Source organism: Oryzias latipes, chromosome 15 (genome assembly GCF_002234675.1).
Source record: "Oryzias latipes chromosome 15, ASM223467v1".
Classification (NCBI taxonomy): domain Eukaryota; kingdom Metazoa; phylum Chordata; class Actinopteri; order Beloniformes; family Adrianichthyidae; genus Oryzias; species Oryzias latipes.
In genome coordinates this window covers 1,458,539-1,582,978 of record NC_019873.2, presented here as the reverse complement: position 1 = coordinate 1,582,978, position 124,440 = coordinate 1,458,539, and the positions used below count along the sequence as shown (strand labels likewise).

The following is a 124,440-nucleotide window of genomic DNA, read 5'->3' as shown; positions in this document are numbered from 1 at the left end:
TAATTTAATTTTAATTTTTAATTCCCTTGTTCATTAAAAATCTGGGAGAAATGCCATTTGGAAAAGTAACTACACTGTTTGTATTGTTGTAGATTGTTTTAGCAAAACTTATGAAGTTAGGCCCAAATCCAAATAATTCTAAAGTCTGAAACATAAATTTGTGTTCAACCGTGTCAAAGGCTTTAAAGAAATCTAAAAATAGAGTGAAGCCATCATATTCAATTCATTGATTATAGTCGATCAGATAAAGAACTAACCGGATATTATTATGAACCTATCGTCCTTTTAAAAAACCCTGATTGTGTGTCTGAGATGATCTGATTCAGTCCTGTTTTTAATCTAGATGCAGAAATGTTGGTTAGAATTTTATAATCACAATTGAGGAGGGATATTGGTCTGAAATGATCAATCAGTTTGGCGTCTTTCCCAGGTTTAGGAATCAGGGGGATGACGCCCTGCTTCATGGTGGTTGGAAGGATAATTTCCTTTATGACTAACAAAAACTGCTCTTTCAAATGATCACAAAAATGTCTGTAAAAGTTAACAGAAAGCCCATCAGATCCTGGAGATTTATCTAAAGCTAAACGTCTCATGGTTTTTTCTGCTTCTTCCATAGTGATTTCTGCTTCACGTCATTTTTTTTTTTAGCTTTTCATCCACTTTAGGAGCCAAATCTTTGATATGATTAAAAAAGTGATCAGCCTCATCAGTTGAATAAGAAGAAGAATACAACCTACTGTAAAACTGGAACGTTTCTCTCCTAATGTCCTCCGTAAAAGGAGACAAATGAACTTCAGGGTTTATACTATTTATTTATTTATTTTTTGGTGGCCCTGAAACTCTGTCGTACTTTTTGTAACTAAAAGCTGGCCAGAAAAATTATTTAGTAATATAGCGCCCCCTGCTGACCGGTTGGTGCCATGAGAATTTTTTTTATCTCTTCACTGATTGGACCAAAACGTTTCATCATTCTCATGAGAGTGATTTTCTTGAAGACAACAACATTGAACTTTTTGGCTTTTACGAAACAAAAAAAGTGATTTTCTTTTAACAGAGTCCCTAATACCCTCAGTATTTAGTGAAATAAAAGATCACACAGAACTTAAAGACATAAATAAAACACACAAAAAATGTAAAAAAAGAGAGAAAATTTAAGATGAAAAAAGCTGGTGTTTTAAATTAAAGATTAGCTGCGCCCCAAACAATTTACTAAATATAAAACTGAATTTTAACTTTAGATGGTGAATTTCATCAAAATGTTTAACTGGAAAACAATATAAATTGTTATGACATCAATTATAGAAACATAGTGATAAAGACCTTTTATATTTTAGAAAAAATATTTTTTGTAAATAAAAGGTAAATACGCACGGTGGCGCAGTGGTTAGCACTCTTGCCTCACGGCTGGGGGATGTGAAAAACAACATCAATGGGGGGCCTTTCTGTGTGGAGTTTGCATGTTCTCCCCGTGCATGTGTGGGTTTTCTCCGGGGTCTGCGGCTTCCTCCCACCGTCCAAAAACATGCTACATAGGTTGATTGGCAACTCTAAATTGTCCATAGGTGTGAGTGTGAGAGTGAATGGATGTGTGATTGAGGATATTCTACCCTGCGACAGACTGGTGACCAGTCCAGGGTATCCCTTGCCTACGCCCAAGTGGCCGGGATAGGCTCCGGCAACCCCGAAAGGGAATGAACGGTAAAGAAGATGAATGAATGAATGAATGAAAAGGTAAATACTTAACTTAGATTTGCTCTATTATGTAAAAAAAGTGACTTAAATGTTAAACCTTAGAACAACTAGAATAAAATAACCTATTTCAATAAAACGCTATGAACTCTATGACATAAATGAGCAAGTGACCTTCATGTAAATATTTCACTCCACAGTGACTCTAGTCCCGTTGATGTATCCCTCATGGCCCCTGTAATAAACGTTCTTCCCTTCTGCTCGGCCCGCTCCATCTTGGGCCAGACGGCTGCTCGAGCTTCTCGGTCTGCTTTACTGAAGTCCTCCTTGAAGCGGATCCTTAGGTCTTTGCAGGTCTGGCAGTTTTTGGTGATCTTCCAGAAAGCCTCTCTATGGCGCCTTGTGATGAACTGCAGGATCACCTGGCCATGTCTTCCTTCCTCCCTCCTCCCCAGTGGATAAACCGTGCCCACCATCGTGTCCATCACGTCTGCCCACTGCGGTGTGATTTGGACAAGATCCCAACCACCGTCTCTCTGATGTTCTCCTCATCTTTTCCTTTCAGACCATGAATTTTCAAGTTCCATTTTGGTTTATATCTTTCCAAATTGGCATATTTTCCTTCAGTTCTTGGTTCTCCTTCACAATCCGTGGAATTTCTCTTGCGATCTTTGTCTTGCAATCTTTTATTTCAGCAGCATTCATCTCAACCAGCCGGGAGATGTTCGCCACCGTTATTGTGGTTTCAGGCAGCTGACTTCCAAAGTCCTCTATTTTGGACGTTAGCCTTTCGATTGCAGCCAAAACAGCATCATCAGATCTGGAAGTAGGCTCCTCCTGTCCCGCTTTTACCTTCAAAGGTGGTCCCGTAGATTTTGTGGGAGTTGTTGTCCATCTGAGTATAGTCATGCTCGCTCATGGCCGACGGCTGCAATGAAGCTTGCTTCGGATTTGTTTTCTTTAATGCCATTTGAGCAAAAAGATAAATTAACCGAGATGTTTCCTCAAAACAAAGATTCAGTCAAAGCGCGACGACTGTTTTCCAGTCAAACCGTTCTCTCTCAGTTTTAAAATTCTGACATTCATTGTGCAGATCGGGGAAAAAGGCGAAGGCTTAGCGAGAGACGTCCCGCAGTCCGCCAACCCAGCCGGAACCCTGGAAGGAAAAAAACAGACTGACACTGTGTCATGAACAGTAGTGTTAGCCTTTTCCCAGTTTAAATCACCCATGGTTAAATCCAGAAAAAATTGCAGCAAGTGGAACGAGCTAGAAATGAGATTTCTGATATTTCTATTGGTGCCACCTTTCCTTGTAATGTCCACATATCCAATAAAAACTTTATAATTTCAGCACTATTATCTGTCTTCACAACAGTAGGGGTTTTACGCAGGGGACATAAGGGCAATTGCCCGGGGTGCAAATTAAAAGGGGGCGGCAGCTCAGTGCTTGTATAAAAACAAAAATCTGATTAAAAAATCTGATTAAACCACTATTGGTCTAATATTATCTATTATATCACAGAGTTTGTAACGGCCTGAAACCTGCAAATTGGCGACCCCGCAGCAGCACGCGCTCCTGTCTTTGAGAAGATTGCCGCAAATGTGTGTGAAGAAAAAGGGGTGGAGGGGCGCAGGCTGCAAGCTGAGGATGGAGCGCAGCCACGATAGTGCAATACCTAGATCATTGCGTGCCTTTAAATTACTCAGCACATGCCAATAATGTCATTCTTTATTAACTATTGTAGACATTTTTCTATGTGTCTTTATTTTCCATATTTATATGGAAAATATAAATTTATAACACATTTATAAATGTGTTTTTTATGTCTGCCTGTTTAGTTGGTGTCAGTATGTGACAAACAGACAGCAGGTAATGCAGGCAGTAAAACAGCTGCACCTTATAAGATCATAAATAAACAATCCATCATTTGTTTATGAATGGATGGATGTTTTTGGAGGATTTTTCTGTTGGTGCTGCACAAAATGAGGAAAACGCCAAACATTTTTGGAGTTATCACAGTGATGAGTTCTATGATTTCGTTTTTAATGTTTTATAAAACCTAAAAATGATATTCACAGTAACAGGTTTTAAAAACAATCAAATCTCTCTGATACGTCTCACAAAGACACACAAGACATCTGACACCAGCAGAAAAGAACTTATTGTTAAAAATGATGCCAAGACTCCAGCTAGAAAAAAAATGGACAAAAGAGCAAAGAAAATGGAATGATTTTTTTTGTTATTTCTTATTATTATTTCCACACTTTGTTTTGTTCTGCAGCATGTTCATATTTGTATGATTTTGACAGAATATATTTTTATGGAGAGCAAAATATTAGACGTTATTTAAGGTTTAACATGTTTTTTTCTGAATTCATATTCCTGTTTTTATACATATTTATGTTAAAAAAGTTAAGTTTTAAGGGTTTAAAAGTTCAGCTTTAGTCTGTGTTCAGTAAATGTTTATCTTGTTCAGCCCGTGACCTAAAGCGTGTTTTGCATTTAGGCCCCCTGTGTGACTGAGTTTGACATCCCTGTAACACGAGTTTATAAGATTCGTGCATTTTTGGTTTAAAATTGGCACATAAAGATGGGGAACACAAGAAGAATGCTTTCCGCGTGGAAAGCTGAGGTTTCCAGTTGTCCTGGAATGCAACAGGAGACGCAGAGAGCGTCACACCAGGAAGTGTGACGTAAACACTGAAGCGTCCAAAGACGGCCAAACGTCAGATTCAGTGGTTGAAGGCAGATAGAATCAAATCGCTCCGCGTGCACGGTCACACGAGCCCGAGAGGTCAGCGCGGCACGAGGCTGTACTCTGGGAACAGGTGAGATGACCGCGTGCGCGTTCCTTCACCTGGAACTGTAGTGAGAGCAGAAACGGAACTGCTGGGACTCTCCGAACACCACAGCGACACCTAGAGGCTGTTATCAACATGCTGAACGTTTGATGAGTTTGGTGACTTTTCAAAAATTGGAAATGGTTTATTTCAAGTAAACCTTATAGGTTGGTTTATATAGTAAGTTTTTTATTAAACGGACATTTTATTCTAACCAAACTGTATATATTTGAAAGTGCAAAACAAGGAGTGAGGTGGAATCCAGTAAATATTACATATAATTGCAAATGAATGACAATATGCACATGCTAAAATATTTAAACAAATATATGATTTTTAGAGGACAAACAAAAAATTATTAATGGATTTGAGTACAGCTAGATGGGTGGAGTTGAGCTCAGACTGAATAAAACACCAGGAGGTTTTCTTCTCAGGTGTTTCCACAGTGATGTGATGCAATTGCTAAATGTTATTATTTTTCCTGTTTTATTGCATATTATTAACACCTTTAACCTTTTTCTCCTTGAGAAGAAAACAATCGTGACGGTTCAGGATAGATGGTGACGTAATGGAAGTCATGTGACCTCCCTGGTTTAGTCAAAGCTCGGAGCAAAGTCTCCAAACTGAAGTTTTGGGAACTGTTGGGAGCACGAGCTCCATGTTGCCATCACTGTTGAACTGTAACCAGTCAGGCGCGCACGTCTTCCACAAAAATACGCAGATCTTTGAAAATAGTTCATTACGTCTGCAGATTCTTCCCGTGGTCAGTGTGCTAAATCCAGACTAAACTGGGATCAGTGAACGCAGCACGCGTTGAAATCTCAGCTTTTTAGACTATCTTGTTTTTATCAGAAACTCTGACTTAATATAATCAAAGGAGCTGTTTTATTATGCAGTTCAGTTCAGTTATATAACTGATAAAACTCCAGTTCAGAACCCAGATATCTGAAGCCACTGCAACAGGACAAAATTGATTTTAAACCTGATTTTTTCCCCCCTTCCATGTGCAAACCGTGTTTAAACTCATTCCTTCTGCCTTTTTGGTGTGTGTTCTTCTCTGCATGCTGCGGGGGGCAGTATGACCCGGGTCAGCTGTCAGCAGTGGGGAACAGTTCCCGGCCTGGGCCGGGTGGACTTGTGGCTCCTGGAGTCCCCTCAGGTGAAGGTGGAGGTCCTCACACTGGGGGCCATCATCAGGTCTGTGTTCAGCCGAGGGAAGAACGGTCAGATGGAGGATGTAGTCCTGGGCTTCGATGACCTGGAAGGTAAGAACAGTGAAAACCGCCGCCCTCTGGAAGGAACGGCCCCCGTTTTTCTCTGGAGTGAGGGAGACCCGGCATCTGCGTCATGCCGTGTTACCCAACAGGATCCAACAGGCCACTGTTCTCATCATAGACAGTAAATACCACTGGACCGCTTGACCCCTCCCCTCTCCCGTTCCAAACCGTAACGTTCCAAGAAGCCAAAATCCCGTAGACTTGTATAGAGACATAAACAGCCCTTACTCAGTCATTCTATTGGTCATTGATACCTTCTACTTCTACTTCTACTTCTACTACTGATACATTTTGCTTAACCTTTTTTGCTAATTTTAATCCAATCAGATGCCTCAGTGAAAGCATGTGGTGCCCGCTGGACCTCACCTCGAACGTTTGATTGACAGATTCTCCTGAATCTTCTCCCGAACTTAGAACAAGCTTCTTCATGATTGGTGACAGTAGTCAGACCTTTAGATGCGTCCAGGCAGCTGAACTCTTCTCACTCGTGTTTCCTGTCAGTCACGTCTGCATGTGTCTGTGTTCAGGGGAGGGGCTTGACAATGGCTTTAGCTTCTAAATGGATGCTTGTGTTTATTCAGCCCTCACTCTCACGCTTTTGCAGGAATCTTTTCTCCTTCCAGTTCTGCTCTTTAAAGTTCAGGTACACTGAAGGTGTGTGAGACTTTAGTGATCTGTGTTGCTGTCAGGTTACCTGTCAGATAAGCGGTACCTGGGCGCAGTGGTGGGTCGTGTGGCCAACAGGATCGCTGGGGGGCGCTTTGTTGTGGACGGCAAAGAGTACCAACTGGAGACCAACAATGGACCCAACGCAATTCATGGAGGTGTGAAGGGCTTCAACAAGGTGAGAGCTCGCCTTGTCCATCCGTCTGTCTGAGGCAATTTGTTCATCGAATACAATAGAATCAACTTTAACTGGTCAAATATAGTTTCCAAATAAAAAAAACGATATCAATGTTGGAAAAAACCCATTTGGATTGAGGTACAGTTGGCTTTTTTTTTTACTACAATGTAAAAATAGCCAAGTGCATCACAGCAGACAACACACATGTGATGCAGCAAAAGCTGATCAGTGCATCATTGCGGTCCAATGTGTGGAAAGATACTTTGTGCTTTATCTGATAGTAAAATAAAATAAAATAAATAAGGGGTCCGTCTGGTGTTTTGGGGGTGTGGCCTGTAGAGACACATGAGCTGCTCTCACAGGTGGATCTTGGTCCTTCTGTGCTTGACTTTCCTCACATCTTCAGGCTTTGTGGCTCGCTACAGAGGTGCAGGGCGGCGTTCAGCTGAGTCTTAGCAGTCCAGATGGAGACCAAGGTTACCCTGGGGAGGTCCAGGTGTGTGTCATCTACACTCTGCAGGTAAATGCCCTCATGTTTCACGTTTTTATTGCTAAATTCAGGTTTGTTGTCTGTTTGTGTCCACAGGTTTTGATCAGGCTGGAGAATGAACACAATACTTTTCTCGTTTAAGAAACCCCCTTAATAGTTTTTAAATATGAATGGATCTGCAAAGAAAAGTTCTGCTCAGTTTTAAGAAGATCTTCTCTGTCTTTGACTGGAAGATCCAGAGAGTTTGTCGAAGCCTCTGCAGATTTGAACAACTTTAGAAGTACGCAGACCCACACCTTCTTTATCCTTTAATCATGCATACCGACATCTAATGACCTCGTCTGTGTGACCACCGGGCCGTCATCTTTAGTGTCCTCTGTGCTCTGCAGAAACGGGGCACAGAGCATGGTGAAACTGAAAGCTCCACTTTAGAACCAGATCTTTCATTTCAGCCTGAATGACAGGAGGTCAGGAGGTCAGGAGGTCAGCTTTATAGCAGGATGGAGGGTTGTGGTGGGTCGATGAGGATGTCATTTCATGGAGTCTTTCCAGCAGCTGATGACCTGCTTTTGCTGAGAAGTGTTGACAGAACAGCGTTGACGATGCAAAAGGAAGATCATGTTTGAGTCCAGCATTTCTGTTTAAGGATGGATTCTCTGTTTTCTTTGTCCAGCACCCCCCCAACGAGCCCTTCTCCTGCATAGTGGATGATTGGTTCATTAAAGGCTACAGTAGTAGTTACCTGGATGAGGAATAAAACATTTTCACTCTACAAGAAGTGGTCACCTGACGAAGCCTTGCAGATGGAGGGGACAATGCAAGGACAGTTTTGTGTACTCGAGAGATCTCACCATTCCTGTTTTTGTTCCAGGGTGAAACGCTGACAGCTGAATATCAGGCTCGCTCCAACAGGACCACGCCCATCAACATCACAAACCACTCTTACTTCAACCTGGCTGGGCAGGTAAGACATAGCTTCATGATTGATAGATGGAGGATGGGACATAAGCGGAGCAATTATTAAATCCACCTTTTCTGCACAGAATCCACCAATTCTGATAATCAGGGTTTGCACAGTCATGAAAACCTGGAAAAGTTTTGGAAATTAAAAATGCAATTTCTAGTTCCTTGAAACGTTTGTGAAAAACCAACGGGGGATCTTCAGTCAAGGCTTTTCTGTGGTTTTCCTTCTATTTTCCAAGAGCTCCAAACAGGCTGATCTCTAACCTCATTTGTTCATGAAAGTTAGAAGATGAGCTGCAAGGTCAGTGAGTTTGTAGTTCTTTGCTTTTGTAGTTCAGTGATTCTTGACAGTTGGGACAAAACATTTCCTACATAAAAAGTCATTTTTTATGGATAAAAAACATTGATTGGTAACGCTTTTATAATAAGATTCCTTCATAAACTACTTATAAGACACTAACAAGCACTAGTAAGGTTTTATTAATTTGCTTATAGGTACTAATTCATGGATTCACGTACTCATCATGTTAGATCTAAAGGGAAATTGAATCCTGGTGTGTTTTAGCCTAGATAATTACTTTTTTCAGGATGTATTTGCTCAAATGGAGGACTAGTGATCAGGCGCTACATGTTATTTCTCTTTGCCTCCACATTAGCTCACAATAGTCAGCAGCATTGAAAACATCAAGTCTTTAACATTTATATCAAGTTAAAGATGAGTATTAACTATGTATAAAACAATAGAAACCATGAAAATCAAAACATTTGTTTAACCAGTAAATAGAACAGCTTCACCTTTTGTGAAGGTCGTTTGTCCCGACTCTCAAGAATCAGTGAGTTCTTAAGAATATTAGAATGAAAATCACCCAAAAATTAGAACGACACTCACCCGTGTTTTTTATTATTTTTTAATTGAATGCAGTACGCTTCCATACGTGACTGCGGTTTCCTCTATACCAGTAAAAACAGCTGGAATTTAAGGGCACGGCAGACAAACTTGGAAGAATCAAGATGTTTCTTGGTTTGATTTAGCGGCACCAACTACAATAGTCTGACTGAAATGTGTTTATTATTGGTACAAAGCCCATTGAGACACCTGTTGTTGTGATTTGGGCTATATGAATAAAATTGAATTGAATTGAATTTTGGTTTTGGGAATTCTGTGAAAGGTTATGGAAAAGTTGTGGAAACCATTGCTAAAAGAGTGTATGAACCCTGGTTAATGTATTTTTATGGATCTTTTAGATCATCTTGTATCACTGTCGATCCTGAACCTTTACATCTTAAGGATGTAACCCTTTTTTTTCTAAAAAAGAAAGGAACATCATTGGAAGATTGTGGGATCGCCTCAGAAATACCTTCCTATCTGAACCCCCTCCTCCATGTCTATAGCCCCTCCCTCTTGAACAGCAGGTAGCTGATCAAGGTGGAACTCTGATTTATCCAGGATCCAGTATGAATCAATGAAGCTCTGCAGCTCAGCTGCCTGGTGAGGGTTTGACGTCTGCAGTGTCACAGCTTTAAGTGTGAGTGATTGTGTGTTTGTGTCTCCAGGCAGCAGCAGATGTGTACGATCACCAAGTTTCCATCTGTGCGCAGTCTTTCCTTCCCGTTGATGAGACTTCCATCCCCACAGGTACACACAGATATAAAATGCAGCATTTTTTATAACTTCGACTCTCTGAACATGGGAATTTATGAAACCAGTGAGTTGACTGGAAAGAGAGAAGCTCTCCAGAAGCTCTGAGGATCCCCCACCCTGACCCCAGGCATGAACCACGACCCCCCCAAGGGAGATCCGCCCCACACTCCAGGCAACCACTTGCTCACCCCGCAGGAAGTCCAGTAGAGAGCAAGGCAGGGGCCACGGCCAAGACAAGTGGGGGTCCCTGACAAGTGTGATAACCATGGGCTGACCAGGCTCCCCCACTGTTAGGAGTTTTGGAGAGGCCCAGTGCTCAAGGGCAAGGACCAGAACCGGCACCATAGGGACACGGACACCCCCTAGGCTGGGATGTGATGTGATCTCCAACTCATGGTCTTGCCAGAGACCTCAGGGATCCCTCCCATTTGTAGAGCGAGGACTACCAGGCCCAGCAGCCATTGCTGCTGAGGGCAATCCCCCCACCAGGGATTGGGTTGGCTAAGTACTTTTTTGCCCCACTGTACATGCTTGATACGTTTGTATGCTGTTGCTGTGGAGGTCCCTGCCTCCGTCATTGTGTTGCTGGGACAGACTCCTGCACTCTGTGGTCCTACACAGGGGATGGATGAACTATCAGAAATAGTCATCATCTCTGATGAATGTTTGACATGTGGTGTTCACCCCACAGGAGAGACCAGAGCTGTACAAGGAACCCCTTTTGACCTCAGAGACCCGGTTCTGATTGGAGCAAGGCTCAAAGAGCTTCCTGGTCCAGGGTTCGACCACAACTTCTGTCTGTCCTTCCCTTCAGATCCCTGGATGGAAAGACATGCTGCCAGGTGGATAGTGAGAATCCCTCCTCACCTGCACACACACATAACAGAGGGCTGAGGAAGTCCTTAGTTCCAACTGTAAGCTCTTGTTTGATTTTAGAGTATGTCACCCGGCCAGTGGTCGGGTTCTGGAGGTTTCTACCAGCCAGCCAGGGGTCCAGTTTTACACTGCCAACTTCCTGGATGGTTCTGTGCAAGGAAAAGGTGGGACTAAGTACAGGAAGCATGGCGCCTTCTGTCTGGAGACGCAGAATTGGCCTGACGCTGTGAACCAGGTGTGTTTTCTCAAATACTCTAAAAGCAGCAGAAGTCCAGATTCACAGAGTCTTTGCATGTGTGTTTAGGCCTCCTTTCCTGACTGTCTCCTTCGTCCCGGTGAGGAGTATCACCACGTCACCCGCTTCACTTTCACCACCATCTGATCCATGTCATCCATTGAGAGACTGCTGATGGTTCCATCTATCTTGTAAACCTGCTTAATCTCTTCTGGGTCACATGGTGTCTGGAGCCTATCCCAGCCACAGTTATGTGAAGGCAAGGTACACCCTGGACCAGTCACCAGACCATTACAGGGTACACCCTGGACCAGTCACCAGACCATTACAGGGTACACCCTGGACCAGTCACCAGACCATTACAGGGTACACCCTGGACCAGTCACCAGACCATTACAGGGTACACCCTGGACCAGACCATTACAGGTTACACCCTGGACCAGACCATTAAAGGGTACACCCTGGACCAGTCACCAAACCATTACAGGGTACACCCTGGACCAGTCACCAAACCATTACAGGGTACACCCTGGACCAGTCACCAGACCATTACAGGGTACACCCTGGACCAGTCACCAGACCATTACAGGGTACACCCTGGACCAGTCACCAGACCATTACAGGGTACACCCTGGACCAGTCACCAGACCATTACAGGGTAGACCCTGGACCAGACCATTAAAGGGTACACCCTGGACCAGTCACCAAACCATTACAGGGTACACCCTGGACCAGTCACCAGACCATTACAGGGTACACCCTGGACCAGTCACCAGACCATTACAGGGTACACCCTGGACCAGTCACCAGACCATTACAGGGTACACCCTGGACCAGTCACCAGACCATTACAGGGTACACCCTGGACCAGTCACCAGACCATTACAGGGTACACCCTGGACCAGTCACCAGACCATTACAGGGTACACCCTGGACCAGTCACCAGACCATTACAGGGTACACCCTGGACCAGTCACCAGACCATTACAGGGTACACCCTGGACCAGTCACCAGACCATTACAGGGTACACCCTGGACCAGACCATTACAGGTTACACCCTGGACCAGACCATTAAAGGGTACACCCTGGACCAGTCACCAAACCATTACAGGGTACACCCTGGACCAGACCATTACAGGTTACACCCTGGACCAGACCATTAAAGGGTACACCCTGGACCAGTCACCAAACCATTACAGGGTACACCCTGGACCAGTCACCAGACCATTACAGGGTACACCCTGGACCAGACCATTACAGGTTACACCCTGGACCAGACCATTAAAGGGTACACCCTGGACCAGTCACCAAACCATTACAGGGTACACCCTGGACCAGTCACCAAACCATTACAGGGTACACCCTGGACCAGTCACCAGACCATTACAGGGTACACCCTGGACCAGTCACCAGACCATTACAGGGTACACCCTGGACCAGACCATTACAGGGTACATGCACACCAACACACACTCACATTCAAGCAACACACACTCACATTCAGACCTAAGGGACAGAGTCACCAATGAACCTTTGAAGTAGGCTTTTGGACTGTGGGAGGTAACTGGAGTGCCCGGAGAAAACCCACACATGCAGAAGCAGAACCCAGCTGGGATTTGAACCAGGACCTTCTAGCTATGAGACGAGGTGCTAGCTTCTACACCACTGTGAAGTTGATTATTTTGAAAAAAACATTCACACAATAAAGACATTTGTTTCATGACAAAGCTGTCTTTCTAACTGTACCTAGAACACAATAAAGGATTAATTTTATCCATGCCTGAAGATAAATCAACATCTTGGTGAAGATCAGCCTGTGCTTCCTGTGATATTAACGCAGAGGTTGGCTTTCCAAATGTATTTTTATTTTAACCTTTTTTACCTGATCAAAACCTCTTTTTTTAAGGGAAACCTGGCCAAAAGGTCGGCAGCACAACTAAAAAAAACCCCAGACAGTTATACAGTCGAAGAAAGACAAATAAAAAGCAAAATATGAAAGAAAACTTTGCATAAAAGAGACATTTTAGAACGGATTGGTTAAGTGGAAGACTAACCAGTCAGGAGCAAAGCACAAAAGACTTATTTTTATAGTTGGTGTCCTGCAGAGCGGCCTATCCCTAATTGGAGGATCACAAGCTCGGCTTCTGCCCCGCCAGCACAAGGACGCAGCAGAGCTCCCATTAGTATTTGAATATATGGATGGGGCTGTGACCTTAACCCACCAGACACAGTATGGGTATTAACACCTAATATACATCTATTGCAGATGTCTACTGAACGTCTCAGACAACTCTATTTTGTTACTCTGTTAGATGAGCACCAATAATGTTCTGAAAGATTTCTGAACATAGAGGTCTACACATCTACCTATAGACATCTAATCTTGGGATATTGTTAGAGAACTTTTTTTTTAAACATTTACTAGTCAAAAAAATACATTCTGCAATTTTACATCCATCTTCAGAACCCACTGAATCCCTTTTGGGGTCACAGGTTTGCTGGTTCCAACCCAGCTACTGTTTGAAGGTGGAGTATACCCTAATCAGGTAACCCGTATGTCACAGGGCCACAAAAACACACAGGAACCTGTGAAACATGTTATTGAATTGTGGGAGGAATTCAGTAACACGTAGAGGGTAAACATGCAAACTTCACACAGAAAGGTCCCAATTGAGGATTGGAACCCGGATTCTTCTCATCGTAAGGTGAACAAGGTAACGACTACGCCACCAACTAGTAATTGCAAAGTTTACATTCCAAAAAGTAGGAATTATTTCCACTGAAATATACCTGGAGTTAAAGGATCCAACAAATATATATCTTTTGTTTTTTTATAATTTTTTTATTGAGCATCAGGAGTACAGAACATGTACAAAGGCAAAGGTCAAATGTCAGACATTATCCAAACAATGCTTTTTTTTTTTGTAAACAAGAAAAACACATAGCTGAACCCTACTCCCACCCCACCCCACAGAACACGAGACATCCGAAAAATTAAAAAACAATAATATACGTTATATACACTGACCAAAAATATAAACGCAACACTTTTGTTATTGCTCCCAATTTTATGGTATGAACTCAAAGATTTGAAACATTTTCCACATACACAAAATAACCAGTTCTCTGAAATATTGTTCACAAATCTGTCTAAATCTGTGATAGTGAGCACTTCTCCTTTGCCAAGACAATCAATTTTTCAATTTTGCACAGGAGGAGCTGCCATTTACTTTCAGTCAAGCATCGTTCCATATGTTGTCCTCCAAAGCCAGTTCCTCCCCAACTGATTCACCCAGTCTGTCCGGATTTTAACAAGATTTGTGTTTTTTAAGGAAGTTATCTGATCATGTATTCTTGAGATAAATCTTCTAAGATGTACTGGGGTTTCTAAAAGTGCTTCTATACCTGAGCATGACGGCAAATATGGAAAGTCTGAGGTGTGACGCTGAAGGAAGTGGCGAATTTGGAAGTAACGGAATAGGCTAGACCAGGGGAGATTAAACTTATGTGAAAGATCATCAAAGCTGGCCAAAACTGAGTTTTTGTACATGTCTTTGAACAAGTGAATACCTTGCTTTTTCCAGAGAATGAAACCAGAGTCCAGTCTAGCATGGGGAAACTGGGGATTCCTGTTTATGGGACTTAAATGTAGGAGATCCCCACAGTCAAAGTTCCGTCTGAACTGAAACCATATTTTAAGAGCATTTATGACGACTGGGTTATCGGTGTATTTAAGGGCAGAGAGAGACAAGTCAGAGGTGGCCAGAGCACGGAGGGAGGTTGAAATCCATGATGCATCTTCAAGAAGGCACCAGTCCACATCAGGACTGTGGAGCCAGTGTAAGATATTCTTTGTGGCTTCTAGACGAAGAGAGAGGGCTTTAGCTAAGATCTTTGCATCGCAGTTGAGGAGAGAGATGGGTTGGTACGAGCTACAGTCTTTACCTGGTTTGAGCAGAAGGGTAATTGATGCTTCGGTTAATGTCTGGGGTAGTGAGCCACAGGATAGGGTCATTAAGCATATCAAGTAGTATTGGGGATAGTTTGTTTGAGAATTTTTTATAAAACTCTATAGGGTACCCGTCTGGGCCTGGAGCCTTTCCATTTTGCATTGAGTGTATTGCATTAGTGATTTCTTTATGGTCCAGTGGAAGCTCAGCATTGGTCCTGTGTATTTCTGTTACTAAGGGGGATTCTAAGTTATTTAAAAACATTTTCATTTCCGAGCAATCTTCTGTCATTTCTGACATATACAGGTCGGAGTAAAAGGAAGTAAATACTTTGTTGATTTCTGCTGGGTCAATAGTCAGTGTGCCATCTTTTTTTGTTATTTGGGGGATAAGTTGAGCAGCTGAACGACACTTCAGTTGGTGTGCTAAGAAACGTCCAGCTTTGTCGCCATGTTCATAGAGGTATCCCCGTGATTTTAACAGGAGCTGTTCTGTTTTTTCAGTTGCTATCAAATTATATTTTGTTTGGAGGTCTAGTCTCTTTTTATAGAATTCAGGGGAGGGAGAAGCACAATACTGAGCATCCACTTTAGATATAGATGTAATAAGCTCTTCTTGTGTGGTCCTTTTCATTTTGTTTATTTTAGCTGAATATGAAATAATCTCACCTCTGATAACAGCCTTTAATGTTTCCCAGAGGATAGAAGGGGAGATGTCATCTTTTTGGTTAGTTTCTATGAAGTATTCTTTGGGATATAATTTTGCAAAAAATATCTTCAGCCAAGAAGTTTCTGTCAAAATTCCGGGGGGGGCGTTCCAATTTATAGTAAGGAAACACAAGATCCAGTAGTACAGGGGCGTGGTCAGATTCAATTATAGATGAGTATTCAACTTCTGAAACAAATTAGAAAAGATTCTGGTCAACGTAAAAATAGTCTATTCGACTATATGAATGATGTACAAGGGAAAAAAAAGAATATGATTTACTTTGTGGATACAAAACACGGTCAACACATCCTATCTCGTTCATAAAATTTGATAGGAGTTTGGCTTTTTTGGAAATGTTTGTTGATTTAGGATTGGAGCGATCAAGTGTTGGATTTATTACACAGTTCAAGTCTCCACCAAAAATTAACTGGTGTGAGTTTAGGTCAGGAATCAATGACATTACCTTACCTATAAATTATTCATCATCCTAATTTGGGGCGTAGATGTTTACCAAGACCACAGGCTTATGATACAGGAGCCCAGACACAATCACAAACCGCCCTTGAGGGTCTGAAATAATGGTGGTTACAGCAAACTGGATTTTTTTATGAAATAATATGACTGTTCTGCAGGTTTTAGAAGTAAGATTAGAATGAAATATATTATCAACCCAACTTTTTTTTAAGTCTGACTTGGTCTTTAACCAGTAAGGGAGTTTCCTGAAGAAAGGCAATATCACATTTCAAATGTTTAAGGTGATTAAGTATTCTAGCTCGTTTAACGGGTCCATTTAAACCTTTTACATTCCAAGTAATGAAACGTACAGGAGCTCCTCCTGCATCAGCAGCGTTCACCATATAAAAAATAAAAGAGAAAAAGACCCAGAAGTGACAGCCAGGGTGCACACCTTATTAATTACTTTATCAAAGCAAAAGAGCAGTCCATGCTGCAGGAGAGTGATGACGTCCCCTTCCCCACCCCGTTTAAACCTGAACTAAGAACTAAGCCTATACCTGTCCTTCTCCATGAGGCAAGCTGCAGGTTAAACACTATTTTTCCTACGAACGTCTGGTAGCACATTTCCTTGTGTTATGCATAGGGCTCCCAGCTCTAGAACATAAGCACTAAAATTCAGACAATCATTAGTGAACAACTGAAGTGTTAACTAATTATTTAAAGGGGGAAAAAAAACAACTAAATAATAATGACAATAAAAAAAAAGAAATTAGAGTGACGAATTTAAGCTACAGACATATAGACCACTAATCATGTCTTGGCATATGTATAAACCTCAGATCCTGAGGCTGAATATGTTTAAAAAATAAAAAAAAACACATAAGAACGAAAAAACAAATGTAATAAAAGTAAAATAAAACACACACACACACACACACACACGCGTATAAACTAAGGATCCCGACGCACGACGGTGGTTACGTCAGTTAGTGGTTTTTGGCTTAAGATAGCATGAAATACTCACACTTTGAGTCCAGTGTCAACATGCTCAAATTTCTGGCCGTAAAATGTCTGCGCTTCGTCAGGCCAGTCGAAAGTCAGTCCGTTATTGTTGAACATCACTCGCAGCCGGGCCGGTAGAGCAGGTGGAATTTGACGTTCTTCTGCTACAACGCTCGTTTGACTCCGTTAAACGCAGCTCTGGTAAACTCTGATGGTGGCACCTTGGTATTTCAGCTCATGACTCCGCGCCCTTCTTTTTGCTGGAACCTAGAAAAGCAGACCAGGAACGTGCGAGGAGATGATCTTAGGCCGGGTTTGGAGGTCGGGGTCCGGTGTGCTCTCTCAAGCTCAGGCGGCGCGGGGGAAACTTCTGGTCCCATCAGCTGCATCAGCACATCCGACATGAACTTCACGGGGTCTTTGCCGTTTCCGCTGCCTTCGGGGATGTTCAGAATGCAGAGATTAGATCTCCGTGAGCGGTTTTCCAGGTCGTCACATCGATCCAAAAGCTCCTGGTTGTGATTCTGGAGCATTCTGATGGCAGATTCCGCAATGGTGAGCCGCTCAAAGTTATCGCCAGCAACCCCCTCCACGGAGGTAAGACGGCTCTGGAAGGAGTTGAGAGTTGTCTGTAGCGAATCTAGAGAGGATTGTAGTGGTTTGATGGGAATTTCAATGTCCTCCTTCTGTGAGGTTCTCTGTTTTGCGAACTCAGCCGCTAGTTGGTCCATAATGTCTGCACCAGCTGCAACAGGCGGCGGGGGTGTCCCAGACGCTCCTTCGGTGCTCGGAGAGTTGCTAGCTGTGAAAGATGCTAACTTAGCCGCTGCGCGCGTGGCCGGGGTTTGCACGCTGTTGGCCGATTTGGCCCTATTAAGCGCTACTCATTCTTACCAAGAGAGTTTGATACTACCACCACTAAATATATACCAAAGTTTACGCAGTGAAATATCATAAAGAGGGGTTAACAAAAGAAATGAGCCGGGAGCCTCTTTCTATGTGTCACAACAGGAAGTCAACAAATATATTTCTGTTTAGATTTTAAATTGTCATATAACTGAACAAAATGATGGAAAAAGGTCAGAGAAGTGAATCTATCTGCAATCAGCGGCAGTTTTCACACTACATCTCCCATGATGCATAGAGTTAAAGTGACAGCGTCTCAGTGTACAACAAGTCTTCCCTTTATGTTGGGTTAAAACAACCTGTAACATCATAACAATTCAAAAAGGAAAGAAAGACCAACAGACAAAGGTACCTTTACGAGGAGAGCAGACAGAGATCTACCCAGTAAACAATCTCTCTCCACTCTGGCGCAAATTCTGCTGCCTCCTGTTTTAATAAGTTGATTTGGGTTGTCCCTAAGTTACACATGCGCTGAGCTCTAAGGAGGGGAAACAGATAAAAACACAGCTGCAGCGCTATCAGAAAGCATTTATTACAACATGTCCGTCCTTCCACAGTCTTCTCAAATCATCTGTGGACCTGCAAATCCGTTTCTCACAGATAAACTAACACAGAGCGTCCTTCGATTCATTTTAGACACAGCTAACACAGGTTCTCAGGAGAATGCTAAAAAGACGCAAAGATAAACATTTTCTCCCAAGGGTGTCACCTCCACCTTCCTGTGAAACAGATATATATATATTTATATATATATATATATACGTGATGCGTAAAATAAGCAAATATGAGATAACTTGTATACATTATTCCAACAGTTTAAAACGTCTTGAAACCACAATGAACACACATCAAACATCAAACATCAAATCTTCTTGATGAAGTCAAAGGTCAACAGTTTAGTTCTCCTTCAAGGTTTGTGTTCATTAACAGCCAAACATCCCAGAGTTTGGTCCAAGTCATCTTTCTAACTGAAACATTTTTCCAATAACATCTGGATTATTTTACATGTTAAACTTAAGAAGAAGTAATAACAACATTTAAGAAACTGGATTAAGGTGAAGTGGACAACAGACACAATTAAACTAAATTGAAACAATTTATTCATCTAAATAGAAATAAAAAATTTTTGTTAAAGTTTTCAAAGACTTCATCTTTGATTAAAACAAAAGAAAAACTAATAAAACTTCAACATGTTCACTTTTTCTGTAGCTACAGAAAACATTAATATGTTAGTTTTTTTGTGTAAAATTTATCAAACATATTGTGATCATATTTTTCAAAAATTACAGTTGCCTTTGCACCAACATTGAAAAAAATATATAAAAAAAGTAAATCACTATTTAGAAAGAATATATTTCTTTTTTGTAAAGTTACATAAAATTGCATGTTAATAAACTGAAGGGAAAAACAACTACCAGGGTAAAATGTCAAATAATTTAGTTGAAAATTATTACGGAAAACTAACTTAACTTTTATTACATCTTTTAGAAAAAACAGTTGCAACTTCCAGCTTTTTCTGTCACAGTTATCACAAAAATGCTCGTGACATTGCAGAGGGACTGTACATCAATACAGACTGTAGAGTTTCTCCTTTTTTAATTTTTGGATGCTGGAGTGCAGCGGGATTTTTGTTACTGCAGAAAACTGCAGTAAAAACTGCAGTTCCAAAAAGAGCCCGTGATAGGCAAAATCCGTGAAGTAGAAACTTTTATTTTTTAACTATTATTATACAATTAAATACTCTATTATACATTTAAAAGAAAGAACAAACCATTTTACAGGCTCAAGCATTTGTTTCACAAATAAAAGGACTCTAGAAACGTTTTTTCAACAAATAACTTCTGTACTGTACTGTCAAATAATAATTTTAATCAGTGACTCAGGTGTATTTCACTGCTCTTCAGACTGAGCCGCTGCATCCTGACTCCGCTCTGCAGTGTTTTCTTCTTTTGAAGCCCGCGGTGCAGCTGTGTTTGTTCAGGAGAAGAACATAGTGATAGACAGTTGTTGTCGCTCCTTTTTCTGCTTTGCAAAAAGATCCCTATACACCGACATGCCACCATCAAGAGAATTTGCACGTACGTAATGTAAATTTGTCAAGCTGTTTTACGTACGTGTACATATTAAACTGCAACGTTATTGACGCACAGGTAGAGAAGAAGCGGAGTGACTTTTTAACCAATCAGAACACAGAACACAATGCACGATGCAAATCCGTGAAGTAGCGAAACCGTGAAAAGTAAACCGCGTTATATCGAGGGATCACTGTATTCTGTACATAGACGACTGCAGATCTCCCCATCAGAACTGTCATATTGTTAATTTTTCTGATGATACAGTCCCTGCTGTCTCTGTCTTCCAACCAACCGCAGCATCACAGCTCAGCTATACAGGAATTTATGGAGTGGTGTAACAACTTACATCTTGAGCTCATTTTGATGCCTGTGGAGATAAAGAAGTACAAATACCTGGGAACAGTCTTTGATGACCTGCTGAGGTTTTCTTCAAACACTGAGGCTATTTTAACAAAATGCAGTCAGAGACAATTCCTCCTGAGAAAATTAAAATCCTTTGGAACCAACAGTGACATTCTGACCAGATTCTACTACTCCATTGAAAATGTAATAACCTTCTCATTCGTCTGCTAGTTTCACTCACTAACTGTACAGAACAAAAACTGTCTTACACAGTGTAATAGTCTGTTTAAAAATCAACAAGCAGCCAATCAGAACACTTATCCCTTTGTACGATCAGAAAACAACAAAAAAAGCCCCCAGAATCCTCCAAGACCCCTTCATTGTTATGCATCATGAGTTTCAGTGGCTCCCCTCACATTGCAGACTTTGGCTTCCTGGATGCAAAACACAGAGTTGGTTACCAGGGCAGTCCAGCTGCTTAACACTGATTTACAATCCAGCTAATCAGTGCAAGTAACCCTTGTGCTATCCTATGGGGTAAAAATGACCATTGACGTGTTCTCCCTACCATGACAAAGGTGGATAAAGGTGGAAAGATTTCATGTAATCCATGGACACCAGTGAAGATCACAAATCATTGAAGAAAAAAGGTTCAGAGCTCTGTCTAGTGGGTCTAGATGACCCAACTCCCAATGCTAAAGTGCCTAGGATAGCACAAGAGTTTTAAATAGCACTGCGCTTTTCTGGACTGAGAGGTCTGAGGTCTTTCCAGGTATCTGTTGTAGCCACTCCTCCAGCTTGGGGGTTACTGCCCCGAGTGCTCCAATTACCACAGGCACCACTGTCACCTTCACTTTCCAGGCTTTCTCCAGTTCTTCTCTGAGTCCCTGGTATTTCTCCAGTTTCTCATGTTCCTTCTTCCTGATGTTCCCATCGCTTGGCACTGCCACATCCACCACAACGCCAGATCCATCCTATCAGTCTGGATCTGGAAGTCCCACAGGATCTTTGCTTGCCCCCTTGGGATAAATGGAGTTGTTTGAATTTGAATTGAAGAACAACCAGTTTGCTGAACTGTGTTGAGTTTTGTAGCTGATGGGGGTCTTCTGTTAGCCATAAAACTCTCTTTGCTGCCATCCTCAGAAGAAGCTGCTTATCCTCTCAAATCATTGATGCTACAAACGCTAAAAGACTTTGTGAACAGTCACAACTTTCAAAGAAAACAACAGCAGCTTCAAGCTTGGCTTACTAACTTGCTGGTGGCCTTCTGAGACATCCACGTGGAGACTTCTGTTGTTTTCCAACCTCAACATCTGGAAAAAGGCTTTTGTGTCAGAACACAAGACCATGAGGGGCCCTGAAAGTCTCACAGACATGAAGGTTGGTGCAGAAACCACTGGGGTTCAAATGAAACTCAAAAGAATGACAGAAGAGGAACCCACGAAGGTCTGCTGCAGCTCTGTTCTTTTTTTAACCCTTGTGCTATCTTAAATGACCCCCCCCCTTCCATTGAGGTGTTCTCCCTACCATGACAAAGGTGGATAAAGGTGGAAAGATTTCATGTAATCCATGGACACCAGTGAAGATCACAAATCATTGAAGAAAAAAGGTTCAGAGCACTGTCTAGTGGGTCTAGATGACCCATCTCCCAATGTTAAAGTGCCTAGGATAGCACAAGGGTTACAGAGGATCTTTTAGCCTCTGACTTTTGTTGAGGGCGCACATTAAAGAAAGCACAGCCCCAATCTGCAGAAACTTTATTTGTATCACATAAGTAAAGGACGGGAGATTCTGCAGGAAGAGTCTGACAAATGTTTATTTAGATTTTCTTCTGCTTGTCACAAACATTCATGAAACCTGAAGTGTGATTCTGGAAAAAGGAAAAACTGGACAGAAAAATGAAGTTTCATGTCTACGTCTTCACATCAAGAAAACAATCTAACAGAGGTTCCCTTCAAATCAGAAAATATCACCAAACAGCCTTTTTTCATTTATTATCTCAGGATTCAGTCATAAAATTCTTTTCCAACCAAAAAGCAGACAGAGTCGAAGCTGACCGTGTCCCACAGAGGAAAGCCCCCCCCTGTGCCAGCTGCATCTAGAAGACAAATGGACGTGGAGATGACCCGCAGGCTCAGCTGGAGTCACAGCAGGTTCAGGATGGAGCTGGCCTGGGAAGCCAGTTTGCTGCTGCTGTGATCCGTCAGTTTGCTCAGACTCTCCTTCATGTTCACAGAGATGAGCTCGTCCCTTGTCAGGCCTGAAACACAGAGGTACACCTCAGCAGGGGGTGGGGTACCACACCTGGACACTCCTCTCATCAATCCTGCTTTCTTTCAGACAAATTCCCATTTTCAAAAATGTCTTTCCATCCATCCTTTGTGTCGGAGTGAAGTTTGACATTGGGGGTGTGTGGGGCAGCAGTCTTAGCAGGGAAGCTTTAACCCTTGTGTTATCTTTGATGACCCCCCCCTTCCATTGACGTGTTCTCCCTACCATGACAAAGGTGGATAAAGGTGGAAAGATTTCATGTAATCCATGGACACCAGTGAAGATCACAAATCATTGAAGAAAAAAGGTTCAGAGCACTGTCTAAAGCAGGGGTCGGGAACCTTTTTGGCCAAGAGAGCCATAAACGCCACATATTTTGAAATGTAATTTTGAAAGAGCCATACAATAATGTAGTGTCCCCTTCCCACACTGAGGCACGGAGACTTAACCTCTTTTAAGTTATTCTGGTTACTGCAAACCGCAAGAAACGCTATACAATTAATTCAGCAACTCCTAAGTCTCTTCCACCGAGACGAGAACACGTCTCCCAACTTTATATTCCCCTGCTCCCGCTGCAGCCCTCCCATTTCCCTTATTCGGCCCATAGCTGAACCCCATTGGTCCAAACTACCTAACAACAGGCTGAGCGACAGAACTGAGAGCCAATCAGATCTCTGTTTGATGCGTTTAATGAACTCCAGAACTTTTAACGCGGCCCAACAGCCATCCAACTCAGTCCGCGACAATATGTTTAAAACTAAATATACAAATGAATGTGTGCATTTTTAAAGTACAATAAGTCTGTGGATTATTTTTTAATAACATCGTTATGCTGTTGCTGATAAATGATAAGTATTTCTCGTGGTAGTTTTGCTGATGGTCTAGTCTGGTTGATACATGGTGAGTTTCTGCTTCATGCAGGCGTTGAGACTTTAAACGTGATCGTAGGTCTGAATGTTCTGTAGATGTGAGGCAGACTGCTCACATGCAGACCTGGAGCCAAACACACACTCACACGCTGCAGTGGGTGACGGGCAGCGGGTTTTACGTTTTTACATTCCCTGCGTGATTCACCATGCTGCCCGTGCCCCCCCCCCCCCACCCCCTGCTTTCTCCCTCACACATCCTTTCCCCGCATCTGCGCACTCTTTCTCAGAGACGGGAGCGCGCAGTTTTAGGCACGTCAATTCACAGGTTTCCGGCTGGTACAAACTCTGTGAAATAATAGATAATAGTAACTGATAGTGCTGGCGCATCGCATCGCACCCGAGAAGGACTGGTCTAATGAAAAAAAAAGTATAATTAAAGATTTGTCTGCGAGCCACATGTGACCATCAAAAGAGCCATATATGGCTCGCGAGCCATAGGTTCCCGACCCCTGGTCTAGTGGGTCTAGATGACCCAACTCCTAACGTTAAAGTGCGTAGGAGAGCACAAGGGTTAATAAGATATATTTAGATAATAGATAGATAGCCTCAGATCAAATAATGAAGGGAGGGTTCTAGCCCCTCGCTCCATCCCATTCTCCTCATGCATGTGTGCCTTTTCTCTGGTTTCATCCCACAGTCCAAAAAAGATGCTTCACATGTTAATTGGTGTCTCTTAATTGTCCCTTGGTGTGCGTGTGGTGATGTAACTGACTGGTCACCTGCTCAGGGTGAACCCCCACCTTTCCCCAACATCAGTTGGGTTGACTCCATGACCCCGAGAGGGATTCAGCTGATTCTGAAGATGACTGGATGGATGATGGAGTTCCTATTTTGTTATTCCAACTGTAACTGCAGTGCAGTCAAATTGTTGGAGCTCCTGTTTAAATCAGTCGTCCTTGCTTTCCCACCTTGCTTAGCATTAAGTCCACTAAGTCAAGATAGACCAGGTCCTGATTCAGAGATGGTCTCCCTCTACCTTTTCCTTCTTTCTATAACATTTAAATATGTTATGAAATGAAACCCCTTACTGCAGTTAGCCAAGGTGCAGATGAGACCCAGAGTGCTGAACTTGACCTCGACGGCTGCTGCAGGATCCTCCAGGATCTTCTTCAGCTCAGGTAGAAGCTCTGCGTCTCTTAACGGATCTTTCACAGATTCTGCAGACACCACAAACATGAAAAACCCTCAACAGCATTTCCAAATGAACCTCTTTAACCTATTTGATTTGTAGAAGAACTGCCTTATGACAATCTGAGTCTTTCGTTGACTATTTTGGGGGGTAATTTTCTTCATTCTTCCCTTCCATATTTAGCTGCAATCCACAACAAACAACCTCTTACATGCACCCCCCTCTACCAATAGGAGCTGCTAATGGTGAAGCACCACCCACTCTTAGGTTAAGTCTCTCCTAATTGGTTGATTTAACTGAAACGACTTTTGTCTTTAATGTAGCTCACTAATCAGAAGAATCTGAGGCTACAGAAAAATGTGTGCTCTAACCTTTCAGTTTGTTTACTCATCTGTGTTTCTGTGCAGGACTCAAGAAATGAAATGAAAATGATGTTTTTGGTGTATTTAAGGTGTTCTTACTACAGTTTTCTCATGATGAAGGCCATATATAAAGAAAATTGAGATTAAAACCTCATTTCTGAGTTTTTTTTTCAAATTGTAGCGGATCAGGAGCAGATAATAACTTCTGTTTGAAAAAGCTGTCAGTTGTGCACAGAAACTGAAATGGGCGGGCCAAAGTCTCCCAGCTCTGCTCCATTTTGATGCATCATCCACAGACAAAAAGATCCATGTACTTGTTTTCCTCATCTGAACGTCTGTACGGCTGGATAGCTCCAACATTGCTCGCCATTTTTGTTGCACTGACAATGCTAGGTTGAGGTTTCGAGGGGCTATAAGCTAGCGGGAAAGAGTGTAAACAAAGGGACGATGGGATATTCGCTCAGGCTTACTCCGCACCAACAGAGAGGGGAATTTCTGATGAACTCCTGTTGCTCTGCAGAAACTATGTTCTAAAAAATGACACAGGTTTTTTTAATTTTGCCTAAAAACAGCCTCATCTTAAGTAAAGGATCACTAGGAACGCTTTAGAAATAGATCAAAAGATGACTGGAGTAGGACTTGAAGCAGAGAGAAAGTCTTGGTCTCAGGAGCTTTGCAGGTCTCCCACCACCACTATGCTTCAGTGACATGCCCAGCGTGAGTTTAACTGCTCTGCTTATGGTGTGCAAGTGCCACACTGTGTTTGTGTTTTGTTTGCTTATAAATAGAAAAGTTAGTAAAGCACATAATCTGTCAAATCTATATCTGTGTCAGCAAAAATATTCTATGAAGGATACATTGCACATATTTTTGAGAAAATAAATAATTTTTCCGGGGCTTAACATGATGAAGTTTTATGTTTTAACACTGATTTTGAGAAAACATACTAGTTCTATACAAACGAGCGTTATTCATCTAAATATTCAGTCAAACTGAATCCTTGCACCCCCATCACGGGAAAATTCTGGAACAGTTTACCAATGTCAAGAGCCGACGCTATTGCCAGGGCGACCAGGGCTTCATTCTGCATAATGACATGTTCGCTCGTTGCCATGGAGATCAGCTGTTGAATTCCACCTTCTTTGGCCACGGCACGCACAACTTCCTGTGAGAGAAGAAGCTGTTGTGAGGCCGATGTCTACAAAGAACGGAATGATGTTTTGTGTTGGCGGAAGCTCACCGGGTTTCTGCTGTGTCTGATCAGAGCTGCTAGAAGACGACTGGCTTCTCCCCGCACCCCCACATGGTCTTTGGCTTCACACCACTCTATGATGCGTGCGAGAAGCACAGCGTCGCCACCCAGCATCAGTGCTGCCTCCTCTGAATTCCAGATGGGAAGACAAGAAGAGAGAGGCTATTTCAGAGATGTGCACAAGCACAGTTTGTTCGTCTCAGGTGCTGGACAGTCTCAGAAAGTTTGGCCAACATTACAAAATAGAAGGAAAGACCAAAAAGTTGAATATGCGTTTTCACAGAAATTAAATCAATTGTAAACCTACTGTTTGCACAATAAAACAAAAAAAGGAAAGAACTGGAGAACCAGATCCACCAGCTGTGGAAGCACACGTGTATGGAAGCGATTCTGTAGTATAATTAAAAATAAAAGTCAAAACCAGAAATGCTTTTTCATTTTCAAAATAAAGCTGCATTTTTTTACTAAAAATTAAAATGAAAAAGCAATCCAGCAAAATGCTTTTTCATTTTCTTCTTCAACACCGCTTTTTTTCTGTCACTTAATTGAAATGATAAAGAAAATGGTATTTGACATTTCATTTTCAAAAAGTTCTCTGGTAAATGTGTAGCAAAATTCATTTAGAAATGTCTTATTTGACAATTAAATGGATTAACAGAAATACTTTTTAATTTTCAAAATGTAACTGCATCAAATGACTCAAAATTAAAATGAAAAATCAATATTTCAGAATGCTTTTTCCTTTTGTTGTGTCGGTCAAGTTGTAGAAAAGAACACCCGCTCAGTTCAAGATCCAACTTTATTCTTCTTCTGCAGCTTCTCTCAGTCCCAGCTACTCATACATCAGTGATCATCTCCACATACTGGGTAAAAGGTGTAATGACACTCCATAACAACACCACATATCCCCCTTTTTTAGATTTTAAACCAATAGAGAATTCTCCATAAAAGGAAACATTTGACTCCATAACTTTTCAAATGGTATGAATAACAAAATACAAATAGAAACAGAATTGTCAATTTGAGTTAACCCCTGAACATTAAGGTAAAGAATATTCACTCTCCATTAAATGAGATAACCTGTGGCCAGAATGTTTAACTGAAATATATGACCTTGGTAATATCAAATTTTATATATATGACCTTGGTAATATCAAATTTTATATATATGACCTTGGTAATATCAAATTTTATTAACAACCAAAGTCAAAGTCAGGAACAACATAAACATTTGTAACAGTTTATCATAACCTGTCATCCCCCCGAAAAAAAACACTTAAGTGGGTTAGGGTTAACCACTGAGCCAGGTAGGAGGCAGAACGTGCCTGCGACCACGCCAGCGCCCCAGAGGAGAAGGCAAAGGATCAAAAGATGGTAGATACACCTCCTCAGGCTGTACAGAACTGTCATGAGTCTCTTCAGCAATGGCAGGTGATGCTGGGGACAAATGAATGGCATTCTACACCTTGCCATCTGAGAGTTTGAAGGTTGAAGGTCCTTTTTGTGCCAAAACCTGAAGCAGCTGTGTGAACTTGGAACGTCCTTTCTTCACGAAACCAGGTTTCCTTATCCGCACATAGGAACCACATGTAAAGTTTGCGGTTTGTGCTGCACGTCGCTTATCTGTGTACTGTTTAATCCTAGCTTGGCGTCGCGGAACCATTTTGCTCAACGTCCCACATTTCATCTGAGAAGATGCACGTGGAGGAGCCAGGTTTTTTATGTTGAGTTTGGTGCAAAAAGGGCGGCCATGCAGCAGTTCGGCTGGTGAAACAAAAGTTATTGCATGAGGAGTAGCCCGATAAGCAAGGAGAAAGTCAGTAATATAGGGGAGCCATGGCTGACCTTGAATGTCAGTTGTTTGTAAGCAGTGTACAAACACCCTGTTCCACCTCTCCATTTCACCATTACTCTGAGGGTAGTAGTTGGAGCTGCGGCAGTGCGTTATGTCGCGAGCAGCTAAGAAGTCCTCAAACTCAGTAGAAACAAAACAAGAACCATTGTCAGTCACTAATTCGAGGGGGTTACCTTCACGACTGAACACAGCAGACAAAAACAAAGTGACAGTCGCAGTAGTTACATTTGAGAGAAATGTTACTTCAGGCCACTTACTGTAGTAATCTATCAGTGTGATGGCGTAACGACAGTCAGCTGAAGCAGAGTTAAAGGGTCCCACTATATCTATAGCAACCTTTTCCCACGTTGTCCTGGGAAGGGGAATCGGTTGTAAGGGGGCAGCTCTAGTTATAGCAGTTTTGTCGTGCTGGGAGCAGGTTGTGCAGGATTTGACAGCAGCTTCCACATCCACATCCATACCAGGCCACCAATAGAGCTCTCTCAAAAGTTGTTTGGTCCTAACAATACCTTGGTGCGTGTCGTGAGCTAGCTGTATAAACCGAGATCGCAGCGAGGTGGGAACGACAAGATGATGAGATCCACGGATCAGGTAACCGTCTGTTTCAGCCAGCTCTGCTTGGATGTGGTAGTAGGGTAAAAGAGCTGGGTCAAGGCCTTTTGCATTACGGGGCCAGCCATCACGAAGATAAACTAGAACCTGTTGCAACACAGGACAGTCCAGACAGGCCTGGATCAGCTGGTCTTTTGTGACAGCGGCAAAGTCCACATTAGCCACCAGTGCTACCATGTCCTCTTCTAGCTCGTGTGGTGGAGGAGAAAAGACAGATAAACGAGATAAACAGTCTGCCACAACGTTCTCACGACCCGGTTTATACTCTACAGTGTAGTTAAAACACATGAGGCAAGCTGATTATCTAGCAATCCGCATTCCTGCTCGTCCAAAACCTTTAGTAGATAGCAGCGTAGTGAATGGGCTATGGTCAGTGCGTAGAGTAAAGTGTTTACCCCACAAATATGTGCGCCAGCGTTCAGCGGCCCAAATACAGGCGAGCGCCTCTCTCTCAATCATAGAATACCACTAAGAGACCGGGAAGCAAACGCAATGTTTTTTTCGGTGTCCCCATGTAACTGGGTAAGTACTGTAACAATACCATAATCACATGCATCTGCGGTAACTATGCTGGGAAGAGCTGGGTCAAACAGAGAAAGAGCAGAGCCAGTAGCTATCAGTTTTTTAGAGTTCTCAAAAGCCACTTGTGCCTCCTCAGTCCACTCGAAGTTTGCGTTCTTACGCAACGTGGCACGAAGTGGTTCCACAACACAAGCATAGTTGGGAATGAAATTTGAATACCACCCTGTAAGGCCCAGGAAAGAGTGTAGAGTTGTAGCATCACAAGGGGAAGCAGCATCTGTGATAGCACTGATGTGATCAGGATTTGGCCTGATACCTGTAACAGAAACAATGTGCCCCAAAAATGACAGCTCAGTTTGTATGAACAAGCACTTTTCCATGTTAAGTTTCGGCCCACTACTGCACAGCCGGTGCACCACAGCCTTTAATCGCTTTTCGTGAAGATCAGGCGTGTTAGCAAACACAATTACATCGTCCAAATAGCATTGAACACCATCCAAACCTGACAGAATCTGTGTCATCATCCTTTAAAAAGCACTGGGGGCTGAAGCCAAACCAAAAGGTACTCTGGTAAGACGGAACAGTCCATCATGTGAAATGAAACCAGTAAGGTCCCTGCTTTCAGGATGAAGGGGTACTTGGTGGTAAGCATTCTGCAAGTCTATGGTGGAAAACATCCATGCTCCACGTAGCTCATGAAACACCTCCTCAATGTGTGGTAGCGGATGGCTGTCAACAACCACTGCTGAAGAAGGCACAGCTGCACTGACCCGGCAATCGCTGATAACAAGGTTCAGAGCATTGAAAAGATCCAAACCCAAAAGTGGGTTTCCAGTTGACACCACGTACACATTGATTGTGGCACAGCTTGTTCCACAGCTCACTGTCAGTTCCAAACACCCTAAGACAGAAATAGGTTCTCCTGAGTATGTAACTAGTCTTCTTTTTGCTACGGAAAGTGGAATATGACCATAATGTTTCTGGTACAGGCGCATAGGGAGAATGGACACTGCAGATCCAGTATCGACCAGCAGGTCAACTGTAATTGTGGGTCCCTCAGCTGCACGCATAGAGACTTTGCACATCAGCCTGCTGTTAAGGCTTGTCATGTCCTCTTCTTCCACTAGTAATATTTTGATTGTATCAGGCTGTTCAACCGACACTTCCCTCACTTTATTTAACACAGTCCCACTCCTGCAGACTCTCTCAAAATGTCCATGTTTACTGCATTTTCTGCATGTGGCTGATTTAGCAGGGCATTTAGGAAAACTTGCAATGTGTGTTAAAGATCCACAGCGGTAACATGTGTTACCAGCAAACCCACGTCCATTTGGCAGGACTCTCTATGGTGCTTTAGCTTGTGGACGCCCGTGACCGTGTCTGTACCTGCACCATGACCGTGTCCCCTGCACCATGCCAACTACAGCTTCACAGGCTGGCGTAGTTATAGCTTTAGCTTCTGCCAGAGCACTTTCAATCTGAGATTGATTCAGATAATGTGAGAGTTTTCTGTAGAGTGAGATTGCCTTCCATAAGCAGGCGTTCTCGGATCCTCCTGTTGTTGGTTTTTTCCACAATTTGATCACGTATCATGTCATCAGCCAGCGAGCCAAAGTTGCACGTAGTAACGAGCTCACGTAAGGCAGCAGCATACTGAGCAGTTGACTCAGCAACACGTTGAGCCTGACGAAACTTATTTCTCTCTGTCACTGTATTTAACTTGGGTATGAAAAACGTCTTTAATGACTGCAGGGCATCTGCGTCGGAGTCACCCGTATCCGGCAAAGTGTAGAAAATGTGCTGGGCTTCCGCGCCAACAGTGTGGATCAGCAGCGCCCGTTTCCTCTTGTCCTCCATCTTGTCGGCTAACGCCAGTACGTAGTTTTCAAACGTGCGTATCCAAGACTCCAGAGGGATTGTAGACACACCGGGATTCTGTAGGAATGCTGGGGTCGGCAAAATTCCTAGTAAAGCTATCCTCGTCGCCAACATGTTGTGTCGGTCGAATTGTAGAAAAGAAATGTAGACACCCGCTCAGTTCAAGATCCAACTTTAGTCTTTTTCTGCAGCTTCTCTCAGTCCCAATTACTCATACATCAGTGATTATCTCCACCTACTGGGTAAAAGGTGTAATGACACTCCATAGCAACACCACACATTTCTACTTAAAAAAACGCTTATTCTGTGTCATAATTAAAACGAAAAGGCAAAGAGGGGATTGCATTTTCATTTTAACATCCACCCTGCAAACATTGTCGCATTATTCAATTCGAATAAGCATTTACAGCGGAGAGGCGGGGCGATGACGTCAGTGCTATCTCCCTGTGTCCGGCTACTACAGACACAGACATGCTAGGAGCAGTGTAGCTTTGTGTTAGCGGCATAATCATAACAGTAATAAAAGCACATTCAGAAGATAGTCTCCTGCAGCTTCGCGCTGATTTTGCTGTTCGATGACAGCTGGAGTCCCATCAACAGCTATAGCAGATTTCACCCATGCTAAAACACACCAACACACACTCAGCTTCGCGCTGAGTGTGTGTTGGTCCAACCACCATCTATCTTCTAAATGTGCTTTTATTGTTGTGATTATTATTAAAGGCCTGCTCACTCATATTTTTTTTAAATCCGTACTGTCAGTGCTTTTTTCTGCGCTGTAAGGAGGAACCGAAAGACGGGTTAGGATTAGGCTAATATGTGATTAAAACATTAGCCGTGGAGAGGTACTTAAAACTCTGAACGGGCATTGAGCATCTTGGATGTAAATATGTAGGAATTACACCAGCCTTTATTTTATTCTGGACACCACTGGAAACACAAATTCATATGATGGTTTCTCAGATCGTAGCAGCATTTCCGCCTTCGGCAATCGGCAGCTTTGGGTCGCGGGGCTTCGTGCTCCACTATGTGAAGGCAGCTGTCGGTCCGAAGAAAAAAAGCTTGTCCGGGGGGGGGGTTTCGATGAACCGTGGTGCGTCCGAAGGAGGGCAGCAGAAGGTGGAAATGTTGCTACGTAGTCCTGAGAAGCTGTGTAAAATCATCAAAAGTTCAAAACCAACACAAAGTCCTCTTCTCTGCCACTAACACAAAGCTGCACTGCTCCTAGCATGAGTCTCTTAGCAGCTGGACACACGGAGATAGCACTGACGTCATCGCCCCCCCTCCCCGCTGGAAATGCTAAGTGGAATTGAATAATGCGACAATGTTCGCAGGGTGGATGTTAAAATGAAAATGCAATCCCCTCTTTGCATTTTCATTTTAATTATGACACAGAATAAACTGTTTTTAAGTAGAAATGAAAAATCATTTTGAAGTATTGATTTTTCATTTTAATTTTCAGTCATTTGATGCAGCTACATTTTGAAAATGAAAAATCATTTCTGTTAATCCATTTATTTGTCAAATTAGACATTTCTAAATGAATTTTGCTACACATTTACCAGAGAACTTTTTGAAAATGAAATGTCAAAAACCATTTTCATTATCATATTAATGAAGTGACAGCGCTAATGTATGCTATCACTTTGGCTGGGGGGGAGATGCGTAAAGGCAGGGGAGAGGTGGTCGGCCCCGCTCTTCTGGATGATCTATAGACAGTATATATCACTGGACATACTGACCCCTCTCTCTCTTCACGTTCCGAATAGGAAGTACCTGCCGGCTTCAAGAAGCCAAAGTCCCATAAACTTCCAAAGAAATTAACAGCTGTTAATTCTACTGATACCTTTTTCTTAACATCTTCTTGTTAATCCTAACTTTTTTTTATGATGATTTTTCTTTATCCCAAATTATTCAAGTTTAAACTGACCAATCAGATGCCTCAGTGAAACCATGTGGTGCCCGCTGGCCCCCACCTCGAATGTTTTATTGACAGATTCTCCCGAGCTGCTTTCAGTAGAAAGGGTGTGGACTTTGAACAAGCTTTCTCATGATTGCTGACAGTAGTAGACCTAGAAACATTACTCAGACCAACTCGGACCAATCACCGTCATCTGGCTCTAAATGGCGATGCCTGTGTCGCGGAAAAATGGCGACAGCTAAGGTATTTTCTATGGGTGACGTCACACTCGCTTTGTCCAGTGATATATGTCTGTCTCTTCATCTGAACTCCATGTTTCCTGCCATGCAGGGTCTGATGGTGAGTCACATTTACCTGATTCAGCACGTCAGTCCTCTTCTTACCTTGTCCATCCACCATCATGCGCAGTGTTCCCAACAGCTTGAACTGAACCGGTGGCATGTCGGTACGCAGCAGAGACTTTATCCTTTCAGTCACACCGTCCTCCAGCATCCGCACTTTGTTGATAGCTGGGAGACACAGATGTCAAATCAGTCAAACAATGCTTTTTGTGTGAGTCTTTGGGTGTGCTCGTGTGAAGATACGTTTTATATCCATTAGCTGACTGAGACTACCAGAGCTGAACATCACCAGATTATATTTGTTTGTTCCCTGCTGTCTCTAATTCTCAATTCAGCTTTTACCATAATAATAACTCTTTAACTTTTTTTTAACAAAAGTTTCATTTTTACATCCACCAGAGGAATAATATCCAGACTTCTCTGCTTCATGTAACTTATAAAACTTTAATATTTCAAAAGTAAAAGAAAGTTCAATCTAAACTCATTCTAAGATTCAGACACTTCATCTCTCTTCCCTTCCAGGCCTCGCGGGCTGGTGTCCTACACGTTTTACAACCAACCTACAATTGAAGCTCCTTATAGGCTAAACAGACCTGATCCAGGTAATCAGCAGCAAATAAGGTAGGATTTCTGGAAAACCAGCAGTACGCTGGCCCTCGGGGCCTGGATTTGGGGACCCCTGCTGTATAGAATAGTCAAATTCAATTATATTTTTTTGTCCCACAGCAGCAGTCACTGACTGCAAGTTGGAACGATTTCGGCGCCTTTCAGCGAAAATATGACCCCCGCCACGTCTCGAAAAGTCACCAAAGTGTTAACACACCTCAGATAAATTGAAAATGAAGTTTCCACAAAGTCACCCCCCCCCCCAAAAGATGATGACATCACGGCGAGTGATCCCGCCAAAAAAATTAGTGGGCTGAAAACCTTAAAAAATTGTTTCAAAATACAGTTACTTAAAAAATACAGTTAAACCAAAACACACGTGTTGGGGATATCCCAAAGAAGTTCTGAAATCATTATGGGACGGCCACACAACCTATGGCTTGGCGGCCATTTTGTGGCGAACTCTGAGAATTGGCGATTTTTGTGTTTTTCCACGAAATGGGAAAACAAAACTTTTGTTTGAGCGATTTTCACGAAATTGCACAAACTTGCTGCCAGCTTGTGAAGGAAATTGTTTTATTATTATCATTGTGTAAATGTATTTGTCTAAATGTATGTTTAAATGTTAACTCAGATTGACCTTTTTACCTCTTCTGAAAACAGTTGTGTGTTTGTTCATCTGCTTCTCATCCCCCACCCAGGATGAGGGGTTTACGACACACTGTCCTGGGCTGATAAGGGATACTGTTTGAACTTAGAATCCAACCAAAAGGGTCATTTGACGACACCCCCTAATGAACTTTTTGTCTTCGTCTTGAAAATGTTACCTCGTTCTTGTGTCCTTAATAAAAGCAGCACAGGGAGAGGCAGACCTTTGAGAAGAGAAGCGTGGTAGACGTTTTCTGTCACTCTTGCTCGTCTCCCTCGTGCATGAGAAACTTGATTCTTGTTGTGGTTTGTTGTTTATAATTGTGTTTTTCTTTAATGTCTAGATGCATTTATCTGACACAGCTCCAGTCTACAAACACCACAGAAGTGTCATTGACCTTTGACCGCCATCTTGCATTTAAAAAAAAAAGCCTCTTTAGCGCCACATACAAACGAAAACTCGTCCCAGAGATTTTTCGCCATTGTCTCGTAACTTCTCAGGCATCCAAAGCAAGGTCATGTGGAGAAAATGTTAGAATTATAAGTTCAAAGGCTGGAACTGGAAAAAATGAAAAACACTGGATATGGACATATAAGGAATGTGGGCGTGGTCAGCAAAAAAAAACACTGTTGCTAAGAACAACAAAAAGTTGGCTTTTTGTGATTCATCTGAAACTTACATCGATTTGTTCATCATCCCGAGGCGACAAAAACATAAAATTGTTGCTATGGAGAAAAAAATCAACAGAAAAATTTGTTTTTTTACTAACTTATGAAATATAGTTCTCCCCAATGGAGCAATGTGTTTTTCTGAGTCAGTTGATGATGCTGATCGCTAAGCTAGCACTTTTAGCTAAATTAGCATAACTAGCATAGTTAGCATAATTATCATCTTAAACAATGTGTTTTTCTGAGTCAGTTGATGATATTGATGGCTATGCTAGCACTTTTAGCCACATTGGCACAGCTAGCAAATTTAGCATGATTAGCATTTTAAGTAATGTGTTTCTCTGAGAGTTGATGCTGATCTCAATGCTAGTACTTTTAGCCACTTCAGCATAGTTAGCATAATTAGCATTTTAAGCAATGTGTTTTTCTGAGAGAGTTCATGATGCTGATCGCAATGTTAGCAGTTTTAGCAACATTAGCTTAACCTGCATTGTTAGCATAATTAGCAGATGCAGCTTTGAATAGCCTTTGTCAAAAGTGGTCGCTGAGGGGCGGCGGTGCTGCGTAGAAATGGGCAGCAATGGCGCGGCGGTGGTGCATAGAGGTGGGCGTAGAAGGCGGGTTGTGTCTGCAAGCCATACAACGCTGCTTGCGGCTTTAATTTGTTTTCTATTTTACTTTATTTCTATATTATTTTTCATTTATGTTTTAGTGAACTTGTTTCCTTTTTTAATACTTACCCCTTGCACTTTGTTGGACATAAGTACAAAACATTGTACTACATGTTGGACTATTTAACCCTTGTGCTATCCTATCGGGTCAAGATGACTATTGACGTGTTATTCGTACCATTACAAAGGTGGATAAAGGTGAAGAGGATTTCGTGTAATCCATGGACACCACTGAAGATCCTAGCCTAGATGACCCCACTCCCAATGTTAAAGTGCCTAGGATAGGGGGGTATATAAGGGGTATGGCAGCTGAATGGCTTGGTTTGCTAGGTTTAGGACTTGCGTGGAGTAAACCAGGATTCACTGCCCAGGGGGCAAGATGAGCTTATTCCAGTGTGGGTCCTTCAGAAAGACCCTTCACACTACTGCTGAACTATGTAGCCACAGGGGGGCACAAGTCCCCCTGTGCCAGTCTTCGTAACTCTTGTGCTATCCTAGGCACTTAAACATTGGGAGTTGGGTCATCTAGACCCACTAGACCAGGGGTCGGAAACCTTTTTTACTCAAAGAGCCATTTGGGACCGCCCCTAATGAAAAAAAAAGCAACCGGAGCCACAACCCGTTTTGACATCATTATATATATTATGCATGTTTGTATTATATCAAGGGTGCTCATTACGTCGATCGCGATGGACCGGTTGATCTTCAAGGACATGAGTGTAGATCGCGGTCCAGAAAAGATTTTAAAAAAAAAGTACTTCTTTCTTTCTATTGTCATGTTTATTAGTTACATGTTTATTTGAACATTATTGTTTATGTACTGATGATTAAAAACTACACAGTAAGATTACACAAAGATACTTTTGTATTAACAGAGGAAGCGTTTTATTACAAGGACAGAAAGCAGCAACCATCGTATTTCATGCTCTGCTGTAAACCGTGCAATGCGGGGAGCGTGGCATATTACGAGGCATTTGGCGCTGCTGGCTCCGTACGAAGCGCGTGCCTCGCAGCTTCCTTAATGAGCTCGTATTTATCGGGCGAGAACTGCAGAGCTGATAGCAGGAGGAGACACGCGGGCGGCTTCAATAAACACTCCAGTTGTCGGGAGTGGTCTTCTGCCGGGGACATGATGTGCAGCGGGGCAGGAAGAAACTTTCTGATGACAAAGAGTTTGCGCTCTGTGAATTTAAACACGCGTCTGCAGTGACGTATGTATCAGAGAATGTCCGATTGGCCGCGATCTACACTCATGTCCGTGAAGATCGACCGTCGATCGCGATCAACGTAATGAGCACCCCTGCTCTGTTTAAAAACACTGAGCGCAAACTCTCTGTCATCAGAAAGTTGCTCTCTGCCACGCGGCACGTCAAGTTCCCGGCAGAAAACCACTCCGGACCCGGAGTGTTTATTGAAGTCGCCCCGCGTGTGTCCTCCTGCTATCAGCTCTGCAGTTCTCGCCCGATAAATACGAGTTCGTTCATTAAGGAAGCTGTTTTTTACGTCGCACGCGCTTCGTACGGAGCCAGTAGCACCTTTGAAATGCCATGAAAAATGAACAAACTAAAATGAAATTGAATTTTTATAAAATACTCATTATTTTCCAAAGTCACAGGGAGCCACAACAGAAAGATGAAAGAGCCACATGTGGCTCCGGAGCCATGGGTTGCCGACCCCTGCACTAGACAGTGTTCTGATCCTTTTTTCTTCAATGATTTGTGATCTTCACTGGTGTCCATGGATTACATGAAATCTTTCCACCTTTATCCACCTTTGTCATGGCAGGGAGAACACGTCAATAGTCATCTAGCACAAGGGTTAAAGTTGAAAGTATGTGGTTTCTGCCAGCATGTCTAACTTGTAGATAAACATTCCAAACGCTGAGATCGGATACATGCTGATTTTTGTCAAATATTGAGGGGCAAAAAATCACTTTAACCCTTGTGCTATCTTAGATGACCCCACCCTTACATTGACGTGTTCTCCCTACCATGACAAAGGTGGATAAAGGTGGAAAGATTTCATGTAATCCATGGACACCAGTGAAGATCACAAATCATTGAAGAAAAAAGGTTCAGCGCACTGTCTAGTGGGTCTAGATGACCCAACTCCCAATGTTAAAGTGCCTAGGATAGCATAAGGGTTAATCAGCCCCTAATCATGCAAATTGTCCCACTTCTTCTATGAGAGACAGAATGAGAAAAAAAATCCAGGACATCACATTTATAATTTTTGAAGTATTTATTTGTAAATTATGGTGGAAAGTAAGTTTTTGGTCTTAAGCTAAATGTGTTTGTTATATAACCTTTGTTGGCAATGAAAGCAGTCAAATATATTCTGTAAGTCTTCACAAGGGTTTCACAAACTGTTGCTGGTATTTTGGTCCATTCCTCCATGCGGATCTACTCTAGAGCAATGATGTTTTGGGGCTGTTGCTGGGCAACACAGACCTGCAATTCCCTCAGAAGATTTTCTATATGGTTGAGATCTGGAGACTGGCTAGACCACTCTAGGCAGTGGCGGTTTTTCCTATGGGCAATGTGGACGGTAGCCTAGGGCACAATCTTGTAGAACCACCCATTTTCGTGTAAAATTACGTAAAATCACTTAAATTGGCGCCCCTACCATCGTATGAACTTGCTTCTGTAATGACAGTATTTTGTGTGTATTTTGTGTGTGTGTGTGGGGGGGGGGCAGGGAAAATCAATCAGCCACCTAGGGTGTGAACAGGTAGAGAGGAAAAGCAGGTAGAGAGGCAGGGTGGGGCTCACCACTTGTGATTCCAGACCCAGCAACAAACTAACAGCTGCTTCCTAATAAAAAATAGTTGTCATCTATGAAATTAATGTACTTTATTGGGTTTACTGGATTTTACGAAAAGTTAAAGAAGAAAAATGGAAATGAGTCTGCATCAAAGTGAATCTGTTTCCATCTTCTTTCTGATCTTAACTCTGGGTGTTTGACAGACAGAAACGTCCATTAAAGGTTGTGGAAATGGACAAAAGATCAAAGGAAACATCAGCGTCAAGTTTAGAAAAACGAGGAACGAAAACACTCCAAGGATAAAGGAATGCAGGCGGTGTCCAAAATTAACACTTGCTAGATGCCAAATACAACCAAATTAACTTTTGGAGGAATAAATTTGGAGCAACATTTGTCTAGTGAGGGTTTGCACTTAATTAGACTAGTCTTTTTAATTATGTTATTGGTGGATTTAATTTAAGCTTCTCTGCTGTTTTTATTTACAGTCAATGCTTCAGATGCAATAAACACAATCGTTTGTCCTGTTTTGTTCAGTTGTTCAGTGACACTTAATGTAACAGTTTCTGGTCTCTGCTCTGCGTTGTGTGATTTTGTGCACCCTCAGGAAGCCACGAGACACCGGAGGAACTTTCTTGGAGCAGTTTTCTTTAATTTCTGGTTGTAACAAAATATGGCATCAACACGTGCTGCACTCCGATAATGCCCCAAAACTAAAAATATAAATTTCAAATGAGCACCAACATTGCCTACAAAGAACAAGATCTTCATCATGCTCACCTCTTCCAGATTAGACACAGCAAAAAGGGAAGAGGGGGGGAAGGAGCATGAATTTATATCCAGGTCGGAAGGACCCTAATGGCATGCTACGCAATTCCAGATATAAAATAAAAAAATACAATTTTGTGTAATTATAGTATACTTTTATGAACCCGTTACATTAAGCACAAGAAGAATATGTCCTTTAGTTTCTATTGATGTTCATTCATGAAGCCAACGGAAATGACTGGAATAATTCATTCATAATTGGTGTCAGGGTTGTATTCAGCTCAAGAAAAAAACAGAAAAATGTGGGAGTTTTTACCAGAAGCAGCCAGCCTTCAAAAAGAAAATACAAACTGATGCCTGTTAAGTGTGAACTAACTACACACTATATCTTCACTGTGAATTCAACTACACAAGTATGTTTTACCTATGTTAAATAATAAAGTAAAACAAATGATAAATTTTGTTCTTATGTTTATATGTATGCAGGCTGGGGAGGGGGTTGACCGTGGGGTGAGGGTGCCGTCCAGTGTTTTGCTCAGGGCATCAAACTACCCTGGAATGCTTCTTACGAATAAACCCAGCCATGTTTCATCTCCAAGGCCCTCACTGATTGAAGGAAGGCTTTACACAAAATCTCACCATACATGGCCCCATTCATCTTTTACATGTGTTGGTCGTGCTGGTCTTTTTGCAAAACAACCGCCCCAAAGCATGATGTTTAGTCCATGAAGAGATGTAGTTCACAAACCTAGCAATTTCATTGCTAGACTTTGAGTTGACAACATTAACAGTATTGAACCTTTTATTCTCAGCATCCTTTAATGACTGTTTGGGTTCTGAAGAAAAGAACTTGGCCCTGTACAGCATCTGCTGAGTGATCATCAACTGTCAAACCTCTGGGGCATTGTCAGCAGAATTGTAATGCCAGTTGACACATCCCCACTGGATAACATCTGAGCCTTTCTTATGGGCATTACTCTCACACCCACAAAGGCATACTCCTCTTGGTAAGCTTCATCTTTGGCAAACTGAATGTATTATTCAGCAATGCACTGAATTTTTTGGCCCAGACTTTCTCTCCAAAAGGAAAGTCCTTTATGGATGTAGACTTGTGACATTTGCTTTGCTTTCACTGATCTCATGAAAGAAACATTCCAATGAAAATTGTGTTTTTAACATCATAACTCAAACTCAAACTTTATTTATTTATATAGCGCCTTTCATTTTGGTTAAAAACACAAAGCGCTTAACACAAAAACAGATAAAACAGTCATAAAAAATGAAAGTTGTTCAAAACAGAAAACAAAGGACAATCCCACAAAGAAGGTACCCCTCCCTCACCACCACCATCATGATGACATCTATGAAGAAAATTAAGCTTAGAATTGCATCTGAGCAGCTGGATAGCTCGGTTGGCTGCGTGTAGGACTGGGGCATGGGAAACCAGGGATTGTTTCCAAGAGGGCATGATGAGCTTTATCCAGTATAGGTCTTTAGACAAGAGCCTTCACATTACTACCTGACTATGTACCCACAAGGGGGCCCAAGTCTGCGTCTCCAGCCTGGCATCTGGTGTAAAAATCTCTGCCAAACCACCTGTGGGAATCAGTGAAAGCAAAGTCGCCGTGGTGACCCCTGAGGGGATAAGCACAACAATCTTAACATTGCATTTCGGAGTATTTCTTTATTCAAATTGTTGGGAATTAGGAGCAGATGAAAAAATGTAGTTTGAAAATGAGTCATTTGTGATGTAGAACATTTACTGGGCAGTAGGGTTGGGCGATGTCCCCTAAATTGGCCGTTGACGATGTTTGCTGTCAACCATCGGGATGGACGATGACATCGTCGGGGGGGGGGGGGGGGGGGGGGGGGGGGGGGGTATTTTTGCATTTTTCGTTCTTATATAACTGCTATTCGTTATTTTGCTTTTTTCATTTTATTTCCCAACTAATGGTTAATCCGCGATGATCCAGTATAAACTGAGGGAAGTGACTTTAACAGAAAAAGTAACAAACAAAATAGAAAAGAAGTATTCCGCTCCCGCACTTAACTGGCGGTGTGGACCGGCGGAGTGCGGATTACAGCTTTGTGTTTGATGGGAAGGGGGGGGTACATGAGCGCTATGTGTGGGAGATTTAAGACTGCGATCCTGTCCCGCAGCTCTAGGGGTACAAGCAACCGAAATCAGAACCGGGTCTAAAAGTGTGTGTCTGAGCACAGTTCGGATCGTCAGCACACACAGCGGTCTGAGCTTCAAAGCAGAAATGTCGCTCAGTCCTTAGAAAACATTCAATCACATGGATTTGTGTTTCCAGTCGTGTACCGACTAAATAAAGGCTGATGTTACTCACAGGATGCAGCGCCACCCAAAGCTAATGTTGTTAGCCCGTGTTAGCATACTGCTAATCCTGGCTACGTCCAGAAAAAGCACTGACCACACGGATTAAAATTCAAATGATGAGCGAACAGGTGTTTCATAATAACCGTAACATTATTAAAAGCACGTTTAGAAGATCATCTCGTATTTTACCGAGCTGACATGTCAATGTATATAGCCGCTCGGCGCTGTTATCGTTTTGTATTGAATTGTTACATTCAATAAAGTTTGAAAAAAAAAGCCGCTCGGCGGAAGTTGTATCCCCTTCCGGTTTTCAAACCCTACTGCGCATGTGCGAATGATTTATTCCGACCGAAATTGTGACCTTAGTGAACGTTTTTATAGTCTGAAAACATGTACACGCTTGAATTCTAATCCGACCATTGATCCCATCAGGATATTTTGTACATGTAACCGCGGCTTATGGTGTCGACGCGCAACGTGGCAGGGGCGTGGCATCACGATGGTGGTCTCTCCATCGGGATGTCAGTCACCCATCACGATGGACGATGATATCGTCCGTCGGCACAACCCTACTGGGCAGGCCACGAATTTCCTGCCCCCCACCCCACCCCACCAATCCCAGGCCCGCTCACAACAGATATAATAGGGAATCAACCCCTATCTGCACTGGTGGGTTGCAATTCTAAGAAGGCATATGTAGATGTTAGAATCTGCCTCAAACTGTGATAGCTCTGATGCTGCTCGCCGCTTTTGTTTTGTGGAAAAACCCCCAGCAGAAAATGTGAGCTTGGGGGTGTGAGGGGCTGTAAGCTAGTGGGAGAGCACGCAAGCAGAGAGCTCTCAGCAGCAGGGAGGAAGAAGGGGGGTGGGGTTGCACCAACAATCCTGCCCACAACTCAAAGTTTAATTTCTAATCAACTCCTGCCGCAGTGCAGAAACTATGTCCTAGAAACAACACAAGTTTTTAGATTTTGCCTAAAAATAACAATTAAAAGACCACAGAATGCTTTTACAGTAAATTAAAAGATTTGCTGATGATAATTCTTTTGGTACAAACAGTTGAACAGCCACCAAAACCATCAGTGAGGCAGCAGAAAGAGCCTCTAGGTGGCTGTGGATCAAAAGGGCAGATTTGTGGTGTAGCGCTGCTCGGACACAAGCTGGGGACTGATCACCCCCGGCTGGGTCGCCAAGGTGAGGGTGTATGATGATCTAAGCCCCGAAACACCCCAAGACCCTGGGTTAATCACTGAGGATGTGTCCGAGCTGCACCAGTTGGTGTATTTAGTTACTCGCATTAGAGGGCCTGCAGAACGGATTGTGAGGCCTCTCCAGCTATGACCCTGCCAGGCAACATAGGACAGCTGAAATGCGATTGGTTAAATGATCCATGATGAAAATATAAAATAAAAGGGAATGGACAGTCCATTTGGAAGGATTTCATGAGTATGCTTGGACAAAATATAATCATCACATGATTCAGATATTTTTTAGGCCTTCAGAGAAAGCCTATTTTTACGTTTTGATGAAGTATTGTGTTGTTTCAATGCTGTTGTGTTACTTTTAATGTGGCTGTGTTGTTTCCTTTCCTTGCAGTGTTTTTACACGGTCTGAACATCAAACCACCAGTGTTAAACTTTTTGCCTCATTTTGGCACGACTCTTACCTGGAATGGCCAAGTTTCTGAGCGCGCTCAGTCCAGCATGTTGAACAGACACATCTCCTTCATCAACATGCTTCTCCAGCAGGGCAAGGATGTGTGGGACCACCCCCAGCTCAAGCATTTTCACACAGTTACTGTCTGACAGAGGACAGAAAACTGTCATGTTATACTTCAAACATGCTTAACTCTACATAAGCCATCATCTTTTGAGTCAAAAGCACAATCATAAACTGGGTGAAATTTTGTATGAAAACAAATTTATAAAAATTAATTATGTATTTTAAAACAGATTTCAGAACTGTGGCTTTTGTCCTTGTTTTAATACTATTTCCCTCCACAGGTTGATGTCCTTCAGGGACGAATGCAAACTTAGAGAAATGCTGTGTTTATGTGGTTTTGGAATAATAAAAAAAATGACTGAATGTTACAAAAGAAAAAAAAAAAACCTTCAACACCACATCAATGCAGAATAACTTTCTGCACCTAAACAAGGGTCAATTTATTTATAGTGCACCATCTATGGGGACAGAACAGAAAATAAAACAATAAGGATTACCAATATGATTTATTCCAGAATAACTAGTTCGACATGTGGCCCCAGGCTGTAGTTTGCCCACCCCTGGACAGACACATTCTTTCTAATTTAGTTTCTATACATTAACCACAGTGAATTTTAAATTAAACAACTCAGATCCCATTGAAGTGCAGACTTTCAGCTTTTATTCCATGGGTTAGACAAAAAGATTGCATGAAAATGTGAAACACTAAAGCATTTTTAAACACAATCCCTTCATTTCATGGCCTCATAGGTAATTGGACAAATGAAATAAGTGAAAACCAAATGGTCATTCCTAATATTTGGTTGAAAAGCCTTTGTTGGCAATGACAGCCTGAAGTCTTGAACTCATGGACATCACCAGATGCTGGTTTTCTCCTTCTGAATGCTCTGCCAGGCCTTTACTGCAGCAGCTTTCAGTTGCTGTTTGTTTGTGGGCCTTTCTGTCTGAAGTTTAGTCTTCAACAAGTGAAATGCTGCTCAATTGGGTTAAGATCAGGTGACTGACTTGGCCATTCAAGAATATTCCACTTCTTTGCTTTAATAAACTCCTGAGTTGCGTTGGCTGTATGTTTTGGGTCGTTGTCCATCTGGATTATGAAACGCCATCCAATCAGTTTGGCTGCATTCACCTGGATCTGTGCAGAGAGTTTGTCTCTGAACACCTCAGAATTCATTGGGCTGCTTCTGTCCTGTGTCACGTCATCAATAAACACTAGTGTCCCAGTGCCACTAGCAGCCATGCACGCCCAGACCATCACACTGCCTCCACCGTGTTTTACTGATGATGTAGTGTGCTTTGGATCAGGAGCTTCTCCACGTCTTCTCCATACTTTTCTCTTGCCATCATTCTGGTAGAGGTTGATTTTGGTTTCATCTGTCCAAAGAATGTTTTTCCAGAACTTTTTAAGATGCTTTTTAGCAAAGTCCAATCTAGCCTTCCTATTCTTGAGGCTTATGAGTGGCTTGTATCTTGCAGTGTACCCTCTGGATCTACTTTCATGCAGTCTTCTTTTGATGGTAGACTTGGATATTGATCCGCCTACCTCCTGGAGAGTGTTGTTCACTTGGTTGGCTGTTATGAACGGGTTCCTCTTCACCATGGAAATGATTCTGCCATCATCCACCACTGTTGTCTTCCGTGGACGTCCAGGTCTTTTTGCGTTGCTGAGTTCACCAGTGCTTTCTTTCTTTCTTTCTTTCTTTCTTTCTTTCTTTCTTTCTTTCTTTCTTTCTTTCTTTCTTTCTCAGGATGGACCACACTGTTGATGTTGCCACTCCTAATACTGTAGCAGTTTCTGGTTTCATGTTTTTTTTCTGTTTTCTCAGCCTAATGATGGCTCCTTTCACCTGCATGGAGAGCTCCTTTGACCGCATGTTGTCTGTTCACAGCAAAATCTTCCAAATGCAGCACGAGTCCTCTAATCAACTCCAGGCCTTTTATCTGCTTCACTCATGATGACATAACAAGGGAATTGCCCACACCTGCCCATGCAATAACATGGAAGTCAATTGTCCAATTACTTATGAGCCCATGAAATGAAGGGATGTTTTTAAAAATGCTTTAGTTTTTCACATTTTCATGCAATCTTTTTGTTCAACCCATGGAATAAAAGCTGAAAGTCTGCACTTCAATGGCATCTTAGTTGTTTTATTTAAAATTCACTGTGGTAATGTACAGAAACTAAATTAGAAAGAATGTGTCTCTGTCCAAATATCTATGGTCCTGACTGTATGTGTAGCGTGAGCTGGAGGGCTGTGTCTGCAGCTGGATGTAGTAAAGGTTTAAGGATCTAAACATCAAATTCAGATAAAACACATTTTTCATTCTTACAAAAATACATTTTATAAAATCTAACATGAGTCGTCTATCTAATGGAGTCATTCCTGATTCTATCCACCATTGTAACTCCCAAAGAGAACCTAAACATCTTCAAGTCTTAATGCTGTTACAGGACTGTGAGTCATAGCAAAAAAACAAACAAAACAATACAGATGTACGATTTTCTTACCATTTCTAGCAAAATTGGCAATGGCGAGGGCTCCAGAGAGCTGCAGCTGGGTGTTGGAGCTCTGCAGCCAGCTCAAGATGTCCTGGTAGACCACACCTGAGCCCTCCCCAAAACACTTCTGCATGGATTCATCTGACCAACACAAATGTACTTTAAACAAGCATGCCAGAGTTCTGCATGCGCTCACTACTGTGCAGATTTTTGCAGTCTCTGGTGCCTTATTTGACTGTGGTCATGTCAGATTATGAAAAGAACCAGTGACAAAGGGCATCCCTGCTGTGGTCCAAAATGCAGTAGGAACAAGTTCGCCTTACTGATGATATAGGATTCGAGCTCCTGGGGGGTATTCCAGAAAGCAGGTTATGCGAGTTACCACGGTAAGTTTGAGTCTAAGGAAGTTGATAACCTCAGCTTTCAGTTCCAAAAATGGAGGTATGTTTCAGGGTGTGTCAAGTTGCCATAGAAACTCATGCTCTGAACATAACCTGGTCTGGAGCTCCATAAGGATAGGATGGCCCCTTACCAAGGAAGGTCAGTTTGTTTTCAGAGAGGTGAAGCAGCATGGCGTGTCCATTTGAAGATGATTTAGTGGATGAAGAAGCTCAGATAATACTTTTACCACCGCAAGTATATCTGCAGGTTCAAAATTAGAAATATGAGAGTTCAAGAAGTACAATAAATTAATGGAAAAATATTCAATTGAATTAGAGTAATATGACATTTAACTAGATAAATATGTAAATTTGAGTTGTAAAAAAACATTATTTTAAGCGTGTTATGTGTTACAATTAAAGTAAATCATTTAAGTTGGATAAGGTATATATATATATATATATATATATATATATATATATATATATATATATATATATATATATATATATATATATATATATATATATATATATATATATATATGCGCATCACAATGGAAATGAGATCAGAAACTTGTGTGTTTAATTTGTCCGTTACTTTTCTCCAAGCAGAAACTCTTTCTTTTGCTTATGATGCAGCCGTATTAATTTTTTGATGGATGTATAATCTTCATACGCTGTCATTAAAATCTCAGACTCCGTCTCAAAAGTATAGCTCACTCTTTTTTTCTCCACGCGTTTCCATGGTGACTCTGGAAATCGGCGATCCATTGAGAATGTCTTTATGTACCTGCTGTGCACGTGCATTAACCCAGGGTTTCCAAGTCGAGCGTAATTACGCTAACTCTTATCCGGTCTTTTGGAACCGACATACCCAGAGTAAGCAAGTTCAGGCGGATTTCAGCCAGAGTTCAGGCTTAAAGTCAGGGTATTAAACATGATTTCTGGAATACCCCCCTGCTCCAGTTGAACAAAGGCCGAACGACCCAGAGAGGGCCTTGGATGCCATATTCCTTCCACTGAATGAGAGATTTTTGAGACAAAGGGGAACTTATAGATAGACTTAAAATTAACCAATTCATATGGGTTTGTGCTTTTAATCAGGGGTTGAGTAACAGCATGTTTAAAATGTGTATGTACCACACCGGCAGACAGACTTGCATAGTGAGGATCACCTGCGAGCTAGGGGGTGCGTGTGGGGATGGGGGTTTGGGTTCCTGAGGAGAGCCTTAATGTTTTTGTTAAGATCTTGAAAAAAGAGAGTCACAAGCTCAAACATTTGGAACACAGCTGGAGGAGGGACAGACTTAGATGGGTCAGAAGAAGAGACAGAAGTGGAAAGTCCTGCGTCTTGGACTGAGAGCAGGGACTTTGACTGTTGGAACTATGACAGGAAAAGGTATAAAGTTAGTTGACATGATGCAGATGAGAAAGGTAAACATACTGGGAGTCCAGGAGACCAGGTGAAAAGGTAGCAGGGCTGGAAGCTTAGGAGCAGGGTTCAAGTTGTTCTATCATGATGGAGATGGGAAGAGAAATGGAGGAGGAGTTATCTTAAAAGGAGGAGTTTGTTAGAAGTGTTGTGGAGGTAAAAAGTCTGAAGATGGAAATGGAAGGTGTGATGTTTAATGTTTTTAGTGGGTTTACCCCACAGGTAGGATGTGAGCTGGAGGAGGAGGACAAATTCTGGTTGGACCTTGATGAAGTGATGATGAGCATCCCTCTAGAGAGTTGTCATTGGTGCAGATTTTAATGGACATGTTGGTGCAGAAACAGAGGTGATGAGGTGGTGATGGGCTGGTTTGGGATCCAGGAGAGGAACGTAGAAGGACAGATGGTGGTTGATTTAGCAAAAAAGATGGAAATGGCTCCAGTAAATCTGTTCTTTGAGAAGAGGCAGGAACATAGGGTGACCTATAAGAATGGAGGCAGAAGCCCACACATAGACTACATCTTGTGTAGACAGTGTAATCTGAAGGAGATCAGTGACTGCAAAGCAGTGGTAGGTGAGAGTGTTTCCAGACAGCATTGGATGGTGGTGCATAGGATGATTCTGGTGATGAAGAGGATGAAGAAAAGAAGGGAAAAGGTAGAGAAGAGGACAAACTGGTGGAAGATGAAAAAGGAAGAATGTTGGAAAAAAAAAGGTTTTGGGTGGTCAGAAGGATAACGATGGCTAATGTGATCAGGGAGACGGGTAGGAGTGTAGTTGGTGTGTCATCAGGAAAGAAAGTTTATAAGGAGACTTGGTGCTGGAATGAGGAAGTGCAGGAGTGTCTACGGAGTAAGATGCTTGCTAAGAAGAAGTGGGACACTGAGAGGACTGACAGTAGACAGGAGTACAGGGAGATGCTGTGTAAGGTGAAAGTAGAGGGGTCAAAGGTCAAACAAGGGCTTATGATGACTTGTATGCTAGGTTGGGTAGTATAGAGGGAGAGAGTGACCTGTACAGATATCCAGCATAGGGATGGTAATGTACTGACAGGTGTCTGTGGAAAGAATACTTTGATGAATGAAGAAAACCAGAGAGAACAAAGAATAGAAGTATGCTGTGGAGGTAATAGAGATAATAAAGTAATAAAGATTAGTGGGGGTGAAGTGAGGGGGCATTGAAGAGGATGAAGAGTAGAAAGGCTACTGGTCCTGATGTACCTGTGGAGGTATGGAAGTGTCTAGGAGAAATGGGAGAGGAGTTTTTGACTGGCTCGTTCAACTGGATCTTAGATGGTGAGAAGATGTCTGAGGAATGGAGGAGAACTGTGATGGTGCCCATTTTTAAGAATAAGGAAGATGTGCAAAGTGGTGGTAACTACAGAGGAATAAAGCTGATGAGCCATACAATGAAGTTATGAGAAATAGTTCAGAGGTGGGCACTGAGGGCCACCTGCATGTCTTCCTTCATACCTTGCTCTGGCATGTTCTGATTGGCTGGACACACCTGAACCAGGTTATTAGCCATGAGTAGGGCAAGACTATCTGGAAATTATGGAGACACACCAGCCCTCGAGGCCTGGAATTGCCCACCCCTGGAGTAGTTGAAGCTAGACTACACTAGGAGCAGAAGGGAACATTTGTGAGCAGCAGTATAGTTTCATGCCAAGAAAGATTAATAGGCGGCAGTGGCTCAGTCCAATGATCGAAGGGTCGGCGGTTTGATCCCCGCTCCCCCCAGTATGCTGTCATTGTGTCCTTGGTCAAGACACTTAACCCTCCTTGCCTCCAGTGTGGCTCCACTTGTGTGTAAATGTGTATGAAATTGTCAGAGGAGCCGTAGGCGTGAACTGGCAGCCACGCCTCTGTCAGTCTGCCCCAGGGCAGCTGTGGCTACAACAGTAGCTACCATCACCAAGAATGAATGAGGAGTGAATGAATAATGGACACAATGTTAGCGCTTTGAGCGTCTGGAAAAGTGCAGATAAATCCAATCCATTATTATTATTATAGATCCAATCTTTGCTTTGAGGATGTTGATAGAGAAGGTCAGAGAAAGCTACAATGTGTCTTTGTTGAAAGTTTGTGACAAAGAGGAACTGTGGTATTGCATGATGAAGTCTGGATTAGACAATTATGATGTTGGAGCAGTGCAAGACATGTATGAGGGCTGTAAGACAGTGGTGAGGTGTGTTGTAGGGGTGATAGAGGAGTGCAATGGTGATGAAAAGACTGACAGATGAGGTCAGACAGGAACCTCTATTATCTATTATCCTCTATTTATGTTTGCAGATGATTTTGTGATTTGTAGTGAGAGCAGGGAACAGGTGGAGGAGAAGCTAGAGATAGGGGCAGCACTCCAGGGTAGTGGAGAGTATGAAAAATAAGTTGAAGAGGTGAGTGCAGGCAGATTGGAATGGGTGGAGAAAAGTGTCAGGTGTGATAGAAGAGTTTCATTTCAAATGAAAGGAAAGGTGTAGAAAGCTGTGGTGAGAGCAGCCATGTTGTTGGACCTAGAGACAGTAGCACAGACAGAAAGCAGAGCTGGAGGTAGCAGAGATGAAGATGCTGAGGTTCTCTTTTGGAGGGACCAGGATGGATAGGAATAAGTACATCAGAGGAACAGCACATGCTGGAGGTTTTGAAGATAAAGTCAGAAAGGCCAGACTGAGATGGTTTAGACATGTCCACGAGAGACACAGTCAGTGCGTTTACATGGGCAAAAGTAATCGGAAAGAACGCCTGATCGGAAGGAAAATGCGTCATATAAACACGCCGTTCAGAATACTCTGTCCCGATCAGACTCGTTCGGATTAAAATTTCTTAGGTTAGGATAGGTGGGTTATGCCGATTGTTGATCCGATCGTTGTTCATGTAAACGGTTCATTCCGATCGTGTGTCACTTCTGCTCTGGTTTAACGCCGGGGAGGAGCGCTTCCTGACCCGTGACGTATGGACCCCGCATGGTCCTGGCTCGTGTGCCGGTGGACCGAGCGAACTGTGTCTCTGAGCAGCTGCAGAGCAGCTGGATTAATAGCTTTGTGTTTGATGGGAGGGAGGATGCTTTGTTACGTGTGGGTTTTGTTGTTTGTGTGACTGCGATCCATCCTGCCGCTCTCGGTTAGCTGCTGTCAGGAGAACCGTGTGTTTGAGCAGCCTTGCCTTCACCCTGGACAGGTCTCCAGGGTGAAGGCAAGGACACCCTGGACAGGTCTCCAGTCTGTCGCAGGGCCACAGAGAATCATCTTTCATTGATTAGCAAAGGGGGTTTGGCATAGATTTTTATGCCAGATCTTCATCCTGACACAACCCTGCATTTTATCCAGGCTGGGGACCTGCACAGGGGGACACAGACTTGGGCCCCCTCATAGCTACATAGTTAGGTAATAGCGTGAAGGGAAATTGAACCTGGCATCTTCCCATCACCCTGCTGCTGCACCACAGCCGCTTTCTGCAGAGCGGCAGGAGTTCATTAGAATTTCACGTCTGAGTTGGCGGAGTGACCCAGCCTTCATTTCCCATCATGCCTTTCTTTGTTTCACTCTCACCCGCTAACTGTAAGTCCCTCACACCCCCAATCTAACATTAGCAGTGCAACAAAAATAGTGAGCATTGATGGAGTTATCCAGCCGTACAGTTTTCTGCCTGATTCCAGCTCAGACGAGGAAAACAAAGACGTTCATGGATGTATTTGTCTGACAGTGGATGATCAGAATAGAGCAGAGCTGGGAGCTGCTGATTGTAGTTTGTACGTCACAACTACAAGTTTTTCAAACTGCATTTCCTGTCTTCTCCTGATTCCCCACGTCTTGAATAAGGAAAATAAAAATGCAGTTTCAATGCTTATCTTCTTTATGTATGTCATCTATAATGAGAAAGATGCTATGTTAAAAAATACAATTTTTTTTATCCAAGTGGGGTTTAAACAGCTTCTTTTTTTTTCTTTTTTTCTTTTTTTAACTCGTTCAGTCCAACAGCTGAGCAAACAGATTAGAGCTGAAGGCTTTTTGTGTTGGACAGGGTTTACTATCACAAAAAGAGGTTATATAGGTTCGAGAAACTAAAGTGTAGATTTGTATAAACCCCTTTTTGTCGTATTATTTTTTCTTTTATTTATTTGTTACATTTAGTGTGTGTGGGGAGGGAGAAGGGAAGAATGTGAGGGGGGTGGGGGGGTGGGAGGGGGGTGGAACAGAGTAAAAGGAAGAAAGGTGAAAAGGTGGGGGATACAAGCACTGATTTGAATAAGTTATTATTTTAAGCTGTAACAATTATACCAGATCTGCTGGAAAGACAAATATTACATCAAAGGTGAAAATCTGACACTAAGATGAGCGAAAAATATCTGTCCATCAATACACTGTAGGTAAGGAGGAGGGATGAAGCAGACAGGGAGCAGTGTGGAGTGTGCACGTGGGGGTTGAGATACATGCATGCTGCCGTCGTGAACGGTGTGTTCATAAGGGGAACCAGATCCTACCCAGCCAAACCAGCCAGACCAGGAAAGGGGAGCCCCGCAGGCCAGTAGCCCCCCCAGCACCCGGACCCAGGCAGCCCGGGAGGGGAGGAAGAGGGGACCGCCCACCCCACCAGCCAGGCACAGAGAAGGCCCCCTTACAGGGGCCCCCCCAATGCCCAGAGGCATAAGCGAACCCAGTGTCCGGCCCCCGGGCCACAGGACAGGAGCGCTTAGCCCTACCAGGCGGCAGCAATGGGGGCCACCGGGCGAAGGACACCGAGACAAGGGCCAAGGACGAAGCCAGGGCCCCCAGAACCCATGAGCCGCCCACCACCCAACCGGCGCCCCGTCTCCGCAAGCCAGCCCAGGCACGCGACCCGAGCAACCCAGGGGCCACCACGCACCCACAGCCACCCCCCATAACCCTACAACCCTACACACTACAACCCCCCCCCCACCCGCCAAAAAATCTGAGCCCCCCTCCCCAACCCTCTCAGTGCCCTCCCCTCTCTGTGATGGGGAGAGAAAGCCCCGGAGGGTCCCAGCGAGCCAGCCCCCAGGTCCGTCCCACCCATGCACTCATGCACACATACTCACAATCATCTGGTCACCTTCCCCCACCCCCCGCTGCCAGCAGGCCACCCACAAGCCCGGCCGCCCCGAAAGGACCAGGCGGGTGAAGACCGCCCCCCCCCCCCCCCCACCCATGTATGGAGGTGTGGGAGTGCTGTGTGTGTGCTGCAGGTAAAATGGGAGGTCTCCAGTGTGGGGGGCCCCACCGCTGCCAAGCCGCAGAGCCCCCCACTCCGGGGTCCCTCTGTGAGTGGTGTGTATTTGCTGTGTGTGTTGCTAGCATGCAGTGTGTGTGTCTACAGAGGACACACACACTGCATGGTTTAAACAGCTTCTTTTAAAATCTAATTCTTATTTTATTTACCTGCAATGATTTCAGAATTACTGCAGGGGGCACTAGCGAGGGAGCAACACTAGCTGTGGTCACATGTGCAAAATATCTTTAGTTATTTAACCCTTGTGCTATCCTAGGCACTTTAACATTGGGAGTTGGGTCATCTAGACCCACTAGACAGTGTGCTAAACCTTTTTTCTTCAATGATTTGTGATCTTCACTGGTGTCCATGGATTACATGAAATCTTTCCACCTTTATCCACCTTTGTCATGGCAGGGAGAACACGTCAATGTAAGGGTGGGGTCATCTAAGATAACACAAGGGATAAAGGTCACATTAGAATTGAACTGTGTACATGGGCCCAGAAAAGCTTTTTCCGATTATAACAAACGTTTACACCTTCGGTCAGAATAAATCATTTGGACATGCGCAGAACTCTCTAAAATACTGGAAATGACCATAGAAGAAGAAACATTGAGTTCCGTTATAAACAAACAGAGCTGTTAAAAAGAGCGAGATGATCTTCTAAAGGTGCTTTATTATTGTTATGATTATTATGAAACGCCTGTTCACTCATAATATTTTTTTAATCCAAGCCTAGGATGAACATAAATCCATGCGGTCAATCTGCATCTTGGCTGTACGTAAATATGTGGGAATAACATCAGTTTTAATTTTTTTCTGGACACGACTTGAAACACAAATCCACGTGATTATTTACACCGTTTCTCAGGACTGCGTGGCATTTCTGCTTTGAAAAGCCGCCTCCGTTAGCTCACACGCCGTCCCAGAGCTGCTCCTGTGCTTGAGGACACAGTTCTAATGGGAGACATCGTTCTCCTAAGTCTTGGAGCGCCACACCGTCTACGCATGACGTAAAACCAGAGCAGTAGTGACCCACGATCGGATCAGCCATCAGCATAACTCTCCTATCTCCATCGGAAGGAAACCTTGATCCAAGTGACTCTGATGGGGGCAGAGTATTGCGAACGCAGTGTTTACATGAGGCATTTTTATTCTGATCAGGCGTTCATTCTGAGGACCTTTGTCCATGTAACCGCAGTTGATGAGGCTTCATCAGCCCATCGCTACCTTGAGTTCCCCATGGAAGAACTGGTGAAAGTTTTAGTGGAAAGGGAGGTCTGAGTATCACCTCTGTGACATCTGCCCCCGTGACCTGCTGATAAGTGGAACAGGATGGATGGAAAACTCAAACTTTTTTGAGAAACAAGATTTCTATCCTAATACCGTTAAGTTCTTTGACTAAGATTGTCCAGGTTTGGAGAAAAAGGATTTTACGGCTGGGCCAAAGAACATAATTGGTGTTTCTTAAAACCACATTATTGGAAACCAGAAAACATTCGAAATCATGTACAGAAATAATGAAAGTATTTTCTTTGTCTTAAAATCATAATTATTTTAATGAGATAAAGACTCTGGGATCTCTGGGTTTGTAATATCGGTTTCTTTTATAATTTGATACTTTTTAAAAATGTTCTTTCCAACTCTGAGGGCACAAACTCCCCTTCCTGTTGTTTAGAGTGGGGGGGGGGGGGCAGCTATTTTTATGAATGACGGACCCCCTTCAGAATTAGTTTATTTTAAATTAAAATGATAGGAGACCCTAAAAACATTTGAAATCCTCAAATGTTTAAGTGGAGCCAGAACAGGCAAAAACTCACTATAGAGAGAAGAAAACCCTGGACTCAATCCAGTGGGACTAAACAAACCGACACTCACCACCCAGAAGCAGAGACACGATGAGGTTGGAGGCGATCTTCATGCTGCAGAAGTCGTGTGGGTCATCGCCCCCCTGCAGACTTCGGATCATTTCTGACAAAGCCTCTGGCACTCCTGACTCTGCAAACTGCAGCTTCAGAGCATCTGAGGGGAAAGCACAACAGGAAAGCTGCGACACATTTTTGTGACGCACAGAATCAGCAAAGTGTTTTTTTTCTGTTTCTGCAGCACATGCATGCAGCAATCCAAGGTTGTCTGTCTTTTCATGATGTGGAAAACTGCAGCCCAACCAAACACTCCACTTTGGGGCTCTGCTATATGCAGACTTTAGGTGACTTGGTCCTCATGCATATTTGCAGAATTTTTTGATTTTTTGATAATTGTATTTAAACTCAATAACTGATTTGAGTACACTTGTTCTGATTGTCATGTTCTTGGGTCTGCAGGATACTGCAGGTTTGTTGGAGCTCCGGTGCTGAGCAGCAACTCCTGCTGCTTGATGGGGATTGATGTCAAATGCCTTTTTTTGTAAACAAGCTACAGTGGCCAAACATTGTGAAAGAACCTACCACTTTCCCCCAAGGATCCCAAAATTTCCAAGATGACATGTCGGCGTTCGGCATCAGGAGCTCGCCTCAGCTGAAGAATCAGGACTTCAGACACGTCCAGGTCTGCCAGTGCTTCCCTCGCACAGTCTGGAGGCACACATGGAGGAAAACAAATAAACTGACCATCCATCCATTTTCTAAACCTGCTGAATTCCCATTTGGGGGCTGGACGCAGTGCCAATGGCTTAGGGCAGGGTTCACCCATAACAGTTCTCCAGTCCATCACAGGGCCACACACAGACAAACAACCAAACAGACTTACACCTAAGAACAATTAGAAGCACAAGTTAACCTATGAAACATATTTTAGGACTGTGGGAGGAAGCCGGAGAAAACCCGAGCACGCTAACTCCACACTGAATAGACCCAAGTGGGATTCAAACCAGGACCGTCTCACTGTAAGGCAGGGGAGCTAACCACTACACCATTGTGCAGTACATCCCAGCTATATTATTAGGAGAGAAGAAGAAATGCAGCAGAGGGGGGGCTCCATAAACAGTCAAGTCCTCATTCGCTCCAAAACAAACTTAACGATGAAGCTCACAGTCTGGTTTCAACAGTTTGTCATCCTCTTTGGATAGATTTACAGCTTCGACAACTGTTCTGAAGGTTGACTATTCTCAATCTTTTGTTTCATATTTGAGACCTAAATCATGCTCAAATGGGGGGGGGGGTGTCCTTTGATTGATGGGTCATCAGTTAATCTTCCTATTTTTGGGAAATCTTTGTGGGATTATGTCCTGAAAAACTGGCTTTAGTTCAAACCAGCGAGTGATTACCTGTCCATCTATATCTACAGTCATTGGTCAATCCTTTTAAGATCATACATGTCACTCCTTGAAGGAAATGTTGCCCTCAAGTCATGACAACAATGGTCTCTTTTGTGACAACTGATTTTTGTGGCTGCTGGGGCTCATGGTTGCCATGGATACCTCGTCTAGATACAGGCCATGGATGTGGTGCATCAGTGTCCAGGCCTAAATTTGGGAGAGGTTGAGGTTGTGGGGGTTAATACACGAAATAATTGAAACTCCTCGAGGATAAGAGGCAGATCGAGCTACACACAATGGTGTGTTACAACTGATGGAAAGTTACTTTTGCTTCACTAGGTTATGATTCATTTCCACACTAAACACTTCCCAAAGATGAATCTTTAGCTGTTCTTCAGTACTTTGATGAAATGTGCCAGTGAAGCATCATCACTGCCCCACTTTATGATGAGGCACTGAAAACAACAAGGAGGAAAAAACAACAACATGTTTTTGGCACATTTTAGAATTACAGTGCTAAAAAGATTGTTATTTCTGTAAACTGAGAATTTGTTCTTTCGTCATGCATGTAGGAAAGATATGATGCAGCACAATAGGAAGTGAGATTCCCAGCTAAATGTAAATGCTAAAACCCGTGGACGGGAATGTGGTAGCCCTGTGTCTGTCAGGATTTGACTCGCAATGATGCTTTTTCAGTTGCCGAATTGAATGAGACAAAGAAGTCAAATCACAAACATTTAATTTCCCCTCCTTTTTATGTTCTCATTACCCAACTTCCAATAGTTTTGGTGTGAAATAATGTCAACAAATATACATGTGCTCCAAGGTGGTGCAGTTATTGGCGCTTTTGCCTCACAGTGCAAAAACATGCTTCATAGATGATTGGTGTCTCTACGTTGTCCCTAGGTGTGAATGAGTGTGTGTGTGTGTGTGTGTGTGTGTGTGTGCGTGGGTGTGTGTGTGTGTGGCCCTGCAACAGACTGGAGACCTGTTTAGGATGAAGCCTGCCTTGATCGTACAGTAGCAGGGATAGGCTCCAGTAACACTTTGACCCCACAAGGAATTCAGCAGGTTCTGAAGGTGAATGGATATAAATACATGCAAATGAAACACACATCACTTATTTATAAATCTGTATAATTACACCATTTATGTATTTTTCATAAAACATGCCAAAGTTATATTGGACCTCGTGCTGTAAGTTACTATAAAAATATTATGATGTTTACAGGAAACAGTTGAAGCATTAATCAACAATAGGAAAAAGACAGTATATGGCAAAAGTTATGACAGTGAAGATGGGTTTTCTTTGAAAGGAGCCAATGTGGGCTTCCACATGTTGGAGTACAGCAGTGGCCAAAAGTTTTGAAAATTACACAAATAATAATTTCTGCACAATCTGCTGCTTCAGGGGTTTTCAGGAAATTTGTCAGATGGGTTGGAACTGAAATATGATCACAAGGATTTTATAATGATCAAAGGTTTTTGTTGGCAATCACTCTGAGTTTATACATCAACTCAACATTTGTAGTGTTGATTTTCATTTCAGTAAACTGAAATGAAAATGCTTTCAGGCATCCCCCCCCCACACACACACATGTTTTAAGGCAGGACATTTTTGTGTCTTTACTGATTAGTGGCTGATAGTCACCATTTATTGACAGAGCATTTAAAAATTCATCAAATAACGTTTACAATGGTCTCCCTGCAGTTGACTAAGTCTGAGTTATAGGGCCAGTTTACAAACAACTTTTTTTTTTTTCATTTCAGTCAGACAACTCATGCAGTAGAGAATGATTTATTTCCAGATTTTCTTTTAGTTTGGCATAAGGCTCCGTTCAGACACAATAAAAAAAGATTTCCATAGAAAAGGTCGGGTGTAAAACTACCCCTCACGGAGCTCACAGGTGGAAGCCGGGGAGGAGGGTGGGGCGACAAACCCAGCGCTCATGGAAATTGATGAAGAGGCCGTGGATTGCACACCTGGTTCTTTAAGTAGGACGCGGAACAGGTGATTTGATTGCAACCGCCTGCAGGGAGGAGTAAACACGCTGCTGAACTGCCTGCCTGAAATTCTCCCAGGGTCGTTCATTTTGTGAAACTGTGGATGACACTTTCAAACCAATAAGATTCCATTGAGGTATTCCATTGAATTATAATTCTGTGGTGCATGAAAACAACTGTGACCATTGAGAACTAGGGTTGTGCCGATGGACGATATCATCGTCCATCGTGATGGGTGACTGACATCCCGATGGAGAGACCACCATCGTGATGCCACGCCCCCGCCACGTTGCGAGTCGACACCATAAGCCGCGGTTACATGTGAAAAATATCTTGATGGGATCAATGGTCGGATTAGAATCCAACCGTGTACATGGGCCCAGAAAAATGTTTTCAGAATATAAAAAACGTTCACTAAGGTCACACTTTCCGTCGGAATAAATCATTCGCACATGCGCAGTAGGGTTTGAAAACCGGAAGGATATAAATTCCGCTGAGCAGCTTTTTTTTTCAAACTTTATTGAATGTAACAATTCAATACAAAACGATGTTAAACAGCGCCGAGCGGCTATATATATTGACATGTCAGCTCGGTAAAATACGAGACGATCTTCTAAACGTGCTTTTAATAATGTTACGGTTATTATCAAACACCTGTTCGCTCATCATTTGAATTTTAATCCGTGTGGTCAGTGCTTTTTCTGGACGGAGCCAGGATTAGCAGTATGCTAACACGGGCTAACAACATTAGCTTTGGGTGGCGCTGCATGCTGTGAATAACATCAGTCTTTATTTAGTCGGGACACGACTGGAAACACAAATCCACGTGATTGATTGATTGTTTTCTAAGGACTGAGCGACATTTCTGCTTTGAAGCTCAAACCGCTGTGTGTGTGCTGACGATCCGAGCTGTCCTCAGACACACACTTTTAGACCCGGTTCTGAGTTCGGTAGCTCGTAGCCTCGTACCCCTAGAGGTGCGGGACGGATCGCAGTCTTAAATATTCCACACACACCGCTCATGTAACAAAGCACCCCCCCTCCCTTCCCATCAAACACAAAGCTGGAAGTCCGCGCTCCGCCGGTCCACTTCACTAGTTAAGTGCGGGAGCGGACTACTTCTTTTCTATTTTGTTTGTTACTTTTTTTGTTAAAGTCACTTCCCTCAGTTTATACTGGATCATTGCGGATTAGTCATTAGTTGGGAAATAAAATAAAAAAAGTAAAATAACGAATAGCAGTTGTATAAGAACGAAAAATGTAAAAATAGCCCCCCCCCCCGACGATGTCATCGTCCATCCCGATGGTTGACAGCAAACAACGTCAACGGCCAATTTAGGGGACATCGCCCAACCCTATTGAGAACAGCTGGCGACGTAATGTTGAGCAATGTGAAACAGTCACGTGATCTCCCTGGTTCAATCAGAGCTCGGAACGTTGCTTTGAAACAAAAGTCCCACTGGAGATTGGAAAGGTTCTGGAACACAAGCTCGATCTATTCATCACCTTAGTTTTCATCAAACCTTTGTAACTACAAGAGATTTGTTTGAGTCGCTCTTGCTCCTACGTTTTCCTCCACCAGCCAGCCATAACAGTAAAAGATAAAACTAGCAGATATAAATCCTCTTAAGTCTGATGAAAAAGTAAATTGAATCTGGTCTGTGGTATAGATTTTATGGTCCAAAATTGTTGCTATTTAAATTGACTGATCAACTTGACTTTGTCTCTGTCTCAGAGTTGGTGTTTTTCCTTCACTCTTTTACTTTATCGATAAAGCTCAAGAACACTCACCCATGTCAGCCAGGTTACACAAAGCCAGCAGACAGACGTTGACCAGCGGGTCGTTCTTGGGATACTCCCTCATTATGGAGACCAGTCTGGCGATGACGCCACTCTGGACTAACTGGTCTTGTTGGTATGCTGATAAAGAAGAGAAGTTTAAAGAGAAGGAGCTCACTGTTGGCATAAAAACACGATGTTGGAAACCTAAATTTAGAAGAAACTGGTACCAGAAAGGTCTAAAGGTCAGACACAGAGAAAAAGTAGGTTTTCATTCCTGATTTTTATTAATCTCTGGAAGCTATTTCAAGACATACGGACTAAAAATCATATTTGCTAAAACGTTTGACCACTGTGGCTTTTTCAGTGACTTGAACGCGTGGTGAAACATTTCAGGGAAGATGATTAGCCTTTAAGTTGATATGCTGTGACTCGGCCTCAAGACAACATCACTTGGATGAATGAGAACCCTCATCAACATTTTCTATCAATAATTTCCTGACCTTCCAGTAAACATGAAACCGTTTTAGATGTTAGACAAAGATGCACCACAGACCGTGCTCTGGACGGCAGTGGAAGAAGAGCCGGACATTTAACCCTTGTGCTATCCTATGGGGTCAAGATGACCATTGACGTGTTATTCAGGTTCAGAGCACTGTCTAGTGGGTCTACATGACCCAACTCCCAATGTTAAAGTGCCTAGGATAGAACAAGGGTTAAATGACGGCAAAGCTGAGGCCTTTTGTTGCCAAAAACCTCTAAATGTATAGCCCAATTGCCCTAAAACCTAAATGAGTTATAATAAAAAAATATTAACAATAGAGACTACCCTCACTGGTTTTTCTTGTAAAACTCCAGAAATGTTGGGGGGACAATCTGAATGCATTAGCTGTGAACCAGCAGCTTCCCTGATCCCGATGCTCTTTTTGCATTAAAAACCTTCTTGGACTGCAGTTCTGTTGTGTTCAGCTGCAGCAGGTTATGTCAGCCTGCTGCAGCACAGACCTCTGATCATTCAAAGTGGACTGTCGGAATAGCTCACCGTTGTCGAAGCAGATACGTCCGATGGCCCTGCCCGTGTTCAGCAGCATTTCCTCGTTGTTGCTGTCCAGATGTGGAACCAGAGCTTTGACCAGGCCGGCCTCGATGCAGGACTCCCTCACTGCAGCTGGAACACAGGTGAACTGTGGTGAGGAACGTCCTCTAAAATGTCTCTCCATTTTTCACTGGTGACTTCTTTTATAAATAGTTTAGCCACTGTTTGGATGTGTGTTTCTCCTTGAAGATTTTCTTTTCAGAGGAGCATTTGGCTCCTCTACCCAGTTCAAGATGGACCCAAAGCTGTTTTGCAGGGGCTCCATGTTAAAGATTTGAAGTGTAACTCTGTTAAAACACCTTTTTTAATATGCAAGTCTTGAAAAAGACCTTGAAAACAGCATCACCTGACTTAAGAAAGCTAATGCAGAAAAAGGTTGTGCTGTAGGATTCTGTCTTTCAGAGAAGCTGGACCTTAAAGGGTTGATGTTTGATCATCCGAGCATTTTCTTTAGTTCTAACTGCTGATGGAAATTCAGGTTTGATTTCTTCTTTGTCTTTAGATGATCCATTTACAAATCTCTGAGACAAATTATTCATTTCCATGTAACCATCTCCTCCACATCTTCATCTAGACGATATGGTAAAACAAATAAGATCTTAGATTTTTCATTCCAAATTCAAATTTTAATGGATTTTTTTCACCCTCCTTTTACGTTCTTTTTTTTAAACACAAATTTACAATGGCAGAATATATTTAATAAAAACTATTTTGTTTTAACATCTCCTTTGGAAATTGTCTCTAACACAAAGTTGAACTAAATCCAAGCTGTAAAAAGTTTGTAGATCACTGCAGCAGATGTTTTGTGAGCTAACGATAACTTGAGCATCTCATAAAGAAAACACAACACGAAATCAACAAATGTTGACATTAATTCATCATTTTCTCACTAATGGCAGCTACAACCTTCAAACTGATTTTGCTGCATTTGGCTTGATGCTTGTAAGTCTTAACCCCAGAGGTCAACAGTTTTTGACTCATTGTCCAAAAGATAAAAGAATCTACACGCCAAATTATTACATTATTAAAGACAGCTTGGAGTGGAGGTGTGTGTGTGTGGGTGTGTGTGTGTGTGTGTGTGTGGGTGGGTGGGTGTGTGTGTGTGTGTGTGTGTGTGTGTGGCTGGGTGGGTGGGGGTCCTCGGTAAACAAGACATTCTTCTGGATGAGTAATTGTCTTTACATGGAAATTGTTTCCTAACGTTAAGAACTTCATTTGTGTTTAACCCCTTCTGTGTATTTATCCTTTTGTAACTCGTCTGTTTGTCCTTCTGAATTGTTTTTAAAGATCAAAAGCTGCATTCTGTTGCTTCTCTGTAAATTTTTAAAGAATCAACTCAAAAGGCTTTGAGAACACAAACCTTCTCGCGCCATCTCTGCCACCACCAGAGCCACCTGGCAGCTCAGACTGCTTTTGCGCAGCAACACCTGCGCCAGTGAAGGCAGAATCCCACTTTTGGCAATTTCAATGGCAGCATCCTTCTCTGTGAAGACAAACACTACTGTCAATGTATTAAACCAACATAGAGTTGTTCATTGAAAGCCTGGTCCCAGAATACTGACACGGAAACAAAGCAACTAAAAATGGGGGTTCGGTTAGAAACAGTCGCACCCCATCTTTTTTTTATGCCCAAAAACACTAGGAGGACACAAGTCCAGCACAAACAAGAGGAGATTCCTCAGGGTGTGTGTGTGTGGGGGGGACTCTGATGAATTATGGCTCAACATTTTATAAATAAATAATTCCCATTCTGTCTTACTTTTCTCTAGGAGTCCAGCCAACACTGTGTCCAGATGAGGCTTCAGCTCCTCCTCAACCAGGTCTGTGCTAACACTGATTGCTTTTAAAGCTTCGCTCACAGAGTCTGCAGCAACATAAACAAGAAAAAAAGAACAATTTTAAGAACTTCAAAATGAACAGTTTTTCCTTTATGTTTTACGCTGTTCGTTGCTTAAACAACATATGCATTTAAAGAGCAGAACAAAATGGATACTTCACTTCTTCATGTTCGGCAGATTTGAATTCAAAGATATTTTTAGAGCTTTCAGAGATGCAGTCAAATGAAACTGCAGACAGACTTCATTGAATAATCCTCTTCTTCACAAACTAAATAACTAAAAGCAGTTTGTGAAAACAAAAGGAAAAGAGGAAGTTTGTGAGAACTTTGGTTTTGTTGACATGTTGATTCTTGGGATGGGTCTCAATAGTGTACATCAAAAATTATGCTGACAATGTTTGATCAACCTCAGACGTCTGTCTGATCAACTCTTAGCAGGCTTTCAGGGTATACATGGGGATCAAAAGTTTGGGCCCCAAGGCAAAACATTATTTTATTGTGCATAAAGAAGCCAAGGAAAGATAGAAAAGAAGGCATCAGATGACAGATGAGGCATTCTTGTATTTATTTCCGTCATTTACCCTTTCAAAATAACAAACAGCAAAACAACGTTGTGACCTAAAGTTTGGGTAACTAGTACCTTTTACTGCTGCCCCTGCGAGTTATATCAGTGTAGCACTTGTGTCAACTTAACCAGCAAAAGCTACACAAAGTTACTAGGTCCTATTTACGAAGAGAAGAAAAAAAACAACAATGTGTTTAAATAACAGAGGGCAGGTTTATTCCATTACCTTTCACAACACAAAATAGAAAAACAACATAAACAATAATTTGTTCCTAAAACTGAATTTCTTTTACAAAATAAATCAGCTTTATAAAAAAATAGTATAAAATAAATTGTCCTTTGTCTTGTTTGTGCACTCAATTTGTTCTCTACCCGGGTAGGATAAATGAATGTGTATAGGTATATTCCTTATCTCTTGTCCTGTCAGATTGGGTTCAATCCTGTTGATGGGAATCAGTAACAGCTGGCCACACTGTACTTCAATCTTCAACAGGATACTCTCGTTCTACACCTGGCTCGCCATCGACTTCCAACGAAGAATTGTAGTCCGAGCTACAATTGAGGGTCATCAAAACAATTCTGCACATAGTACAGAATAAATCAGACACATTATAATCTATATTTCAAGTGAGATCTCATCTTTCAATAAACTCAGTATCTTTTCCCTGTAATTTGGAAATTGTTTTTATGGTTTTCTTTTTTTTAGTAGTTCACCAAAACCAATTTACAAACAAAAAATTCAGTAATCCTTTTAACAAGTATTACTATTAGTAAAAGGAATTTCCCTTTCCACAAATCTGAAAAAATAACTGTATGAATAAAGTTTTAACGAATAAAATTATTATAACCATGGTATAATACAATTCTTTTTAAACAATGAATACTTCAACCACCTTTTCAATTAACTTTTCAAAAATTACATATTCACGCATATTTATACCAGAAAGAAATCAAATAAAGTAAACATTAATAACACAGTTAATACACAAATTAACATTTTCTACATACTCCGAATTGTTTTGTTCCCCTTTTTAACAGAATTTAATTTAAAACATAACCGTCAACTCCATATACAACTCTTTCCTACTCACTGGAGTTTCCAAGAATTCTTAAACACGACACGTTCACAACGTAGCCGCTCTGAAAATGTTCTTTCGGCACACAACGTAACCGATCTCAAAAAACAAAAAGTAGCTTCTTTTAATTCTTCAACTTCTTCTTCCGTCTATAACACTGCCGATCTTTCTCTGCTGGTCACGCAGCTCCTTCTCTGCCTCGTGCTTGCAAGAAAAAAACACGCAGACACAAGATGGCACCCTCCACAGAGCCCTGCATGGTATGCCTGGAGGGCCAAACCATCTCTACCGCAAATGAAAAATTAACCCTTTAATTGCCAGTAGGAAAATTAACCCTTTAAAAACCTGTAGCAAAAATAAATGCTTTTTATAAGTGGGCTACACCCTCCCCCCCAAAAAATAACATGAGTCCCATCATGTTACATCGTGTCAATAACTATATCTCATAAACTAGATGGTGATCAGTCTCGTGTATAGAATCAAGTGCGCGATTAAAACCTTCCAATAAACTCTGAGCAAAGGAAATCAGAGGCGTTCCAAGCTGCGGATAATGAAACCGACACGGTGGTGTTTTTAACCGCTCAGACTTTCTTAGTGCTGTGTCATCTTCATGTAATCCCTCTGTTTCCTCCCTTTTTTCGGTCTGTGTGACAACAACTTCATCGACAGGGGGTGTTACATTCTGTCCCTGACTCAGCATATGATCCCCTGCATCTGTCAAACACTCGGTACGGCTGTTATCACTGCCTGGAATTGACTGCGTCTCATCCATGCTAGGCAACTGAGCTGCATCATCAGCCTCCTCATTACGGAGAATTTCACAAATGTCATTTCCTGTCTCCCCTTCCAACATTTGCTGAGAAACACTTTCAGGGAGAGGTGAGGGGTTTTCAGGTCTAACCTGGTTACTGGGCATTTGACCTTCTGGAGCACTGGAAAGGACCCCTCTTTGGTTAATGTCATAAACTTTGGTAAAGGTCTCAGTGTTACTCATAGGCTCACTATGTAGCATTTCATAATCCTCATCAGAATCAGAACATTCTTGTTCAGGATTCTGAGACTGAGTTTGTCTAGTTCTGGGTGGACAAGAAGGTTTTGGTATGTTACCCTCATTTTCTTCCATTTCAGATAAATTTCCACAAGGTAGTAGAAGATCCCTATGAAGGGTTCGAGCTGGAGCATCCCCATTCACTGGCTGAACCATGTACACTGGCAAATCTCCCATTTGCTTCAAAACATGATAGACTGTGGGCTCCCACTTATCAGCCAGTTTGTGTTTGCTCCTCAAGCGCAAGTTTCTTACTAGAACTCTGTCCCCCACAGCAAGGGTGGATTCTCTAACACGTTTGTCAAAATGCTGCTTGTTTCTTTTGGCAACTTTCTCTGCGTTTGCAAAGGCACTTTGATAGCTCTCCTCCAGACGAGCTTTCAAGTTCCTGACGTACTGAGAGTGTGTCGGTGTTTGTGCCTCTTTGACTGGCAAGTTGAATGCTAGGTCAACAGGTAGTCTGGGTTGCCTGCCAAACATAAGCTCATAAGGACTGAATCCAGTGACTTCATTTTTCGTACAATTGTACGCATGAGCGAGTGTTTTGACGTAATCACGCCAGTGAGTTTTCTGCTCATTTGTCAACGTACCCAACATACTAAGAAGAGTGCGATTAAATCGCTCCACTGGATTACCTCTGGGATGATATGGACTCTTCCTTACTTTCTTGATACCAGTCAAACAACATAGTTCCTTAATCACCCGAGATTCAAAATCTCTACCTTGATCGCTATGGAGCCGTTCAGGAAACCCATAGTGCACAAGGAACTGTTCCCAAAGACATTTTGCAACTGTGGTTGCCTTTTGATTTCGTGTAGGCAAGGCCACTGCATATTTTGTGAAGTGGTCTGTTATTACCAAAATATCCTTAGTATTTTTACTGTCAGGTTCCAATGATAAAAAATCCATACAAACCAATTCCATTGGTCGTGTTGTCCTGATATTGACAAGAGGTGCCGCCTTTTCAGGCGGGGACTTCCTTCTGACACATCGTCCACAGTTTTTTATCTTTGCTTCAACATCTGCAGCCATTTTTGGCCAATAAAATCTAGATCTTACTAGATCTTGGGTCCGTTCTAAACCCATGTGTCCCATGTCATCGTGGAGGCACCTGAGAACATCAGACCTCAAAGCCATTGGAAGTACAAGCTGATAAGTGGTCACCGTATCGCACTGCCTCCTTCTATACAGCAAACCATCTCTCAACTCAAGACGCTTCCACTCCTTCAGCAACAGTTTCATGCCAGGGGATCCATCTGTGATGTCACGAGGCACATTCACGCCTGCTTTTATCAACTGCATCACTTGACTGATGACTGGATCCCTCTCTTGATGGGTTCTAATATCACTGTCAGAAAAAATTGGAATTGCAATCTGAGCCAACAAATCATCATTACAAACATACTCATCTGGTACAGCATCTGCATGTACTGCAAGAGACTCAACCAATGTGATAGAAGGTAAGTAGCCCTTGGTTTCACTTAGGAGATGTCTTTAGCACACAGCAGCCACTCCATCAGGACTCAGTTCATGTTCTTCTTGCTCGCATGGTGATGGAGACAACAGATGCGAAGTGAACTGTTTTATGTGTTCTTCTTCCTCTTTTGAAGCAGGATCATCAGAAAGGCTATGATGAGGCCGACGAGAGAGCCCATCTGCATCTTGATTAGCCTTTCCAGCCCTGTATTTAAGGTGAAAGTCAAAAGTAGAAAGAGCTGCCAACCACCGATAACTGGCTGCGTCTAACTTGGCAGAAGTGAGAATATAAGTTAAAGGGTTGTTGTCAGTTACCACCTGGAATGTATTGCCATACAGATAGTCATGGAATTTTTCAACAATAGACCATTTCAGGGCCAAAAATTCCAGTTTGTGAGCTGGATATCTAGCCTTGCTTGGAGAAAGTCCTCTACTGGCATAAGCAATAACTTGCATTTTGCCATTCTGCTCCTGATACAAAGAAGCACCCAAGCCAGTGGTGCTAGCATCAGTGTGGAGAACATAGGGGAGTTTAGAGTTTGCAAACCCCAGTATCGGAGCAGAGGTCAATCTCTCTTTTATGCACTCAAAAGCTTCCTGACAAGAGCCTGTCCATCGGTCTGCAAAAGGCTCTTTCGGATTTCGATATACTCTCTGGCAGGTGGTTCCTTTTTGTCCCTTCCGTAATGAGGGTAACCTGCTGTTAGTTCATTCAAAGGTTTGACGATTTTGGAATAATCTTTTACAAAACGGCGATAGTAGCCTGCAAAGCCTAGAAAGGACTTCAACTGTTTTAGAGTTTGTGGTACCGGCCAAGTTTTTATAGCAGCAATCTTCTCAGGATCTGTCTCTACTCCATTTCTTGAGACAATATGTCCCAAGTATCTTACTGATGTTTGGAAGAACTTACATTTTTGTGGAGAAAGTTTCAGACCATTTTCTCTCAAGCGTTGGAGAACATGCTCGAGCCGCTTCTCATGCTCCTCCAGGGAATCAGAGAAGACAATCAAATCATCAAGGAAAACCAGAACTTCTTCCAAGTTGATGTCACCCATGCATCGCTCCATTAACCGCTGAAATGTACTTGGTGCATTTGTTATTCCCTGAGGCATTCGATTGAACTCCCAAAACCCTAAAGGGCAGACAAAAGCTGTTTTGGCCTTGTCACTCTCCTCCATTTCAATCTGGTAGTATCCGGACTTCAGGTCCATGACAGAAAACCATTTTGAACCGGACAGAGCTGAAAAACTTTCTTCAAGATTTGGCAATGCGTAGGCATCTTTAATTGTCTGCGCATTAAGTTTCCTATAATCAACACAAAGGCGAACATCGCCATTTTTTTTCTTCACAACAACAATAGGCGATGAATAAGGAGATTGCGACTCTCTAATCACACCAGCTTCCAATAGAGTTTCAAGATGTTTTCTTACTGCCTCATAATCACTGGGATGTATAGGCCTGGGTCTATGTTTAAACGGAGTCTCCTCTTTGAGCCTTATCTGATGTTTGACCTTCGTGGCATGGCCAAAATCAAGGTCATGGCTTGCAAAGACATCAGTGTATGCACTGAGTTTTTCTGTAACCCTTTCTTTCCATTCCTCAGACAAGGGTGAATCACTGAAATCAAATCTCAACTGGTTGTCTCCAAGCTGTGTAGAAGACAGAGATGAAATTCTGGAACAAACAGCAGAAGCAGATCCTCCAGTATCTGAGACTTGAGTGTCAAAAACTTGGTCAACAACATGTAGCTCAGCAAGAGCGCAATGTTTTGGAAATGTTACATCATGGTTAGTCTCATTTCTGATCCACACGGGGACTTTCTGTGGATTATGAGGTGGTACTGTGATTAGACAACAATCAACAAAAGTTCCCCCAGGTAAAATGGCTGTACTTGGTTGCTCGACAACAGCCACGTTGCCACTTACAGTAGCTTTGGCATTGAAAAATCCTTCCAGAAAAACTTTTGATTTAGCTGGAATGACCTGTGATGCGTTGCCTCTTAATGTTACAAGACCAATATTACCAGTATGATTTACCCTGTCTCGAAGTGCAAGAGTACTCAAAATCTGCCTATAGCCATAGACAGTAGAAATGTCATATATAGCTTTGCTATGACAGTGCTCTTGGTACAATACATCAAGTGTGTTTGTACCAATTAAAACTGGCAAGTCTGTGCTGGATCTCAAATCAGGAACAACTAGTGCCAAGGTAGAAACATCAGGCTGTGTGGCAATGAAGTCCTTTGGGAAACAAATGTTAACTTTAACAAAGCCCAAATATGGAACAGCTTGTCCATTAGCACCTTCAACATCAAGAGAGTCAATGGGTTCAATGGGCTGATCTGACAAGTTCTTATTATAGAATGAGGCTGATATAGTAGTCACTTGGGACCCAGTGTCCAACAATGAGTTGCAGTTCACACCTCCTACAGTGATATTGGTTGTGCATTTTCTACCAACTAAACCTCTGGGTATTTTAAACTGATGCTTTGGTTTGGATGCATGAGTCGTCATATTCAAGGCAGCTTTGTTTTTGGGACTCTCAATCACATCAGCTCCAGTTTGCCCCACAACTGGAACTGAGATTAGTTTAAATCGAATTTATTTTGTTCATCCCAGAGTTTTTGTTTTTCCTTCAATTGCTTTCTCTTAGCATCAACAACTTGCGGGTTGGGGTCGTTAGAGCATGATGGAGCTATGTGTCCATCTTCCCCGCATCTAAAACAGTATCCAGCACGTGGTTTTTTACTACTGTTGCCAAAGTTGGTACTGAACTGTGGAAGGTTATCTGCACTCTCTTTCATCACACTTTTCTTTGCAGTTACTGCTTTAGTGTGTTGTTTTTTGTTTAAAGGCTCATTCATACTGGCCTTTAAGGAGCTTAGCTGCGCTTGAAGCTCTGCAATTTGCTTTTGTAACTTTTTTGTTACAGCTGGAGTTGGATCATCAGATGAAGATGATGCGGTTGCCCCTGTACCTGAGTACACATTCTGTGGGTGAGACTGAACTTTTAGCTTTGAGAGCCCAAGGTGCTGCTTCATCCGGCTGGACTTTGCAGATTGTTTATCCTCCTCTGTGCGCAATAAAAGTAACAGCTCAGAAAACTGTGGTGGGTTAAGTTTCTTTTGTTCCAGTTGGAGGCTTGTAATTAAGCCATTATCCCAACATCCCCTGCAGAACTGTTTTAACAGTTGGCGATCAGAGTCACTAGAAGAAATGCCGCCACCTTTCACGATTTTACTCAGGGTTGCTTGAAGACGATGCAAATATATAGACGGCTTTTCACCAGCGTCTTGATTGGTGTTAAGAAACTTTGCAAAAAGCTCATCAACATCATCAACAGTGCCATAAGCTGAATCAAGAAGGCTCAAAAAATCTTGTGGCCTGGACAGAGGCCCAAGCTGTTTCACAATGCCACCAGCAGGGGGCAGGAGACTTTCTATAATTTTTCTGACAAGTTGCTTCTCAGAAATAGTTGGATCAGCAAGGTAGAATTCGACATGACCACGCCAAGTGTCATAATCAACTTCTAAATTAGGGCATGGAACCCTTCCAGAAAATGGCCTGAGTTTAGAAGACCCGTGAGGTGACTGTGGTATCTCGCTGCCTTTCACAACATGTTCAACCACAAGCCTCTGAACCTCAGGTGGGCTGATCTGTTCGGATGTCAAAGCATAGGTAGGTTTCTCAGTGGAAGGTGAAGCTTTAAAGTCAAGGTCTGCAATGACTGATTGTACATTGCGAAGGTTGGCTCCGATGGGATCAGCCGTCTGACTGGTCTGAGCAAGATTTGAGTCTACAATGGCGACATCATTGCCAGAATCAGGAGAAAGGGTTAGAGATTCTGTGGGTTGAACAAGAGATCCCAAGATTTTCCCATTCGCAGATTTCTGGATTTTAGCTAGCTCGTCCAGCAATATTTGCTCATATTCTGTGCCACTCGTCTTTGCAACTCCCTTAAGCTCTGCCAAATATGACTGAGTTAGATCAGAAGTTAGCTTGGTACTGTACAAGGTGGACAAAAGTTGAATACCATGAGAGACGTCTGGATCAGAAGTGGGTCGCTGGCATGGTAACCTCTCTTGAAGTGCTTCAACAGCATGACCTGATTGAAACTCAACTATAGCAGTATTCTTAAAATCGGGGTCAGAACTACTAAGCTTCACTACTCTTGAAATTGGACCATACATCTGCAAAAACTCAATTACCTCATTGTCTGTCACTGCACCTGTTAATCCACTAACAAGCAGTGCGTTTGGTACTTTCACATTTTCAGCTGCTACAACCTCCATTGTGCAAGCAGGAAAATCAGAAAAATTAAGGTTCTGTAATAAAACTGCCCAACTGTATTTTGATTTAACTCTTTAAAGATTTAAATACTTAAATCTCTCCTGGCTGGCTCGCCAAGTTTTATGTAGCACTTGTGTCAACTTAACCAGCAAAAGCTACACAAAGTTACTAGGTCCTATTTACGAAGAGAAGAAAAAAAACAACAATGTGTTTAAATAACAGAGGGCAGGTTTATTCCATTACCTTTCACAACACAAAATAGAAAAACAACATAAACAATAATTTGTTCCTAAAACTGAATTTCTTTTACAAAATAAATCAGCTTTATAAAAAAATAGTATAAAATAAATTGTCCTTTGTCTTGTTTGTGCACTCAATTTGTTCTCTACCCGGGTAGGATAAATGAATGTGTATAGGTATATTCCTTATCTCTTGTCCTGTCAGATTGGGTTCAATCCTGTTGATGGGAATCAGTAACAGCTGGCCACACTGTACTTCAATCTTCAACAGGATACTCTCGTTCTACGCCTGGCTCGCCATCGACTTCCAACGAAGAATTGTAGTCCGAGCTACAATTGAGGGTCATCAAAACAATTCTGCACATAGTACAGAATAAATCAGACACATTATAATCTATATTTCAAGTGAGATCTCATCTTTCAATAAACTCAGTATCTTTTCCCTGTAATTTGGAAATTGTTTTTATGGTTTTCTTTTTTTTAGTAGTTCACCAAAACCAATTTACAAACAAAAAATTCAGTAATCCTTTTAACAAGTATTACTATTAGTAAAAGGAATTTCCCTTTCCACAAATCTGAAAAAATAACTGTATGAATAAAGTTTTAACGAATAAAATTATTATAACCATGGTATAATACAATTCTTTTTAAACAATGAATACTTCAACCACCTTTTCAATTAACTTTTCAAAAATTACATATTCACGCATATTTATACCAGAAAGAAATCAAATAAAGTAAACATTAATAACACAGTTAATACACAAATTAACATTTTCTACATACTCCGAATTGTTTTGTTCCCCTTTTTAACAGAATTTAATTTAAAACATAACCGTCAACTCCATATACAACTCTTTCCTACTCACTGGAGTTTCCAAGAATTCTTAAACACGACACGTTCACAACGTAGCCGCTCTGAAAATGTTCTTTCGGCACACAACGTAACCGATCTCAAAAAACAAAAAGTAGCTTCTTTTAATTCTTCAACTTCTTCTTCCGTCTATAACACTGCCGATCTTTCTCTGCTGGTCACGCAGCTCCTTCTCTGCCTCGTGCTTGCAAGAAAAAAACACGCAGACACAAGATGGCACCCTCCACAGAGCCCTGCATGGTATGCCTGGAGGGCCAAACCATCTCTACCGCAAATGAAAAATTAACCCTTTAATTGCCAGTAGGAAAATTAACCCTTTAAAAACCTGTAGCAAAAATAAATGCTTTTTATAAGTGGGCTACATCAGCTTGTGAAGACTTTTTGTAGCCAGCCAAGACTCTCTCAGTTCTTGTTTGAAGCATCTTCATCCATTCTTCTTCATCCATGTTTTACCCACGGCCCTTTTCAGGTCTATCCATAGATTTTCTATCACATTGAGGTCAGCTGATTGGGAAGGCCGCAGCCAAACCTTCCTTTCTGCCCCTTAATGTGTGCCAGTGTGGCTTTGGAGGTGTTTAGGATCATTGTTCATTTGTAAAAGTCATCCTCTCTTCAACTTCAGCTTTCTTACAGATGCCATCAAGTCAGTGTCCAAAATTTGCTAAAATTTGGTTTGATCCATTCTTCCTTCTCCTCATGAAATGTTATGTGTCGCTGGCTGCAATACAACTCCAGAGCATGATTGACAGTTGGACAGAGACTCTTTTCATTAAAGTCTGTGCCCTTCCTTCTCCAAACGTACCTTCGCTCATTCCCGCCAAAAAATTTCATTGTAACCTCGTCGCTCCACAGAACCTGTCTCCAAATTGCATCCGGTTTTTTCCTTTGTTCATTTGCCAACTTCAAATGATGTATTTTGTGGTGAGGATGCAGAAAAGGGTTTTGTTTTCTGTTATTTTGAAAAGTGATTTTACATTCTGTATTACATAGACACCTTTTGAGGATTTTTCCTTTTTTTACCTTGGTATCTTTCTGCACTGTAATATAACTTTTTAACTGGGTTGCCAAAACTTTAGATCCCAACTGTAGAGTAAACTTTAACAAATCTAGGGCTATGCCCTTCAGGTGCCATAATTCAGTTACTATAACTCCACCTCCTTTTTTATAGTCTCCAGAAGGTTTTGTATATCTGGATATTTTCATAACCCCTACCTTTAAGATGTTTATAGCAATTTTTTGTCCATTATTTAATAAGATCAAACATGATCTATTCAGGTGGAATTCCTTGCTGTAATTATGTTAAGGGCTCACATCTCTTATTAACCCTTGTGCTATCTTAGATGACCCCACCCTTACATTGATGTGTTCTCCCTATCATGACAAAGGTGGATAAAGATAAAAAGATGTGTGACGGGAGACAGGAGCAGCTGCAGGGACGGCAGTTCACAGTTTCAGGCTGTTACAAACTCTGTGATAGAACAGATAATAGGAAACCAATATTGGACCAGATTTTTTTTCAAGCACTGAGCCGCTGTCACCACCGCCCCCCGTTAAATTACGCCCCGGGCAATTGCCCGTATTACCTGTGCCTAAAACCACCACTACTGCGCGCCCCACTATTTAAGAAGCACTGGCTCAGTGGATGAATTTGGAGTAAACACAGACCACTCAGCTCTCTGCAGTTACCAAGTAACGAAGGAGGTCTTGACTTACCAAATATCAAAGTGTTTCAGCAGTGCTGTCATTTCATTTGTATTCATGACTGCATCATAGAATACCAAATTCTATATTCGATTTTGAAAACTTGCTGACAAAGAATGACTTAAAGTATTTATTAAGTTATGAGGAACAAATCAGGAAGACCAAAGTAGCAGACGACAGGTGGGTGGTGATAACCCAGTAGCAGTTTTAGGCAAAGGCAGTCCGGCGGATGCACGGGGCGGTAATTCATGAGGGGCGCCAGGTCACCACCTGGAGAAGAAAAAAATCCGCGGCACTATGGTTTTCTTTTATCTGTTAAATATCACGATGTTTGGAACGTTTCGAAACATGCGAATTGGCGCCCCCTGCAGCTGCACACGCTCCTGCTGGCTGAGAAGGCGTGTGAAGAAAAACAGGAAGGAAAGACGGGGGGGGGGCAGATTCTACGATATACATTGTTTTTTAAAAGTTAGTCATAATGTGACATTCTATAAACCAAATTTTAATACAGGTATACAAGGTTCATGCATTCACTGCATTTTTGTGAAATGCCCAGAACTTAAAATGATGAGGTCACCAAAGTGAACATTAGTTTAGTCAACGCCTTCGGTGGAGAGGTTTTTGTCAAGTGCCAAAACGACCACAATGATGTCCACGACCAAAAGATTTTCTGGTTTTAGTTTTGGTCCATGACCAAAACTGAAATAGGTCTAAACTAAACTCCTAATTGTTGAATGAGCTGTAATGGTTATACAGCATGCTGCAGCTGCGATAAGAGGCTGATGGGACAGATAACTTCAGATTAGTCATTACTTTAAAAACATTTGTGGCCCTGAGGTGTGGGGTGCCGGGCCTCCTGCTTTTGCTGGAGCCTTCACTGTGATCAAGGTACACTCTAAGAAGCACACATTCATCAAACTCAACTGCTAATTCAATCTAGCACAAATATGGGCATAGTTTATGTTTTCACACTTCTCTCCATGAATGTTGGTTATGTAGATCCTGCCTGTGTAGGAGTTCATTTCAGTCGGTGGGATAAGTCTTCTATAATTAATATATGTATAAAACTTCTAAAATTATTTTGTTACCAGTGTTAAAATCGGTGATAAAAAAACAGCTTATGTCCAATCTGGTGCAATGCATAAAAACACTTTTGTGTAACATCGCTGAAATCTGCAATACTCTGTCTTTGACAAACAATGACAATTTAAATTTGGAAATATCTGTAAATTTTAGTGTAAACAATAGTGAACATGAACATGCCATTATTTAGTTTAAAATTGCTGTAAAAAGGATAAAAATTGAATAAGTCAAAAAGCTGCCAGTCACCTTGGTATTAACTTTTTTGCTGTGACCCGCCTGTGATTAGGGAGGCCAAGGAGTTTGTGATTTCCTTTCAGGGCTTCTGCTCCACATGTGCTTCTGTGGAAGAATGTTGAGACCCGCCTCACTTTTGCAAGAGCCTTGGCACCAGAAGTTACTTTCACAGCACGTTGGGGTGCAAGATTAAAAACATGGGCAAAACATCTGACATGTTGGCAGCCTGTTTGCTCCATTACGACACACATGTTGGATGCATTGTCAGTGACGACCACTGGCGTTTTAGCCTCAAGACGCCACTCACCTACGGCTGCTTTCAGTACATCTGAAATGTGTGCACCGCTGTGAAATTTGTGCATTGCTCAGGTTTGTAGGACATACAACTTCCTTTCCCAGTCCTCGTCAATAACATGCACCGTGAACGTCATGCAGGAAGCTGTGGCCCTGGAGGTCCAGCTGTCACACTTGAGCCCCACTCTTTCTGCTGTCTCCAGCACCATCTCGACCTTAGCTCTGGTCTGGGCGTACAGTTCAGGGATTATTTTTTCAGCAAAGTATTTCCAAGAGGGAATGTCAAAGCCAGGCTCTAATGCGTTCATCAAAAACAAAATCCCTCGTTCTCCACCTCGCTGTAGGGACGGAGCCCCTTGCACGTGTAAACAGCTTTCCCGTTGTTTGTTTTTGCCTCTGCTCTCGCAGAAGACGGTGGTAGCTCCGCCTGGAAAAAGGCATTCATGCCGGGCTGTGTCGGCTTCAAGCCAGCAACGGCCACGGCTTTCTCACACAACTCCGGGTGATGCTGCGACAAGTGGCTGTGCATGTTGGTTGTATCCAGTGTTCCAAACTTTTGAAAAACAATTGCACAGGGTTCTCCAGCCTAGTCTCATCTGCACTGCTGTAAAATCCAAAGTGAGTCCATACTTTGGACTTCAATACTGCCGGTGCGTCTTTCAACTTGATGCTCTCACGATATTCCTTGTTTTTTTCCACCGCCATTTTTATGTGAAAGTGTATTCTTCTTCGTCCGCCCGCGACAGCCAAGCGTCTTACCAAAGGATAATGAATATAACGTTTTACATGGTCTTCAAACTTAAATAAAAGATCAATACTTGATGAAAACGCATGAATCAATCATGGGACTAAATATCGCGATACATCACCATATCGATATTTTGACACCCCCCCTAGTCATAAGATTGTTTTAGCACATTTAAGGTAACCATTTATTGGAATTTTCACAGACTTTTGCGATATGTGTGTTGCACATATCGCTATGATGTGTGCAATGATAAATGTGCGATTAATTGTGCATGCCTACCATGCCATGAATGTTTGTCCTGTAGTCCAGTCCAGGGTTATCAAAACAAAGATGAAAACTAAAGAAATGATGTTCACTCCTCTCTGACGTCAGCTATATTGTCAGCTGATTGTCATCAGACCAGTCTCTCCATAACACCAAAAGTTTAACAGTGCTGGTAGTCTGAGGCATTAAGGTGCTAATCCCCCCACAATCTTTCCAGGATTAGATGTTCCTGCAGGTTTGACCTAAGGTCAGACGTACAATGCCAGAACAACAGCAAAAAACTGTGACAAACTCTTACAAAAATCAATATCAGAAAAAGTCTAAATTGTATTAATTCAATGTTTTGTTGTGCGTCATGTTAGCACTATAGCATATTAAACATAGTAAATTCTTGATAAAAGAAAAACTTCACGAATATGCTTCTGTTTTCATGACTATTAAATTCATAGCTACAGAGAACTGTGATGCTGCGATCACCCCCACCCCCACCCCCCGCGCGTTGACTCACATTCAACCATCCACTCTCAATGAGAAGTCCATGTAAATGCACGTCAATCCCAATTTCAGGATTCTGCTTTTAGAATGATTGCATTCACACGTCAATACGTAAATCTTTTTGTCTGGTCGTGGGCTCTACGTACAAATCGGGCGTTCATCGATCGCACGCTGGAATATTCAGCATTGTCGCTGAATTATGAAAATGCTGAACTTTGACCAATCAGGGACTCGGATTTGGTAGGGATTTTTGGAAAGTGTCCTCTTTATAAAAAGGAAGTACCAACTGTCATGATTACGGAGGAGAATTTAAAAATTGCCTTTTTCTGCCCAACTGAAATTCTATGACATAAAGTAATAATAATTATAATAATAATAATAATAAGAAGAATGATAATAAGAAGAATAAAAATGGATTAGATTTATCTGCGCTTTTCCAGATGCTCAAAGTTCTTACAATGTGTCCATTATTCATTCACTCCTCATTCATACTTGGTGATGACAGAGGCGTGGCTGGCAGTTCACGCCTACAGCCCCTCTGACCATCACCGGGACATTCATATGCATTCACACACCAGTGGAGCCACACTGGATGCAAGGAGGGTGAAGTGTCTTGCCCAAGGACACAACGAGAGTTGACTAGGGATCGAACCGCCGACCCTTTGATCATTGGACGACCTGCTCATCCGCCTGAGCTGTGACAGAGAAAGCTGGAGCGAGATTTGTGGGATTTGCAACGTTTTGGGCATTGAGCCTCTTCTCTACCAATTGTAGGTAGCAGATAAGTGCTGTCAAACAATGAAAAAACAAAATTTATTCTGAGCTCCTGTCATCCATCAGTTTACTCCTGTTGTCTTACAGCCCCTCACACTCCCAACCTAATGTTTGCGCTGCAACAAAAATTGCAAGGAAAAAGGAGACGTACATGGTAATTTACGAGTTGATGCATTAGAATAGTGCGGAGCAGGGAGCTTGTGGCCTGCCAGCTGTAGTTTCTACATCACAGCTCCAAGCTTTTTCAAACTGCATATTTTTCACACTTGCTCCTGAATCATCATGATTTGAAAAAATAAATACTCAGAAATGCAATTGTAAACACAAAAGCACCATAAAACACAATTTTCATTGGAGTAGGTTTAAAAAAAAAAGGTACTTCTGTCAAGTTTCTGTAAGCTGTTCCTTCCTATGCTCTTGACAACAGATCCTAGAGTTTCTATTAGGTTTAGGTCAGGCAAGTGTGCTGCCCAAGTAAGCACAGTACATGGTCACTGAAACAGCGGTGTAGACAGGTTCCAAGTTCTGCTGGAAAATAACATCAGCAGCTACACGCAGTTTGATGCCGCAGAGCCGCACGAAGGGGTCTTGAGTTTCCTGATCGATACAGTATTTGCTTTTTTTTTTTTGTAACTTGTCCTGTCCAACAGCTGGGCAGGCAGATGAGGACTGAGGGCCTCCTGTGTTGGACATATTTTACTTTAACAATAGGGGTTATTAATCTTCAGACAAACCAGAGGTATGTCTGAATAAACCCCTTTTGTAATTGAGGCCAAACTTTATTAATTTCAATCAAGTTTGAAAATCTTTGGTGTTGGACCGGACGGAAAAGGAAAGAAGGGAAGAAGAGAGAGGGATGTTAGAGAGGGGGGGGGGGTAAAAGGGTGATAATATGGGGGGGGGGGGGGGGGTAGACCATGAAGCAGCGTAAAGCAACAAGTTTACTGGATGTTTATCATTAGACGGCTGGGTAAGCTCGGTTGGTAAGGTGGGAAGCTACCATGCAGGAAACCAGGGTTCGATTCCCGGAGGGGAATGAGCAATGGTACTGGGGGCAATTACCATATCAATGGCGAGCAGTTAACATCACCCAGTGAGGGTCCTTAGGCAAGACCCTTAACGCTACTGCCTCCCGAGCGCGGTTTCGGCTGCAGCTCACCGCTCCCCAAGGGGATGGGTCAAATGCGGAGAAAGAATTTCCCTTCGTGGGATAAAATACAGTGTATAAAAAAAAAAAAAAAAAAAAAAAAAAAAAAATTACGGTAAGGTTCTAATGTACTACAAATCTCAAAGGGCGAGGCCTGTCCACACACACACTAAAATGTTATCAACACACCTGCTAGCTGCAAAAATGTAGATAGTGTTCACACACGCATACATATGCCTTCAAACCAACTACTGTGAAATATTTCATTCATTCAATCATGCAAACTATTAGTGCAAAAGGTGAGCTAACACCTGTGCTCAATTGAGTGTTTATGTTCTTCTAAAATGGATGATGGAATGTGAAAAGAAGGAAGGAGAGTGCCCAGCCATCCCCACACCAAGACCCCCGCCGCAGCAGCAGCGGCAGCCAGAACCCCCCAACGCCACACGGCAGCAGGCAGAGAACAACCGCCCCCCGGGCGACCACATCCGCCACCCAGGCCCAGCTGGACCGCCGCGAGGCCCCCAGAGCCAGAGAGCAGGGAGGCATGTGGGGGAAAGAGAGCGCCGCCCTAGCCCAACCAGGAGAGCAGCCCCCCCGCCGCACCGGGAGGGCCCAACGCAGGGCCCCATCCGAGAAGGGCGCCCACAGCCCCAGACGAGCACCCCATCACTACCCAGGAGTTCTGGGCATCACCCCCGCCCCAACCCCAGGTATGAGCCAGGACCCCCCAAGGGAGACCCGCTCCGCACTCCAGGCAGCCACCCACCCGGCCCACGTTTGGTCCAGGAAGGAGCAAGGCAGGGGCCAGCCGCCCCGGCCCAGGAGGGGAGCCCCCCGAGGAAAAGGGGGGCCCACGAGGGGTGTTGTTAACATGGCCCGACCAGGCTCGGCCAGAGTTGGAAATTTTGCGGGGCCCAGCGCTCAGGGGCAAGGACCAGAACCCACCCCACAGGGATACCGACACCCCCGGCTCAGGTGTAATGTGAACCCTCTACCTGTGCGGCGAGAGCACCGCTGGCACCCAGGGGCCACGGCCACCGTTGCCAAGGGCCCAGTACCCCCCACCAGGGATGGGGTAGGGGACAGATGGTCCTAGGTCCCACCTTCCTTGCAAAATGTGTGCGTGTGTGTGTGTTTGTAAGGGTGTGTGTGTGTATGTGTGTGTGTGTTTATGTTTGAATGTATATTTTGAGGAGTAAAGGGTGTGTGTACTAAGGGGGGTGCAGTTATAATTGGCGGGTAGGGCATTGAGGGGACATCTCCTGATTATTCACAGTGATGTCCCCTCACCCTCCCCACCAAGGGGCCCTAAATGTCTAAGGTGCGGTTAAAATTGGCGGGTAGGGTGCTAAGAGGACATCTGCTGCTTACTGGCAGTGATGTCCAAGCACCCCCCCCTACCAAGGCCCCTTCATGTCTAAGGTGCAAATAAAACCGAGAGAGGGGGGGCCCACTCCATACGGCAACCATGGGAGGGGGACCACTGCCAAGTAGCTCCCCCCCCAGGTGCATCGCAGGCTAAACCCCCCACCCCATCACCCTACAATGAGATTATATGAGGAAGGGGGTAAGTTGGGGACAGCTGGTCAAACAGCCGTCCCCCAGCCCCCCCCAGCATAGGGGCCAGGTCCCCTCAGCCCAGGGGTCCCATCCCCGGAGGCGCCGACACCCGGCATCACCCACCCCACACAGAGAGAGAGGAGCCAGAAAGCGCCGCCCCCCCGGAGCAAGTCCAGGCCCCCACCCCCAAGCGCTGGCCCTGGAAGAGCTCTGGTCAGGCCTCAACGGGATCGAGGCAGCCAACCGGCCGAGGCAATTGCAGATTGCCTCAGCGGAGACCCCGACCCGTCAACCCCCCAAGGTCCCGTACCAATAGTGCCCCCCCCCCAAGAAAGCCCCCCCCACAGGACAGGGCCGACAAGCCCCCCCCCCCCCCCCCCCCCCCCCCCCCCCCCCCGCCCCACCTCAGACCCCAGACACACAGAGCGACCGGGGGCCCCAAGAGGGTCGTCCCAGAGCCAGGGAAGGGTTGATCCCAGCCCCAGGTGTAGATGGGCAGCCCATCCAGTGCCGCTGGGCCTCACCCCCTGCGAGCAGGGCCCCCCACCAACCCCCCCAGCACAGGCAAAGGGACCACCCCCCCAAACCGAGCCAGACCATGTAAAATTACTTTGATCAAAAAGGAAAATTTGAAGAATGGTCAGGTTCTGTTTCTCTTATCTCCAGGTAATCGGAATTAAGATTCCGATACCTGATTATCTCTGGTTCATCAGTGGTCTAAAAAGAGGAATGGGTCAGTTGTAGTTCATATCTCATATTTTCTTAGTGAGGGCTCTTGATTTATTGATTGCAGTTTCAGTCGATTCCTTGTAATGCTTTATAATGCCAACCCAGAAGTAGCTGACGCAGAAGCCAGATCTGAAACTCAGGACATTCTAACACTATCACCTAAAGTCCCTCCAACAGGATATTTTTGGGAATATAAACAAGGAAAAAAAAATCAAGTCCATCTGAAAATACTCCAAAACATCCATCAAGTTTCCTGTCAAAGAATAGATGGGATTGGGTGTTCTGTAACCAGGTTGTAGCTGAGGTCTCCTGTTTCCATTGTCAATATCCCTTAAGCTTTAGTCACAGGCACCTATACATAAATGACACGCATTTATGACGTACAGGTGAGGTACAGACCACCCGCGTGCCCCGCAGAGGTTTGCCCATTTTTCCCAGCAGCCCGTATCCACCCGTAAGGGCAGTTGTGACTTTAGCCTGTAACCCTTGTTCTATCCTAGACACTTTACTATTGGGGGTTGGGTCATCTAGACCCACTAGACAGTGCGCTGAACCTTTTTTCTTCAATGATTTGTGATCTTCACTGGTGTCCATGGATTACATGAAATCTTTCCACCTTTATCCACCTTTGTCATAAGTTTCAGATGCTTCTGCTCTTATCCAATAGGCTTTCTCAATTCTGAATTAAACTGGCAAGAGAACTGGTAAGAAAGTTTTAGGAGCTCTTCAGAGAAATAAATAAGGGACCAAACAAAGAGCTGAATGGTTTTGAGTCACATTGGACCATATGGACCTGGGAGTCCCTTGAAATACATGCTTAAGGTTGTCATGAGTCTACCACCCAGTAATAAAACAAAGAAGACAGATTTTTTGCATTGCAGTTGTAACCATAGCAATCAGCTACAGAGTGGTCACTTTTAGCTAAATGTCCAGAACTCGCTCATCCGGGTCTATAAACCATCCAACTAATTTTGATCCCTGCACCACCAGCTGATGATCACAGGCATGCAGCCTATTCCTTTCTGTGTTACACAATGACTAACTAACTTTGCAGCAAAGCTGACTCAATTCTTGGATAAAAAGACAACCACTGTTTAAAAAATCCCTTCCCACCTTTAGCTGTGTGTACAGTACCTAACTTAGAATGTCACAGACAGATTGTCCTTGGTATGATCCTCATTCGTCTCTCACTTTGGTTAAAAGCTTCTGTTAAATGACCAACTGTGAATGTTGTGTATGTCAGAGAGAATTGATGCCTTTACCAAATACTGCAGATCTATACGTCCTCTGAACCAAGCTCTGGACCTGCTCTCCTCTGGACTTGATTGTGTATGAAGCACAGAAAAGATGGGAGTAGGCTCAGACATTTCTGTAACTTTAGTCTAAGTGAAGAAAATCCTTCAGCAGTCTCACATCTCGTATCTTTAATGAGGAAAAACTTGCTTGCTCACATCTCCAAATGCCTCTAGAGCAGCAACTTAAACATCACTTAAGACCCTCCGCCCCACGCACACACACACATTTTACCTAAGAGTTTTCTAATCTCTTCAAAGATGATTAAAAGTTACTGCAAATCATGTTTCATTGTTCCCTCTTTGGTTCAACATATACCCAAACCTCACCACATAGTGTTTGGATCGGATGCTCCGGAGCCACATGTGGCTCTTTTACCCCTACATACCCCTCTCTGTCTTAATGAAAATAAAACGAAAATAATTTTAAAATTATAGTTTACTTCATTAGAATTCAATTAATTTAGACCAGTCAAGTTTATACATGTATGGGTGTAATGTAAGATAAACGATGTAAAGCTTTTTCCATCTCTGCTGACATCAAGAGGCCTCGTTCGTTCTACTTTTTCTCCAGAATGCACAGATTTCAAATACTAAGTAAAACTCAGTTAAAAGCTTTGATCTTTTCTGATTGAACAGTTTATTTCATGGTTTTAAAGCACATGTTTTCTTATACTGCACAACAACTGTTAGTAGCTGTCCAGAGGGGAGTTGCTGAAATACATACTAGTAAATATACTTGTTTTACACTTCGTCTTCTGGATCATAAACTAATGAAGTTGTGTTTACGTTCAGGTTAACAGCAGTAGTAAGTACGAAAAAAGATGATGGCTCACCAAAGTAGACCCATAGGGTATAAGAAGAGAAAATGCCATTTTTGTCTTTAGATGTCTACAACCTTTCATAGGAGTTCATTAGCTGGACTGGGACCATCCTGTTTGGCACAGGAAGTCTTTTATTTTGAATTATGAATCATCTATTCTAAAAGTAACGATGTAATGAGTGCAAAGCAGTAAAATGAGACTTCACAGCTCCTGCTTGTTTTCGATCAGTGAGAAACCGGCCAAAATGGCTGCTAAACTGTTGAAGGTTGCAGACCCCTGTTTTAGACAGACAATACCAGCATCTGTGGCCACATCTTCCTCACCCCATCACAACAACAAAAACCTGGAACAACGTGTTCAAGCATCCCGTCCTCAGCTTCCTATTGATGAAACTCAGCAGCTCCATGAACAAACAGGGTATTTTCCAAGTCCAGACTCAGTGAGGAGAAACTTACAGACGATAATTACCTGAGCTTATCCCTTGGGTCAGACTAAAATAGCTTGTGTAGATGCAGCTCTGTGGCTGATTCATAAGCAGCTACATCAGAATGCCTTTGAGCGTATTTAGCAATGTTTTAGGAAGAAAGCAATAAAGCCCCTTTCAAATTTACCTGAGCGTGCCCCAACCCTTTGAATGAGAAGACACTTTCAAGGTGGCGACACAGACAAAACTGAAAAAGTCCCCAGCTTGTTAATGTGAGCTCTTAGTTCATCTGCCCTTTACAGCTGTTTTCTATGGACAGCTCAGTCAAAGCAGCATCATGGTGTTAGTGCGTGACTCAGGTCCCCTTTCTGAGAGGTGGGACGTTGGATCTTCACAGGAGGCTGGATTGAGAGCAGTTATTGGCATTTGTTATAGAGTGGAAACGGCATATGTCAGGCATCAGTAAGGCTACTGCTTTTCTCAGCATCCATTCATCCATCCCTTCAGAAACTGGCTCCAGAACATGCTAGAATGGAGCTACTCACCCACGTCTGCCATGGCTGCTGGTCAGCAGACTCTGGTAGCTGTCTGGCTCTGTGTGCCGGCGCTGTGTGTCCGTGCGCGTCAGCTGGCCCTTGCTGTCCTTTCCCTAATCCTATTTTACAACTCCCCCCGTTTCTCTTGCTACTTATCCCTGTGTCACTCCTCCTTCCTGCTCTCACTGCGCCTGCTCCCCCCTCCTCTGCTCATTTGCAGAGAGGAGCCTTCTAACGCTGTTAACCAATCAGCATAACACAGGAAATCTAATTCAAAATAATGATCTTTGATCAATGTGAAAAATCTGGGTTTTATTTTATTACACCTCATTTATATCCTATGATTATTTCCTGTCTCTGCATTTGATCTGTTGATCAACACCAGTGAGAACCCTAGGAGGATCGGAGGGTCAGGTGACCTGCTCATGAGTCATTTGTTGTTTCAGATGCCATCCCTAAATAATGTCAGTCAGTGGAAAATGATGACTGTGGACCACAACTGCCCAAAGTCAGCGCCTGCGCAACCACGTGATCGACTGCACGGGGGCAGAGGGGACGCCGCTGCTCAGGGGCTGACCCGGCGGCAAGGTGGAGCTGATGACACATGAACCATCCGAGATCAGTCCTGACAAAGGCAACAAGACCCGCAATAAGCAGCAGCGGGTTCCACACCAAGACCCTGTGAAGTCACACCAGAAAGACAGGAAGCAGGACATTACCTCAGCAACAAGAGGACATGCAGGGCGATGAGGCACCCACCGCACACATACCAAACATTGCTGGTGTCACCTGGAGGAAGGGGCGCAGGGCGGTCGCACACAGATCCGCTGTGCGACGAGGAACTGTGACAAGCACTGAACCAAAACTGAAAAAGATCTAGGCAAGGGAAACTAAGGGCAAAAAGCACGGCCACAATACTTGCACTGATGCTGTCTCAGCCAAGGATGAGGGAGAGAGAACCAGCTCAACCCCCCCCCCCCCTTTTATAGGAGGCTGCTCATTAGCAGCACCTAGATGGGAGTGACTACACCTGTGCAGTAACTCAATTAGCTCATCCTGGCTGTTCCACGGTCTGACACCAGATTCTGTGGAAAGACGAGCTTTAGCTGGTATTTTTGTTGGAACTGAGAGACTTTATGAGCAGAATCAGAACAAGGAAGTGAAGACTTTAACCACTTCTGATTGGTCAGACTGATGACGGATGATTAAGCCTCCAAGAATGATTGGTGGAGACAGTTAAAGGGGCGGGACTTTTCTGAAAACAGAGCTGAAGCTACGACTAAATCGCGGTACCGTCATTCTTATCAAAATGTCTTTAATAGAATCAAATAAACACAAAGAAAAAAGTATTTTATGATCTTTCATATTCCTAACTACTCAGTGTTTTATCAGGGCCTGTTTGGATGAACAAAGAGCTGATATCCTGGAAATGGGAAATGTTTTTAGATCAGTTAATGAAGGCAATTTCCCACAGCACACCTGACCATCTCTGGTTGAAAAACACTGATGTAGACCCACTAGACAGTGCTCTGAACCTTTTTTCTTCAATGATTTGTGATCTTCACTGGTGTCCATGGATTACATGAAATCTTTCCACCTTTATCCACCTTTGTCATGGTAGGGAGAACACTTCAATGGTCATCTTGACCACATAGGATAGCACAAGGGTTAACATTCCATTAAATTTTAATATGCCTCTCCCACTTACTATGATCTGTGCTATTATATATTTTACATACATTCCAAAGCAAGAATTGGTCAGACTACAGGATGACCAAGAGGCTGTGGTAGTGACCTCAATAAACAGATGAATGAAACAGGACAACAATATCCAGCCTGCTGATTTTGTTTGGAACAAGCCCTTCAATTACAAGCTTCCAGAGATGTGTGACAACTGGATGCTCGGGGCCAAAGATAAGAAGTTGATATCTGGCGGGAATTTGAAAGCGCCTGCACTGCATTTGTTTGGATCTACTGCATCAGTCTGGCAAGAAATCACCCCAGTTATGATAAGAAAATTCTTCAAGGATTGCGGAATCATTAATACATGAGATAGATCTGAAGACGATCTTATCCACTGCTTTAAGGACGGCCAGCCATGTCATGTTGGGAGTGTGAAACTGCAAACTGCACAACAAGCAATGGGAGCACTTGTGTTGCCATTACAAGAAGATAAAGAAGAACTGGCAGCAATCATTCAGACGACAATGGTACCGTTCTTTATCGTTTTCATTTTTCATTTTCGATCGTTTTCATCCAATCTCATGTAATCTCCTATAGCCCTGGGTTCTGAGGTTGTTGCAGTTCTGCATGCGTCTTAGGGGAGTTGTCAGGCTAATGAATGCTTTAACCCTAGTGCTATTTTAGATGACCCCCCCTTCCTTGACGTGTTCTCCCTACCATGTCAAAGGTGGATAAAGGTGGAAAGGTTTCATGTAATCCATGGACACCAGTGAAGATCACAAATCATTGAAGAAAAAAGGTTCAGAGCACTGTCTAGTGGGTCTAGATGACCCACCTCCCAACGTTAAAGTGCCTAGGATAGCACAAGGGTTACTGGGAGAGTTGGACTGGGGCAGGCCAGGGCCTATGGCATTACTGCCGAGAATGTTCTGAAGGAAACCGTTCCTGTTAACGTAGCTGTTTTCTGAGCCGAGTTGCATTTCATCACATTTCTCAGTGGATTTGTTGGACTGATGAACGCTTTTGTGGTAAAGGCGGACTGATGCAGGCCAGTGCCTATGGCACTATTGGCAAGAAAGTTAAGAAAGAAACAGTTTTCTCTGTTAAGTTACCTGTTTTTTCATGCTTTAGGTTTTACCTAACTTTTCTCATAATTTCAATAAATCCGGAAATGTTCCTGAAATGTTCATCTGATGTCTGCATATTGTGACTGTTAGCCGACACATTTTTAGAATAAATGCCGGGGCTTAGACATGCGGTATTAAAATGTTTTATTTGTGCAGAAACAATTCTGGTTTTGGCGTCTGGGATCAGGTTTCTTTTTGTTTGAAGCGTTTTTGTGCGATGGGGGTGTGACAATCCTGTGTAAGGTCAATAAATGAAACAATGCCGTCCCACATTTATTCCTTTTCATCAAGACTACTGATAGAAACATTCGTTGAATTGTATTAAACTAAAATGAAAATAATTAAAAAACAAAATGTCAGCAACGGAACCAAAAAAAACTAGAACAGGCTTTATTTGAGTGTCCTGTGTGGGTCTCAGGAAGATGCCACTGAAATCTGCTGTCAGCAGAGTGCGGTGTCACACTATGAACAAATAAGGAAACAGCGCCACTGTGTGGCCAGAAAGGAGCACAGCAGCATCTCAAGCTGCCTGTTTATTTTGGAATATTGTTATTTTCACAATAGCATTTCCTCTAACTCCCAATCGAAAATTCTAGTAACAGATACAAAATACTAACAGTTAAATTATCTGCAAACAGTGAAATAACAACACATCTTTTATGAGCTAAACTTTGAACCAAATAAAGTCAAACAATAAAAGCTTTTTGTTTGCAAACAAAAACTGGCTTTGCAGACATTGTTGATGCCTTCACATTAAGGATCCAAGTTGACTTGTATTAAAGTAAAAATAATGATTAAAAACATTCAGGATCATTCATGCCTTTATTCCCTCGCATTTAGATTACTTCAACAGAAAACTTTATGGTACATCCTCCAAAATAATAAATAAGCTGCAATACATTCAGAACTCTGCTGCCCGTCCGCTCACACACACCCGCTCCCGTGATCACATCACCCCCGTCCTCCAGGACATTCACTGGCTCCCCTTCCCTCAGCGTATCAAATTTAAAGTTCTCCTCATCAGTTTCCCTCACCCACCTTACCCATCTGCTCCAGCGTCACACTCCATCCTGCTCTCTGCACTCCTCTGATGCAAACCTTTTGTCCATTTTTAGTGTATTCCGATGGTCATTCCTCACTATTGACAACCCCAAAGCAGTATTTTGATCTGGTCACACATTTCTCTAATTACTCTAAAAACCTCAATCTGGGCCCCTCTCAACCCATGAAAACGAGTGGCTTCTCACATCGTGATGTCACAAAGTGAGGAACCACCCCTTCCAGGAGGAGTCTGTGCTGCCAGCACCACCCCCAGACTAACACACACACCCACTTTCTCCACTGACCTAGTGGTGATCAGCATCATGCTTTCCTTCTATATGCACAATCTGCACATCCATCTGTGAAAAAGTTTGGATGTTGTTTATCTTCGTGGGCGAAACGCAGACACACTGCCAAGGCCGACGTTGATGTCATGAAATGGGCGACACCCACAAGGAGCAAAAGGCGGTGCCTCAGATATCGAGTCGTCTTACTTCTGGGTGTGAAAATGACTCATATTTCATTTCTTTAATTGTTCTTTAGTGTTCCAAAGGTACTATATAATCATCTATATGGATAATGTTTAATCTGAAAGGCTTAAGACGGTGGTTTTCAAACTTTTTCTCTTGTTCCACCCCTAGGGAGGAGGAAAAATGTTCACCCCCCCCTCCCAAACAGAGAGAAAATAGTGACAAAATAAGCCAAATATGTTCAACTTTAATACAGTAAACCCTTGTTTTTCGCGGGGGTTACGTTCCAGAAAGAACCCGTGATAGGCAAAATCCGTGAAGTAGAAACCTTTATTTTTTTTAACAATTATTAAACAATTAAATACTCTATTATACATTGAAAAGAAAGAACAAACCATTTTACAGGCTCAAGTAATTGTTTCACAAATCAAAGTACTTTAAAAACGTTTATTTTTCAACAAATAACTTCTGTACTGTACTGTCAAATAATAATTTGAAACATCGCTGTAAACAGAAGGCTTCAAATCGCGGAGATAAGCCCCGCCCACCGCGACCCGAGAGTAATTGAATTAAACGGGAGAAAATTTAAAATGATCATGAAAAAAATACAAAGTACAAACGGACAAATAGTGGCTCAGGTGTATTTCAATGCTCTTCAGTCTGAGAAGCTGCAGTGTTTTCTCCTTCTCAAGCCCGCGGTGCAGCTGTGTGTGTTTGTTCGGGAGAAGAACATAGTGATTGACAGTTGGTGTTGCTCTTTTTCTATGGGTTTTAGAGAAACTTGAAATTGCAAGATGATTTGCATGTACGTAATTTGGAAAGCTGATTTACGTACGTGTACATATTAAACTGCAACATTATTGACGCACAGGTAGAGAAGAAGCGGAGTGACTTTTTTAGCCAATCAGAATGCAGAACACAGTGCACGATGCAAATCCGTGAAGTAGCGAAACCGTGAAAAGTAAACCGCGTTATAGCAAGGGATCACTGTACCATACCACAACTTTAATCAACTTTTATATCATGGATAAAAATGACTCTCTCCATTTATATGTAAATGGAGGTTTTTGATCAGCAGTGGAGTAGAGTGAAAGACTACCTGAATATTTACATTGAGGGATGCTGGCTGCTATTTTGACATGCAAGTATATAACAATAATAATAACAATAATAAAAGATTGGATTTCTGTGCTTTTCCAGACGCTCAAAGCGCTTAAAATGTATTTCCAGCATTCATGCTATGTGATGGTAGCTACGGTTGTAGCCACAGCTGGCCTGGGCCAGACTGACAGAGGCTGACAGCTCACGCCTACGGCCCCTCTGACCATCACCGGGACATTCATTTGCATTCACACACCAGTGGAGCCACACTGGATGCAGGGAGGGTGAAGTGTCTTGCCCAAAGACACAACGACAATTGACTCAGGGGGAGCAGGGATTGAGCCATTGACCCTTTGGTCATTGGCTGACCTGCTCAACCACCTGAGCTAATGCCGCCCAATATGTATATAGAGGGGAGGTTGTATGCATGGACACGGTACCCAGACTAAAAGATGGGCAAACTGAATTATGTAGGAATTTTAGTTACAATCTAGCTCTTTGACTTTATTAGTATTGTTTATTTATTTATTTTGTATTGATGTTATGGATCATGAGTTGGCATTAATGATGTATGTTTGTTTAGTTATTATTTAGTTATTGTTTAGTTATTTACTAATTGGGTGAAGTAGTCCTCCACTACTAAAACAGAGGTTACAGACGAGCTCCCCATTGGTGCCTTCAGTTTGGGCGTAGGGTAGTGGAACTCAACCTTTTTCAGGTGGCGGACCCGTTTAAAGTCAGATAATATTCTCATGGACCGGTCTGAATAGGGCTGAAATTTGTGTTTTATGTTTTAAAGTGTCTGGTTTCCAAAAAAAATTTTAATTTTCAAATTAAAATTTTATGACAAGAAATTTAGTTTACAAAATATGAAAACATTAGATTTCTTTTTACAGATGAGAAATTAGAACTCTATGAAATAAAGTTGTTAATGTCTAGAATTTATTTCTTATTTATAAACAATATAACAAAAGCAACATTACATTTACATTACATTTTATTTTACCATACTGTAGCAATCCAGCCGGACCGTCACTTAAGCGGGGAAGCAAAAGTCAACTGCTCATGACAACACTTCAGGGTAGGGCTGTTTGTGCCCCATACACCGCACAACCCCAGACAGACTCAGGCAGGAATCACCAATAGCCAGGCAATAATTCCTTTTCAGCAACAAGCCCGTTTATTCCAACACTCCCAAACAGCCCAAACAGCATGGAGGTCACTTCAGTACACAACCCTCTGACTCAAGGTTTCACCCTAAAGCTCCCCACTTCCCATGAGCCTTTGGGGCTGGATGCAGCGCTAACCCCCAGGTCGCTACAATACCAACTTTATTTATAAAGCTTTCTAAAACAACTACAGCTGAAACTAAAGTGCTGAACATCTTTAAAAACTAAAAACAAACAGGCATCAATATAACAAAATAATGTTTCAAAGACACAAAGATTTTAGAAAGAAACTAAGTCTTGCTGGGGTTAACAGCCAGAGAATAAAAATTGGTTTAAAGACGGGTTTTAAAAGTGGACAGTGAGGGGGGGGCAACTCCAACGTTCAAAGGGAGGTTGATCCACAGCTGGGGAGCAGTAACAGAGGAGGCCCTGTCCCCTCAGAGCCCCCCCCTGGACCTCAGTACCTGCAGGAGCAGCAGGTCGGCTGACCTGAGGGACCGAGAGGAGGAAGAAAGGTGAAGAAGCTCGGAGAGGAACGGAGGGGAAAGACCATGTAAGCATTTAAAAACATACCACAGAATTTTAAAATGGACTCTAGAAAACACAGGCAGCCAGTGGAGTGATGCAATGGCCGGGCTGATGTGCTCTCTTTTACGAGTACTAGTTAAAAGTCGAACAGCAGCGTTCTGAACCAGCTGCAGACAAGACGTTGACCCACCACATCCTCTAAAAGGGAAAGAGTTATAGACTCAAACTGGTTGAAGACAGCAGAGCAAGGGGATGAAAAAGCACAGTCAAGTTCAGGAGATGCGATCAGAGCTCTGCTGGGATCAACCTTTTCAATAAAAAAACATTAAAAACTCATTGAACTTACTGTTTCAGATGAGACATCCAAGCAAATACAGTATTTTGAACAGGATCAAGTTAACTGTATTAAAAGTTTCTGACTGTTGGAGGAAATGATGTTGGCAAGATGTTTGCTGCTTCCGTCTTTGACAGTAGTCTGGTACAAACGCTAACAGTGTTCATCTGGTGTCAGACCTCTAGCTTGTCCTTCTTCCACTTTCACTCTGCTCTGCGATAGTCCCTCATGATGGCACAAGTCCTGATGGCACAAGTCCTGATGGCACAAGTCCTGATGGCACAAGTCCTGATGGCACAAGTCCTGATGGCACAAGCGGGGGTCAGGAGAGAGTCAATGAACTCAATGTTTTCTTCAACCGGTTCAGCTCCCCACAGGCTACCTCCCATGCTGCCTGCTCCCCGGTGCTGTGGTGCCCCACCGACCTCCCCAACCATCTTGCTTCTGCTCCCCCTCCTGCTGCCCTCCCTTTGCCCCCATCTCAGTCATCAAATCCCAACAATCACCCCTTTTCCATCACTGCTGATCAAGTGAGCAGGGAGCTGAGATGGCTCCACCCCAGGAAGGCAGCTGGCCCAGACCGAGTGAGTCCACAGCTCCTTAAGGCCTGTGCTGCAGAACTGGGAGAACCCCTACAACAGGTCTATAACCCGACCCTGTAGCTGGGTAGGGTCCCATTACTGTGGAAAACATCATGCATTGTTCCTGTGCCCAAGAAGAGTCGCCCCAGTGAGCTGAACGACTACAGGCCGGTCGCCCTCACCTCTCATGTCATGAAGACGCTGGAATGGCTGGTCTTGCAGCGCATGTGACCCCAGGTGCAGGGGGATGAGGACCATCTCCAGTTCGCCTACCAACCAAAAGTAGGAGTTGAGGACGCCGTCCTGTATCTTCTACATCGGGCCCTCTCCTACCTGGACACAGGGGGCTGTGCTGTGAGAATGCTCTTTTTTGACTTCTCCAGTGCTTTTAACACAATCCAGCCCCTCCTTCTCCAGCAGAAGCTCCTCTCCTTTGGTGTGAACTTCCAACTGGTGTCATGGATAACAAACTATCTGACAAACAGGCCACAATTTGTCAGAATGGAGAGTTGCAGTTCCTCCATACTGACTGGCAGCACAGTGCTCTCACCTCACTGACTTCCACTACAACTCTGATGCATGCCACATGCAAAAGTTCTCGGATGACACAGCAATTGTGGCATGTATCAAAGAGGGTGAAGAGGGGGAGTACAGCCAGCTGGTGGAGGACTTTGTGCACTGAAGCCAACAAAACTGCCTCCACCTGAACACCACCAAGACAAAGGAGATAGATCTGGACTTCCGTCGAACACCTGCTGAAGTTCAGCCCATCCTCATTGGTGGGGCAGAGGTGGAGGTAGTGGATAACTACAGATACCTTGGAGTCCTCCTGGACAAGAAGCTGAACTGGTCGGCACACATGGACTCCATATACAGGAAGGGGCAGAGCAGGTTATACTTCTTAAAAAGACTCGCCTCTTTTAATGTCTGCTTAGATCTCCTCTTTATGTTTTATTAGTCTATTGTTTTAAGTGCCCTGTCTTATGTGGTGTGTTGGGGGGGGGGGGGGGGGGTGAGCGAACAAAAAGGACATAAAAAACGGAATCATCTGATCAGGACGGCAGGCTGTGTGGTGGGGCGGAACCTGGAGACAGTGGAGGTGGTGGCAGAGCGGAGGATGCTGGTCATCCCCTACATGGACTCTTCACTGACCAAAGGAGCGCATTCAGCGACCGCCTTCACTCTCTGCCATGCTCCACAGAAAGACTCAGGAAGTCCCTTGCACCGAGTGCAATTAGACTGTTTAATACCGCTGGGAGGGGAGGGTGCATGAGGAGGAGTCACTAAACGGTTATCTACTTTTTACCACTTTTATGCTTTTACTTACTTTTATTTTATTTTTATTGATCTTATTCTTTTATTATTTTACTCTTTTATTATTTTTACTAGTGTGATTATTTTATGATTTTATTTCATTTCTATTGAATGTTTGTGTATGGTGGACATTTTCCTGAGCCCAAGCAGGGGATGACGATCAGTGATGATGGGTTGACACGCCCTAAGAATGCTAAAACTCACTAACAGCCCACATTTTCCTGTCAAAGTGAACCAGTGTTTCTGAGGCTGTATTAGACCCTGACTAGCATACGCCACAATCCGTTAAAGACATTGACCACCTGAGCTGGAACAGCCCCAACCAAATGGTTAGACACATCAGTACAGATTCTAAAGGGCAAAGCAAAGTTGTACAAAGCCACTACGGGCTCAAAGGTGAGCGCCTTTTTCATTCAAAGAGGACATTTTTCCCCGCTAAGTGGTTTAGAGAAGCAGCATGCTCAGAAAAGTTCTTCACATGTCGCCTGTAGATGACCCCACTCCCAATGTTAAAGTGTCTTAGATAGCACAAGGGTTAATTCCATGCAAGGAACCTGGTGGCCGTCATGCCAGTCTCACCGTTTCTCCCAGGGGTCTCTGGTTCCAACCAAGCGCCCATGCAACTCGGCTCCAACCAGCTCTCTCCTGGGGAGAGAGCGAGATGTTTCCGGGAGAATCTCTGCCTCTACTATGGTCAGGCAGGCCATATTCGCAACACCTGTCCCAATTGCCACCCATGACGCTCAGCCAAATCAGTGAGTGAACCAGTTCTCACCTTTACTCTGCCGATTTTCCTATGCTTTTAGGACAGCATAGTGCAAACAAAGGCTATGATTGACTCGGAGAATTTCATTGGCTTAGCTTTTGGTCACTCTCCCGATTTCCCATTTCTCACCTGCGACACCCAATTGGCTGTCCCCGCCCTCGACTAAAGGCCCCCGAAACAGCGCTTTACCCAGCCCCCATCCTCAATCATTCGGGCCCAGCCAGTCAGTTCATCGTGGAGGTGGATGCCTCTAATACAAGAGTGAACTCTTGTTAAAGTAAAATATGTCCAACACAAGAGGCCCTCAGCTCTCATCTGCCTGCCTAGCTGTTGGACAGGACAAGTTAAAATTTTTTAAAAAAATAAAATAAAATAAAATAAAATAAAAAATATATAATAAAAAAAAAAAAAAAAAAAAAAAAAAAAAAAAAAAAAGAGTGAGAGCCCGGCTCTCACAATGCCAGGGTCAGCCAGGGGGGCACGCATTCATGTTGTGTGTTACGGAGGCAGGAGAAAAATAATAAAAGAAGCATTCCCCCAGTAGAACTGCTATTTACTCTTTTAACCCGCTCTGGAGAATCTTAGGGTACGAACAGGGAAGTGAACCCCGAAGGATGATCCGTCTTCAGCCCTGGAGAAGGTATTGTCACCAAACTTTCTGTACTGACTAATCATGACCCTAATGTCCTACTACAACAAAGATAATGTCTTAAATTCCCTTTGTTTATTTTAAAGAATTTTTTAAAATTGAAATATGGATCATATTTGCTCAATAAAGATACTGAAGCTAACAAATTAATTTTCTGACAATCTTTGCTGTAGTAGGACAACAGGGTCATGATTTGTCCGTACAGAAAGTGCCCCAGTGTGCGGTTTCTGAGTGCTGCGCACTCTTATTCGCCAAATCATTCATCATTAAGCACCGCACTGAACCTCACTCAGTGAGTATGAAGTTTGGTATGTGCTAGAGGGCTGCATTGGGATTGGGTCCCAACCCAAATCTCGTGGGATTGGGCGGTTTGAATTGTGCTGCGGGCGGGAGGGGGCGGCAAAAAAAAAACCTGCGGGATCAGTGCTGCCATGAATATCTCATGAATATATATTAGCGGACTACGTTAGGCCGTGCGGCTGTTGGAGTCTGATGTTCTGAAGCTCCGTGAAGGCATCAGGTAGAGACGCCCAATGGCCACTGTCATCTAACCTGTTGTTGGGGGTGTGCAACGCCCCACCCCGCCTCTTACTAAGAGCGCACTTCAGGCCGTCTGTCTGCGCGCGCACACACGCATACTTTTAACCAAACAGGATTTGTGAAAATATATTTAATAATTAGGTTGCAAATTACACAAAAGAGGAATGCATGAAAAGATGAGGCTGGAGGAGGGATATGAATTTCTTTAATAATATCAATACAAATTCGTGTTTTTTTTCCTGCGGGACGGGAGACGATACAAAATCAATGCATCTCTATTACTGTGCAGGACTAAATTTTATGAGTTTTGCGGGTGCGGGCGGGAGTGGACATACATATTGCGGGAGCGGGCGGGAGTGTAACGCATACGTTGCGGGAGCGGGCGGGATTGGTCAGAAATTCAGCGGGCGCGGGCGGGAGCGGGATGAAGAAAATAGTCCCGCGCAGGGCTCTAGTATGTGCCACTCAGCCTGCATTACCGAGCGTAGTATCCTAACTTGATCTTCTGATTTCCTGACTCTGTTTTGTCTTTGACTCCGTTTGCCTGCTGCCTGCCCCGAATCTCGCCTGGATCTTGACTACTCTTGTTTGTTCTCTGATGCTGCCATGCTCATTATTGACCCCTGCCTGTCTGACCCTGATTTAGCTTTGTGGACCTTTAGCTGTGCTAATCAACCTGCTGCAATTGGAACCAGCCGTCTGTCAGTTTTGCGACACCCGGTCTCAACCCATTGCTGACCTTAAAAGGCTCTTAAACTTCTTCCAAAAGGAATACAATTAAACAAATAGTACATGATGTGTTTTATTGTTGTGCACTTTTTTGAAGAATCATTCAATTGCACTTGTTTATATGCTGATGAAAGGTCAATCGTCAAACACTTTTTCCTCAACTTAAAGTGGCCAAGAATCCCTCAATTCTTGGATGGGGATTGATCTCATTGTCTGCCACTGCATTCACAGTTACTTTGTAATCCCTGCATATAAGTGTATTGTCTCGTTTTACCACTGGGACCGCTAGTGCTGCCTATTCACTAAATTTCATCGGTGTTATTATTGCTGCAAGTCTTTGTCAAAAAACTAAACCCCACCTAGGTGTGCAAAATTTGTTCTCCACATTTGACCCATCCCCTGGGGGGGCAGTGAGCTGCAGACACAGTTGCGCTCGGGGAACCATTTTGGTGGATTTAACCTCCCAATCTAACCCCTTAATGCTGAGGGTCATGCAGGCAGGCACTGGGTCCCATCTTTAAAGTCTTTGGTATGACTCGGCCTGGGTTTGAACCCACGACCTTCCAGTCCCAGGGCAGACACTTGAACCACAAGGCCACCGAGCTGGTAAGTGACAGTTTTTCAAAAATCTGGGCCTTCAGACTGATGTGATGTTTGTTCTCACATCTCTGAGCTTCCTTAACTCATTTTAAAAAGTTCAGGATGCTTCCACAACACTCCCTCAACTGTTTAAAATAGCTTTTTTCTGTGTGTCTAATTGCTGCTAGTTTAACTTTATTTTACGCAACCAATCTTGACCACATAATGCTGGGCCATTATCCCCAACCACTAAAACTGGTAACTTGTGTCCTTGTTATCCATAACATCATCTTATGTATGCTGATGACCTTGTCATTTTTAGCCCCTACAGTGCTGTGTTACAAACACTTTTAAAAGTTTGTTCTGACTATGGCAGAGACTTTTATATAAACTACAATCCCTCTAAAAGCAAAGTAATGATTGTAAGGACCAAAGACGACAGAAATGTAAACTTTCCTGTTTTTAAGCTTTGTGGAACGCCTCTGGAGCAAACCTCATCTATCAAATACCTTGGACATTTCATTACTGATGATTGGAGGGATGATAGAGACATTCAGAGACAGTACTGTAAACTCTATGCTCAGGCAAACATGCTGATGAGAAAATTCAGTACGTGTTCTCTTCAAGTGAAGTGTTCGCTGTTCAGAGCTCACTGCACTCCTCTGTATACGGCCCCTCTGTGGTGGAACTATGGACGTGGGACATTCCGCAAATTCTTAGTGGCCTATAATGATGCTTTCAGGCTTCTGCTACAGGTGCCAAGGTGGTACAGAGCCAGTCAGCTATTTGTAGATGCTCACATCCCCACCAGTGAAGCACTACTGCGTAAGCTTACATACGGCCTTATGGAACGCCTAGACAAATCTAAGAACTCAATTATCATGTCTCTGACTGATCCCAAAAGAAGCTCATGCCGCTACACTTCTGCCATGAGGAAACACTGGATACAGCGATTATACTCTTTTTAATTTATATCTTTTTACTTTTTATTATGTATACTGTATTTGTATCTTTTTCTATGGACCACATCTGAGTCTAAAATAAAAGTGTGTTGATAACACAGTGTAGCTTTAACTGGCCCCTGACAGCTTTTTTTGTTAAGTTTACGTAAGCAACATAGCATGTGTTTCCTAAATTAGCTTATTTTTAAAATCAGCCTCGTAAAGAATTTTTGAGGTGATGGTTGTAGCTCAGGGGTCAGCAACCTGAACCTCTCAAAGAGACATTTGGATCAGTTTCCCACTGAGATGAAAGCACAGGGAGCCGCAACACTAGATGTGTTAGAAAAAATGTTTTTGCCGATATACCGTTATAGTTCATTTGGCAAAACTTTTATTGATTCAAAATGCTGTCAGGATATTTATTTAATTATTTATTTTAATTATTTTTATTCTTTATGAGCGTGATGTTTCCTTTGATCTTAAGTCCATTTTCCACAGCCTTGAATAGACTTTTCCTTCTGTCAAAATTCAATATTCTAGATTTGTTTTATTGTCAGTCCATACATAGTACTTGCAGAGGAAAACACAGGTGAGACGAGATGTCGTTTGTCACTAGCATGACAGTGCATAGAAGCAGCAATAAAAAAAAAAGAATAAAAAGAAATAGCAGTAAATAAGATAGAGATGCAATAGAATAAAATAAAAATAAAAATAAAATGAAATGAAATGGAGACCAGCATTCAGTGGGAGTAAAGTGACTTATGTGCTTTTAGCAGCAGTCTTTTTTATGGGGGGTGGGGGGTTAGAGTCTGGGGGGGTTGGGGGTAATCCTATTGGTTTTACTGCAGAGTGGAGTTTGTGAGAGCATGAATGCATGAGGAGGACAGTCCGTTCGCAGCCTCACAGCCTGTGGGAAGAAGCTTTTTAGCATCCTGCTGGATCTGCAGCTGATACTCCTGAACCTCCTCCCAGATGGCATGAGGGAGAACAGTCCATGAGAGGGGGGCTGGGGGTCCCAAATGATGGAGGTTGCTCTGCGTAGGCAGCGCTGCTCATATAGCTCCTCCAGGATCGGGAGAGGTGCACCAACAATCTTGCTTGTAGTCCTGACAATCCTGCTGAGACGTTGTTTGTCCTGAACCCTGCAGCTGCCAAGCTCTGTGTCTGGATGTTCTCCATGGTGCCCTTGTAGAAGGTGATGAGGTGTTGGAATTCCAGCCTTCCTTAATCTCCGGAGGGGATGGAGACGCTTCTGTGCTTTCCTGATGACCATTGTGGAGTTGGTGGAGAAGGACAAGTCGTTAGTGAGGTGCACCCCCAGGAACTTGACGATGTCGACGTTCTCCACAGCAGCACCGTTTAGGGTGAGATGAGTGTGGTGAATGCCAGATGTCCTGAAGTCAATCAGGAGTCAATCATTTCTTTTGTTTTGTCCACGTTGATCTGGAGGGATGTGCACCACACTGCTAGCTGCTCCACCTCCATTCTGTAAGCAGACTCGTCATTGTCGCTTATGAGACCAATCACTGTTGTGTCGTCTGCGAATTTGACAATGTGGTTGGTGTTGAATCGAGCTGCGCAGTCATGCCTGAGCAGACTGAACAGTAGTGGGCTCAGGACGCACCCCTGTGGTGTGCCCGTGCTCACTGAGATGGGTCTGGATGTGTGTCTGCTGATCTTGACTGTCTGCAGCCGGTCTGTCAGGAAGCTGTGCCTCCAGTTGTGGGTTGCCGTGTCCACGGCTAGTAGCCTCAGCTTCTCCACCAGCTGCTGTGGGATGATGGTGTTAAAAGCCGAGCTGAAGTCGATGAAGAGGACTCTAGCGTAGGTGTTTTTCCTCTCCAGATGTGATAGTGTGAGGAGAGTGGTGGAGATGGCATCTTCTGTGGATCGATTTGCTCTGTATGCAAATTGTAAAGGGTCCACAGTTATTGGAAGACTGTTCTTAAAGTGTTTTAGGACCAATCGCTCCAGACATTTGGTCACAATCGGTGTGAGGGCCACGGGGCGAAAGTCGTTTGGGCAGGCTGGATTTGACCTCTTTGGGACTGGAGTAATAACAGCAGTTTTCAGGCAGGTGGGTACAAATGCCTGAGCGAGGTGTTAAAGATGTCGGTGAAGACATCTTTCAATTGCTCCGCGCTGTCTTTCAGAACCCGTCCAGGGATGTTGTCCGGGCCGGCTGCTTTGCGTGGATTGACGGTGGACCTCAGCCGTTGACAGTTGCAATGCTGTGTCGCTGGAAGACAGCGGGAGCATCTGTGCCTGGGTGGAGTTGTTAACTTCACACTGGGCGTATGTCGGGCCCCCACCTTTGCCAAATGGGGGGTTAAATTGCTACACCCAAGAGATTGAGGACAAGGGAAAGGGCACCACACAGAAAACCCAAGAATGATCGTTTTTTGAACTGCAATAATAATTTAATAGAATAAAAACATGCAGCCCAAACATAACAAAGCCAGGACTGTTAAAACCCAAATAACTAAAACCCAATTTTTAAAAGGTAATTAAAATGGTAAAAAACTATCAACCTCATAAAAACATTGTAAAAAAATAAATAGTCTACGAAACACCGGGGAGACAGGTCCTGCAGGAAGCAACAGTCTTGTCTTTGTCCACCTATTGCACCTCTTCTCCACCCTCTGCAGGCACAGTGGGTTGTTCCTCCAAACATCCACCTGTAAAGTGAAGATAGATCCTGCGAGTATCTGAGTTGTTGGGGGGAAACAGGGGGTAAACATGCAGAGTGAGAGTGCCACTGGCAGGGAAGAGGATACTCACACACCGGCAGGGCTCCTCCCCCTGCCTATGAGTGTACGTCGCGTTGTGGCACTCCTGTCCTGGAGAAAAGTCACGCTGACTGCAGCTCCAGCCACAACGTTTGTTCCGGTGCTGTCTCCTTCAACTGCTGACCTGACAGTCTTGACCACTGTCACATCATCTACACATTTCTTAATGTAGTCAATGACTGACACTGTGTATTCCTGCAGGTCAGTGATATTGTTGTAAGTTGCTGCTTCCCTGAAGATTTCCCAGTGAGTGGTCTCAAAGCAGTCCTGCAGTGCTGAACTTGCTTCTTGTGGCCAAATTCTGATTTCTCTGATCTGTGGCTTTTCCTGGTTCACCCTGGGTTTGTAGGCTGGTGTTAGCACAACAGCCAGATGATCAGAGTTGTCGACGTGCAGTGGCTGTTCTACCCTGAATTACTCCCCGGGCGAGACCCTCCCCAGGCGCGCCCCCCTCCCCCCAATAGAGTCACTTTGTCCATGTCAACTGACATGTTTTACTGTCATTGAAATTAAGAAATTGATACAAAAGACATTTATCAGAATTCTGCACTGCATTATAACAGTTATCAGAACATAAAAAATAAAAGACCATAAGCATGGCAAAAAAAGTTAGGTAGGAAATTGTTTAATCAAACATAATATTGAATAAATAATATAAAATAAATATTATAAAGCACAAATCTTTTATCACACAAATGATACGCTAAAATAAATAAAACTGCAGCACTAAGAACAGAAATCCATAACAAAACCTTAACCTTTCTAGCCTTCCTCGATGCAAACAGCAGGGTTAGCAACAGCAGGGTTAGCGAGTCCCTCCTGAGACATTGTTGACCTTAGGTATGACTTGATCAACTTGAGTTTTGAAGAGCTCCTCTCTGCTTGAGCCACAGTGACTGGCAAGGTGAGTGCAATCCTGAGAGCAGTCCAGAAGTTGGGATAGATTTCTGATAGATCCTTATCAGACATGAAAGTGATAAGCTAAAGGTGACTTAGAGTCGTTGATGGCAAGTAAGGCAAGTTCTTGATTTCCAGACAAGCTCTCTACTGTCCAAATCACCGTTCCCTTCAAAATGCAGCATGTCATCTAGTGCCTCACATTGCTCCGTCAGCTCCTCATCTGCAATACAAGCCTTATAAAATCATTTATGAATTGGAAATTGAAATTGTCATGTTCTATATCAATCTCTACTTCAGAGAAGAAAAGTTAGATCATGTTTGCCATCTTCAATCCTTTGATTGGCACATTTTTAGTTGTGACCTATTAAATTATGTTTTGTCACCATAGAGTTGCAGTAAATGGTAAATATTCCTCTTTAAAACTACCAACAGATTTATAATAGTTCTATTGACTAATAATATAACCCAACATTGTAAATAAATAAAAAATAAGCTTCAAACGTGCAGGCTCAAAATTAACCCCTTAATCCTCCTTAACTGCAGCAGCAGCAGCAGCAGCAGCAGCAGCAGCAGCAGCAGCAGCATGCTACCCTCACAGCTCATTTAACATTTATGAACTAATTATATAACAAAACCTTTGTGTCACAGCAGAGCAGACAGACACACGAATCATAACTAATGTTACTAGTTAAGGCAGAGCAAACGTGTAAGAATAAAATCTTTAAAATGACGTTATTTGTAACATTTGTGCCTACTTCAGTTTTGGTCATCGACCAAAAATAAGTTTTTCTCTGCAACGTTGTCGTTGCAGGGCCAGGTAGCATTAGAAAACGTGCATCTAGCTATTAAGACATACCCTTCTCTTTATCTCTTTTCTTGTCTTTTCTTTCTAAATTGGGCACCAGATGGCTTTGAACTTTTTTTCTCCTTATTTCAGATGTTTTTGGCATTTAGCATAAATGTCCTCACGAAGGCATCAAGTCCGTCGACTAAACCAACTGTCACGTTAATGACAACATTGTTTTGTGTTCCCATTTTTAATTTGGGCATTTCACACAAAAATAACCCAAAAAACCAATTATTTTTTATACCTTTATTAAAATGTAAGTTATAGAATGTCACCGTATGACTGACTTTTAAAAAAATGTTACAAAGTAGATTCCACCCCCCGCCCTTGTCCCCCGCCTGGCCACTTCATTTGGAAGAGACCCACAGTTGAACTGATTCAGCCCTATGAGGTGCCGTGTAGGACATAATTCAGAATTAGCATTCACAAACACATATGAAATCTCTCACACACACTAGTGAAATGCTTGTATACATACAACTGAAAATGTATTCATTCACATACACATGTGAAATCTCTCACATACACATGTGAAATCTCTCACATACACATGTGAAAATGCTCTCACATACACTACTGAAATTTTCGACAGAAACGGAAGGCATTTCAGTAGAAACGGAAGTTGGCTGATTATCGCGAGATAATCATTCGTCTGAATCATTCGAAAATGGCAGCCGGTTGCGCAAGGAAAACCACCGAAACGTGTAAGTATATTAAAAAATATCCAGTATCTGTTGTAAAATATATTTGTAAATACTTAGGATGATGTGTTTAATATGTTATATTCCTCAATCAACAACCTAGATTGTTTTGAAGCTCATCAATTTCAGTAATGCTAAAGCTAACGCTAACTAGCGCCGAAGGCTAAAAACAAACGCTAGATATTACATCAAAAAGCAGTGACTTCTAACCGTAGTCACAAGTTATTAACACATGTTTTAAATGTGTTCATATATGTAGGGACAGACGAGGATGAGGAAAATCCGATCCATTTGCGGATGGAGAAAGATAGCCTGTTTGTTTTCAAGCTAGCTCGTGCCAGATGGGTAGAGACACATGATCAGATTTGACTTCATTTTAATAAACGGTTAATCGTTGTCGTACTGGGTTAAAGGTTTATGTTAAAGACCCAGAAGAGAGAGGAGGAAAGGGCTAGAAGGGAGGAACAGCGACAGGAGAGTCTGTTAAGTTTACTTGAGTTGAAATTATTGTTCTAAAATGTAATGCGGCCATTGTTTTTCCAATTTGTTTAATAAATGTATGAACAAAAATGAATAATTTACATGTATTATTTAAATCTGAGCTATTTTTAACAATCTCAAAAGGATTTTCATATAAATATCAGATGTACATATTTAGAATTTCGTTTTATATGTTAATATTTATTTTTATACATGTTAACAATAATCCTGGTCTTCTAGAGTCATGTGTGTCACAGTTGGAGCTGAAAGGAAAGCAAAGATTTGCCCTTGCAGACGGACGTGACTCTGCTCGTCCTGCATGTTCCTGGTGTGGCTCAACATCTGTGGCTAAGCAGTCGCCTTTGCTGATGCACAGAATGTGCAGAATTGAACTGCAGGCAATGATTTTCATTGCAAAGGTTGGTTTTACTTCCAGTGCCCTCAGAAATATTGCTCTCCTCCTCATCTTTATCATGCCAAACGCTCTCTTCACAACAGAGCGTGTTCTGGAGTGGTTCTGGTTGTAACTGCCTCAATGGCATTCCTCATGGGTTCCCTGTAGGGTGTCAGCAGCATGATGGGATATGCAATGCAGGGATACCCACCATCACCCAAAAGGATCCTTCAGGTGGGTTTGTTTGATTTACATAAATTGGGCTTTTACGTAGAACCCGTGAATCATGGATTGATCCTGGATTCTCAACAAAAATATCTATAAATTTGGCATTAGAGTCACATACAGCATGCATTTTAATGGAATAAAAAAGCTTCCTGTTAAAATAACAAGCTGCATTTTCTTTTAGGGCCTTTATTCTTATGTGGCAGCCATCAATGCTCCTTGTGACCCTTTGGAAGGAGAAAGACCAAGCGAGCTGCTAAAATCCAGAGGCGACTTATGGTAGTTCATTCCCACTGGGAAGCTGGGTGACCCTGCTCATCAGCTGGAGGATGCGGTCTGCCGTCCTGTGGACAACATCGCTCACGGTGGACCGTGTCATGTCAAAGACTCTGGCTACCACACTGTAAGATGTGCCACACGCCAGCCAGAAAAGAAACACCAGGACGTCAGTCTCCTGTGACCCCCCAGAGTGTGAGGAACCCGAAGCTGATGCTTCAGGACCATCGACCCAGATGCTCGATGGTCCTGCGGGTCAACCGAAAATCCAGTCTTGTGTCGGACTGACCGTCAGCGTAAAGGGCCAGGACAGACACCTTTGTGTTGGTAAAGCAGTAGAGACGTGGAAGACCCTGGAAAATGCAACATTAATTATTTCATTGAGGAAATTAAATCACATTTTTTTAATGTTTCTATTTATTTTGATGTCTTACATTTTAGATTATGAAGTATTTATTAATTCTGGAAAATCTCGTGGTTTTTATTTGGCTGGGTTTTTGGATTTTCATTTAAACTTTTAAAAATGAAAGTTTTTGTTTTGTTTTTGTTTAAAACAAGTGATATGGTTTGACTTTGAATAAAAAATTCTAAACTTTGAACTCACAAGTGTTTCATGTAATTGGACTACACAACTCACTTGAAAAAGAATGTTAAACTCTTACCCAGCAGACTGTGTAACCTTGAGCATGATTAGTAACAAAGTTTAAGTTAAAGTTTAAGTTTAACTAAAAAAAAAGCTTTAAGTTTAACTCACAAGTTATTCTGTCTGGTCAGGGCATCCAGAGGAAATCTTCTGAGATGTCTGCTTGTCCTTGCCGTCCTGTGATGCTGCATATCTGCTCGTTTTCAGTTTGATCTCACGAAAAACGGTTGAATTATTGCCAGGAACACGGACAGATTCATTTTCAAAGCCATTTTCAGTAAGGTGTAAGAAAACTACAGAAAAAAATGCCTCCTTGCAAGAGCCCGTTAATCGTTCAGCGGCACAAAAACAAAAAATAAATATTGTTGGCATGAAAAAATAACTTGGGGGTTTATTTATGAACAAATACATTAAATCAACACCAAAGTGTTTGTAATTTAATTATTTATAAATCAGTCACGTTTTCCATGATCAGAACACAGCAGATTCATAAATAGTCTTTGTAAAATGTTCATATTTATTATGTTTTTACTCTGACAAATAAGTGTCATTCTCCGCGTTAAATAGGAGTAGTTCGCCTCCAGACCAGGTGGTGGCGGTAATGCGCCACTTTGTTTCCATGTCAAGCGCGTTATGAACAACACCCAAAAGAAAAAAGTACTGAGCACGGGTGTCTGAATTGCTTTTAAATTCAGAGAACTATATATAACTATATAGTTCTGCACTATATAGGGTTTTAGTAGTTAGGGATCAGGGCAGGAATTCGGACACAGGTTCATTTCCACTGAAATGCCTTCAGTCGACCAACTTCGTTTCTAACAATAAAGTAAAAAAAAAAACGTTGTTTTTACTGAAATGCCTTCCTTTTCTATTGAAATTTTCACATGTGTATGTGAGAGCATTTTCAGTAGTGTGTGTGAGAGATTTCACATGTGTATGTGAATGAATACATTTTCAGTTGTATGTATACAAGCATTTCACTGGTGTGTGTGAGAGATTTCACATGTGTTTATGAATGCTAATTCTGAATTAAGTCCTACACGGCACCTCATACAGCCCCCCTTTTCGTCACACATTTTACGCAGGAGCACATGCAGCTGCAGCCAGGGGCGCCAATTCGCTGCATGGCGGCGCAGTCGCAGTTTTTATTTTTTCATCAAGCACTGAGCCGCGGCCCACGACCATCGCCCCCCTTGAAGATTATCCAGCCAGGTGCTCCGTGCTCACCGTGCACCCTTCATCCCGCGCCCCCTCCCTTTCTCCTTCTTCACACAAATTTGCGTCTTCTTCTCAAAGACAGGAGAGCATCATAACGTAAATGTAATTATTTTTATGTGGAAATTGATGGGGGGGGCTTCTTTTTTGGGCGTTCATGTGTCCCCTACGAGTTCTCCACTGACTGTCTTTCCAGAAAAACTTTCCATCCTATAACAGACTGGTCGGCGTTCACAGCTGCAGACACTGAGTGTCTCCAGCTTCCTCCCACTGTCCAATGTGCGTTCACGCTGCTCTCTTCCTCCTGCCCGCTCGCACAACCCGACGGTGTTAAAGGCACCACGACAGTCTTAGAACATGATAGTTATTTTACTAAACCACAGAGAGCCACAGCACAGAGACCTCTGGAGCAGCAGGTTGCCGACCCCTGTTCCAGCTGCTCCTGTGCATCTACACAGAGTATGGTCTGGGGTCAACTTCTTCATCTAAACTATTTACTATAAAAATCCATAAATTGGGCTGCATGGGGGAGCAGTGGTTAGCACTCTTGCCTCATAGCAAGAAGGCCCCCGGTTCAAGTCCCAGCTGGGGGACCTGCAACAGTACATCAATGGGGGACCTTTCTGTGTGGAGTTTGCATGTTCTCCCTGTGCATGCATGGGTTCTCTCCGGGGTCTCCAGCTTCCTCCCACTGTCCAAAAACATGCTTCATAGGTTAACTGGAGACTCTAAATGGTCCCTTGGTGTGAGTGTGCATGTGTGAGTGTGTGCGTGTGTGTGATTGTGACCCTGCAACAGACTGGTGAACAGTCCAGGGTGTACCCTGCCTTCGCCCACATGTGCTGGGATAGGCCTTGGCAGCCCCATGACCCCGAAAGGGACAAAAAGGTAGACAATGAATAAATGAAAAATGAATCCATAAATTTCCTTCATGACATTTACTGACATATTTAGTATCATATAGCTACCTGACCTGTCATAATCCTCCATCTTTTTTGAGTTGTTGTGTGTCCTTGTCCACCCTCTCCATGTCAGCCTATCCAAGGATAGCAGCTTTCTCCAACAAGCCTTCCACTGGCGAAACAATCACGGAGAGCATCGTTGAGTCCCGTGCCAAACTCATGGTTAACAGCATTCTGCTTCTGTCCTGCTCTCCTTACGTGCATCTAACGCGATTCAGCAGTAAGCTTAACTCCTTTCGGAAACATAAGCAGAGTCAGGATGTAGCATCCCTAGCTCTAGATTTAATAGTCCAACAATGTCTCCAAAACAGAGTAAAAAACTGTAAAACAGAAAATAAACCTGCCCTTAGAACAGTCAAATATGAATAAAATTAGCATACATACATCAGAATGCACATGGAGTAGTCACTGCATGACGCTTACTTTACCATCATTCAAACATCCAGTAGTTAAGAAATGTATTTTTTCTATCGGTTTTGCAAAAATAAAGACTTAATATTGTACTTCTAGTCAAAATAAAGCAATTTACAGACGATGATGTCAAAAGCTTGAACACAAAGGCGGATGGAGTCGGGGTTTAGTTGTTCTCCTGGTCCTCCTGAAGTCTATAATGACCACCTTGGTTTTGGTGGGACTGAGGACCAGATCGTTGGCTGAACACCACTCCTCCAAGTGTTGGATCTCCTGTCTGTACCAGTTCTCGTTTTTGTCAGTAATGAGGCCCAACACTGTAGTGTCATCCGCAAACTACAGTGTTGGAAGAATGGATGGGAGCACAGTCCTGAGTAAAGAGTGTGAAGAGAGCTGGACTAAGCACACAGCCCTGTGGTGTGCCTGTGCTCAGGATTATGGTGTCAGATGTCCGGCTCCCCATCCTAAAATTCTGAGGCCTGTTGATCAGAAAGTCCATAATCCATGAACAGCGTGGATGAGAGTCCGAGATTGGAGAGTTTGTGGACCAGTTTATGAGGGATCACAGTGTTGAATGTGGTGCTGAAGTCCACAAAGAGCATCCTGACAAAGGTGTTTGGCTGCTCCAAGTGGGTCGGGGCTGTGTGAAGTGTGGTGGAAATGGCGTCCTCTGCAGATCTATTTGCCTGGCAAACAAATTGATGTTTGTCATTCTACTAGCAGGCTGGGGTCTTCACTGCTGCTTGTCAAAGTGAGCAAAGAAGAGGTTCAGTGTGTCCTGGAGATTCCTGTCCTGACTGACTGTGTGGTGGTTCTGTTGTAGTCAGTCAGAGTCCTGATGGATGACTAGGCTGATCTGGGTAGTCTCGATGGAAGCGAGCAACTAGGGCCAGGTCAACGACATAACGGTCAGGTACCCATTGGCGATCCGCCAGACCGTAACTCCTCCATGACCCATCCTCCTAAGGTAAGGAGAGCCTTGACAGAGTAAACAGGGCCTCCATCAACGAGACGAGGGGCTGGAGGAGATGCTGGAGCGGGTTTAAGAGGGGAGACTCTGGCCAGTTTAATCTTGCAAACATAAAACTCTGGATGGATTCTTAGAGAGCGAGGCAGTTCAAGTTTCACAGCCACAGGGTTAATCATTTGATAGATGGAGCAAGGACTGATGTAGCAGGGAAGTAGTTTCTTGGATCCCACCTTTAATGGAATATCGGCAGAAGAAAGCCACACCTTGTCTCCCACCTTGTATTCTGGGGCTGCAGACAGCCGACGATTTGCGACAACAGCGAGTCTCTCTTGGTTCTGCAGAAGTTCCAGCCTGTACCTCCTACAGGTTCGCTGACAGCTACTCACAAAATCTGGAGGACCAACAGAGAAAGCCAACAGTTCCTGGTGGGGAAATAGAGGAGGTTGGTAACCGTGGGCGGCTTGGAAAGGGGAGAAACCAGAGGAGTTGATGAGGGTGTTATGGGAATACTCAGCCCATGGAAGCTGAGAAGACCAAGTCCGGGGGTTCTTGTTACACATGGCTCGTAGAGTTGTCTCCAGATCCTGATTGTACCGCTCTACCTGGCAGTTAGTCTGAGTTCTGGCTTCCATCCTCAGACTAACCCGAGGAGGTTGTAGAACTCCTTCCAGAAGACAGTAACAAATTGTGGACCACGGTCAGAAGTGATGTTCAGAGGAAGCCCATGTAATAATAACAATAATAATAATTGATACTTTATTTATCCCACAATGGGGAAATTCTTCTCCGCATTTTGACCCATCCCCTGGGGGGAGTGGCGAGCTGCCGACAGTGGTCGACAGCTGGCTGGGGAAAGCGGGGACCGATCCGCCAGCCCTTCGGTTGTTGGACGACCTGCTCCACCGCCTGAGCTAAACTGCCGACCATGTAGACGGAACAGATGACGAGAAACAAGCACAGCAAGTTCCTTGGCTGATGGAAGTTTTTGTAGGGGAATGGCGTGCACCAGCTTGGAAAAACGGTCAATGATGGTAAGTATGACCGTCTTACCTCTTGAGTTGGGTAGTCCATTAATGAAGTCCATGGCAATGTGGGACCAAGGTCTAGACAGCACAGGTACAGGGTGAAGCAAACCAGCAGGCGGAGTCCTAGGGATCTTGACGTTGGCACACACAGGACAAGCCGCCACAAAAGCCCTTATGTCTGAGGACATAGAGGGCCACCAAAAACGTTGGGCCACCAGAAAGCTGGTCCTGGTTACTCCGGGGTGGCAGGCCAGGCGGGAAGAATGACCCTACTTCAATACTTGGGTGCTGAAAGATGGAGGCACAAAAAGGCACCCAGTTGGACAGCCGGCAGGTATAGAGGCAGGATCAGAAACAGATGCCTTTACCTTGCGTTCCAGTGTCCGGCGAGTAGCTCCCAACACCAGGTGAGGGGGATCAATGGTGGTAGCAACAGCAGACCCCTCAGTCTCCTCCTCCCGATGGAACTGGCATGAAAGAGCGTCAGGCTTGACGTTCTTGCTTCCAGGTCGGTATGGCAGAGTAAAGTTGAAACTGCCAAAGAAGAGGGACCACTTAGCTTGGCGATGACTTAGACGCTTGGGACTCTGGATGTATTTCAAGTTTTTATGGTCATTTCAGACCCTCTGTTGTTCAGCCCCCTTCAACCTATGACGCCACTCCTCTAAGGCCAGTTTGACAGCCAGCTGCTCTGTTCCCTATGTCGTAATTTCTCTCTGCAGGAGTGAGCTTGCAGGAGAAATACGCACAGGGATGGACTTTATCATCGAACACCATCTGAGACAAAACAGCCCCTACTCCAGACTCAGACGCGTTCACCTCCACAATAAATAGTTTGAAGGGGTCAGGCTGAGTCAGAAAAGGGGTTGTAGAGAAACGTCTCTTAAGCTCAGTAAATCCCTTATTGGCCAATCAAAGTTTCAATCTCCTCTTGAGCTCCTGCATGAGTCCCTATGATGTAGGTTGAAGGACATGAAGCGGAAGAAAAAGAGGATGTGCGGCTTACCAGTTCCTTCACATCTGGTGGACCCTTACGTTTACCCGGGCAGAAGCGAATAAAGTGTCCAGACTGTCCACAGTATAATCAAAGTCCCTCTCCCATGCGGAGCAGTTGCTAGGCAGGGGTGAGCTGACTAGTTCCCACCAGCAAGGACTCCGGGGGAGGATGGGCATCCCGTCACAGGGTGCCCGGGAGGAGCGGGGAAACCCCCCCAGGATGCGGTGGGCGGAGACCTGTGTTGCTGTGCTGCTCACGGCTGCGCTCCCTCATCCTCCGATGCGCACCGCGAGATTGATCAGCTCCTTCAGGCCTTCCGTGATTTCCCTCGCCGCTAGCTCGTCCTTGACAACGTCAGAGAGACCCTGAAGAAACACATCCACCAAGGCCTCGTCAGACCAGTGGGTAAGTCCCACAGATGCGAACTTCCCGCTGGGTCGATCATGGTCGGTTCGTTATGTGACGGAGAGGCAAGGGGAAAAAAAACAGGAGCAGGAAAGACTCGATACGGATCCAAATTCAGAAGGCTTTAATGCCAAATAATGAACACAGACTCGAAAGAGCATAGTACAAAGACGAACCGACACAGACAATAGAACAACCACACCTTAAATAGAGACAAACATGACAAACGTTATGCAAAACACCTGTGACAGGAGACATCTGGAAGGGGAGGACTTCCAGGAAGGATCACAGCAGAACACCAAGTCAGGTCTTTCCATGACAATAAGCTGCAAGATGACATGCTTAGACCCTGATAAGTTTTTTCTACATTTAATACTGACTGTAAATGTTACAGTCCAGATGACTTCAAAAACTCTGTTAACCCTGAAGGAAGACTGTAAATCACTGACTTTTACAGTAGAAGCATTTATGCCAACTCAACTCATCATGGACAATCTATAACATCCATTTTATTGCAAAGGAAATCTGGCCCTGGCACCCAATTTAGATTTTTCATGACATCACACACCCTTTGCCCTCTAGAGGCGGTGTCTGCTGGGTTGTTGTCAGTGCCGACATGTCTCCATTGGGTAACATCCGACGCTTGCAGAATGGTGGACACTCTGCCACAAACGTCCAGTAACGTATTGTCTCATTCTGTAGATACCTTAGTACCACTGTGCTATCAGTCCAGAACACTGATTGTGTGAGGTCCAGTTGCAGCTCTCTTCTCAGGACGCCATCCATTTTTACCGCCACTGTGGCCGCTGTCAACTCCATCCTTGGGATGGTTGGTGCCCTCAGACGTGCCACTCAGGACTTGCCCAGAATAAACACACAGTGTGGCTTGTTAGTCATGCTCCGCATCAGGAGATAGCTGACTGATCCGTACGCATCCTCACTTGCATCTGCAAAGTGGTGTAATTGCGCAAATGCACACTATCCAAAACCTTTAGCCTTCATGCATCTGGGGAGGTAGAAGTGCTGTAAAGAAGTGCTCTGAAGACTGGCTAACCAGCCCAACCATCTGTCTTTGATGTCGTCCGGTAATTGATTATCCCACCCAATCTTTAATCTGCACAAAGCTTGAAAGATAAGCTTGGCTGGCAACACAACTGGTGCCAGTATGCCTAATGGATAAATTTAAACGTCAGACTCTACAGTCCAATTGAGACCAAGGGTTTTCTCCATTGGAAGCTCATCTCGATCGAGATCCAAGGTTTTCATATCCTTTGATATCTCAGATTTTGGAATGGAGTCCAGGACTCTGCGGCAGTTGCTCACCCACTTGTTGAGATGGAAGCCTCCGTTGCCACAGATTCTTCTAAGATCCTGGCACATTGATATAGCCTCCTCTTCTGTTGGAACAGACTTGAGGCAATCATTCACATAAAAGTTCTCCAGTACTGTCTGCACAACCTCTGTTATGGACTGCTGACTTTGGTCTTCTGCGCACTTCCTCAAAGCAAAGCTGACGCAACTAGGTGATGATGTTGCTCCAAACAGGTGCACTGTCATCTTGTGCTCTGACAGAGTTTGACTGTAATTCCCGTCTGGCCACCAAAGATACCACAATAAATCAGAATCATCATCGGGTACTTTGACCTGATGGAACATTGCTTCCACATCTGCCATGATTGCAACAGGTTCTTGTCTAAATCTAACAATGACACCAAGAAGACTGCTGGTCAAATCAGGTGCCTGCAGGAGCTGTTCATTCAAAGATGTTCCTTGATAAGAAGCTTCACAATCAAACACGTCTCTCAATTATTTCTTTACTGGATGATTTACAGCTATATGTTTTAAGTACCACAATTTACCTTCCCGGCGCTGTAAATCTTCATCAGGCAACTGCGCCGCGTAACCCTTCTGAAGAAGATCCTTCATGAACTCTGTGTATTCCTTATGAAAGCAGTCATCCTTCTTGAACCTCTTTTTCAGACTCTGCGCTCGCTGTTCAGCCATTGTTTGATTGTTTGGCATGCTGAGCATCTTGTTCTTTATTGGCAAACAGACAACATAGTGGCCTTCTACCAGCTTAGCAGAGTCTGTTACCAGGTCCATAAAATGGTGGTCTTCTCTGGACATTTCCACTTCCTCTTGCTTTCCTCCTTCTGGGGAATCCATCTGAAACTGTTGAATCCACCAATGTTCCAAATTTGCTGCTGAAATCCTGTTTGCTACAACTTTCATAGGTTTTCTATTGCCGTGGTAGCAGCAGCTTTCTCTCAATGGCCCGTTAATTGTCCAACCAAGTTTAGTTCTCACCGCGTATGGTCCATTACAAACGCTGCTCACAACCTCCCATGGCTCCATGGCCTTTGGTGCATTTGCTCCAATAAGCAATCCAATGCTAGCTTCAATATGAGGCAGTTTTATGTCTTTAAGGAAGGGCCACCTTTCAAGGTCCTTCTGTCGTGGAATGTTTTCCTTTCCCACAGGTATTGTCTTATGAGTGAAGGCATCTGGGAGATCAATAAACTCATCACCTGACAAACTGCTGACCTCTAAACCGGACACCAGGTAGGTAGCCACAGGTTTTTCTTCACTCATGGTTCACTCATGGTTCCTGTAGTCTTTCGTCCATTAACCATTAAGTCGTTCATTAGCGACTCCGTGCAAAATGTGGCCGAGCTTCTTGGATCCAGAAAGGCGTAGGTTTGCACTTTTGAGTTTCCTGTCTTTGATTTGACTTGAACTGGAATTATTGCAAGCGTACAATCATTCCCTCCGGCCCCAGTGAGCTCCGGCTCATCGGACTGAGCACGCACGAACGCACTCAATGCTGTCTGAAACTTCCTTCGTAACACACAACACGCATGCGCGCACCCGACACACTTCCGCTGCCCCCCACACACACGCACACACTTCCTCCAGCCCTCTACACACAGTGGTTACAGACGATCCTGGCTCCAATCCCTTCTTAAAATGAGAAGATTGTAATTGTGCTGGCTCCTTTGTGAAAATAAATGTAATAATGCAAAAGAGCTCCGCTGTTGACAACACTGTTGTTGACATCCGTTGTTAACGTTAGCTACTTCCACAAAAAACGAGTGACATTGTTCCCTGTTGAGTACTCTTCTGCGCATGCGGGTCACTTCTGGGTCATTTCACGGTCACACAGGAGATCACAAAAGTTCACATTTAATTGGAAATGTGAACGGCCTGTCAAAAAAATTGAATTTTTTCAAAAAATCGGAACTGGGCATTAAGCCCTGCAGTGTGAACATAGCCAAATAGTCCAGTTTTTCTTTGTGTGATTTGCTTTTAAGCACGTCACAGGACACTACTTCATGCTCAGCTTTGCAGAAGAGACACTGTGAGGTTGCTGAGGTGGTTGTAGCTGAGTGTTTAACAGATTCTGCATCTTTTCTTTATTTATCCAACTGAACAGCACTTGTGGTGAATGACTTTCTAGCTATGCTTTTTCTTGGCCCTTTTTGATCACTTTGTTTAAATGAAGATGTTTTAGTTGCAACACTGTCCCTTCCAAAGACTGGATGAAGAGCAGCTTTGGCTTGCTTACGGATAAACTCAGCCAAGTTCTTAAACTTTATTCGTCTTTCACATTCTTCTTGTATGCTCCACACTACACTTCTCCATTTTTCCTGCACCTTGAATGGAAGCTTTGCTACAATGGCTTTTAAGTTTGCGACATTGTCTAACTCTTTCATGTAGCTTCAGTCATGGTGTTACAGCAGGCTGTCAGGAAGAGTGAAAATGCATTTAAAGCTTCTGCATCCTCTGGCTTAATGGGTGTCTAGTCCAATACTTTGCTCATGTAGGCTGCAGAAATGTTGTTTTCATTTCCAAAATGCTCCTTCAACAGCTGTTTAGCCCTTTGGTAAGCTGCTTCTGGTTTCATTTGAAGGCAGCTTTTAATCAACTCCTTGGGCCGTCCTTCAGTGAACTGTTCCAAATAGTAGAGACGATCCTTGAAGCTTTCTGTGCGGGATGCAACACCATGCTCAAATGCTCTCAAAAATTAGTTGTAGTCTAGTGGATCACTGCTGAAAGCTGGCATGTCTAATGGAGGTAATGACATCATTCTTTGCTGCTTGACCATTTGCTCTGTAATGTTGTTCTGTCGTGCCATAATGCTGCAGAGCGTTTCAACTGCATGATTGTCAGTGACATGATCTTCACTTGGCTGGTGCAAAGTGGCAGACCTTGGTTGAGGTGGTCTGATCTCACATTGTCCTTTTCTCAAGATTCAAGATTCAAAGGGTTTATTATCATATGCACTGTAAGAAACGGGTTTCTCTGCACAATGAAATTCTTTCTTTGCTGTCTGCTCCAAATGCCAAAAAGTATAGAGGAAACTTAAAATTCACACACAACATACGCACAAAAACAGTGATAATAAAGAGTAGTGACGATAAGGATGTGCAAGGTGCAGTTTGTTTTTCCAGACTCTTGTCAGCTGTTAGGGAGTCTGATGGCAGAGGGAAAGAAAGAGTTCCTGAATCTGGTGGTCCTGCACTTCACACTCCTGTGCCTCCGTCCTGAGGGGAGGAGAGTGAACAGACCTCGTTGGTGGGTGGGGTCCTTGATGATGGAGGCAGCTCTCCTGCAGACCCTGCGTTTGTATATGCTCTGCAGCGAGGGAGGAGGAGTCCTGGTGATCTTGGAAGCAGTCTTCCCCGCTCTCTGCAGGCGTTTGTGATCCATGGTGGTGGAGCTGCCGTACTACACTGTGATGCAGCTGGTCAGGATAGACTCAATAATGCAGCTGTAGAAGTTGCTGAGGATCTTTGGGGACATGCCGAACCTCCTCAGCCTCCTCAGGAAGTACAGCGACTGATGGGCTTTCTTCACCAGCTGTGAGGTGTTGAGTGTCCAGGTGAGGTCCTGGCTGAGGTGGAACCCCAGATATCTGAAGCTGTTCACTCTCTCCACTTCCAGACCCCGGATAAGAAGCGGCTGATGAGGGTTCCTCCTCTCCTTCTTCATGTCCACTATCATCTCCTTTGTCTTGTCTGTGTTGAGGGTGAGGTTGTTGTCTTCACACCTCACCAGACTGGCCACCTCCCTCCTGTAGGCTGCTTCGTCCCCGCCAGTGATGCGTCCTATCACAGCAGCAGCGTCAGCGAACTTCAGGATGATGTTGTCCGTATGAGAGGCCACACAGTCGTGGGTGAACAGGGTGTAGAGCAGGGGTCGGCAACCCATGGCTCCGGAGCCACATGTGGCTCTTTCATCCTTCTGTTGTGGCTCCCTGTAACTTTGGAAAATAATGAGTGTTTTATAAAAAATTTTATTTTATTTTAGTTTGTTCATTTTTCATGGCATTTCAAAGGCGCTGATGGCTCTGTACGAAGAGCGTGCGACGTAAAAAACAGCTTCCTTAATGAGCTCGTATTTATCGGGCGAGAACTGCAGAGCTGATAGCAGGAAGAGACACGCGGGGCGGCTTCAATAAACACTCCGGTTGTCCCGAGTGGTTTTCTGCCGGGAACTTGACGTGCCGCGTGGCAGAGAGCAACTTTCTGATGACAGAGAGTTTGCGCTCAGTGTTTTTAAACACGCATGTGCAGTGATGTATGTTTCAGAGGATGTCCGATTGGCCAATCTACATGTCAATCAAGTCCCTTACTTCTCAGTGAGGATTTTGATTGGCTGGTGGATTTTTAAGAAGTACTTTTTTTTTTTTTAAATCTTTTCTGGCCCGCGATCTACACTCATGTCCTTGAAGATCGACCGGTCGATCGCGATCGATGGAATGAGCACCCCTGATATAATATATACATGCATCATATATATAATGATGTCAAAACGGGTTGTGGCTCCGGGTGCTTTTTTTTTCATTAGGGGCGGTCCCAAATGGCTCTTTGAGTAAAAAAGGTTGCCGACCCCTGGTGTAGAGGATGGGGCTGAGAACACAGCCCTGAGGTGTGCCGATGTTAGAGATGATGGTGGCTGAAGTCCTGTTCCGACAGACTGAGGCCTGCCAGTCAGAACGTCCAGGAGCCAGTCAAAGATGATGGGGTGTATTCCAAGGGAGAATAGTTTGTGGGTGAGTTTGTGGGGAACAACCGTTTTGAATGCAGAACTGGAGTCAATAAAGATCATCCTGATGTATTTTCCAGGTGTGAAAGGGAGGTGTGCAGTGCTGCAGCAATGGCATCTGAGGTGGACCTGTTGGGCCGGTATGCGTTCTGCAGGGGGTCTAGTGTGTCTGGGATGCTGCTCTGAATGTGGGTCAGCATCACTCTCTTAAAGCACTTCATAATGATCGGAGTGAGTGCTACTGGTCTGTAGTCATTCAGGCAGGTGGGAGGGCTCTTTTTTTTTTTTTTTTTTTTTTATACACTGTATTTTATCCCACGAAGGGAAATTCTTTCTCCGCATTTGACCCATCCCCTTGGAGAGCGGTGAGCTGCAGCCGAAACCGCGCTCGGGAGGCAGTAGCGTTAAGGGTCTTGCCTAAGGACCCTCACTGGGTGATGTTAACTGCTCGCCATTGATATGGTAATTGCCCCCATTGCTCATTCCCCTCCGGGAATCGAACCCTGGTTTCCTGCATGGTAGCTTCCCACCTTACCAACCGAGCTACCCAGCCGCCCTTCTTGGGGAGGGAAACGATGCTTGTGGTCTTGAAGCAGGAGTACGACTCTCTGGCTGACGGAGAGGTTGAAGATGGAGGTGAGTACGTCTGTCAGCTCGTTAACTGAGGGCTCGTCCAGGAATGTTGTCCGGACCTGTCGCCTTGCGGGTGTTGATCCTCCTCAGGTCTTTGTTTACCTGGGCTTATGAGACGACTGGTGGGGGTGAGGGGGGTGTAATGGTCCATGAGTGTGTTGGTCCCTCCGTGTGGGGGGTGGACGTCTTAAAGCGGGTGTAGAATGCATTGAGGTCATCGGGCAGGCTGTTTGCAGCACAGATGGTGCTGCTTCTGTAGTCCGTGATGTGCTGCAGGCCCCTCCACATGCGGCCAGAGTCAGCAGTGGAATAGAAGTCATCCAGCTACTCTCTGTACTGCCTCTTTGCTGCTGTGATGGCCTTTCTCTGGCCGTACTGTGCAGCTTTATACTCAGACTCATTGCTAGATGTAAATGCAGTGGAGCGAACACGCAGCATGTGACGTACATGGCTGTTTATCCAGGGCTTCTGGTTAGGAAACTTCCTGACTTGGATGGTGGGCACAATGTTATCCACACAAGTGCCTATGTCTCCAGTCACATAGTCAGCATAATCCTGTATGCTGACAGAAGAAGAAGAGTCCTCCGAGTGGCTGCAGCTTTAAACACATCCCAGTCTGTTATCATGAAACAGTCCTGCAATGTGCTCTCAGTCTCAGGTGTCCAGAGCTGAACCTGTTTGGTGACTGGATTAGATTGTTTGAGTATCTGTCTGTAGGCAGAAACAAAGAGATGTGGTCCGAGTGTCCAAAGTGGGGGCGGGGTGCGGCCCTGTGTGCACACTCTATGTTGGTGTAAACAAGATCCAAGATGTTCTTGTCATGAGAGGGAATGTCTACATGCTGGTAATATCTAAATACGGTCCGAAGATTGCATTGATTAAAGTCGCCCGCAGCAATGAAAACAGCATCAGCACCAGTTTGTTGTCCAGAGACCACACGTTGGCTAGCAGGAGGCCGGGTAGCGGTGGTCGGGTTGCACGAGCTTTTAGCAGAGTGCCCCCCTTCTTCCCTCTCTTTCGGCTCCGTCTCTGAAGCACTGTTCTCGGGTCAGCTGGTTCGAAGGAGGCCGGCGCGCCGGGGGCATCCTGATGGCCGTGGCGGCGGTGGTCATTAGGGTGCACAATGAATTGTAGGTCCAGAGGTATAAATCCATTAAATTCAAAATGGTGCAGGTCTGCAATGTTAAGCAGTGTCTGCCTTTTGTATGCCAGTCCTGCATGGCATCTGTGCAGGGCAGTAAACACAATAAATACGCAAAAAATAACAAAAAGCCGGCATTGTAGAGCAGTGCGAGCAAACACGTTCGCCTCGGGGGGCGCCATTATTTCTGTCCCATGCCCTGTCTCATGTCATTGACTGTGCTTTGCCTCTCATGCAATGGCAAAAGCTCAGACTTGTAAGTAGTTCCTCTTTGATCACTGACATGCGACAAGTGTTCATTTTCATAATTTTCTAACCTAACTTTTTTTCTAACCTAATTTTCTAACCTTGAGTTTAGCATTAGCGGCAGCGATGGCAGTTTGTATATCTAAAGCTTCTCTTTTTGCTTTCAATTTAGCTTCTTGATGTTCAATGTCTTGCTTTTGCTTGAGAGACGCAGCTTTAGCTAGTAATGTGGCTCTTTCCATTTCAGCCTTGAGTTGTGCAGAAGATGCAGTGGAAAGTTGATGCACGTTGCCTGCTCCTATAGCTTTCAGCGACTGATGCCAGTGATATGCTGTCTGTTGGCATCACATTCTTTAGCCTGATCTGCACGGTACTCAGCTGCCTGCACCAATTCCTCCACTCGCTGCATAAACTCATGAACATGCTGTAGTTTAGGCTCAAACCGTGAACTTTGAACCTTTTCCAGCTCTTCTTTGCTCAGAAGAGGTGTTAAAGCATCATCCATCTTACAAAATTCTCCTATGGAGTCATGCAAGTTTAGACGGAACTTCTATGCTCAAATGTGCATCTTCTTCCATTAACTGCTCGATCTCGTTGGCTTTGCAAGTTAAATGTCCCATTTTTGCTCTCCTAGATTGAGTTAATTGAGTTGATTGTTTAAAAATGCTTTAGTTTTTCACATTTTATACAATCTTTTTGTCTAACCCATGGAATAAAAGCTGAAAGTCTGCACTTCAACGGCATCTGAGTTGTTTTATTTAAAATTCACTGTGGTTAATGTACAGAAACTAAATTAGAAAGAATGTGTCTCTGTATAAAGATTTATGGTCCTGACTGTAAATAATCTTGACAGAGAAAAGAAAATCCAGCAAAAATATAACTGAGATCAAACGTTTTCCACTTTCATAACTATAACTAAAACTAAGGTCAGTTTTAAAATCCACCAATTGAAATTAACATAAATCTTGTGAACTTACATATGGCACTTACAGTACCCCTAGACAACAAATGGGGTGTAACACAGGACTTAAATACATACAGACAAACGAGACAGGTGGAAACACTTAGGACAGATGGGGACCAAGATGGTGGGGTGATGGTCTGGCTTGGCTTGGGGGGGTGGTCCCTTTGCCTGTGCTGGGGGGGGTTGGCGGGGGGCGCTGCTCGGGGGGGGCGGCCCAGCGGCGCTGGATGGGCTTCCCGTCTACACCTGGGGCTGGGATCGGCCCTTCCCTGGCTCTGGGGCGGGACGGGACAACCCTCTTGGGGCCCCCGGTCACTCTGGGTGTCATCCGCTTCGGCTGCGGGGTCTGGGGGTGGGGTGGGGTGGGGGTCTTGTCGGCCCTGTCCTGTGGGGGGGCATTCTGGGGGAGGGGGGGGGCCACTATTGGTACGGGGCAGGGGGGGTTGACGGGTCGGGGTCTCCGCTGAGGCCATCGGCGGTTTCCCCGGCCGGTTGGCTGTCTCGGTCCCGTCGAGGCCTGACCAGAGCTCTTCTAGGGCCGGCGTTTGGGGGTGGGGGCCTGGGCTTGCTCCGGGGGGGGCCGGCGCTTTCTGGCTCCCCTCTCTCTGTGTGGGGGTGGTGGTGCTGGGCCTGGGGTGTCTGCGCCTCCGGGGGTGGGGCCCCGGGGCTGGGTGGGCCTGGCCCCCTTGCTGGGGGGGGGGGCGGGGGACGGCTGTTTGACCACCGGGGGACAGTCTATCATCTGTCCCCAACTTACCCCCTTCCTCATATAACCTCATAATAGGGTGAGGGGGTGGGGGGCTTAGCCTGCGATGAGCCTTGGGGGGGGGGGGTTTACTAGGCAGTGACCCCCCTCCTGTGGTTGCCGTATGGAGTGGGCCCCCCCTCTTTCGGTTTTATTTGCACCTTAGACATGTAGGGCCCTTGGTAGGGGGGGTGCTTGGACATCACTGCCAGCAAGCAGCGGATGTCCTCCTAGCACCCTACCCGCCAATTTTAACCGCACCTTAGACATTTAGGGCCCCTTGGTGGGGAGGGTGAGGGGACGTCACTGTGAGTAATCAGGAGACGTCCCCTTAGTGCCCTACCCGCCAATTTTAACCGCACCCCCCTTAGTACACACACCCCTCCCCCCTCAATATATACATCCCAACATAAACACACACACATGCACACACACACTCTCTCAAACACACATACACGCACACACATTTTGCAAGGAAGGTGGGACCTGGGACCATCTGTCCCCTGCCTCTTCCCTGGTGGGGGGTACGGGCCCCTTTGCAACGGCGGCTGTGTCCCCGGGGTGCTGGCTTCCTGGGCCCGGCGGTGCTCTCTCCGCGCGGTGGGGGGGTTCACATTACATCTGAGCCGGGGGTGTTCGTGTCCCTGGGGGGTGGGTTCTGGTCCTTGCTCCTGAGTGCTGGGCCCCGCCAAATTTCCAACTGTGGCCGAGCCTGGTCGGGCCATATTTACAACACCCCTTGTGGGCCCTCTTTTTTCCCCGGGGTTCCCCCCTCCTGGGCGGGGGCGGCGGGCCCTTGCCTCGCTCCTCCCTGGACCAACCGTGGGCCGGGCGGATGGCTGCCTGGGGTGCGGAGTGGGTCTCCCTTGGGGGGTCCTGGCCCGTACCTGGGGTTGGGGCGGGGGGATGCCCGGAACTCCTGGGTGGTGGTGGGGTGCTCGTCTGGGGCTGTGGGCGTCCTTCTCCGGTGGGGCCCTGCGTTGGGTTCTCCCGGCGCGGCGGGGGGGCTGCTCTCCTGGTTGGGCTGGGGCGGCGCCCTCTTTCCCTCCGTGCCTCCCTGCTCTCTGGCTCTGGGGGCCTTGCGGCGGCCCTGCTGGCCCTGGCCTGGGTGGCGGGCTTGGTCGCCCGGGCGGCGGTTGTTCCCTGCCGGTTCCCGTGTGGTGTTGGGGGGAATCCGGCTGCCGCTGCTGGTGCGGTGGGGGTCTTGGGGTGGGGATGGCTGGGCACTCTCCCTCCTTCTTTTCACGTTCCACCATCCATTTTAGAAGAACATAAACACTCACCTGAGCACAGGTGTTAGCTCAACAGACTGAATGACTGAAATATTTCACACTAGTTGGTTTTAAGGCATAAGTATGCGTGTGAACACTATCTGTTTTGTGTACATGTCGACAGGTGGACATTTTTGCAACTAACAGGTGTGTTTATAACATTTGAGTGTGTGTGTGGACAGGCTCCGCCCTTTTTTTTTTTTTTGTTGTTTTTTTTTTACATTTGAACCTTACCATAATGATTAACAACCAGTAAACTTGTTGCTTTATGCTGCTTCATGGTCTTATCCCCCTTCCCCTCCTATTATCACCCCCTACCCCCCCTCTCTCTAACGTCCCTCTTTCTTCTTCCCCTCTTTCCTTTTCCGTCCGGTCCAACACCAAAGATTTTCAGACATGTTTGAAATTAATAAAGTTTGGCCTCAATTACAAAAGGGGTTTATTCAGACATACCTTTGGTTTGTCTGAAGATTAATAACCCCTCTTGTTAAAGTAAAATATGTCCAACCCAAGAGGCCCTCAGCTCTCATCTGTCTGCCTAGCTGTTGGACAGGACAAGTTAAAAAAAAAAAAAAAAAAAAAAAAGTAAAACTCCAAAACACGACAACACAGGAACCTTTCAAAATAAAACAGGAAAGGAACTCTGAACATGCCAGAACCAAAAGAGAACCAAACCACAAAGGCAAAGAAACTGAAACCATGACACAGAGTAAACAAAAAGGGTGGAGGAGTAGCAATATATGTGCCGAAATATTAAGAATCGGGGGGAAATGTCAGTATAACCTGTATACACAGGTCACCAGGTTCAAGCTTACAACTGCTCAGTGACTGGATTGAAATGTTTCACTCAGTAAATAAATAATTATACATCTGGGAAGATTTCAATAGATCTTATAAATCCCAGAAAACAAGAAAACTTTATCAACAGAATGTCCATTCTGCTTTTATATCCAACCATAACCAGAGCCAGTAGACTCACAGCTCAATTTGCCACTCTCATTGATGATGTCACAAATAATATAGAATAGACCCATACGAGTGGACTAATGACATGCTGTTATGCCCCATTTGTGGTCTAGCCGTATCTAGAGGGGCAAAGTAATGGTTTTTATCACCAAATATAAATGAACAAAAACACCAAAGAATTATGGAAGCAATTTTGTAGCATTAATAAAAAGCAAAGTCAAAACCAGAAATGCTTTTTCATTTTCAAAATGAAGCTGCATTTTTTGACTCAAAAATAAAATGAAAAAGTAATCCACCAAAATGCTTTTTCATTTCCTTCCTCAACACAGCTTATTCTGTCACTTAATTAAAATTAAATGAAAATGGTATTTGACATTTCATTTTCAAGACGTTCTCTGGTAAATGTGTAGCATAATTCATTTAGAAATGTCTAATTTGACATTTAAAATGGATTAATAGAAATGCTTTTTAATTTTCAAAATGAAGCTGCATCAAATGACTCAAAATTAAAAAGAAAAAGCAATACTTCAAAATGCTTTTCATTTTATACTTAAAACTGCTTATTCTGTGTCATAATTAAAACGAAAATACAAAGAGGGGATTGCATTTGCATTTTAATATCCACCCTGGGAAACTTGTCGCAATATTCATTTCTTAAAAGCATTAGCAGAGGGGAGGCGGGGCGATGACGTCACTGCTTTCTCCGTGTGTCTTAATGCGAGAAATGCAGCAGAATGTTCCTTTATCTCCCTCGCGAATCAGAAGCTGTGAATCGCAACCCAACTTCTTCAGCGTCGTCTGACCGCACGGATTTAAAAACATATGATCGAGCAGAGCAGGCCCTTAATAATAATCATGACAGTAATAAAAGCACATTATGAAGATAGTCT

At 43.6% G+C, this 124,440-nt stretch overlaps 3 protein-coding genes and 2 long non-coding RNA genes across 8 annotated transcripts; 3 read left to right on the top strand and 2 right to left on the bottom strand.

Moving 5' to 3' along the window:
* Positions 1–4,371: 4,371 nt before the first annotated feature.
* galm (galactose mutarotase) lies at positions 4,372–11,570 on the top strand. Its single transcript, XM_004084340.4, has 9 exons — positions 4,372–4,518; positions 5,608–5,795; positions 6,497–6,651; positions 7,058–7,171; positions 8,013–8,105; positions 9,659–9,740; positions 10,438–10,588; positions 10,683–10,857; positions 10,927–11,570. The coding sequence occupies exons 2-9, from the start codon at positions 5,609–5,611 to the stop codon at positions 11,002–11,004; spliced, it is 1,035 nt and encodes a 344-aa protein (XP_004084388.1). The 5' UTR covers positions 4,372–4,518; position 5,608; the 3' UTR covers positions 11,005–11,570.
* Positions 11,571–14,711: 3,141 nt separating this feature from the next.
* On the top strand, positions 14,712–34,229 carry LOC105357494. Its single transcript, XR_002874690.1, has 3 exons — positions 14,712–17,571; positions 33,892–33,990; positions 34,096–34,229. It is a non-coding gene; the product is annotated as an uncharacterized LOC105357494 (long non-coding RNA).
* On the bottom strand, positions 22,038–84,928 carry LOC101165120 (rap1 GTPase-GDP dissociation stimulator 1-like). 4 transcript variants are annotated; one of them, XM_004084335.4, is made up of 14 exons: positions 84,754–84,927; positions 62,992–63,096; positions 62,593–62,715; positions 61,179–61,304; positions 60,149–60,277; positions 55,545–55,670; positions 54,976–55,119; positions 46,064–46,195; positions 43,499–43,633; positions 33,412–33,537; positions 26,229–26,368; positions 26,027–26,153; positions 24,526–24,654; positions 22,038–22,557 (listed from the first exon to the last, which is right to left on the bottom strand). In XM_004084335.4, the coding sequence occupies exons 1-14, from the start codon at positions 84,764–84,766 to the stop codon at positions 22,442–22,444; spliced, it is 1,671 nt and encodes a 556-aa protein (XP_004084383.1). In that variant the 5' UTR covers positions 84,767–84,927; the 3' UTR covers positions 22,038–22,441. The 4 variants fall into 4 exon arrangements, with proteins under 4 accessions (XP_004084383.1, XP_020555400.1, XP_020555399.1 ...); XM_020699741.2 differs by lacking the exon at positions 46,064–46,195 and having other exon boundaries at positions 22,120–22,557; positions 84,754–84,928; XM_020699740.2 differs by lacking the exon at positions 62,992–63,096 and having other exon boundaries at positions 22,120–22,557.
* Positions 50,944–51,285, top strand: LOC111948735. The gene is made up of 2 exons (XR_002874691.1): positions 50,944–51,045; positions 51,080–51,285. It is a non-coding gene; the product is annotated as an uncharacterized LOC111948735 (long non-coding RNA).
* Positions 63,113–68,197, bottom strand: LOC111948734. The gene is made up of 2 exons (XM_023963073.1): positions 64,726–68,197; positions 63,113–64,213 (listed from the first exon to the last, which is right to left on the bottom strand). The coding sequence occupies exon 1, from the start codon at positions 67,058–67,060 to the stop codon at positions 65,147–65,149; it is 1,914 nt and encodes a 637-aa protein (XP_023818841.1). The 5' UTR covers positions 67,061–68,197; the 3' UTR covers positions 63,113–64,213; positions 64,726–65,146.
* Positions 84,929–124,440: the final 39,512 nt, after the last annotated feature.

What these genes read in the sequence shown, in the direction of transcription:
- galm (XM_004084340.4), top strand. Translation starts at nt 5,609, where the DNA reads ATGACCCGGGTCAGCTGTCAGCAGTGGGGAACAGTTCCCGGCCTGGGC. An exon ending in GGGCTTCGATGACCTGGAAG is followed by an intron (nt 5,796 to 6,496) that starts GTAAGAACAGTG and finishes TGTTGCTGTCAG; the next exon opens with GTTACCTGTCAGATAAGCGG. An exon ending in GGCCTGACGCTGTGAACCAG is followed by an intron (nt 10,858 to 10,926) that starts GTGTGTTTTCTC and finishes ATGTGTGTTTAG; the next exon opens with GCCTCCTTTCCTGACTGTCT.
- LOC111948734 (XM_023963073.1), bottom strand. Translation starts at nt 67,060, where the DNA reads ATGCAGTTGATAAAAGCAGGCGTGAATGTGCCTCGTGACATCACAGAT.
- LOC101165120 (XM_004084335.4), bottom strand. An exon ending in GGGATCCTTGGGGGAAAGTG is followed by an intron (nt 55,120 to 55,544) that starts GTAGGTTCTTTC and finishes CTTTCCCCTCAG; the next exon opens with ATGCTCTGAAGCTGCAGTTT. An exon ending in CAGAAACTTGGCCATTCCAG is followed by an intron (nt 33,538 to 43,498) that starts GTAAGAGTCGTG and finishes TGTGTCTCCCAG; the next exon opens with CTATCAACAAAGTGCGGATG.